General features: G+C 40.6%; 6 protein-coding genes across 8 annotated transcripts in view; 4 read left to right on the forward strand and 2 right to left on the reverse strand.

The window, feature by feature from the left end:
- Positions 1-9,453: 9,453 nt before the first annotated feature.
- Positions 9,454-31,658, forward strand: tnfaip8l3 (tumor necrosis factor, alpha-induced protein 8-like 3). Its single transcript, XM_078242620.1, has 2 exons — positions 9,454-9,831; positions 30,529-31,658. The coding sequence occupies exons 1-2, from the start codon at positions 9,786-9,788 to the stop codon at positions 31,089-31,091; spliced, it is 609 nt and encodes a 202-aa protein (XP_078098746.1). The 5' UTR covers positions 9,454-9,785; the 3' UTR covers positions 31,092-31,658.
- A 17,003-nt stretch (positions 31,659-48,661) lies between these two features.
- Positions 48,662-62,712, forward strand: scg3 (secretogranin III). 3 transcript variants are annotated; one of them, XM_078242734.1, is made up of 12 exons: positions 48,662-49,093; positions 49,944-50,002; positions 50,168-50,210; positions 50,409-50,636; positions 51,860-52,002; positions 52,338-52,496; positions 52,588-52,822; positions 53,185-53,301; positions 56,952-57,035; positions 58,093-58,203; positions 59,332-59,421; positions 61,797-62,712. In XM_078242734.1, exons 1-12 carry the CDS (start codon positions 48,991-48,993, stop codon positions 61,913-61,915), a joined length of 1,491 nt encoding a protein of 496 aa, XP_078098860.1. In that variant the 5' UTR covers positions 48,662-48,990; the 3' UTR covers positions 61,916-62,712. The 3 variants fall into 3 exon arrangements, with proteins under 3 accessions (XP_078098860.1, XP_078099012.1, XP_078098938.1); XM_078242886.1 differs by having other exon boundaries at positions 50,409-50,624; XM_078242812.1 differs by having other exon boundaries at positions 49,950-50,002.
- Positions 62,713-62,825: 113 nt separating this feature from the next.
- On the reverse strand, positions 62,826-67,566 carry lysmd2 (LysM, putative peptidoglycan-binding, domain containing 2). The gene is made up of 3 exons (XM_078243009.1): positions 67,089-67,566; positions 65,625-65,941; positions 62,826-63,586 (listed from the first exon to the last, which is right to left on the reverse strand). Exons 1-3 carry the CDS (start codon positions 67,332-67,334, stop codon positions 63,535-63,537), a joined length of 615 nt encoding a protein of 204 aa, XP_078099135.1. The 5' UTR covers positions 67,335-67,566; the 3' UTR covers positions 62,826-63,534.
- A 9,179-nt stretch (positions 67,567-76,745) lies between these two features.
- tmod2 (tropomodulin 2) lies at positions 76,746-100,807 on the reverse strand. The gene is made up of 10 exons (XM_078243134.1): positions 100,700-100,807; positions 90,404-90,625; positions 87,333-87,489; positions 81,866-81,988; positions 80,106-80,180; positions 79,890-80,020; positions 79,693-79,800; positions 79,457-79,600; positions 77,763-77,907; positions 76,746-77,057 (listed from the first exon to the last, which is right to left on the reverse strand). Exons 2-10 carry the CDS (start codon positions 90,527-90,529, stop codon positions 77,026-77,028), a joined length of 1,041 nt encoding a protein of 346 aa, XP_078099260.1. The 5' UTR covers positions 90,530-90,625; positions 100,700-100,807; the 3' UTR covers positions 76,746-77,025.
- Positions 100,808-103,073: 2,266 nt separating this feature from the next.
- On the forward strand, positions 103,074-114,340 carry leo1 (LEO1 homolog, Paf1/RNA polymerase II complex component). The gene is made up of 14 exons (XM_078243254.1): positions 103,074-103,182; positions 103,945-104,099; positions 105,739-106,028; positions 106,640-106,842; positions 107,163-107,267; positions 107,440-107,534; positions 107,757-107,905; positions 108,134-108,218; positions 108,356-108,450; positions 108,552-108,686; positions 111,185-111,320; positions 113,283-113,475; positions 113,604-113,704; positions 114,004-114,340. Exons 1-14 carry the CDS (start codon positions 103,125-103,127, stop codon positions 114,136-114,138), a joined length of 1,935 nt encoding a protein of 644 aa, XP_078099380.1. The 5' UTR covers positions 103,074-103,124; the 3' UTR covers positions 114,139-114,340.
- A 26,450-nt stretch (positions 114,341-140,790) lies between these two features.
- The window catches only part of mapk6 (mitogen-activated protein kinase 6), a 17,704-nt gene continuing 14,315 nt past the window's right edge, over positions 140,791-144,179 (forward strand). Inside the window, exon 1 of the mRNA XM_078243424.1 lies at positions 140,791-140,989. The gene's annotated coding sequence lies outside the window, so the exon portion shown is untranslated. The remainder of the gene's footprint in view (positions 140,990-144,179) is intronic.

Below are 144,179 nucleotides of genomic sequence, written 5' to 3' on the forward strand. Positions count from 1 at the left end.
ACCCCATAAGCTTCAGGGTATAACGATGCCTTAACTATCACTTCCTTGCTGTTGTTTTCACTCACCATCAGTATCTAGCTATCTATCTATCCACTTTAACATTTTGATGAACCCTCTGAGCCATGTATCCTGCTAGCAGCTCTGCTCAGTATTGCTCTAAACTAAATGCTAAAGTCATCATGCTAACAATATCACAATAACACTGCTAACATGCTTATGTTTAGTAGGTATTACCATGTTCACCATTTTAGTTTAGCGTGTTAGTATGCGAACATTTGCTAATTAGCACTAAACACAAAGTTGAGGCTGGTGAGAATGCCATTTTGGACGTATGTGGTCTTACCCAACAAATTCAAACCTTTACCTGATAAAAAGGTATTACAATTTATCCTTAGGGGAGCAATGTATTTAGTAAATGACATGGCAAAACATCCAATAGTTTTTGAGATATTTCACTGAAATCCAAAAATGTTCAATCAAGATTTAGGCAGTTTCAGCTGTGTAGTGGAGACAATGTGGAGAGCTCCAGTGTACAGAGTACATACTAAGCTAATTCCAAGGCTCCAGGCTCCAAACTGTGGGATGTCAGGCGTCTGCTAAATAGATCTGTGGTATCTTTCACTTCAAGTCTACTACAGGGGATTGTGGTGTGTGTGTGTGTGTGTGTGTGTGTGTGTGTGTGTGTGCGTGAGCGTGCGTGAGCGTGCGTGTGTGTGTGCGTGAGTGTGTCACTTTAGGAAATATTTTAAAAAGCGAATTGAATAATACTTTGTGGTTTCAAACTGTGACAGCTTTGCCTGCTTTTGGCAGAAAGATCGCCTGTGTGTCTATCATCATGCCAATGTCTTTTTATGTTCACACTGTGAAAACACATTTTTAATATTGTAAGGTAAGACACGTCAAAAATGCATACGCAATATGAATATTGCAAATCTACAACCCAGAACTGCATTTTCCTTGGACCGGCGAGGGGGTATTACTGTATCGTTTTAAGGTATTATAACAGCTTGCCTTGCAGAATCTGATGCACTTCCATGTATTCAGTCTGTTCTTCCTCTTGAGGAAGTCCATGGTTCTTCATTTGTGGTTTTCTTTAGTCATATGATGTATATTTTCCTTCTTGTTCCATGTATTTCTATTGCTCCATGACAGATTTATAGAGGCAGGATGCCAGACAGCTTTTAAAATAACTCAGACGTAAGAGCCTTGCAGCAAAAAGTTTTGACTCTCCTGCCTTGTGCTGTGATTGACAATCTGATTGATTACACACACACACACACACACACACACACACACACACACACACACACACACACACACACATGATGTTGTGCTAAAAATCTTAAATGCCAGTGGCCATATTGTCTCTCTGTTTCAGTCCCCTGCTGGATTATTGCTTCATTAGAGAGAGCGTTGGCAAATTGTAGCCTCCTACAGGTAGCATTGACATTGTTCTCCATGATGCTTGTTTTCATGTTTCTCAGAATGTGTACTCATATGAACTGCATATTTCAGTGCTTTTACTAATCATAATAATTAAATCATTTTTAAGTGACAGTGGTCACAACTGAAGCCACGTGCAAAATGCTAACTACAGTCTGCATTACCAACAGTCACCTGAACTAAACAGGTCACATCACCTGCAAAACTCATTCCATGCAACACAACTCTTCACACGTCTCAAAACAGGCTCAATGCAGCCAAACACTATGAACAATCCTCACGGAGATGACGCACACTGTAGAGCCCGACCGATGAAGGATTTTTAAGGCCTATATCGATACAAATATTTGGTGATATAATGGCCGGTATATATTAAAAAAAAATCCAGAAACGCGTACCAAAACATAAATAGATTTCCCTAACATTAGTTATTTATGAGTCCTCATGATAATGCAGTTTAAAAATAAACATTTGTGTTTTATTGTCACAACAGAACAGAGGAACATTAAATATATCAAAGTTCTGATAAATAAAATGTACAAAAATACAAACTTAAGATATTAAACTTAAAGGGTTAAACACGAGTGTTGCCAACAGGGACGTTGTAGAGTGCCCTCTGGTGGACAAACTATGCAACGCCAACACTCATAACATGGTTGAAGGGTGTTTCGTCCGTTTTTATTTTATTTTTTAAATATTCATTTATCGGCCATTATAAATGCCGATACCGATAGTTTGGAAAATGCCTAATATCGGCTGATAATATCGGCCCGCCGATATATTGGTCGTGTTCTAACACACTGTCACTCAGAACACACTGAGAGTGAAACCACTAGCATCAAACACCAATACAGAAATGAAAACACTTTTCATCTTTACAGTTTGAACAATTTAAGTGACTTTACACTAATCATAGTTTCTTTTAAGAAAAGAGTGAAATTCTTTCACATGAACATTTTTATTTTATAACATACCAGTTTTTTTAGGAAACAAAAAGGAATGAAAATCAGCAGTTTGCTTCAATAGATATATCATTCTATTTTGCCAGTAGTAGTTTATGTAATGACTGGAAAAAAGGTCAAAAACTAAAGATATGTAATAACAAAGAACATTGGATGTCCTCTCTTGCCATGAATGTGGTGTTGCCATTTCTTCCACCTCCATTCTGTTCTAAAAAACAGTAAGTGCGCAGTTTTACTATAGTAAAGGTAGTGTTTTCACATTTTCACAACTGTGTATGTAACCTCAGATATCTTACCTGGACATATTGGTATCTTTGCTCTTTTACCTGTTCACTGTTTCTCTCAAACGGTACAATGTATAACTGTTTCATTCTTATTTGGTGTTTCTTTATTTCCAAAAAAGGCGTAATGAGCTTTCCCTATATATACAGTACGTGTTCACTAACAAGTCGAAAACAAGAAACCATTGCAATCAGCAGTGTTTGAAATGCGCCAGGCTGAAATCCATACTGTTTTGAATGCGTGGTTAACAGTTTTGACAGCAGTGTGTTAGCATTTGAACAAAGTGCTGTAAATCCACAGTGTTGTGCAGGTTGTGGTTAAAGCCATGGGATAAGTCTGTAGAGTTTGTGTGTTCAAGCAATGAAAAACGAAATAGAGTTTGGTTCACATGAACTGCTGCTGTGCAGACTGTAGTTAGAGTTTTGCATATGTAGCTCCAGTTGTGCCCATGGTCGTTTAGCAATCGAAAAAAAACTGTAATTTAAACAGGAGGGAATCTTTTTCATCAGTCCGGTCTGTCTGAATAAAACCCAGACTGGAAGGCTCTCTGCCAGTAAAGGCACTGGATCACAGAGAAACTCTCACCTCATGGCCTTTTCATGCGGCCCGCTTTGCAAAGTCAGCTCATTTATTTCTCATTGAACATCAGAGGAAAGCGGTGACGCTCATCCTTACAGGAGCTCTACTTCTTCTTCTACTTTTAGTCCTTTTCTGCCCGCTTTCAACATAAGCCAGCATGGAGGTTTCTGTTTGAGGCCGCAAAGTTTGCTACAGCTGCTAGTCTTTACATCAGTGCTGTTGTTTCTCTACTTTTCCTACCCATCCATTTGTCTGTCAGCACCACTTTGTGTTTGACTGGCAAAGTTATGGAATTAAAAACATTTCCAAAATGTCCAACTCAGCAATTATCTATATATCAACAATTAGGCATGTTACATTATAATAGTGTTCATTATGTGCCTGGCACACACAGACTGATAAGACACCAAAAACACAGATGTGTCAAAGAACATAAAACTTATAATTTTGTCTAAATTCTGCTACAAAACAAGTTTTGATTCCTTCAACCCTTACAGTACATACACCCTACATGTTACTACTTTACATTTTTATACTTTACAGTTCTACTCCACTACATTTCGCTATATCTATTTAATAATTATAGTAACTAGTTATTGGAAAGGGAGACTTATATTTTAGTTTATTGAATATGTAATAGATTAAACTACATTTCCTCCCACAGTCTAAAGACATGCTTAGGTAAAGTGATGCATCTAACTTGCCTGTAGGTGTGATTGTAAGTTTGATGGTTGTCAACCCTGTGACAGAATAGTGACCTGTCAAGAGTGTGACCGACTCCAGCCCAAAACTAAATGGCCCCACAATGGCCACTAAGGGCACATTTCTGGAGCTGCTGATGATGGCGATTATGTCAGAAACTGAATTACTGAGGCTGATCCAAAACTCAAGTTTTAATGCAAGGCCAGAGGGACTGACCTGTGCATACTAATACTATTCTGCTTCAATTTCATACTTGGGTTCTTGTAACTTTTGGTTTAAAAGAAAATACTCTTCCAAGCAAATACTGTAGACTCACTTTTATGCTTCTCTGTCTCAGGGATATAGCACAATACACAGCGGTATTGCTAGGATCAAAGTAGCTCAGCTTGTTGTGATCACTGGCATATCTTTTTTGTCACTACAATATTGCAAAAGAGAATACACACACATGCGCACAAGGTCGAAGATAAATGAGCCCTGGGCAGTGGGCAGACAGGCCAATGCCATCTGGTACCCAGTGTGGATGCTGAGCAACAGTCAGCTCCACACCTGGGAGATGGTATCGCCTGCAACTGTTGTCAGACCACCGACTGCACACTCACCTGCCCCCACACTTTTGAATCTGAGCTTTATGGTGTCTCACATACTGCAGACAAAAAGAGAAACCCACCCAAAGATGGTATTACACATTTTATACATCTGCCTACATACAGTATTTCCCAGAATGCCTTTATTTGTTTATTCTTCTCAGCAAATATCAAGAGACACTGCCTGTTTGTTTTTCTTAATTTGGAGTTGTGATTCTGGCCACCCTATTAATGTACTGTAAGTCCAATATTTCCTCTCATTTTAGCTCTAGTTTTTCGTCTCCACCAGCTCCTGAGGTAAATATATGGCTATTTGCACCACCGTGTTCACTAGCTGATTGCAAACTTTGTCTGTGTGCTGCTTGGTGCAAGCAGTTAGCATGAATTAGGTTTATCAGAGCTTTTTCTTTTAAACACCTGCCATGCTGGAAGAAAAAGTTGATGAGAGCGGTAAGAATGAGTCAAAACAGTAAAATCACGGTCTATAAAACCAAAATAATGAGCTGAAAGACGTTAAAATGCTCTGTAGAGCTGAGAGGAACTGCCATAGTCATATTGTACTTCTCTGTGGGTTTAGTGCAGAATCAAAGAATACACCGGTTTTGCATGCTTATTGTGAACACATTACATTGTCCGAAGAAATGTTAAGTTTGCATTGTTGTTAACTATTTTATATACCTTATATATATATATATATATATATATATATGTTTCAAGATTGATCTCTGACCATTTTGTTCCATTCTTAAGACTTAAATCTGCCTAGAGACAGATAAAAAACAGTCTTGTACAATTCTTCAAGTTATATATTTGTTGAAAGGTAATGCATTTCAAAGCAGCAAGTGTTCTGAACTCTCTCTTTACTGGGGCACTCAAGGACACACTGACACTGAGTGGGCATTTATGATCAGGAAATCAATGAAAACAATGCTGTGAATTTTGTAATTTATATGCTTTGAGAAGGCTTCTGTTTTGTCGACCGAGTATGAAATATTGCATGCTGGTGCATCCTTGAACATCCTTAAACATAAATCAAAACCAAGTAATGTTATGGTTTTGGTGTTTTGTCTTGTCTTATTGTCTGTTTTCCTGTCATTTTGGTAGCCTGGTTTTCTGTCATGTCTTGTTTCCTTCTGTTTGTTTGTGATTTTTGGACTCCTTTTGTTGTATAGACTCTGTTTAAATAAATCCTCGAGCTCTAACCTGCTGCCTGCCTACCTGCCTTTTCTCTGCATTTTGGGTCCACTATTCTATGCTCACATAACAGAATGATCTGACCACAATGGACCCAGCAGAGTCATTCGAGGACGAACTTTGTGACCTAACATGTAGGCTTATCTGCGCTGTTGGGGAGTGGAGATTTGATTTGCTCAAGGTTGGGAGGCTAAGGAGGCAGTTCTTAGTTCTGCTCGCTGGAGAGTTTCCACTCAACCCTGGCTCAGGAGCTCCCTGCCGGAGTGGATTCAGGACTTCTTGGAGACTCCTAGCCGTGAGCCAACACCCCAACATGCTAGCAGGCCATCTTCTTCCAAGCCTGCTAGCAGTCAGCTACCCCTGCTGCCAATTGGCACCCAGCCTGCAACATGGTCAGTGGGTGTTCCAGAGCTGACCAGTGTTCCAGAGCTGACCAGTGTTCCAGCACTGCCCAGTGTCCCAGCACTGCCCAGTGTCTCCGAGTTGACCAGTGTCCCAGCACTGCCCAGTGTCCCTGCACTGCCCAGTGTCTCCGAGTTGACCAGTGTCCCGGCACTGCCCAGTGTCCCTGCACTGCCCAGTGTCTCCGAGTTGACCAGTGTCCCGGCACTGCCCAGTGTCCCAGCACTGCCCAGTGTCCCCGAGCTCTCTAGTGTCCCCAAGTTCTCTAGTTTCCCTGAGCTTTCTAGTTTCCCCGAGCTTTCTAGTTTCCCCGAGCTTTCTAGCGTCCCCAAGCTTTCTAGTTTCCCCAAGCTTTCTAGTTTCCCCAAGCTTTCTAGCGTCCCCGAGCTAGCTAGCAGCTGCCTAGAGCCCCGGCTGGTTAGCAGCCGCCCAGAGCCCCGGCTGGCTAGCAGCTGCCCAGAATCCCGGCTGGCTAGCAGCCGCCCAGAGCCTCGGCTGGCTAGCATCCTCCCAGAATCCCGGCTGGTTAGCAGCCACCCAGAGCCTCGGCTGGCTAGCAGCCTCCCAGAGTCCCAGCTGGTTAGCAGCTGCCCAGAGCCTCGGCTGGCTAGCAGCCTCCCAAAACCCCGGCTGGCTAGCAGCCTTTCCGAACACCGGCTGGCTAGCAGCCTCTCTGTACCCCGGCTGGCTAGCGGCCTCCCTGATCCTCGGCTGGCTAGCGGCCTCCCTGAACCGCCGCTGACGTGCAGCCGCCCAGAACCGCCGCTGACGTGCAGCCGCCCAGAACCGTCGCTGACGTACAGCCGTCCAGAGTCTCAGTTGACGTCCAGCCATCCAGAGTCTCAGTTGATGTCCAGCCGTCCAGAGTCTCAGCTGACGTCCAGCCATCCAGAGTCTCAGCTGACGTCCAGAGTCTCCGATGACAGCTCTTCAAGAGTCTTCCAGTCGTCCAGAGTCTCCGATGACAGCTCTTCAAGAGTCTTCCAGTCATCCAGAGTCTCCGATGACAGCTCTTCAAGAGTCTTCCAGTCGTCCAGAGTCTCTGATGACAGCTCTTCAAGAGTCTTCCACGTCGACTGATCTCCCAGAGTCCACGTCGGCCGTCGACCTGTTCGCTTACGGGCAAGCCAGTGACTTTGCCGGTCCCCGGCGCCCCTGAGACTGTCCTTTAGACCGCCCCAGTGACTTTGCCCTTGTCCTGTCCCCCAGAGACCTTGCCTTTGTTTTCGGTCAGACCCACTCCTGCCCCTCGTGTCCTGTCGGCAATCCGACCTACTCCTGCCCCTCGTGCCCTGTCGGCACCCCTGTCGACCTCTGTTCCCGTTGCCTGTTTGGCGGACTCCAATCCAGCTGATCCGCCGCCTGGCCTCATCCCAGCTGACCCGTCGCCTGTCTTCAGCCCAGCTGACCCGTCGGCTGTCTTCAGCACAGCTGACTCGACGGCCACCAGAGGGTTTTCGCCTTCACAGAGAGCCACCAGAGGGGTTTTGCCTTCGCCTCCGGCCTTCAGAGGGGATTCGCCTTCGCCGCCGGCCTTCAGAAGGGATTCGCCTTTGCCGCCGGCCTTCAGAAGGGATTCGCCTTCGCCGCCAGCCTCCAGAGGGGTTTCGCCTTCACAGACGGCCTCCAGAGGGATATCGCCTTTTGCCGCCAGCCTTCAGAAGGGATCCGCCTTCACAGACGGCCTCCAGAGGGGTTTCGCCTTCACAGACGACCTCCAGAGGGGTTTCGCCTTCACAGACGACCTCCAGAGGGGTTTAACCTTCACAGACGGCCTCCAGAGGGGTTTCGCCTTCGCCGACGGCCGCCTCAGAGTCCTCGACGTCCTGTTCAGCCACCTGAGGGGCTCTACCTTCGCCGACCTGTGCGGCCGCCTGAAAGGCTTCGCCTTCGCCGCCAGCTGCCTCAGAGTCCTCGACGTCCTGCTTGGCCACCTGAGGATCTTTGCCGTCCTGCTCGACCTCCTGAAGGTCCTCGATGGCCTGTTCAGCCACCCAAGGGGTTCCATCTTTGCTGCTGTCCGCAGCCGTGGACCCCAGGACTAGCTGGCTGCAGCACCTTGGTGCCTGGGCCCTCAGTTCCCTAGGACCCACTGTCCTCAATTTCCCTTGCCCCGTGTGACTCTTGTGCCTTCCCTCGCCCCTCTGGGGTTGATTTCTTTTGTTTTTTGGGTCGTCCCTCCTCCGGGCCCCCTCCACCCTCCCTGGGTTGTTTCTGCCTGTTTTTTGTTTTTTGTGGGTTTTTTTGGACAGCTGGGATCTGTCCCTTGTGGGGGGGGGGGGGTCCTGTTATGGTTTTGGTGTTTTGTCTTGTCTTATTGTAGTCTGTTTTCCTGTCATTTTGGTAGCCTGGTTTTCTGTCATGTCTTGTTTCCTTCTGTTTGTGTTTGTGTTCGTTCCAGTCAGTTTGTGTGTTTGCTTCGCTTCTGGACTTTGTCAGCGTGTTAGTTTCCCAACCGTGTTCACTCCTGTCCTCTCGTCCGTGAGTTTTTGGTCAGTAGTTTCTGTTTCTGTATTTCCTTCGTTTGATATATTCTGTTCTTTTGCTGGATTTTTGGACTCCTTTTGTTGTATAGACTCTGTTTAAATAAATCCTCGAGCTCTAACCTGCTGCCTGCCTACCTGCCTTTTCTCTGCATTTTAGGGTCCACTATTCTATGCTCACATAACAAGTAACTAGCTTCTGCAACAAATGGAAACAAATAAATTCACTATAAGAAAGAAAGAAAGGCATCTAAACATATAGTAGCCTGTGCTTTGGATGGAATTGATCAGTGATGGAAAGGACTAATACAAATCAAAAACTACTTTCCTGTCACATTTAAATGTCAGATCCATCCACTGGTTATGGTACAAAGTAAAACAGTAACCTGGCCTGACTTCATGTGAACACCACAGATAATAAGTGACTGATTTTTTAACAGCCAGTAACAAGGGGTCATGGGATTTTTACTGCTGGAGATGAATTTCAAGTTCCCATGAATGAGTCTCTCCCATTGCTCTGCTAAAACACAGACAGCCCTCTTACCCAGAGACAGAGAGGGAGGGAGAGAGGAAGAGGGAGAGAGAGAGAGAGAGAGAGAGAGAGAGAGAGAGAGAGAGAGAGAGAGAGAGAGAGAGAGAGAGAGAGACGGCACTTACAGCATACAGAAAGAGGTAGAGAAAGAGTTTGAGTGGGGAAAGCATGAAGAGGCTGAGTGTGACAGCACCGAATGAGAGGAGGAGGAGGGACCAAGTGGCAGGGACAAGGGAGGGAGAAACCGAGAGGGGGACGGACCGAGAGTGAGCAAGGGGAGGGAGCATCAGACACAGGGAAAGTAGATGAGAGGGAGAAGGAAAGAGGGAAACTGAGGGAGTCAGGAGAAGAGAGGAGAGCAAAAGGAAAAGAGAGCAACAAAAAAAGGAGGACAGCTCAGCAAATCAGTCCAATAGAATTCCTCTCACAGCTGCAGTGATCCAGACTGGGAGGGGAAGTTTAGTGCACCAAGAGAAAAAGAAAAAAAAATACAAGAAAGTGCATTTGTAGATTTTTTTCTCTGGGTGAAGAAATCCGAAGACTCCCTTTAGAGGAAAGGGAACAAGAAGAAATAGGAATCACAGAGCTTCTGCAGCCTCCGATTGTCCTGCAGGGGAAGATGGATTCAGACTCTGGAGAGCAGAGTGACGGAGACCTGTCTCCAGGTAAGCCTCAAGACCATTACTGCAACTACAACACTAACATGTTGTGGTAAATACAACTCTACATTGTAGTGTAATCATTTATCTAGAGGGTCTGTGGGTTCTTTCTGCCTGTTTTCCAGCATTTGTTTTTTATGGCACTGGACCCTCAACATACACACATTTTGTTAATGAGGCTGTAGCTTTATCAACTCTGTACCAATTTATTTCACAATGCAGGCGTCCTTACACTGATCAGCAGTTTGCGTACACATCTGAAAACTTTTTTAAGAACCCCCTCCCAAATCAAGAATCATACACTTTTTAACTTTTAAGAGTCACTTTATCCAGTATCTGTAGCGTCTTGCCGAGATGTATCAAAGGCAAGCTGCTGTGAGCTCTGATGCTGGTGACTGACAGAGCCTCGTTGAGTGTGCGAATGAAAGCTGGCTCAGTCACCACCAGGAACAGGCAAGCTCCGACACGTACAGCCAGTTTGTTCATCAACACATCCAGCTACTGAGGAAGCACAGCCTCCCCGAACGCTTCTTCCTCTTCTCCGTGGTGCATTACACACTTCAGGGAGAATTGTTTTATGGTGTCAGAGTAAACCAAAGCAAAGACTTATTGCAGTACCGAGAGTTAACAGTTGGACTCAAACCTTAGACACACATGCACGCAGACACACACGCACACACACACACGCACACACACAGTGCGTGGTACTATCTTTGTGGGGGACCCGTCAGTGACATAATGCATAACCCTTACCTTAACCCTAACCATAACCTAATTCTAACCCTAATCCTAAAAACAAGTCTTAAAGTCTTTAAAGTTGTGGGGTCCAGCATTTTGACTCCACAAAGCTGTCCGGACCCCACAAGTATACTGTATTCCCAGTTTTTGGACCCCACAAATATAGTTAAACAAGAACACACACACACACACACACACACTCACACACATTGTGCATTTCACTATCTTTGTGGGGACTCGTCATTGACATAATGCATTCCTTAGCCCCTTACCCTAACCTTAACCATCACAACTAAATGCCTAACCTTAACCCTTACCCTCACCCTAACCATAGCCTAACTCTAACCCTAATCCTAAAACCAAGTCTTAACCCTCAAACAGCCCTTTAAACTTGTGGGGTCCAGCATTTTGGCCCCACAAAGCTGTCCGGACCCCACAAGTATACTGTATTCCCGGTTTTTGGATCCCACGAATATAGTTAAACAAGAACATACATACACACACACATACACACACACACACACACACACACACACACACACACTCCTTGAAGTTTAGTGTCTCTCATTGGATAGTTCCCAGCATTCCAAGCAAGTGGGCGATTTATTGAACTGTGATCCTGTAGAGAATTTAAGCCAGGAGCCTCCTGGAGATAAGTTTGAGTTCAACGATGAATCAAATCTCCAAGAGAATGGTCAAATAGTCTTTGCTTTGCTACATACTCCGGTAGAGATTTATACTGATGCCTTAAATGACTTTGTCCTCTGTGAGAGAGATGTGGGTTCCCCTAAAAGGATTTTCCATTAGACACATGTATGGACTGTCCCTGGGTACTATTAGCAGCGCTGCTATAGGTGTCAAATAATGGACATCATTTTTTTAGTGCATGTTGTTGCCGCTGTTAGTGATAGTGTCATAATGATGCTGTGGCTGTTTGCCTCTTCATTTGATGCCATAGAGTTAATGATGCTCTGCTGAACTCTGGCCATCTGTCTATCCATCTGGCTCATTGTCTGTATGTCTGTCTGTTGGGCCATTGGCAAAGAGAGAGAGGAACCTTACAGTAATATGAGAGCCAGAAAATTTTAGGAACATCATCAGTAGGTGATGACACATATCATCTGCTGATTTTACGCAAACTGTTCAATGTTAAAACATGAACCAGTACTTTATCCGAGGCAGAGGCTTTATCATGTGAAGGGATGTACACGTTTTCCAGAGACTGAGGCAGCGGTAAATCATGGACACATTTTCCTTTTTCTAAAAATGCTTTGATCTGCTAAAGCTTCCAGAAATGTAACGTGACATAATGTTTGTAATGTAAGAGGATTTAACTCTCGTGTCTTTTGGACGCAAACGCTATGTTACACACGTTGAAAAGCAAGCGTGACGTGACAGCAAAAGCAGAATGACAGTTTTCCCAGTTGAGAGAAAGAGACTCATACTCAAAATGCATTGCGTTTTGTGGCTGTGCTGTAGTTTCTTCTCTTCAGTCAAGTGTCAGTTAAAAAGAAAACTGGTATGGCTCACTTTATGAGGTCAAATGTCCCAATGAAACCTGAGCAAAGTTTATTTTGAAAACAGGCGTATTTTGAAAGCATTGCTGTACACAAACGGACCCTTATTCCTGGATGTGGATGAGGGATGTGTGATTGATCTGTGCTTTAGTCTGGCACAAAACTTAAGTGTAAATATTGAGCTATTTAGTTACAGGTGGCCTTTTCTGCCCTTGAGCTGTTAGTGGTCCTATGCTCCATTAGATATATCCTCAGATACTGTCTATATTAGCAATTAGTGATGTTTGGTAGATTCCTTGATAACACTTGTGTTTGAACCAACTTTCCCTCAACCTATTTTGTATTTTTCTTCAGTTCAACATTTCCCACAATGTCCCAGAGAACATGCCTGGCGTTGGTCCATTCAGCTCCAGATTACACTGCCTCCAAGTAAAACTTGTGAGGTTGTGGGTCAAGTCAAGAAAACACGTAATGGTTGGCATAAGAGTGGTTTAAGTCATGAGTGAGTGATTTAGTGCATTTTGCATTTTGTTGTCATGTAGGAACAAGAAAAATGGAAGACAACAAGAGCAATATGAATTCCTTTTAAGTAACCTCATTGGGCTCCAACATTTTTTAAAACATCAGCATTCATCAAAACTCATGATGAGAAATGTCCGCTTCAAAGTATTTGAATAGAGTTATCAATAGCACTAAGTGTGTCCGGGGGGGGGGGAGGCAGTATGTTAAACAGGTTCTGTTGCTGGAAATTGTCTTTTCCACTTCCTGGTTTCTCTCAGGTGAATGTAGATTGTTTTACAATATGCAAAAAAGGTCCTTGAATTTGGATAATGACTAACACCAAAAGTCAATTCAATTTAATTTTAATTATCAAAATATGGTCCTTGCTGCTGATGTGTCTGCTGGAAGCTTTTCTACTGTATTTTTTAAACCTATGTTATTCAATTATCTCACACCAGTAGTTTCAGGGGAGATTTGTTTATCATAGTTAACTTTTTTAAGGTTTTTCTATCTTTGCTCCACAGTTCTCTGTACCTTTTGTTGGGTTAAAGCACAAAGATCAGCTACAACACACATAGATCGGCTGTAACTATTCTGAAAGAAATACCCTTTAGGCCTTACACAAAAAATACACACACATAAAGGCTCACATTTCCTCCCATAATCATCCAGTCAGCGAGTCATGCAATGAGCATGCCACTGACCATCCCAATACCCACAAACTGATTCATCCAGCAGTCCTGTCCTGTGGTGGAGTGGAGATGACCACACCTTATTATAAGTCATAGAGAGGCTGGATGTCAACACACCTGTTCTGCTGGAGGGCTGTTGTCCACACAATAGGCGCACAGCAGAGAATATACATTGCATTTCACTATGTTAGGGTTAACAATGATACTTCTGCTTTCTGGTTTGAATTATTTGTTAGTTGTTATATTTGTCTGACATTATGTTGGTGAATAATCAGCCCACGGTCTACTTTTGGCTGATTCATCATGGTGAATGCGACTCACTGTAACACCATAATCCAATTTGCCATCCTCAGAGCTATTTCCAGCCATTTGTGTTTATTTTGAATTTTCTATGGATAACAGACTTGTTGAAAAGAGAAGCTGTTTGTGTTGTAATAACAGCTGTAGGATGCATAAGGGCATGAGGGCTGTTGCTGTGGTTATATTAGAAACAAAAAAGCTGCAAATGTTTGATGGCAAAACCGAAATGTAATCTTCGGCCAGGTATTCTTCAGTATTCATACAATGGCATACTGACAAACACGACAACTCTATTGCCGTTGTTAATTGCCACTAATCCACACTTCCACAAACACTTCAAAGATCCGTGCTGCAATAGAACAAGTCAGGAGCACCCAGCATCAGAGAAGAGCTTCTGCCTCATTATTGCCATGTTGGCAGACTGGCCACATGCTTTACACATGAGAGACAGGCCGAGTGGGCCAGCCCTGTATACACTGTAACACACACACACACACACACACACACACACACACACACACACACCTACACACACACACACACACACACACACACACACACACACACACACACACACACACACACACACACACACACACACACACACACACACACTCTCTAAAATAGCCTGCACTCTTCTTGCTCATTTCCTTGGTCTCCCAACACATGCATCCCTGATTTTTTTTTCTCCGCCTTTAATCTGGCCCACAGATGGAGAGTGCTTACTGCACCCCAGCCCTCTACACAAACACACACACACACACACACACACACACACACACACACACACACACACACACACACACACACACACACTCACTCGAGACACCAGGAGCTGGTTCTGGAAAATTGTAACATGAACTGAGAAAAAAAAGAAAACAGGAGTGAAGCCGTAAGTGGAAAAGGCGACTCAGGAGAAAGGTTTTTTCTTCCTCTAGCTGCAGTGAAAGACAAACCCTAAAACTTTCAGGTCCCTGACCGGTGTGTGTGTGTGTGTGTGTGTGTGTGTGTGTGTGTGTGTGTGTGTGTGTGTGTGTGTGTGTGTGTGTGTGTGTGAGCATTTTCCATTCATATGCACATGCATGCGTTGACAAAATAATACTGTGGCATTTCATAGTGTCTGTGGGACATTTGGAGAGCGAACTGTTTCCCCACGGCTGAGCCATTACTGAAACATAAAATTAGACCGCAGAGGCATTTTGACAAGGCCTCATAGACACACACTCAGGAGGAGGAGAAGGCTGTGGTTTCACTGGAGGGCCAGTCGGAGCAAAGCAAACAGCCACTAGTGGCGCCTGGTGTGAGAGGCGAGCTATTTGAGGGAGAGCAGTGTGTATAAAGGAAAGGCTGGAATGGCGTCAGTGGAGCATTGAGCCTGTACAGGTATCTGTGGATACTGAACATAGCAGCTGTGATGCAGGAACCTGTATCTTTGTTGTTTTATTTATTCAAGTAAATTCACAATCTTTCATAGAAAATGTTGAGGAAAGTTATTTGTTTATTTTAGGTAAAGTTTCTGCTTTAACTTAAAATGTATTGTTCAGTGGAAGCCACAGCAGTGTGGGTTTGTCTTACCTACCGTCTCCTAATATAAGCTCACCATGCAGATTATATCAAGTTAATAAACTTTTCCTCTCCCACTTTAGGCAACAAAAAGGCAACAGAAAACGAGGCGGAGTGGGAGGCAATTACACACAAAGCGTTTCACACTTAACTCTGGCACAAATGAACTAACTGTGCTAATTATAGCATTTTAAGATTATGGTAGGGAAAAGTAAAATACCCATGTATATTCAGCACAGTATATCATAACAGTTAGTGTAGCAGTATGTCACCTTAAGCTGCTTTTAGTGTACCTTTAAAACTGTTTGCCTCTAGGGGGTAGAAGGCAGCGGAACAGACAGAAGTCACGGGTAAAAATGGAAACAGAGAGAAATTAAAGTTCTGCACTCTGTTATCCTTAAAGGTTAGGATTTGAATTAACATAATATGGAAGGATTTGGCTCTGGATGGTAGTGGAGAGGGTTAAGTTAAAAGAAGGAATGTAGTCTCTAAAAATCTGAAACAAATCTGTGTGTGTGTGTGTGTGTGTGTGTGTGTGTGTGTGTGTGTGTGTGTGTGTGTGTGTGTGTGTGTGTGTAACCACAGTTATTTCCTGGTCATTAGTTAGTGGTGGGTTGGCAACCAGGAGAGCAGCAGCACTTTGGCTTCACACTAAAGCGTGTCATGCCAGTGAGGGCCTTGAAGGCCAAAGCTTAAAGTACATCCACTTTTTATTACTCCAGTCAAAGCAAGAGCAACCTTTTAATTGAGGCAGCATAGACAGCTGAAACCCTGCCCCTTCTCCTTGCTAACCTTTGCTCCCCTAACATTTACAACTCCATGTAATTTTCTCATTGAGTGTTTATTGCATCTGTCTTCTTGAAAAGAAATCTGTAACATCTACTGCTGCACTGGCTAGTAGGATTCTTACACCTCATAATTTAAAAATAAAACAACTTATGATGCTCACCAGTGGGAAACTCTGTTTGCCTCACTCATGGGAGCTGCAGCTGTTAAATGCTAAATGCTATACTAATACATAGCCAAAGTCCTGAAGTCACTATTAAAAGTTATCATCTAAACAAAGTTGACATCATATAATTTGTTAGTATACAAAAAACCTAAGTTACTTAGTTTTAGCGTATGTATGTGATTGTACCTTGGTTTCTTCCTTTATGGTACTCATTACTGTGATGCTCTCTTCAAATGTCATTTTATCAATATTTAAAATCTCTGCTGCCTAAAAAACATATCGACCTTCCAGCCCCCTCTACCTCCTATTATTACAGCCATATTTGAACTAGCTGCAGCAACTTGAGTCGCCCAGTGACTTCCCTGATTACGTCGAGATGAAACAAATACTGAATTATTAAATTAGCAACAATACTACATTGTTTTTAAAATAATTGCCATGTTTTTTTTGACAAATTGATTGAACTGCATGAAATACTTTGAAATACTAATGACTTAAGATATGGATTCTGGATTTTTTTGTAATTTGCATTATTAACAGTGTACATTTACTCAAGAACTGTACAATTTTGATATACTTGTACTTTACTTGAGTATTTCCATTTAAAGCTTCTTTATACTTCTACTCCACTACAGTTCAGAAGGAAATATTGTATATTCACCCCACTACATTTATCTGACAGCTTTAGTTACTTTTCAGATTCAAATTTTATTCAGAATGCTGAAATAGCTGCATTAATAGCAATGTTATAGTAATAAAAGTCGGATAATTTAGTATATTATACATACTACAATGACAGGGGCCACTCTGCTGCCTAATGAGTACTTTTTGTTTCTAATACATTTATACTTTTACTTTAAGGGGCTGTACTCTATATTCAGAATATTAATGAAGCCGCAAACAAATATTTACTATGTAAAGATATAATGGAGTAATGGCGTCCAGTGAATGAAATCACACTCCCTCTGTGTGCGTTGTAATCCGAGCTCCTCTGTTCTAGTTTGATAGCCGGTCCGGCCATCCCTGCATGTTAGTGCATGTGGCTGTGAAAAAACGTAGGTATTTCACATATTGGGAAGCGGTCTATGAGAGCTGTGTGGAGGCAATCCCTACCTGCTGGATTTTCCTGTTTTTTTCAGTATTTTGAGTACAGCAAATTTTGAACACATTAACGCTAACCCTGTAAACACTTTTTCCATCACCGTTATTACAAATGTGGCAGGGTCTTCAAATATTACCTTGCAGTACAGTAAACACCCATTTAACATAGATTATTGACATAAGACCCACTAAGTTATGGATGCTAGTGGTAGGGAGGGTAGCTAGGGCAGGGGGCGGGGCTTTAGCTCTATATAAGGCCAAAGACCGACTGGGCCTCTAGTTATTTGAAGCTTCCCAGTGCCTCACTTTTAGGTAAACTCAGTTATAGTGGGTGAGCTAGTAAACAAACCAGGAGGCCAAAGTTATGGGGAAAGCTGGCAAGGTCTGGATGAGTGTGCATGTATGTATTTGTGTGCCCGCGTGCATGCGTGTGTACGTGCATGCACGTGTGTTTTTTTTCTTTGTAAGCGATGCCACGGCATGCTGAGACTTGGCTGAAGTCTATGAGAGGGGCGACTCACCCAGTCCCGGAAAACACTTAACTTCCTTGCCACTCAAGCTTTGCTCAATGTAGATCTGATGAGAAATGAACAGAGAAAAGAAACAGCTAAACAAAAAGAAGACGAGAGTTTCATGAATACAAGACAAAGAAATGTGCTATATCTGGTTATTCATACAGCTGCACATGATGCAAAAGGGAAGGATGGTGACAAGATGTTTTTGATGTTGTGTGGGTCTGTGTCTGACGTAAATGCACTTTGGCAGGAGACCATCAACATATGGACATATGGACATATCTCTTCCTTTAACACCCCCACTTCCTCCATCCTTCTTTCTATCACTCCTCCACACTGGTTTTAAAGGAGGTGACACATATGCAGGCTTTCAGAATGGCTGTGATTGTATATTTATTTTTATTTTCTTCTCCTGTGCTAATTCAGAGCATTTTTGAAGTAAACATATCCTCTTTCTTCTCATTCATTCTACTTTCTCCTGCTTACTTCTATAAGTCTTGACTGAATGGTGGAAATGAAAATGTAGCCTACATATTGCCAGCTCTGGCCAACCCTCCCTCTTTCTTATGCACTTCTCATTTCTCTGTAAATAGTTTTATTTATTTATTTCAAAGGAACCTTCTTTCTGGGTTCCAGGCCAGATAAAGTAAGAAAAGCCCCAATATTTTATCATCCTCTGTTTTTTATTAGGCCTCAGTCTCACAGTCTATCATTATGGTTCACACACAAACACACCCACCCACACATTTGTACGCAGCTTTTTATAAATAGTGTTCTATGAATCAAATCATTTTTGAGGTGGTTATCTACAGGATTACAGCTGAATTAACCAGTGATCACGTAAAAGCATTTTTGTGCTGTGTCACATTTCCACAGTGAAGTTTGATCGTAGTTGCCGCTCTTTTCTTTGTTTGCAGTCACAGTGGTTATCCGCCCACTTTCTCTTCCAGACAAACTGCGGCTGTCGCTGACAAAAATGTAAAAAAGCATCACTTCAGTTGAGCCCAGATAGCTTCAGAGACTTACATAACACTGGCTGTTTAGAGCTGTAAATGCAAAACCTGGATGTACTGTAGTTTGGATCATTATTGTGTTGTACAAATTATTAGTGGACATTTATGTATCCATGTAGAAATGCTCAGTATTTTTTGTCCTCAACCAACGCCCACCTGACAGCTGACAATTGTGGCATAGTAGTTTTCCAGAGAAGCTCCCAGAGGAGGGAAGCAGAGAGGGGACACAGTCTCCAGCCAGTTCTTATGCCCGGCCAGAGGCGTAGATATAGACAGTACAGGCAGTGCAGTTGCATTGGAGCTCGTGGGGTGGGCGGGCCATAGAGAGGGTCACGGTTTTCTTTTTTTTGGTAAATAAGGCAGTAGAAATCTGATAAACTTGAAAAACTATTCAATTAAATGAATCATTTCCTAATGTTTTTTGTATTTCTGTCATATACAGATATGCAATGATGCTTGCTGGATATGTTGATGTTGTCCAATGTCAAGCCTCTATTTGATTATGTGATGAAACAATATACAGTAGATAGTTTAGGCGCAAATTCTGTCAAAACTGACAAGCTGAGCACATCTGGACCCAAGCGAGCAGTCATGCCTTTCAAACATTAAAGCACCATTAACTAGCGTGCACTAGGGCTCTTCATAACAACATTATGCCATTGTGCCCAGCTAACCAGCTATTTGTGGCCTGGCTCTTTACTTGCTAAACAATGGCAGACTTCAGTGAGCCACAGCTGGTAAAGACATTAGATCTACAGAAGAGGTCAAAGGACAAGTCTCACAGGGCCCTGCAGTCCAGTCTGTGTTCTAACAGGATGTCCTGGATACCACCTTGCATCCTCTGCAGACTAGCCGCTTCGCTCGTCTTCATAACGAGGAGTGACTGCGATGAAAGCCAAGGCCAGAGCCAAAGGTGGTGGTCAAATCGCTGCTATCGTTCTCTGTCTTTGGCCCTTTTCTCTCGCGATCCTTGTGATCAAGCCAGCGGCGCATTAATCAATCAGACATCTTCTGCCACTGCCTCATTTCGCCTCATCTCTGTGGTTCAGCTCTACAGGGACATGGCCATTACAACTAAGAGACAGAGAAAGGCAGAGAAAGAGATGAGGGATGGAGCATTAAATAAGGCTGTACGGTGCCATAGGCAATCTGTTCTTGTGTCCCTCCTGACTCCAAGAGGCTCCTAAGTGCTTTTCCCTGGACTGTTAATCACAGTAGAGACACTTAGACCAGTCCCAGGATAAACACACTTGTAGGTTCAAACATTGTCTCCTACTGTATATCAGACCTCTTCATTACAGCTACATTGACCTACATCAATTTGCTTTTATTGAAACTCACTCTTACAGTAAAAGGTTTGTGATGTTCTTCCATTATGCATTTTCCAGTAATGCTGAGTCAGTTTTGTTCGTGTTTGGCTGCACATTGCCATGTATTCTGACCAATACACGGAGAACATCCTAAAGTGTACCATCTTCATTTAGACTGCTTGTTATGCCTTTCTTTTGACTGTTCCATTCAATTAAATCCATTTTTCTTTTGACTTAAGCCAACACACTCACAAACCCAACGGGCAGGAATATGTTAGAGAAAAGGTTGTTTTTGGGTGTTAATAGATCATAAAATCAGAACGGTTAGAGCTTATCCAGACCAAACTTATCACAATCCTAATCAAAAATTAGCTTGAAACGAACAAATTTGTAAAACATGTCGTCCAACCACACCTGAAGGCAAAAGTGGTTGTAGCTGAACAGCCACAGTCAAAGCTCATGTGGAAAGCCTGCTGAGATTGGGCTGCCACTATTCAGTTATGTAATGTCATCAGAACATAAACATGAACATGTGTATAACTAGCTCTTAAGAGCCTGACCGATAATAGATTATTAATATATCGGCCAATATCTATATGTGAAAGCTTTTAAAAGATCTGATAAAGATATATCAGCAATATTTATTTTGTAGCATGAATTATTTTGATAAAAATCCAATCATTTTGGTTATTAAAGAACTGTCAGATTTGCACTGAATGGGATGTTTAACAGATGAACAAACTTGTTTGTGTATATATAGAGGACAAACTGTTTTTTTAACCTACCTCAAACATATATTTGTCATTTCTGTACTACAGTTAAACTCAGCTCAGCTAAAATAAAATAATATCATCATGATACCAATATTTTGTGAGGATGCAGCTTCTTTCATGCCTCACCTCATACATGCTTCCCATGTGAGATAAATGGAAACTAGGTTCAAGCAGAGACAGGTAACACCTGCACAAGCCATTATCGGCACAAAAAAGCCTTACATTCATTTGTCATGTGTTTTACACGAAGTTAGCAGTGTGCTTTGTAAAAGCCATGGGGATCTGTGAGGAGGGTAAATCTGTATTTCCTGCTATTACACTTTCTCTCAGTAAAGCACAAGTTAGCTGTACATTCCAGTTTCAGTCTGAGGCAATAAAGTATCCACATCTACAAAAGGGAATGAGCTTTAAACTTTGTGACCCCACTTCACATGAATGAAAGTCATTAAGGCATTAAAAGGGAGTTATTTATTAACCCTAAAGGTGTGAATGCCCCTCTACATTCTGAGCAGCTGTTAATGGCACAGCAAATGACCTATTTCAGCTCCAGAGTGCCCTTTGGAAACTGGCTAAGAGACAGATTTTAAATGTCATGAATAATGCACATCAATGCACTACACCGTACTGTCTCTCTTTCTCTGAGTAGAAAATGTATCTGTTTCTCAGTCTTTATCATCAGTTACTTTCATCCAGATACAAACACACAACAAACACACAACAAACACACACACACACACACACACACACACACACACACACTCTACTCCATTGCAAGTCACTGAAATATGTTGTGCTTTTTACTACATTACATTTATCTGACAGCTTTAGCTGCTCTTAAAATTGTACACAGAAAACATAATGACTTAAAAAAAATGATATATTATTAAGGGTTGAATTACAAATATTTTTAACGTATTTAAAGTGTGGGTACTTTCATTATTGAGACTTAAAGTACAGATTGTTGCTCATACTTTTATACTTTTAAAATAAAATGTAGGACCTTTACTTGTAACAGAGTATATTTTGTGTGATATTGTTTCTTTCACTTCAATAAAACACCTAAATACTTCTTCCAAAACGGCTGGTTGTGCTCTGGTACCAGCTGGCATAACACACCATTCCTTTCCTCCCCACTCCAGTCGATTGGCCCCTCAGGCTTGCTTAACACTAACCCTGCAGGCTATTAAAAACCTCTTTACAGTTGCTGAATGACCTGCTCTATTGTTTTCCTCAATGCAGCCAGAGAAAGTCTGCAGTGTCTCCTCATTGGAAACGAAAAGCAAATGAAAAGGTCAAGGCAAAAGAAGTCAAGCTGTCACCCTTGTTTACGTCTCTTACCTTTCTTTTCCCTGACATTTTCTTGGTATTGATACATTGTTCATCTTGTGTTTGTTCTTTGTGAAATGGCAGTACTGATTTATTACTGAGGCTTTTGCTGCACTTTGTGCCACAGCATGAGCACACAAGCTGGCAGACTTTTTTTATATGAAATATGAACATATATATATGAAACTACTGCAGAAGTCCAGTAAACATTAGGCAAAAGGGGATTACTGTAGAAGTGTTGTTTCTGCTGTTTCTCTTATTAAACAAAATATTTGAAAAAGAAAAATGGCTGGAAAAATATTGCTGTTTTAGTATTTAGAGGGTGCAAATAATGCAACCATTCACTTTAGAGAGGCATGTATTGACTACTCAGTTATAAAATATATTAAAATAATAGGTTGCACATGAAAAGTAAATGTACAGCAGGGGACTTTGGTAATGACTCCAACTGGGCACTAAATCAGATTTGCAGAGCTCGATAGCTTTTTTGTTTGTCACTCAACAAAAACACTCCTAACCTCTCTTACTTTTGTGCATATCTGAGCCAGGTTGTCTCTTAGCAACATTTCATGTTTGGCTGTTTGAAATAATAATGTTTACAGGAAGGAGTGTCTGTGCTGAGCACTATGACAAATTGACATTTTGCTTTTTTGTTTTCTCTCTTCTTATCGAATGTCACACATTCATCCTGTGCTACAGTAATATGCAAACCTAATAGAAAAATGATTGTGTATGAACACCTGTGTTTGTCGTGTGAGCGCATACAGGCATGTGTGGTGAACAAGTATCAGTGTCGGTCTGGCAAAAAAACAAACATCCCATGCACCTGTGCAGAGAGTGTGACCTGGTTGTGTCTAATACTAAACATGTTGTCATTAGCAACCCCAAACAGCTGTGTGTGTGTGTGTGTGTGTGTGTGTGTGTGTGTGTGTGTGTGTGTGTGTGTGTGTGTGTGTGTGTGTCAGATACCTGATACATTTAGGTTTTCGAGCCCTGCAGAAGCTCTAAATGGTTCAGAGCTAAAATATTCTGTTATCAGCTGCAGAAGACTCAGCTCAGGATAGAAAATAATTTGGAAAAAAAGACAATTACATAATTTTTTATTTCAGGGTTATTTTGATTTTGCATTTCCATTACTTTTAATCTTTAGATACCATAGTTCCCTATTAATTTAATCATTAATTTAAATTGTTCAACAAATCTAGGTGAAAATGCCTTTGTTTATGTTGTTATATATTACCATATATTATATTATACAACATATTATATATAGGATGTTTTTTATATGCTTGGCTTTCATCTTAGTTAATAGTAGTAGTTAGTTGATAATTACCTTAACTCAGTGGCGTAACGAGCCAACACCGGGCCCCTAAGCAGGATTATCAAGGCGGGCCCCCCTAGTACAGCACATGATGACGGCGCAATGTCCACGAGTAGGCTACCATAAATAGGACAGGATAGGATCACAGAGACACAGCATATAAGAGATGAGATGAAATCAGGAGTAGCCTACGTGCACCACAACAACAACAACAAAAAACACTGGTGAATGCGCACCATAACACATGAAAAAACACGAAATGGCAGTCCCTCCAGGATTTTGTGGCGTTTTTTTGAGATTGTTGCGGCCCAAAACGTCTGATTTCACGGGAGCTTTTGTAAAGAATTGCGATAAAAGTTGCAATGTCTTTTGTATGTTTGTATAATTTTTTTGTATAGTTCTTTAAAAATAAAAAGGAAACTTGTTTTGGGGAGAATAATAATTATTACTATTAATTAATGAATTACTCTGGGCTGAGATTTCCTAGTAACCTTACCAAAAAGGCTCAGGGTGCTGCAAATGTTGGTATAATATGAAAATGGCTGGTGGATTTAAGACAAAAAATAATAATTTATTGAATGAATCAAATATGAACATATCTGTCACTTTCAGTGGCTTGTTGATCTTTATTTTGTTAGTTAATTTCCTATCCTGGCCACACACACACACATTCATACGGTTTAATAAAGTACTTATTGGACTTTAACTTATCATTGCACTTACAATAACGAACGTAGCTGTCCTCAATTTAGGTCATTGTGTCGTCTCATCTGCGTTTTTTTCCTGCATCCACCGTGTGTGATTGTGTGTGCATGCGTGCCCGCGTCAGTCGCGGGGGAAACGGAGCAGCAGCCCCGCCCGCTGCAGAGAGCCGACAGGATTGAAACATCAGCCGCTGACTTTAGAGTGAAAAAACGTTACAGCGTACATTGATGTTAAAATGTATACAGATTGGCAAGACGGTCTGAAATGTTTTGCACGGTCTTTCGCTGTACGTTTTGTTTCGTCTTCATAACAGAAACAAGGAAATTAATTTGACCCGTTCTCACTCCCGCTTGGTCAGTGGCTGCACGTGGGACTGCTGGGATTGTCGCAAGTAATGAAAATTCGATAGGGGGCCTTCCAGTGATGCGGGCCCCTGATTGGTCCTGGCCCGTAAGCACCGCTTACCTTGTTTACCGATAGTTACGTGTCTGCCTTAACTGGTTAGTGGCTGCAGATCATTTAAAGTCAGGGTTGGTAATGTTGAAAAGCTAGCCCTGCTCTCAGGGCTCCGACCCACACACAGACCGCTGCGTCGCTGAAAAAGGACCGCAAACTCACCGGTAAACAAATACCTGATATTATCATACCAAATGTTTAAAACAAACATGACAACTACTTATTTTAAAAAAAAATCTGCTGTCGAGACATGAAACCCAACAGACAAAAAACAGCCGATAAAAGACACACACGCACAGATTCACACACACACATTCACACAGTTGCCTCGGTCAGGGGTGTGAGTTCTGCAGCGTTCCAGCTGATAAGCCCTCCAGCGTTGACTCAGTAAAGGCCAGTTGGCCCTCATCAGTGTTAGCTGCTGGTCCTTGTGGTTCATTCCTCTGGTTACTCTGGAAAGACACCAACACGAGCCTCACGACCCTGTCCCACAGCCCAGCCGCCCAGCATGCTGCAAAAAATTAGCAAGTCTTTTTTTTTTTATTTCATGTTCAACTGTTTCAACTGTTGAGTTTTATCGCTAAAAGGGGTCAGGATCAGCTCACTTAACTTCCAAAGAATGCTACCTTTCAGACACTTAAACTGTGTTTTTGTAACAATCCTGGTAGCAAAGATATTGCACCATTCATCTTTTTTGTCTGGTCTCAATATGGGGCCAGTTTGTTTTTGTACAGTTTTGGAAATTCAGCAACACAATTTTTTCATCCATCTTTCACTATAAGCAGTGGTCAACACAGTGATTGGCTGCCACCACAAAGGTCAGCGTAGCTCACATCTAATTTAACAAATTTGTGGAGGATTAGTTTTCTAGAAGAAGCTGTGATTTTGTGATAGCTATATTGTTTTGCTATTTTGCTATAAATGGTCACTTCATTGATATAAGTGCCTCTGACTGAATTTTTTGCAGGGTACCACCTTTAGCCGGGCAGGTTTGGCTTGTATCCATGTTCCACACTGTATGTTCTGATGCAGTGCAGCAGAAACTGTTGACTCAGCGCTCTAAAAACATCAGGCGGAACAAAGAGAGACTGTCTAGTCAACAGCCACGGCCAGAGAGCACCAAGCACCTTACTAATCCTGATGTTAAAAGTAAACTTCACCAATTCCCAAACACTCTTATGTAACCACTTTGATGGATTCCTACTCCTGCTCCTGGTTTATTTTCAGTAACTTATTCTCACATGCTGCATTATACAGAATAGTCACTTTATTTTGTGAAACCTTCACACTTGAGAACAAGTGAGAATATAATAAGCAGGCAGGAGAGAACGTGTGAGAGCAGGAGAGAGATAAGTAACAGGATAGACAGTTTTCTGACCATCTCTCTGCTGACAGCTTGGACTCTTCTCTAACTCATTCTGACACTCTGGCTCATGCATGTCACTCTTATCAGCCTCTGGGTGACAGGCTGTATGGGAGTGGGTGAGAGACTTCTCGGTGTCTCCATGGGCTCTCTTATAATCATCTACACTCACTTACTGTAAAATCTTCAGCCATACTCTCCCACCTTCTTCCCCAGCACTCTGACTCACACCTCAAGCAGCCTCATCTTCATCACCCCCCCCCCACACACACACACACACACACACACACACACACACACACACACACACACACACTCTTTCAGTTTTGCTAAAATTCTTCGCCACTCTGGTATGTGCAAACAGACTTGAGACAGGGGTGAAGGCAAGTTTGTGGATAGCCACCTGCTGGTCCTCAGAAACAGGCTCCAGGCTGTATGATGGGGGGTGGCAGAGGAATAATTAGTCTACTTTTAGCTCTGCACTAAAAACAGAAAAATCCAATCACTTCCTTTCATGCATCACTCTTTTAAGTTACACGTTTAACTGATCTCTGCATTGAGAATCACAGATCTTGGTTATTTAATTGCACAGAAGAGAAATTCACTTCAGTCAGCGACTGGTCACACATACTGGTAGGATCCAAATCCAGATAGCCTGCACGACGATTGGTACGACAAGGCCGGCTTTATGGGGCAAGCTGTCACCTTTATCAGTGTGCCAGCGTTTCAGAAATCTATCCAGTTGGGTTTCTGAATATCAGAGGCTCACTGGAACAAAGAGCTGCTTCAGAGAAACAGGAAATAACAGTGACAAAGAGAGCCTGTTGATGAGAGGCACAGATCTGCCTAATGAGAACCACAGTTATATGTCCTGGTGTTGCAATTCAAAAACCATGCAAACTACCGTGTTAGTGTGATGTTTATTTTCATGCTATCTATTCGTCACCTCAGGCATGAAACATTTAACAGCCAAAGAGCCACAAATTGGAAGTCGTTAGAGACCAAAACAGATTTAGAAGAAAAGAATAGTGGACTTCCATTTGCCAGGTTACCAAAAACACAACTCCAATTTAATGGTTATGTTAATCTGTGTCTGAAGTGTGTGAATTGGCAATTGTAATTATGTTGGTGATAACAATAACTTTACACGTGAATATGTCAGTGTCATGTTTCAAGCTTGTTCTGCTGCTCCCAAAACATCAATACATAATCAGAAATGATTGCACAATCAGGAGTTAATTCACTTTCAATTTCCTTTCAACTTTTTCCCCCTGATAACAAATGCTTTGATAAAACTTTCTTTCTTTGACATCTTCATGCTCACCCACTCTACCTTTGTCTAACATACAATAGGTTTCACCCCCACTCCCATGAAGTTGCACAAAGGAACTGAACATCAGATCTTATGTATTGGGAAATGACTGTAGACAAAGATATTTGCCGTGGAAGTTGTAAATGTCATAGCAGGCTAATTATATGTACATGAAATGTCCTTTAGCTTCAGACGAACACATCAAATGTCAATTCTGTACATTCACATGAAATGCCACAAATAGGATTTCTCCCAGTTGTTGTGCTGCATTCGATCCCTTGTGCATGTGTGTGTTTAAATAACACACACACACACACACATATATATATATATATATATATATATATATATATATATATATATATATATATATATATACATATACACACACACACACACACACACAGATGACGCGATGATGGTGTGAATGGTGTCTGTTTTGATACAAATTATAATGACAACAAAGCAGGTGTCTTTGAATTTGGGCTCATCTGCTGTTCTGTGCTAAGCTTACTGGGCAATGACACCCCCATGGCCCCATCCACTCTCTCTCTCTCTCTCTCTCTCTCTCTCTCTCTCTGGACATACATGTGGAGGAGGACGAGTCTGACAGTATGCCTAGGGAACAGGAGAAAAAAAGTGAGGCATCTTTCCTGGGATTTAATCATAATAGGAGTTATCTGGTGTGTAATTTGTAGCTGGGTGGAACCTAAATAAAATCCCTTTTGCATCCTCCCACTCTTCACATTTACACAGACACATGTTAAGCTGCTGGAATTGCTGTATGATATCACAGGCAGCCTTTGATGTTCTCCTCTATGATAAATTGCGACATAGTGGGACACTGCATAAAACCGTGATCAGTCTGAAGAGAGACACTGTGTGCAAAGACGTTCTTATCTGTGTACAGCTATTTGACGTTATCCAGAGCAGATAATCATTCCTCCCATACTCAGCCAACCACACCACAGGCAGCTCCAGGAAGGACGCCGCCCTGTGTTGAATGTGGCTGCACCGCTTTTTATCTTCTCCTCAGCTTTCACTTGTCAGACTGTGTTCTGCATTTAGTTACTTTTGTAACTTTATTTAAAATGTACGATTTTGTTTTTTGTAAAATAAACTTTTAGTCAGCAGCAGTTCTGTATATTCAAGTTTGGAATGGATTGGAGGATGAGCCTTTGTCCATGCCAAAAAAACTGAATCATCCAAGCAGTTTGCATGCTGTGCCAGTGCTGTGCCTTCATATTTACTGAGATTGCATTAAATACTGCTAAATACCAATATCAACAACAGCAAGTTGTGTCTCAACCACAAGAAAAAGTCTTCCTCTAAATAACAAAGACATCAGTACATAAGATCAGACTTTTTATTAGCACACAGAGTTCTTTATGCAAGGGCAAAGCAATGTCAATGAAAACTGGAAAAAGGAAAGACCCATATTTTTATTATCAACAGAGCTGCTATAGCCTGTTTGTCCAGATGGAAGTCAGCTTTTTCATGTAAACATACTGAAATTTAAGGGTGGTTGTTAAAGACTATAATAATAACATGTACCAAGATTTACTTTAAAAGTGCTTCTTTCTTTTTCCAATGTTCAGTCTACTGTATTGATAAAAAAGACTTAGTTTATTCATTCAATATCGCTTAAAGGACAATGCCCTCAGTGTAACAGGTGTGATCTTGTGTTGTGCTATGTAAAAACTCCACAGGCCAGAATTCCCAGTTGAGTTGGTTGGTTCTTGTAATAGACAAAAAGTGCAGTCACTGAATATAAACATGTCATTACCGTACAAACACACAGCTTGGCAGGTGGCTAACTTATATAGCAACATAGCCTCCATGCCACCAAATCTACAATTGCACAAAAGTCTTTGTCCACGTCTTAACACCTCTAGGTACATACAGTATGCAAGTGCAAGTTTAAGTTTATTAGCCATTTCAACAGTGCAGTTTATGGAATTTGTCTTGGTGTGCCCACATATACCACCTAAACAGTGCACCGACATAACAACAAATTGCACACATATACCTCACATATTGACATCAAATGCACAGACATAAACATAAACAACACATATTGCACTTTAAAGTGTGTAAACGGGTTGTGGACCAGTCCATAAAGTGCTTGGTGCAGGAGGCACAAGCCAGAGCTCATAGTGCAATGGCAAATGGGAATGTCCCTAGTGGCATTCCATAGTGCAGAGAGGACAGTCCACAAGTACATAATACCGCAGGGAAAAACATTAAAATGTAACCCATGTTATAGTGTCATATAGCTTGGAGGTAGGTGCTATCTCTGAAGCGTGATGTTCTGCTGGTGATGCTTCTATACCTCTTCCCTGATGGCAAAAGGGTGAACAGGTGATGTGCTGGGTGTTAGGGGTCAGTGGTGATGTTTCTAGCCTTTCTGATGATAGTGTGAGGCTATGCTAGGCAGACTACAGCCAATAATCTTGGAGGCTCTGCGCACTACTTTATCTAGCTGTTGCTTATCCTAGCTGGTCGCGTTACCGTACCTGGGCAGGCTAGAGAAGGTTGACGTGCTTTCCACGACGGCTTGGTAGAAATGAGTCATGCCTTTCTGGCTAGTCCCAAGCTAGCTCCTCAGCTGATGGAGGAAGTGGAGCCTCTGATGGGCTTTGCTTACAATGACGCTCAATGGTGTTTTAAGCCCCCAAAGTCTCCTTCCAGGCAGCGCTGCGACCATTGACTTCAAGGCACCTAACCCTAACCCTAACCTTAAAGTATGAACATGGCAGCTGTTTTCAGCAACAACAAAAAAAGAAAAAAAGAGTAGCGACTAGCTTGTAAACACAGTGGAGCATGTAGCAGCTAAAGAGCCAGATATTTCCCCCATGAGTTGGTGGAAACCACAACAGAGCTAAAAGCAGAATGCATAATGGATTTACATTCATCAGGTGGACAGACTCCAAACTAATGCTAATGATGTTCCATGTCTGCTGGATGTGTGAATAGGCAATAGCTGTCTGCTAACAAATTTGTCAAATCAACTTCATGAGGTGATAATATGTGTTGTTTTTGTAGCTTGTGCTTTCGCCCCCAAGTGGCCAAAACAATCTATTTATACTGCTTTGAAGAATCAGTGCATGACGAGCTACCTAGGCAGGATCATTATTTTACGGTTTTGTTCCATAACATATTCCTTTAAAAAGGTAATATTGGAGTGAAGATTTGTGACCTTTAGGAACCCAAACAACCTGTCTTTCTTTTTTCTCTGCCCTCAGGACAGGAGAGCTTTAACTCTCGCTCCCTGGCCCTGCAGGCCCAGAAGAAGATCCTGAGCAAGATGGCGACCATGGTAGTGGCCAATATGCTGACAGATGACACCAGCAGCGAGATCTTGGACGAGCTCTACAAGACGAGCCGGGAGTTCACCAAGAGCAAGAAGGAGGCCCACAAGATCATCAAGGACGTCATCAAGATTGCCCTGAAGATCGGCATCTTGTACCGCAACCACCAGTTCAGCCCCGACGAGCTGGACACAGTGGAGCGCTTTAAGAAAAAGATGAACCAAGCAGCCATGACGGTGGTGTCGTTCTACGAGGTGGAGTACACTTTTGACAGGAATATTCTGTCAGAGCTTCTGCTGGAGTGCAGGGACCTGCTTCACACCCTGGTCGAGCAGCACCTGACGGCGCGCTCACATGCACGCATCGATCACGTTTTCAACCATTTTGCCCACGGAGAGTTCCTGGCTGAGCTGTACGGGGACAGAGAGGAGTACAGACTCTCCCTGAGGAAGATCTGCAATGGCATCAACAAACTGCTGGATGAAGGAACACTTTAACCACACACACCTGAACTCTTTCTCCTCGTGCTCCTTCTCTTGCTGGTTTCTCCTGCCTCCTTTCTATTTCCTTTTGACTTGCTCAACCCTGACTGCTTACATCCTCTTCCCTCTTTCTGCTCTCATCTTCCTGTTTCTTCTTCATCCATTACCATGAAGCTCGCTGTAACATCCTGCTGCTGTGGAATATTTTAGACTGTCTTTTCACTCAGCGGATCATGGCTGCACACTGGGACAGCCTGTATCGTGTTGTATGCATTATAGCATTCCAAGTCATTCCCTTTGTGTGCAAACATGTACTGTACCAATGGCCAAAAAACATACATTAGGTATAGTTGGATATGGAAGATAATCAGTAGTAGTAATCAGTCTCTCTCTTTGTGTGTGTGTGTGTGTGTGTGTGTGTGTGTGTGCGCGCACATGTGTTTGTATGTGATTCGTTTGAAAAATGTGTTTGTACATAAGACCAACTATGACATGGTGTGTGTATTACAGTATGTATCTGTGTCAAGCTTCTCTACAATGGTGTAACACTTGTCTTTTATTAAAGATTTCTTGTAAACATTATTTTGCCGTTCTTTTGACGAAAATATCCATGTGAACTGTGAAAACAGTTTTAGGAAAGATGGGTATGATGATCATTTTCTCTCAGAGCTCATTTCTTAAACAACATGTGAAGGAAAACAAATGATTTGCCTGCCAATCAGTTCCTTTTAGAATTATGCTTTGAATTTATTCAAACTAAAATGGCTAAAAATACCTTTTTTTTAACAGCCACCATGACAGAAAATGCATGGGTGGATCAGATCTGGAAAGTAAGCCACAAATGGTGCATGAAGCTACTACTTTCCCGTCCATTTGACCCACATGCCCGACAGGCATACATTTGCCAACACTGATTTTGAAATGACTAGGAAAATCAGTGATTTGTCATTTCTGGTTCATTAGATGCCCTCTGGTCTACTCTGCTCTCCAGTCCAGGAAAATGTATTACTTGCGGCTGGGTGTGACTCCAGCTGAATTATTTGGGCAGCCAGTAGAGAAGAAGTCCCGTTTTATGTCTCTGTCTCCTTGTAGAAACACAGAACAGACAGACCACCCAGCCTTTGAGCCTCCATGTGCACTCACGTACTACTTGCTGCCAGGCAGGCACACATTAAGTTAGCTATGTAGACTTAGTCTATTTAAATGTTATTAGACATTAAGAGAAAGGTGGCATTTGTGTCATTAACCATGTACTCAATTTACTTATATTGCCCCTTTGTTTTGGAGTTGGACAAAATCTCCAGTGTGAAGTGTATTAAAAACATAATTCATAATGTGAGATGAGAACTGTAGGAGTATACAGCACATGCGCGTGCGCACACACACACACACACACACACACACACACACACACACACACACACACACAAATACATCTTTTGATGTTGTCCTGGAGTTGACTAATATTTTAGAAGCTAATTTGTTTTTTGTGTGGCTTCACTGTCGTAGTTAGGTACATTTACAAACAAGTCACGGCTTGGTCAGGGAGTAATTTCTGTCATTACGTAAGTTCCGACTTTTCATTTAACCCTTTCCATCACGCCGTAACCTAATAATCCTTAATCGTAAAAGGGCAGGTAGACTCACAAGAGACAGATCGAAGCAGCATGGCCCAAGATATATGCTGACTTTTGTCCCTAGTGTGAATCAAGCTCTTAAAATGTTGGGTACTACAATGCCCATAATGCAACCAATAGTATATTTTCTTTAAAACCCAAATTGTCTGGCATGAAGCTACATATTTCAATCTCCAAAGTTTGTAACACAGTCTCCGAGCCCAAGTAAAAACAACCCTTAAGACATCAAGTCTGAGAAAGTGTCCCCTAATAATGACATCATACATTTGTTTTCACAGGCTGAGTAGTACTCATGACCAGTAAAATGACCCATTATGAGTAAAATCACGTTAATTCTTTAAACATGAACAAAAACCAAAACAGATTCAATATTTCTTTGCTATGAAGCGGCTCATCTCAAACTGGTTCTCAGAATTGCAGTTAAACAAGACCACGCAAACAAAACAAATAATGAATAGATCTTCTCAATGCAGAAGATTGTCAGTTGACTACAACAGCCTGTGGCTTAAAGACCTTCCAAATCTGCCATCCAAAGGATCAGAGGAGAGGAAGACAGAGCAGCATCATCACTTAATGTCAGCTAATGAAACAGAGGCCCAACTGTTAATAACACTACTAGGAGGTCGCATGTTTGATCGTTTCAAAATGTCCTCTAGAAACAGAGAACTACTGGTTCATTGCTGTAACCTGCCTGGAGTTCGTTAAAAAAAAAAAATAATACAGATACTAAAACTGAAAAAAAAAAATAGGTAATTGCAGACCTGGATTTGGCCGTGTGACAGATAGATGTGCCAGATGTTTTACCCACAATTTAGTTTCATTCAACCATTGTACATGAAAACGAATAAGAGGAAAGTTAAGTATTTTGCTTTTTGTGTTTTTGTAAATTGAGCCTCATTCCTCTTTTAATTCTGTTTAACTTCTCTATCTACTCTACATTCTCCACTGTGTTTCAGAGGAAAGCATAGACCTCTAGTGGTGAAGTGACTCGTTACACATGAGTGTGATGCTCTTAAGCTGACCGCTGTCAGTCACAAAACCAGTGTAACTAATTAGAAATCATATCAAGGTTTATCGAAGGGATTTCATTGTTATAGCTGGGCATTTTTATCTGTCAAAACTGTTGTTCAAATGGAACAAAGAACACACTTCAAATGAGACCTTTTTATATTAACAGACCTGGTGACCAAAGACAAACAAAATGAATTGACAAAGGGTTGTTTGTACCATATAACCACAGGATATCTTGGAAAAAACTGAGCAAATAAAGTGTCCTCTGCATGGTGTTTGAAAAAGGCTGTAAAAGGATGACCTAGCAAAAGCTTCCCCGCTCCAGAAAGTCACCGCTCCAGTCTTTGACGAAACAGTTTGCCCTTGGGTCTGATATGAAGAGGGAATTCATTTCCTTCCATATCTTCCTTGTTCTCTGGAGACTGCCTGTTTAGACCTTACAAACAGAAAAAGACAAATACCATGTCAACAGTGCACAACGTACATGAAAATGAGGCCCCCAGGTTTCTCTCTGAAGTGGGCCCTAAGCAGAAGGTTCACACAAATTAAGACCATTTCAGACAGTTCATTCCGATAACTTATTGGAAATTTGTCTGCGACAGTGGAATCGCTTAACAAGTCGTTTGGTATAAGGTCGGCATAAGCTGCTAAATAAACAGAGCTCATGCTAAATCCCAAATCTGTCCAATTTTCAAATGCCATAGTGTAGTGCCTGAGCACATAAAACCTTTCAGACCTGACAACTCCACCTCCTATTGAAGGTCAGGAGGAACCCTTTGTACCCTTACTTATGTTAAATATTGTGTCGTGTGACCAACTCTAGTTCTCCCCTAACAGGAACAATTAACAGGAGGCAAATATTGTACAAAGATACGTTTGGTTTTATTACAAAAAGTTTAAAGAATCCAATTAAAATAGCAAGGACAGATTAATAAAATAATAAATTAGATGGCAGATACATGTGGTCTTACTCTCCTCAAAGTAGGAAGGTCGGGTCAGCACTCCGGGAGACAACTGTGGGAGACAGAAAGAGGAGACAGAAGGCCCAGCACCGACAAGGACATGCACTACACACTTATTTCTACACAAGTCACTACAAAATATCATGCAAGTCACTACAAAATATACAGTGTCGAGGCTACATACACACCGCAACAGAGTGTCACCCAGTGCAGTCTCACCCCGAGGAGGCAGTGTGTCGACACGGGCCCAGCCTTGTACAGGATCAAGCTGTGAATATACACCAGGAGAGAAACCTATGTCAAAACTTCCATCAAAAATATATCTACAGACCACTTGTAAATGAAATCACGCAAAAAAATTAATCAACCAAGGCAAATAACCAAAAGAAACAAAATGGTAAAATAACCGTAGAAAACAGTGACTGGACTGGTCCCCTTTGCAAGAACACAAACTCCTATAGCATAGTTAATGCAGGAGGAGGAATTTCCAAAGCAGTATTTTCCGGAGCTCTACAGCCACAGCAGCTCATTAGTCACATCAGTGGTAAACGTCAATTTGCTCCAGTTCACTCTGTGAAGGACGGGAACTTGCGCCTGGCTATCACCCTGCACAACAGGAGAATCCACACAACACAGTGCGCTCAGTGAGAGGTAAGGGACTAATGACTGAACCTGGTGAGCTTTTTATCACTTCCTGATTGGCAACAGGTCACATGACCACATGCACAAATCAGCTGGTTTCCCAGTGGTGCTCACTGCACATTGATCCTCTGAACCTGTACCTTAGCTAACTGATGCAAAGACTGCAAAACACGTCATGTTGGATAAGCCTCACCCTCACATTTGATTACCGATAAGGTTGGGCAAATGTAAACTGCTTAGCCAACGTTAAATGATGCCAGTCTAGTTTACCATGAGCTAATATCTAATAATATCAGTGATATCTTTAATATCTCTGCCAATATCAATTCGAAAAACTTCCCACTGGACCGAAAACCCCAGAGTCCAACGGCCCGTTATCCCCATAGACTTATAAAAAAGGTTATCCCAAAAAAAGCCCACCATTGTTTATTTAACTTAGTTCACAGAAGAGCTGTCAAAGTTACATATCATCCAAAATGAAAAGTCTTTCTTTAGTCATATAAAGTCAAGTGTTGTGATTTACGTTATGATTTATTCTTTATCGGCTAAATTGTCCAATATGTTAATGGAGTCTGGAAAGCAGCCATTGAACTCCAGAGTGTGTACTGCAATCATATTTTTGCAGCAACAGGCATTCAAAGCAATGAGCTTTTGTATTTAGAATAACATATGGGCTTTCGGTTCAATGGGACATTTTCTAACTTTTCGGTATATCGATGAGGCAGCCCCCCGTCCTGCATGCGATAGGGCTAACGTTAATGCATGTAGGCTAGCTAGCTTTAGCTTCACTTAAGCTGGCTGTAGTTAACTAATGTTTTCTTGCCTGGGATTTCACAATATGTTACTGTGGAAAAATGCTGTCAGCTACTGTAATTATTTTGAGCCCATGATGCATTGCGAAATACAGTCACACTTTGTAAAATGACAGACCAAGACGTTACTGTAAAATGTTACTGTAGAAATTACAGCAATTTGTTACAGTGCACACTACCTCTCATCCCCAAACACACACTCAATGATTCTCATATTTCTGTGTTTGTTTACCGCCAATTTCAACTAACTACTATTACATGTCATCTCAGGTGCATGTCACAAACATTGAGAAACTTCAAGCGTCAACCTTCCAGAAATGTTAAGCAATATTTTAAATGGTATACTGATGCTGATTTTACACATCAGAGTCTGTTGGTAGAACAACTGCTTATATGAAGAAAAAAAAAGAGTTGTATAAAGCTTTTGAAGCTCTGATGATGCTTTGAGTGATGTCCCTTGAGTCAGCGTCTGTTGGGGCTGAAGACTACAAATTTGAAGAAAAAAAAAAGAACTCTTAGTGGACAGTGAATAAAATGCACAACAATCAATCAAATTAAGGATCACATCCTTATGGGGTATGGTTAGCAGTATTGTACCTCGGCATAGTTAAAGGGGCTGTACTTGATATTCAGAAAAAGAGTGATTTGGTGTGCCTCCACACGGCACTCACATGCACTAACATGCCACACAGCCAGACCGGCTATCGATAAAAAGGACAGAGAAGCTCTGATCACAACAAACACAGAGGGAGTGTGACTTAACTCTCTGCTCAGGACACCATTACTCCTCTATATCTTTACATAGCAAATACGTTGTTTGCTGCTATATTAATGTTCTGAAGATAAAGTACAGCCACTTAAAAAAAAAGGTTGTATCTACCTTTATTAATTACTAATTCAATGCACCACATTGGATCCTTCATCTGGTGTGTGTGTGTGTGTGTGTGTGTGTGTGTGTGTGTGTGTGTGTGTGTGTGTGTGTGTGTGTGTGTGTGTGTGTGTGTGTGTGTGGACTGGTTATACTGGAACAGAAGCTGAGTGGACTGGTTATACTGAGACAGAGAGGCTGAGTGGACTGGTTACACTGGGACAGAGAGGCTGAGTGGACTTGTTATATTTTGCTTTGAGAATGAATGAGCTGAGAAGTTGAACCTGGAGCAGATTAAGGAGGACTTCATGGTGCATGAGGCTCACAGAATGATTTGCAGAACAACAACAAACTTACTGACAAATGTTTATCCAGACGAGAATGTCAACAACCACTGCGTTGTCAAGGTAGCGTGGTGTTTTAAAAAATGTGCAGTCTCTCCTTTGCTCCAAAATGTGTGGAGTTTATATTGTTTATACAGCTCCATGTTGTCTGCCTTGGTAATAAGTGTCACATTATTTAATTTATGTAGCCTAATTAGGCTTGTTGCACCCGCTGTGGTGTCCATAGCTTTTTAATTTATTTATTGTTGGTTATTTTTGCTTAAATGTCTGAGTTGAATCTCTTTTCTGGTTAGTTCCTGTAAGGCTACACTGAGGAAGGCAGTGATAATTAATAATCAGTTGTATGCTAAATGGAATTTACTATTGGTGTGGACATAAGTGGTCATGTTAGTTCATGTTGTTTCACTAGTGTGTACTAGTAAATGTAATGCAGTAATGCAGTACTTTTACTTTTACCCAAGTAAAATGTATTTTAAGCAATAGTACTTTTACTTACTTAAGTACAATATTCTATTACTCTTTCCATCCCTGATGTACGACGGAGCATTAGGGCCACATCAAAGGCAAAAAAAATGAGGAAGATTTTTTTTAATTTATTTTGCATTTCGAGAATAAAGTCGAAATGTCGAGAATAAAGTCAACATGACAAGAATAAAGTGGAAATACTTTTTCGAGAATAAAGTCGAAATGTCGAGAATGAAGTCAACACGACGAGAATAAAGTGGAAATACTACTTTGAGAATAAAGTCGAAATGTCGAGATTAAAGTTGAAATGACGAGAATAAATTCAACTCCTTTAGCACTTATCACATTACAGTGACTGTCCGCCATGCCAGCTGCCATGTGGGCAACATCGTAGATATGAGTTACATCCTTGGAGTGTAAAGGTGAGTTTCTGAAGCGGTGCAACTGTATTCTTAACCGAAAGCTGTATCATATCAATAAGGTAAAGCCTATTGATTTATGCTTAACCTTGACGTTACCAGCCTAGCAGAATTGAAGTCATCAACAGCCCACTATCCTAAAAACAACCTGGTCTCCATTCCGTGAAATGAACATGGCCCCTTAACTGAAAATCTGTGACAGTTTCACGGAATCGCCGAAAATTCCGTGACGGGCCCACGGATGTGTCTACGCACACTGATCACAGCACGTTTCTTTCTGCCAGTTGGGCTGCGGCAGAGAAGCTGTATAGCTTTGCTATTATTGGTATTTTTAGCCCAATAACCGCTGTTTTAATCAACATTTATTCACCAGATCGTATCATGGTTTATTTGTATTTCTTTTAATGTTATTATTTCGGTCTATTTCGGCCAGGGAAGCTGGATCGCTATAACGCTACATCTAGCAACATATATTTAGATGTTATCATAGTATACATTTTGTTATTTTAATAATATTATTTCGGTCTTATTACCAGTGAAATATTACAGTATGCTGTAATACAGAACATTACGATATGATCCGAGCTACTGACATTCAAAGCCGATATACCACAATGCAATGCGGGCATTCATTCACAGAATCAGACAGCGATCAGCGGGTTTTTAACGCCAGTATCGGTTCAATGTACATATAGGCCTATACAATCAGTGGTTTAGTCACCAACAACAACACGTTGCTCAGCTTTGTTCCAGTAAGTTATGCACCGTAATAACGTTTAAAAAAGTGACGTGGTGCCGCTCGGCGGATAAGAAGATAAAAAAATAGGCCTACATAATATTCGTAATATTGATGTTTTTGTCTAACGTTGTATTTGAGAATGTAAACAATGAAGATATTAATAATAATAAAATACAGTTTCATGTATTTGTCTCATGTACTGTTTGCTCGGCCGGCCCACTCACGGCAGACAGCAGAAACACAGGAGTCGAACATATCCTCCCACCCTCCCCGGAAGAACTACAAGTGCACTTTGTAACAGGTTCTGGGGCCCCTCTATAGTGGGAGTTGTAGTTTCTAAATATATTGGTATATTTCTCATAATTAGAAGTTGGTAGTGTAGAATTGTGGATACACCCTGGGGTTTTTTTGGGATGGGGAACACAATGGTGTCATCAGATTTTTAAAATATAATCGTTGAATAGGTGAAAATAGCTTATTACCATATTTGACAGTGCTTACAGTGGGTAAACTTTGGTGACCATATCTACATGACAGCTGAGGTCCAGAGCTTTTTATAACAGCTGGTCCTGTGTTTATATCATGGAGACCACTTTGCAGGTGATACTTTATTGTCCCCAGAGGGATATCTGCCTTGAGTTCAAATGCTTCACACATAACACTTGACATATTGTTTTATCATACAACTGACATATAATTCCAATAAAAAACATAAACAAAGTGATATGCAGCCAGACTGAAGCATATTATCAGCCACAATCTATTGCTCATCTTTCACAAACAGTGACAAGACCTACACACAACCATATGCATTATATCATGAAGCTATTCCACAACCAGCCTTAAGCAACATTATTTAAAGTTTTAATTGAGATAGGTCCAAATAAGGCCTATAGTTTAGAAATATTTAGTTTACATTGGGATGCCAGCAGAGGATAAGAGCTACTTGGCATGGAGAATAAAGATAGTCAGACCATAGCCTATTCTCTGTGCTTGTCTGGAGAGACTGGTTTCTATTCCTCTCCACAACCTTCATGACAGTCACCTGACAACCAAACTTTAAATGAGATGTTTTTAGATATTGTCATGCTTTCTGACATATGAATATCATCTGTAATGCAGCCCTGTATAACATAAACCCTCTGATTCACCGTGAGTGTCTGCTCTAAATGATAACACACACTTTGAACACGGGCCTTCCAGCCAGGTATTATTCACAAGAACACCAAGGTGCCTATAGGATTTGAGCCGATTATTGGTTCATCATTTATGACCTCTGATACCCTCTGACCCATGTCACAACGTCACAACCAACTGCTCAGTTTGTGAAAAAAATGCCAAAACACATGTTGTATATGTACACAAACAAAGCTACATCTCTGTAAACAAAAACCTCAGCAACAATCTGTTTATCCTTTTAATTTCCTGAAATGAAGGCTATACAGCTACAAGCTGTAACCACGGTGATTGATATGAGGATCATCTTCTGAATATGATAATTAATATGTTAGGCCTACCATAAATTGATATTTCAAAAAGTCAGTTATTTGCTTATTTTGTGTTTCTCTGTTCTGTGCACCTGTTCTGTTCTGTGCACCTGTGGAATCTGTTCTGTATGTCTGAATGATAAATGGTGCTAATAAAAAATTGAACATTTATTTAAAACAACTAATAATGCAGTGTGATAATAAATCAAAGTAAGTCCCACACATACATATGCTCATGTTTTTTTTCCTTTAGTCTTTGTTATTAACATTCATCAACCACAAAATTAGAAAATTGCGTTTTTAAATAACAATGCATGGAAAATAAAAAATGCTTCTGTTTGTAAGTAGTTTATTTTTAGTTTTTAACAACAGAACAAGTCAAAAGAAATGCTAATAAGTCAAACATAAGCATAAAACACTATTTTTGTATATATATAATATACATATATTTATTGTACAAATTCTCACGTAGGCTACAACGTGCAGCAAGCTTTTGTTTTCTTTTTTTGCAAAACTTTACTACGTGCAGCAAGCTTTCACAGACGCCGTGCGGTAATTACTACGTCACTTCCATCTCCGTCTTCAGCTGATTTGATTTGTTGTCACAATACATGAGACAAATACATGACACTGTATTTTTTTATTATTATCTTCATTGTTTACATCCTCAAATACAACGTTAGATAAAAACATCAATATTATGAATATTATGTATTTTTTTTATCTTCTTATCCGCCGAGCGGCACCACGTCACTTTTTTAAACGTTATTACGGTGCATAACTTACTGGAACAAAGCTGAGCAACGTGTTGTTGTTGGTGACTAAACCACTGATTGTATAGGCCTATATGTACATTGAACCGATACTGGCGTTAAAAAACCCGCTGATCGCTGTCTGATTCTGTGAATGAATGCTCGCATTGCATTGTGGGATATCGGCATTGAATGCGTGTCAGTAGCTCGGATCATATCGTAATGTTCTGTATTACAGCATACTGTAATATTTCACTGGTAATAAGACCGAAATAATATTATTAAAATAAAGAAATGTATACTATGATAACATCTAAATATATGTTGCTAGATGTAGCGTTATAGTTTTAAAAATATAAATAAACAACAAAGCAATCCAGCTTCCCTTGCTGAAATAGACTGAAATAATAACATTAAAAGAAATACAAATAAACCATGAGGGGGGGGGGTGCCAGAGGAAGCCCTCACACTAATGGAGGAGCAAAAGGTGTGTATATGGCAGCTGTTCTCTTAATTACTGTATAAGCATTTTCTTCAATCTGTCTGTGTTTGATGGGCAAGGTTTGCACTTCAGGGACAGTGCAATTGGTTCTAGTGTGAATTCAAGGTTGACATTGACCCTTTATTGATATGCATTTTGCCAACCATGATTCTTATGATGCTTCAGTAGGCTATGCCTAGTGGGTTCATTAAGAGTCAAGCATAGTCACAGCTGATTCCTTACAGATAGATTCACATGCAAAAATTCCAGGAAGAGCACCTGAATAACATATCAAGTAATGTGAATGGATTGCAGACCTCACTTAATTATTTCACATACAGAAAGAATGACAAAATTAAACTACATAGTAATTATACGTCAATTATGGAACCCTGAAATGGAATACCATAAAAAGGCTGTAGCTATTAAACTGATGATTCTTTCCCCTTTCATGGTTTTCCTTTGCTTCACAGATCGACATAGATGTCATCCTGCTTATGGATGATTCAGCTTTGGCCAAATACATTCCCTCATATGGAGACAGGATTGCACTTTTCAATTTTTGCAGACATCAAAAGCCAGCCTCAAAGCGAAAACTGGGTCTTCTTGAAAAGCTCAGGGAGAAAATTAAAATTAAGAAAGGAAATCAAAGAAAGTCAAGAGGAGCCTCAAACCTCTAAACCTACATCTGGACGAAGGCTAACTACACGGACTATTGAGATAGTTTGGATACACCAAGACAAAAGTGAAACTAAACAGGTTAGAGCAAAACAAGGAGGGGGCACCAGAAAGGTTGTTATGGACATTAATAGTGGATTTAATGACATCCTGAAAGAGGGAAAGAGTCTTTTTTTTCCCAAATGGTGTTTCAAGTAAAGGCCATGAATCAGACTTCACATTTGATGTATGGGACTTCAAACAAAACTCTTTTTCTGATGATGTCTCAATTGGCAAAATATATGAAACTGTCAAACTACCCAAGCTACATTGCCACTCAGCCAAAACCACAATTAGGTGAAGATGCATCTACTACTGAGTCTGAACACAATGATGAATCTAGCTTTGAGGACCAGGATGAAATTATTGAATTTTCTGACAGCCAATCCCTGTCTCGGGAGTCCAGTTCCTCAGCACAGGACCAGGTCAGTCTGCATCACCCCGTTGCCACAGATCACTCACTTGCTACAGATCATGTCACAGATTACCCAGTGGTCTCAGAGATCCATTTTATTGTACCAGAGATATTGCAGGAGGATGCAGTTGTTCTTCAAGATGTAACTTATATCTCAGACACTGAAATTACATTTGGCCCACACACAGAGGCTGAATATGATCTTGATGACACACTGATTTATCAGCCTGAAACACCTGACCATGCACCGCAAACAAAATTGATCACTGTACACCATGCAAATTGCTTCAATGACATGATTGAAGCATTTTCTGACCCCGAGACTCTAACCAGACCACTGGCAGTGAGACGATTACTCCCAGATAATTCTGAGGAAGCTGGTAGTGGGTCAGGGGTTCTGAGAGATGTCTTCAGTGCATTTTGGCACAAATTCTATGATCGTTGCACACTCGGGACAACAATGAAAGTACCCTTCATCAGACATGATTTCAAGGCTGACACATGGAAAGCCATCGTCAGAATTTTATTGAGAGGATACCAAGACTGCCACTACCTTCCTATCAAGCTTGTGCCCCCCTTTTTTTGAGGAGATGTTATTTGGAGCAGTGATCTGACAGAAGCCTTTCTTCAGTTTGTAAGCTGCCAAGATCGAGAGATCCTCAGGCAAGCCTTACAAGATTTCTCCTCTATTGAACCTGATGACCTGTTGGAGGTGCTTGGCAACTACGAATGCAGAAGAAAACCCTCAGCAGACACCCTTCCACAAATTCTGATGGAGATTTCCCACAAAGAACTTGTTCAAAAGCCTATGTTTGTTATTGATTGTGGAAGGGACATCACACAATCACGGATCAGTCTGAATTATGAAAAGCTGTCAAAGATGTATGCTGATCTTAAACCCACAGCTAAGAAGGTGTTAAGGCTGTTGAAGTTCCCAGCAGATATGAGGGCAAAGCAAAAAGAGATTGAACATCATCTCAGAAGGTATATCAGAGAACTGGATGAAGAAAAACTTTCTGCACAGGGTCCGATTTGATTGTGTCAGACACCATCACTGTTGAATTTACAGAAATGACGGATTTCACAAGAAGACCAATTGGACGGACATGTGGAATGTTCCTACAGCTACCTGACTGCTATGAAAATTTCCCTGACTTCCGGGCAACGTCTGGGTGATGGACATTGTGTAGCACAATATGTGGCCCCTCAAAAACAATTGTGGCCATGTTGCCAAGCCAAGGTTTCTAGAAAGAAAAGCTGCTATTCTTACCTTGAAAGCCTTTTATAGGTGCAGTTTGTCTTCAGTTCTCCTGCATTCATGCAAAAACTAAGCTCTGTTTTTTTGCAAATGTCAGATGTTATGACTTTATACCAGGAACCTGTATTTCACTACTTCTGTCTCTGTTTGTATAGAGCCACTTCAAGTACAGTTATCACAAACTATTTTCTAGGTTAACAATAATTGCATATTTATCTTTGTGTATTGACAGTTTGAGTAAGCTTAAACTAGGGTTTATTACAATATGTAGGTAGTGGAAAATGGAATTTCACGTTAATAAGTTCATTTATTAATTTTGTGCCTAATTAAAAATACATGTTGTGGTTGTAGCTCTTAATGCACACAATAGGTAACTTGAACTGGTTGTGCACATTTTTTGTTACATTTTTTGAATTTGCAAAATGGTTTCTTATGATTTTATACATTTCTTATTTTATTTTGTAAAACAATCACAGGCATAGTACATGTAAAGCATGTCACAGGTTAGCTATGATTAGATTAGATTACACTTCAGATGTTCTGTGAATAAGGTGATTTGTATTTTTTATTTGTATGTTTTACAGGATAAGGCACAATATGTCCAACAAAAGGAAGTGAAAAAACACATCTGAGTTCACTAATGTAGCCAAGCAACAAGGAATTACTTGTTATGCGAGTGTTCTGTGGGTGCAGTTTCTATCCCCCCAAAAATGGACCAAGGGAAAAAAATGATTATGATTTGACATTAAAAGTGCACCTATTTCATTTGTGTATGCTGTTTAACTATTCATTAAGTTAAAGGGTAAGATTCACAAGTGTCAAGCACATTTACAACATTTCTAGTGAAACATTTGAGTTTAACAGGTTAATGTTGTAATTAATCAAGCACCTGATTAATTTGGTGAGAAATTCTGTACACATTGTCATTCACGATACAATACAACCTTTAATGTTATATACAATACATTTAGCCCATTGTTATAGACAATGTTATAGACAATAAATTAATTGATAATTGATTGATTTCCTTTGATGTGGCCCTAATGCACACCAAAAGCCTAATTTCAGTACACACTGTGGTATATTCAGTGAACACATGGTGGCAGTATATTCACTATATACCACAGACTTGATCTGAGAATAATCATCAGCCTATACTGCGCCTAAAAATATGCTCCAACAGCCGCAGTTTACATAAAATACCGTGAAATTACAACACCATACATTTAAATAATGAGCATAAAACTAAAGCGGCGTGTAACAATATCACTTATACACAGAGTAAAACTAACTAAACTTGACTGAGACAACACAAAAAAAACATTTGATGATCAAATCAAATCATTTGACAAACTTTTTATTTTAACAAAGACAACATTTTTTATATACTGTTTACATTTTGGCATTTTGTTATGGTGCTTCTGGAGGAAAAATTTAACACAAGAGTGAGTGTAATTACAGCAACTACACACAAGATGTCAGTAGTGTAGTATATTATGTAGTATAGTATAGCACATGGTAACAGACTGAGCTAAGACTGACAGAAAAGATCAAATATGAGGGATTGGTAGTAATTATAGTGAAATAAATATAGTGCTTTGGATGATGACGTGATATTCCTTGGAGGTGGTTTTGGTGTTCTTACTTACTGGACTGGGTATCTGATCGGTCTTTCTCTTGGCAGTGCTTCTGTTCTTAGACTGCTGAGGCAGGCAGAGGACAGGAAGTACATCCCACAGGAGGTGGCATACATCCAACATCCCATCCTGCACTGCACAGGACAAAGTGGCAGAATTAGTTCTACAATCTTAAAGCTTTAGAAGCTTCTGCTTCTAAAGCAAAATGGCTCTTTTTGAAATATATATATATACACTACCGATCAAATGTTTGGGTTCACTTAGAAATTTCCATTCCACTCCATTATAGACAGAATACCAGCTGAGATCAGTTGCATTGTTTTTTTAACCATGGCAGCAGTTTTCAGATTACATTATGTGCTTACATAATTGCAAAAGGGTTCTCGACTGTTGTAGAAAGAAGTGGCTGATCTTTAATGCAATATCTACATTGCCCATTATCAGCAACCATTCATCCAATGTTCCAAAGGCACATTCTGTTTATTAATCTGATATCATTTTAAAAGGCTAACTGAGAAAACATTGGAGAACCCTTTTGCAATTATGTAAGCACATAATGTAATCTGAAAACTGCTGCCCTGGTTAAAAAAACAATGCAACTGATCTCAGCTGGTATTCTGTCTATAATGGAGTGGAATGGAAATTTCTAAGTGACCCAAAACCTTTGACCGGTAGTGTATATATATATATAAATATTTAAAGATAATGATGATGATTATGATACATTGAATCTTTATTTTTAATGTGTGTGGAAATAATATTGAAAATAAAGAAATGTGTACTCTTTCCTGTCAGGCAGAGATGCCCACACAGCAGGTGTTTTCACTCATGTTGCTTGATTAGACCACTTCTCGGGACTGTGTGGGTGTGTACAAACTGAGCTAAATCGACTTCAGCCTTACTGTCCTTTTAGTTTTTCACAGTTTCAACCTGACTGGAGGCCTAATTAGCCTGAGCAATTTAAAACACATGTACGTGTGCGAGGGGCCTTTTGTATGGCATAGGCCTTTTTTATGGTAGGAGAAGCTGGGGTGTAAATATTAAGATCTCAGGGTCCTGGTAATGTGCATGCTGCTTCAATAGAATGGAGCCATTGGTAAAACCTGTGCTTTCCTACTATGACAGTGCGTTTGCTGTAAAAAAAGGACTATTGCATTATATTACATGGTATAGCTTGGCATCATCATGTTGTATTGTATTCTATTACATGTATATAAAAGCAAGCTCAACAGTAACAGATAGGACACACACACACACACACACACACACACACACACACACACACACACACACACACACACACACACACACACACACACACGCACACACACCACTACTGGCATACATCCAGCCAACAATGATACTAGATCTTCGCAGGGTGAAGGCTAACACACCTTTACGCCTACATACTGTGTGGGGAAAAGAACAACTGACAGCATTAAATCATAGGTACAGTACATTTACTCTGCTCAGTGGTGGAAGACATAGGCTACTCAGATCCATAAGATTACTTGAGTAAAAGTAGAAATACCATAGTCTAAAAGTATTATCAAAGAAATGTGCTTAACGTATCAAAAGTAAAATTACTCATCATGCAAAAGGGCTCCTTTCAAAGGTATACATGTAATAGAGTAAACAGTACAATATTTCCCTCTGAAATGTAGAGGGACATTTTAAATTAGTATTTAATGGAAAGAAAAGTACAAGTATGTCAACATTTTACAGTATTTGAGTACAGTTGAGTAAATGTGCTTCCAACACTGACTCTGCTAATAACAGCAACATTATTAAAGTTAATCTCAGTTTACTTATTGTCATAATGACAAACACCAATAAATATATAATGTGAAGTGAAATGACTCCTCTGAGAAGAATCGTCCAATCACTGTCCAGGATGCGTTTTAATCTCAGACAAAAACCAGAGGATTAACAGTCACATCATCCAAATCATATGCCTGATGCTAATTGATGACTTGCTTGTTGCATTCAGCCTTTTTCATGACTTCTGATTTTACCTTTGACGTGTTATCGAACTTGATCCGATCCCCTATTTGAAGACATTTATATTGCTGTCATAAGTGCAGTATCTTCAGTTTGGAGATGAAGGACTAACATATTATTCTTCTCTCCTTTTGCTAAAGTCTAATACAAGTACTGGTAAATTAAACCACTTAGTTTTGTTGGGAGCCGCACTTCGGGAACTGAATAGGCCACTGGAAGCTGAACCTAATAACACCTGAATCACCCATAGGACACGTAAGCCTGCATCTAATTAGCATTACCCTGATCTTTTGAAAGCAAAGCGGCCATAACACTGGCCGAATATATCTTCCCCTTTGTGTACGTGTCTAATTGTTTGCCGTTTTAATAACGGGTGCTATTGACTGGGCAGTGGAAGATCTACAACTATGACGCAGGTTGTGTTGTGTGTGACGCACGAAATGGGCGGATTTTCTGCTCAAACGCTGCGAAAAATGTTTAACTCAGCATTTTGTTCACTGTCCTGCACACTTAGCAATGTTATGGGTTAACGATTAAGCAAATGATTTGCTATAGGCCTACACGTTGCGTATTTCCAAAGCAAAGCAGTCTCATTTGTTTCTTAGGATTTTCTGAATATTTTGAATAATGGATGAAAATGTTCATTCCACTAGTATCGAGCCAAGTCTGCCTATTTCAACATATCTTATCATTATCTTATAATAATTATATCCTACTTTTAAAATATTTTGCCACTAGAAATAAGTGAAATCTTCAAATTGCTTTATAGCTATGTTGCTCCCCCTGATCAACAATGGAAACAATACTATTTTCCATTTCCCACCAGCTGAAATGTCTCGGATAATGGACACTTTTTGCAGTGTTCACCTCCTCCTCTTCTGTGAAGACCGAGGGGGCAGGTCTTGTTTTAGTGGGCTCTATTACTGGCTTGGCAGGTGATGTTGTAGCTCACACGGGGCTTGAAGAGCCTCCCTGCTTATCTGGTTATAATTATATAAAGGTGACCTGGTTTCAGCACCGCAGCTCGTCAACAGCTCCAGTACGCAGCGTAGATTTGGCCAGCCCCTTCACGACCGGTGCGTCTCACTACAGAGTACTCCAGGGCGCAGCCTCCGCGCCAGTTTCAGCACCAGCGGCCGGACGGAGCACAGCGGAGCTGTCCACACATTCAGCACTTAGTTTCTGGAGGAGGGAACCAGACCCACAGACAGCAAGACAGCCAGGATATATCTTCCTTCCTGGACACTCTGAGACAGCTTATTTCAGAATGGCGTCATATTACGTTGGCCTTTTCGTCCTTTTCCAGCTTCTAGCCCTGAATGCAATGAGCCAGATATCTGCCTTCCCCACACCGACAGCCTCAACGGATGGTGAGTTGACGATCGCCTCTAACCGTGTGATAGTAATGTAGGCTATTGTAGTAGTCTTGTCCTATAAAGCATTGTTCAGTAGGCTATTTAATAATGGTAGAAATGTTATTGAAAACTGTAACTGCAAGCAGTCAGTGATAACAAAGGAGTTTTTACAAGCACAAAGTGTAATAGGGTCATAACTCTCTATTCAGAACGCATGGTGGCTGAAATTAAAACAGAGACAATACTACAAGGCTACCATAAACTCATTAGGCTACTGATCATCTATGCCTTAATCAGCTTTAAAGAAACATAGGAATATCTGCAGATAAACTAAATTTGACTATTACACGTTGTACACTTTGTACAGTACACGTATGGGCATTTAAAGAGATATTATTGGAATTTCTATTCATCTTTGTATATGTTTTATACTTTTTGTTTCAGGAACTCCATTGTTTTATTCATTTATAAATCTGTTGAAGATATAGAAAAAAGTAGTGCCTTTAAAGTTCAGCTCCAGCTCAGCAGGGACTGGCGGTGTTTTGAACGACGCCTGGTCGCATGATATCTTATGGCCGCTTGTGGTCTATTTTCGCTGCAGTTTAATCTTTTGTTTGATAATCCGATTAAGCTCTGCCTCTGCGGTGAGTTGGGAAAGCAGAAACGATCACATACGTTTGTTAGATGCAAAGGTATTAAAATGACAAGAAAAGAAAAAAAAGAAGTATATCTTATCATATATTTGTTAAAAAGCATATTTATCAATGTGCCATTTACAATTGTAACCTAGATAATTAGAGTTTTATTATTAATAATAAAGTCTGCTTTGACTCACCAGTTTAGTTATTACATGCATTTTTTTCAGTTGCAGATAAAACTGTGTACAATAGACAGTTGACAGAAGAAAGGCCACTACAAGAGCAGGTAAGCTCTCTTTCTCCCTGTCTCATAGCTAATTTTCTCATCTAATATTCGGCCAAATGGACTTTATGGTCACTTGTCAATCTAGTTATTAGCCCAGTAAACAGTATTAATCAGAGCTTACATCCTGAGTGGAAATTATTTGTTTAATGTTCATAATTTCCGCAGATTGCTGAGGCGGACAGCGTGAAGGCTGCAGTACAGTCAGCTGGTAAGAGGAAACCTTCCTGCCAATCAATCAATGACTTAATTTCCGCCTACTGGGATCTTATTGCAGCACTTCCAGTAAAACAGGTTTCATCTGTACTGAGAAATAACAACTATAAGAATCACATTAATGTGAGAGGAGTTCATCTTTACCACTTGTATTACTCCAGTTGGATCATTTCGTCTCTCTGCTGTCTTTCAGAGGGCAAGCGTCCCACTGACTCCAAGGACGTGGAGTCAGAGCAGGACCTTGATGACTTCACCGTGCTGAAGTCACTGGCTGATGGCCAGAAATCAAAGGAGACCACTGAGCTGCCACTCAAGAAGGAGGGCCAGTATGTTCCGGATGAATCAGACTCGACCAAGAGCCGGCGTCTAACTGAGGACTACGACTCTACCAAGAGCGGGATGGACTATGGCAAGTATCAGGGTACGCACACCTGTCACCATGCACCTTGTCCTGGCATTGTTTGTAAAGGTTAAGTGGGTTAGCTGCCAAACCTTTGCGCCCATTGCCAAGGGCAGGCGTCACGCCGCGTGCTTCTGTCTGTCACTGGCAGGCCACCTGGCAGACATTTTAAGAAAGAGTAGGCAGAGAAAACAAGTGCATGTGATGGGGATAAGCAGAGTCAGATAGAAAGAGTCAAAGACAGAACACGTGCATGCAGGAGAGAAAGATTATCCTCTCCCTCTCAGACACTGCCGTTGTCAAAGCTTATGCTGGACTACTGTACCAGCTTCTTCTCTTCACAGGACACCTTTTCCCAGAGACACCAGTGATGCCATTCATTTTGAATTCATATTTGTAAGTCACTTAAAATCCAATCATTTGCCGATACATACATAGATTTTGAGTCTCAATAGATTTCATCAGCTCAGCACACATTTCACTGTAGATGCATGCAATTTGATATCCTGTCCAATTATCAGCATAAAGCAAAGTCTCTGAGGTGAGGTGACTCAGACACAAAGCGCTGAGTGCTACACTTCATCAATTCATGTGGTCAGCCCAGCAATGACAAGCAGCTCGTCAGGTTACACTACATCTAAATTTGGCAAGTGCTGTCTGGATGTCATTTTCTTATTTGCTGGAGTGAAACAGAAATAGGCCCTGCAGTTTGAAGTTAAAATACATCACTGATGATTCAATCCACCAATACGGACAAAAGTATTCCGCCACTGCGTATTTTTATTGTGCGTGGTTGTTGGTAAGCAGCAGGGACTGTTATGTAAGAGTCAAGCTCTAACAATTGCACATTTCTTACTCAGTAATGGGGATATAGATATGTTGAATATAAGGACAGGAGAGGGAAAATAATTTATTACTGAAAAATCTTTTTTCCACCTAATGAGAGAGAGAGAGAGAGAGAGAGAGAGACTTAACTTCTAGGTCAAGGTTAGTAGATAGAGAGTAGTGAAGGGAGAAAACGAGCTTCATGAAATCTCCTACATATCTTGTGTTGTTTTGATTGTTAGAAATGGAGAACAGTTGACAAAATATTCAGGAATATTGTCAGTATGATGTAACCCAAAAAGTATATTCAGTCAAATAGATGAAGAATTAAAGCAGAAACACCTGCTTTATACCCGCACACAGCTGATAGGCGCGTTTAGAAAGTTACAAATGATAACATATGTATTGTCTCCTCTCAGATGACACAGAAGGTTTCCGTCAGGTCGACGGCACTCCACTGACAGCAGAAGACATTGTCCAGAAGATCGCAAACAAGATCTACGAGGAGGACGACAGAGGGGTGTTCGACAGGATTGTCTCAAAACTGCTCAAACTGGGGCTGGTAGGTTGTGAGATTGTATGCCATTCGATTTGACACAGCGTGTAGCATGACATTTACTCAACAGGAAATTTCTCTCCCTGTGCTCTCTGTTCCCCCGAGAGAGGAAGAGATTTGTGAATTGTCCTTTGCGTTGCTTGGCTGTAAATTACTTTTTTGACACTCAATAAGTAGTTTGGAGGTCTCCAAATTGCTCCCTGAGATGGTTCTCTCAGTGACAGTGATCAATATGTGATACAAAGAGGTTTATAGTCAGTACAGTACATTTCTTCCACATCTTATGACACATTTGTTATTGCACACAATTGTTCTCAGTCTTTCTCTTTATCCATCTGTAGATCACAGACAGTCAGGCAGACACTCTGGAGTATCAGGTGGCCGAGGCTCTCCAGGATCTCATCACCAAAAACGCCAAGAACAACGAGATTGAGGACGATGAGAGCAACGAACAAGAAACCAGGGGAGAGCAGGAAGACCAGGGCTCAGACAGTAACAAGGTAAAAACTTGTAAGGAAGTGGTAAGTAGCAATGATAATGATAACAATAAGGACAACAACCTTGACAACAAAAAAACTCTGGGTTTTCCAGGACACATGGGAGCTACCCAGTCGGCGCTACAACAAAGACGAGGACGACGATGAAGAAAATGATGATGAGATTGAGGACGAAGTGGACAGGGATGCAGAAGAAGAAGGAGGTGACACAGCCACCAAAACCTGGGACAAAGATGCTGAGGAGGGCAACGAGGTGAGACCCAAAGACGGGCTCCAGGACCTGCAGTACTTCCCCAACTTCTACCGTCTGCTCAGCAGCCTCGACTCAGGTAAAAACACAAACACACCCCGGGGTCGCTGTGCCACTTTAGATCAGAATCACAAAAATCATTTCTTCACAGCATCCTTCATCCAAAGATAGAAGTTCCCCAGATCAGAGCTGTTGTTGTCATGGCGATATTGTTCTCAAAGAGTCAATGATTGTTTGGTCCACCTTTGTTTCCCCGCATTTCTTAGGAAATGCGGATGAAACACACACACACACACACACACATACACCTAACAAATTATTTATAATTCCATCGTCATGATCCCCACTGCCAAACACCATGTGGTAACATTAACACCATGGTAACCAATTGCCATTAACAGATCATTGATGTTAGATTTGTTCTCTGGTTTGCTGTTGCAGATCAAGACACTCAGGAGAGAGAGACATTGATCACCATCATGAAGACGCTGATTGACTTTGTGAAGATGATGGTGAAGTACGGCACTATCACGCCTGAGGAGGGAGTGTCCTATCTGGGTAAGAAATAACACAATACCAGCACTGTTTATCTATCCAGTGTGGTACACACAGTGCTAGAATGTGAGGCATAGAATCACATAATAAGGGCCCCTCGCTCGTTTATGGTAAATAATATTTTATATACGTAAGGCAGGGCGATAATTTGATGATATTGTATCGTTAGTGTGACAGTTCATTGACCTTGGAGATAGCAGTTTAAGGTCCAGGGAAAGTAGTAGTACTGATATTTCTTTAATCAAAGTATTGTACATCCAACCATGTCATGATTATATGATCACATAATGTTATTGTTTTACAAAATGATGTTATGTAATGATTTCTAGCTAATGTTAAAGCTATAGTGCGTAGTTTCTGTCTCCCCCATGAGGAATTCTAAGTAATGACAACAAAAACTGTCGCCGCGTCCACATGATACAAGTCTGTGATCGCGCTTCACCCCCACCCCTCCTCCACACAGTTGCTTGTAGCCAAGGAGGACACAGAGGATTACAAAAACATGATGGACTCTTCAGAACAGGATATTATCTTCGCTTGATTTTCTGCACGCGAAAGTCGCCGGACGACACTGAGAAATACAGAGAGAGTTTTGTGGAGCTGATAGTCTTAATTAGCTTTGTATCAACTAATTTCTTATTTAGTAATGGCTTGAATATATTGGGCATTCATTAATATAGAAAAGTTACGCACTAAAGCTTTAACTAAACTAACAAAAAGGGGGGTTTTGTTTTACACTTGCAAAGAGTTTTTCTGATGTAATGCATAACAGCAGAACACAGTTGATTCAAGAATCTTATTTTGTTTGATTTTGCATACATTTGCTGTATTGCGTTATACATTATTAGGCCTACTTGATAATATTTATAATAATGCGATATTGATTCCAACCATGTTGAACAGCCGTATGTAGGTCTATGTGTGGCTTACATGTGGATGAAAGGTTTAACATCTAAGTATCCGTCCATTGCTTAGCTGACTAATGCACATGCATTTCTGTGTGTTATATACTGTATATGTTTTTTTCCTCGTGTTCTATGTGTGTTCAGCCGAGCTAATGTTCCCTATCAGCCGGTGAAGTGGAGTGTGAAGCCTGCACAGACAGATTAGTGTCATGGTTTTTTCTGGCTGGCCATCACATCAGTAGCCAGTGGAAAGGTCAGCTACCTGTAAGGGACAGCTGTCATCTCTCTGCGTGAGCCTCAGGAAACCTAAGACCCAACATCTCTCTCTCTCTCTCTCTCTCTCTCTCTCTCTCTCTCTCTCTCCCTCTCCCTCGCTCTGTTCAAATGACATAAAACAGAAAAGATGATGGGCTCTTTCATACATGGGAGAGGGTTTAGTTGTGCAGACGTGGTCCCATTTAGAGCAGCAAGATTATTGTCATTATCGCTTAATGTGTCAATTATTTTCCAATCTGATGTTGACATTGTGAAAAATGCCCATCATATGTTTCCAGAGCCCTATGTGATGACTTCAAATTGCTTGTTTTTTTCAATCCAACAAACCAAAATGGAAAGAAATTCAATTTACAGTGATATAACACATTGAAAAGAAGCCAATCCTCCTTACTTTTGAGAAGCTTAGAACAAATAATGTTTGGCATGTTTGTTTGATAAATGACTTTATCAATTGATAAATCAATTGATAAATCAAAAACTATTGAACAATCAATTTCTTAACTAGTGTTTTACCACTAGTCTTAACACAGATTGGAAATGTAATTTGTAGCTAAACAGAAAAGGTTTACAATGTGTTTGTCTTACTATAAGACCCGCGATCAAGTATTATGACTAAGGCTGACCCTATGTAGGCTGTAGAAGGATTAATCGATACTCATTCAGATGACCCTTATACAGCTTGGTGTCTCTTACAGCGGGAGAACAAATGACCACTGTTGACGTTAAACACCAGAACAAAACAGGCATATACCATTGCAAAAGATGTGGGTTTCCTAGGCAACCCCCATGGCTTCATGTGGTCGTGAAGAGATAATAGGGTGGAATTCCGCCATTACCTAGCAACGAGTTAATGCCCCCCTTCCCAACTTCCACCCCCAACTGGCTGTGATGCTCCGATGAGTCACCCCGGTACACAACTGAATACACACAGGGCTGTCAATCAACGCTAATCAGCTGATACAGGCCCCATGATAGATAGAGAAAGAGCGATGTAGAGGAAGAGAGTGGGGGAGGAAGGAAGGTGGTGTTTGTGTGTGTGTGTGTGTGTGTGTGTGTGTGTGTGTGTGTGTGTGTGCGTGCGTGTGTGTGTGTGTGTGGGCAGAGGGAGAGGATGAAATAATGGGCTTCCACTGTGCTACAGGTGGGAGGAAGTAGCTTGAATACACAGAACGTGCAAGTGAGATGCTCAGATAATAAGAAATAAAAGGAGGCTGCAGTGAACGCAGATGAGAAAGGAAATTGTGTTTCTCCTTGATGCTCAGTTACGGTGCTGAAATCAAGCCTCCCTGTTTCTCTTATCTCTTTATTGTCCTTTTGTCCTAACATCCAGATATCTAATATCCTGTCACCATGCAAAACTCCCTTAAGGACCCAATGCAGAAAAAAACTCTCATCTGCTCTAACTTGTAATCGAATGTTCTCCTCTGTTTTTTGACTTAGCACAGAAGCATGCTTAAAGTAAATGATCAAAATTTCCAATTTCCTAAAGATATGTTATAATGCAGAATATTAACTCACCCAGTTGAAGACGTGCTTCTTAGAAACTTGGGTCACACTTTACTTTAAGTCCCCATATTTAGCATTTATAAACCCTAGTGTACAAATTTAATAAATGCTTTCAAACAAACAATATACATGTAGTTGTAAGCAGATATAAGTGTCCTGTGAGATACCCATAAGTGGAGGCTGGTGTATGAACAGATAATCAATGATAATATAGTAAAAGTTGTATATGTCTTTATAGGAGAATTTACTGAAATATTGAACATTAATAAACACTTATCCTTATAGCTGCCTACAACTACATTATAGTGTGTGATAATGTGTTAAATGTTGAAATAGTGCTTACAAATGCTAAATAGGGGGACTTAAAGTAAAGTGTTTCAGGAATATGATATAGTAGATCAGCTCAGATTCAGCTGAACTTTGGGATTTGTGTATCTACAGAACATCTGCTTCCTCTATTTTTTTTTACATAATGTTGTTAATCCAGAGAGGATCAGTTAACACTTATCTTCAGTATCTTTGAACCATATGATCTGTTTGTGTCATACTCTGGTCGATTTGGGGTCTTTTATATTTTCTGATCTTGTTGTGAAAGCGTAACCCACTGTTATATTAGTGGTAACACCCAGATTACAATTTCACTAACTCCCAAAATAAATGTGGTTTTTGGATTAATTGTGGATAAATTATCCCTGTGACGTCTGTTCTTAGACTGTATTTTCTTTTCCAATGTTCAATCTACTGCATAACTAAATTATTGAATATGACAGTGGAAAAGAACAAGGTTTTTTTTTCATTTATTAGATGAAACCCTTTTCTAATCATAATCACTCTCTGAGTCACACAGGAACAGCGTGGGACTTTCAAACAGTTAAGAGGTATTCAGTTGTTGTCCGTAGAGTGAACTGACGTCACAGTGCTGATCAAATCTAAAGTAAACGTTTGGCCTGTTTCATCCACCTGCAGAGAACCTGGATGCTATGATAGCCATGCAGACCAAGAACAAGCTGGGTAAGGCTCTCGGGCCTCCTGACTTCACTGGACCCAATGGTAAACAGCCTCGCAAGCCCCAAACACGTCACATCAGTGAAATCACATCATTTTATTTGACATGGTCAGATGTAATTAGTAGCTTATGTTAGGCTCTGTGGAGCTACATAGACTTAGAAAAATGTGGGACAAAACCAGGATGAAACTTACACATAGGTTTTGGGGGGTTAAATTTACCTTTAATGGAATAGTTTGGTATTTGGGGAAATATGTTTATTTGCTTTCTGGCGGAGAGTTAAAGGTGCCGTAGGTAGGATTGTGAAGATCCAGGACTTAGTCAAAAAATTTTAACATCAACAACTTCTCAGTCCCTCCCCCCTTTCCGCTAAAGCCCAAAACAGTCTCCTAAGCCCCTCCCCCCACAAGGGAGAATGAATGCGTGTGCATGAGCAGTGATTGACACGCAGTTAGACACCTCCCCCTGGCCCTGATTGGTGAATCTGAACAGGGAGCTGTGGATTTTTGCAAATCGCACTACAGGCTGTAGGTGGTGCCAGAGGAGCTGGATTTTTTTTTTTTTGAATTACCTGCTTTATGTAGTTCTACTCAAACATAGAGTCAGTTTCAGCAAATATGACAGAAAGTTAGTTTTATAAGTCTTACCTACTGCACCTTTAAATGAAAATAGCACGTTTGAATCTGTTTGTTAAATATACAGCCGGTTAGCTTTGCTTAATGATGGATAAGAGGGGGAAACAGCTAGCCTTACTCAGTCAGAAGATAACAAAATCCGCCTACCAGCACCTATAAAGCTCAACAACAAAACAACTTATTGTGTCTTGTTTTTTAAATCTTTACAATAACATAAATGTACAGGGGAGTCTCTACGAAGTCACTCCTCACATCCCTCCATGAAACGGCAGTTTGTCATTATTACATTTCAGTTTTCAGTTAAAAACAAACAATAATCAACATGTTAATTAGTCTCTGCCAGAAAGTGAACAGTATTATAATATAATAATAATGACATGTTTCCCAAAATGGTAAACTGCTGCTTTAAGTATCTTTACCAGCAACTGAGCAACACCGAGCTCCATGTACTGTTTCTTTGCTGTAGGAAAAAACTTGGATGAGGATGACAACACGAAGGCTGAGGCCGCCAAGATGCAGAAGGAGTATGAAAACCTGAAAGACTCAACCAAGGAGGAGCAGCCATCAACTGAGACCAGTCAGTCCATTACCTAATCCTGATGACCAGAGGAAACATGAATAGCTTTTTGTTTAGTGATTTGATGATTTGCTAAAATAATTTGATAACATTTTGCCATTTTGCCCCTCAACAATTATGAACTATGTGCCTTGTAAAACTTGTTTTATTTGCATTATGATTTTTATTGTTTTGTTTTGTGTCAAATGTCCCAAATAAATACAGAATTCTCAAATATAGCAGATTCCCACCTCATAAGTTCAATGAAACAAAACATCGTCTTCACTCTACCTTAGTGAAAGGTCTGCAAAATGAGTTTGAATGTAATGGCCGAGACCATTTCCGACCTTTTGTTTTCATTCAGCAGGGCTGACAGGAAGTAAACAGCACTGTGTAGTCCAGGCCAATCATTAAGTCCCTGCTTGTCCCTGAACTAGGCCAGTCCGATAACACTCGCAGGAAAGCTGGTCACAGCTGCCATTATCTGTCCCTGTACACTGTAGCCTACTGTACCCGCTCATCAGTCTAATCCACACAAACACACACGCAGACATGCATACAAAAGACAAACAAACGAAACATGGAGCAGGATTACCACCAGGAAATTTGTTTCAGAACAAAATGACGTACAGTAAATCCTGAGCAATGTCAACTAAACTCTGTGTTATCTGAATGTAAACAGGCTGTACCGAGTGGCATAATATGATATTCATGGAAAAACTAGGGGCATGCGTTATAATCCAAATTTAATTTGTGGTTAGGCAACAGTCTGATCTTGATTGGTGGTTAATATCAACTTAAATCTCAAACTGTAGATATCATACACTTGCTGTAGCTACCACTTTTACACAATAAAAAAGGAAAATGAGTGTGTCTTACTGCTAGTTTAATATGAAAGTAAAATGCTGGCTGTCAGCGTGCTCCCATTGCTACAGAAATTTCAAAGTTAAAGCGTAAAGTCTTGCTTTAGGAAAATTTTGTAGTTTAAATAATTGATGAGTTAGCACTATCTTACACTTTGGTGTCCCAAGGCACTTCTGAGTGAATGTACTGAAGTAGTGAAGAGAAATTCACTTATTTTTTTTAATTTTTTGATACATTAAAGAGGATGATTTTCATGTGCCCTTTTCTTTATTTTCTCCTTACCAGATCAGCCCGGCAAGTCAGAGACCTATCTGGAGGCCATCAGGAAGAACATTGAGTGGTTGAAGAAACACAACAAAGAAGAAGGCAAAGAGGGTGAGACACACTCACTTACTAGAAGACTTCTATACAGTCGGTCTAAACTGCTCTACCTTCCCCAGTCTATGCTGAGTTTTAAGAGCCAGACCAAGAAAACATCCTAATTTGCCAACCCTCGTCTTCTCACTAAACTATGGTGGGTCACACAAACAGTTCTGAGGTGACGCACTGAAGAACAGACATTTTGAAGCATCTTTTGTTAGCCTCAATTTGCAATTAAAATGAGTGTGGGATACCAGGATAGATGCTTCACTCCAGTCCAGATCTCATGAATATGGATCATTCTTGATGAGTCTGTCCTAATTACTCGTGATGCAGCCTTCTTGTTCAGACACAAAGGTCTATTCATTTATTCCCTCCTACCTGTTCCTCAACTTTTATTGTGTGTGTGTGTGTGTGTGTGTGTGTGTGTGTGTGTGTGTGTGTGTGTGTGTGTGTGTGTGTGTGTGTGTGTGTGTGTGAAAAGATGTAGTCGTAGAACCTGGTTCATAATTAGCACTTTAATCACAACAAAACAAAAAATCCATGAAAAGACCATCACGTCTTAGTCATCAATGTTCATGTCTCTAGATTTATAGTATTGGTGAGTGTGCATTTATATTACTGCTGTAATGAACTGTCAGTGTTCATAAAGTGCCAGTGTGTGACCAAGAAACTGAACCAGTCTGCAGGAGAAGCCTGCTGTTGAGCTCTCCACAGTGTAAAACCAATGCCCAGTGATGCTTAATTAAGCAGCAGAGATTGAAATGTTAATGAGTTTTCACTATTCAGGCCATCCGTCCACTGTTGATCATCTCAGCAGAACATCTCAGACATAAAAAAAAAAAAATTCAAAATGTCTTGCTCAGTGAGATTTATATTTACTGCTAATGTTCAGTGGCCTGATCTAATCTGTGCCAATCAATGTTGTTGTTTATTCAGCCACTAGTGAGTTAATGAAAATTAAAAAAAAAAGAAAAGAAAAAAGTTTGGCCTAGATTCTTGTGAGCATCTTAAACAAACAAAAAGGACTGACACTAAGCTTAAAACGCTGCAGAGTCCGGAGCAGAGAGGCCGAAGCAGCAGGGAAGTTTTGTTTGGTGCTCATCTCTGACCTGGCTTTATATAGGACACTTCATTAGCATTCTGGTGTGTGGAATGATTGTCTGGGGCAACAGGGGCCTCCCCGCCTGCCTGTCAGTGATCTGGGCAGAGGACACAGACAGACAGATAATGGTGTCAGAACACACAGAGTCAAAATGTACTCCCCAAAATCACCCAATATTCTGGTAGTTGGACTGGAATTAAGAACTGCTTTCTAAATATCACCTCATCCTTGTTCTCTCTATATTTTTCACCTTCTCTCTTCGGAGAAAGTACAGCTGGAGGAGAACAAAAGCCCTTTCAACCAAAAAGCAGTGTCATAGTAACAGAGTGGGCGACAGGCCACTTAATATGTTTACTCTGCCAGAAGCACCCATTTGGACAATCTCAGAGGACTCTCTGTGTGCGTTCAATTGTACGCATGTGTGTGTGTGTGTGTGTGTGTGTGTGTGTGTGCGCGCGTGTGTGTGTGAGTGCGTGTGTGTGTGTATGGACACCTACACACTACACAGATTAGCCATAGGAGCAGATGGACGTAGAAGCGGTATCCTGGTTTTGGCAGTGCGAGAAGCAGTGCTGTCTTTCAGTTAATCCTTCACACACGTCATGTTTGTCATCTGCAAAGCAACTGTATCTTGAGGCAATTGCTGCTGTTAGAAATGTCATTAGGACCGTTGTTGTGTGACTTCTTGGCTGTCCTCTGTCCTTCTGCCCACCCTCCCCCTTTATTCAAAGTCAGTTAGAGCAGGGCAAAGTGGTGCAGCAACAGCTGTTTGCTTGCTCTCTGAAATTCATTTGTTACTGTGATGGATAATACATAGTTAGGCTGTGTTCATCTCTAAATATAGCCACATCCAGCTGGGGCCTTATGGTGCTTTGTTAAATGACAATGCCCCGTCAAAAGCAAGGTGAATACAAATGGTGCTTCAAAAAAATGTAAATGTATTCTTTTTAAAGGTGTAGCAAGCTTTTGTAGTATTTGAAGGAACCTGGTTTGTTGGAATTACTACCTTCATTGAAAGAAGTATCATTTGGCAATTATGTTTTACTCAATTCAATCGTTTGGCCATCTTATTATGTATGTGGTATCTTCTTAACCCCAGACAAACATGCTAACTCTGACCTTAATCCTCCTTGATAAGGAACTACAGTACCAGATTGTGGCATGTTTGGGTGTGCCGTCTAAAGAGGTTTAATGTCTGATCTATCTTGCTAACCAACATGGCCTTGTGATCTTCCTCTTTGAATCTCAGATTATAACCCATCCTGTGTTTTGTCTTTCTTTCCAGATTATGACCTGTCCAAGCTGAAGGACTTCATGGACCAGCAGGTTGACTCCTACATTGAGAAGGGCATCATCGCCAAGGATGAAGGAGACACTATCAAGAGGATCTACAGCAGCCTGTAACGCCATCACTCATCCTCCCACCAACCTCTGGCCTAAAACACAGGACTGAATCCGACATTAACATCTCAAACAAAACCCTGACTACATAGTTATTTCCCATGGCATGGTAAAGTATATACTGTGTATTCGAAATTACCTGCTTAGGGGAACTTGTTTACCCTCTCAGACATTCCTAAAATGTATCAAGAGAAGGATGTAATAATACTATCAACAAAACCGTAAAATGATTCTTTACAGCTATACCTGATTATATTTGCACGCCAAGATCACAGAGTAATAATTACTAGAATATTATTGAAAGAGAAATCAAAGTATTTTATGTAACCAACTCACACATTCAACTAAATGCTACCATTTACTCCAACCTGACTCCTGTGGGAAATGAATGTTATGGGAGTATGATGCCGTAGCTTTGTCAGCAACTACTGTTTCCAATACATTTTTTTGCAACAAAATGCACATATATCAAATCATACTCATTCTATGTAACCTGTCTTAGCCTATTATATTTCTTTTTCCAGTGTATGTGTAAGATCTTTAAGTATTCTTGCTTTTTATTTTACCAAAAATATATTGTATTGTGTATCTTGTCAGTGCCCTGCCCTACACGTTATATTCTGCTGTAATTCTTCTGGGGCCCACTAGGGGGCCACGTTTGTATCGTCAATTCTCTCTGCATGTCTCTGTGAGTTCAACATTTCCATTTATGTAGAGACTCAAGATAAGTATTTTTAAATGTAAATATTTGTGATTTTTTCCTAAAGTTCAAAAGCAATTAAAACATTGCCTTTTCTTTATATTTGTACTTAAATGTGACAATGAAGCAGCACTGGGAGAAAAAACACCGATAACTGACATCCACATGCTCACAAGAACCTGTATTGTCATGTAAACACATGAGATTGTCATGTCTGGTTAAATGACATATTTATTCTTCTCAAATAAAACAAATAGAATTTAAAAGCACATAACACAACTGTTACAGACAGTTCTCCACACACATAAATAATGCATTCACACTTCAAAAATAGAGCAGTCCCTTCTTTTTCCCGAAGAAAAGGCATCTATGAGGCAAATGGAACTTGTTCAAAGGTTTGAGTCCATCCACCACTTCTGTTTGGGGTGTGCTGAAACAAGGTAAACACTGATGAGGAAGGCCTGAATATACTTCCCAATGATACTATTCTAGGTGGCGATTAAGCACATCAGAAGCAGTTAGCAAGTCTAACAAGCTTATCCTTCTGGAACTGCTTAGCGCTGTTTGTGTTTGTGTGTGTGTGTGTGTGTGTGTGTGTGTGTGTGTAGCAGGTGGGTTTTGTACAGCAGCTTCAGAAGCATATGATGAGTTGAGCATGTGTGCTCAGATGCTATGTACAGTATATCAGATGCGCCTCTGCGCTGTCAAGTCTCCAAGTAGAACAAAACAAAAACAATCATATACATCTTAATAATTGCATATCAATAAATAAAAAGGCAAACATTTCAAAAAATAGAAAGGCAAACACACTTTTCTTCAACATGGTTTGGTAAAAGCAAAAACGTAAAGAGAAAAAAAAGCGATGTGGTTGTGTGCGTGTGTGCTTGTGTGCGTGTGTGCGTGCAGTAAACGAACTGGTCCTTTATATCTCCTGATATGACGTTGTTGGGGTTGTGTAGTCCTCCTCATTGTTCCTGCGAATGAGAAACAAATAGATAACCTTTAATGATTGGGAAGTTTTCCACAGTGGAAAAACACCTTCTAATATTACACACACACACACACACACACACACACACACACACACTTTCCTTAACTCCTTTCCTCTCTTTTATCCCTCTGCTTAACTGGTCACCACAGTGTCTAGGTGAGCGCACTGTGTGTGAATAATGGATGAGGTGAACCAAACAGCCGTATTGTTCTCTGTCAAAGCTGAAGGGTCATTTGGCCTCTCAGTACAACACACCAATATCTTGAGCCCAATCGTGAAGTTTAACTTTTGCTGTTAACTGGCCACTCTCTTAGAAAAGCTACTTCAGAAATGCAAGCTGTCCCAAATTCCTTCATTTAAAAGAAATTGTTTTTTTCTTTAGATCTACTGTATATGTATAAACTATTCACAAGGTTAAGAAAAACAGTTCAGCTGCAAGGGATCACAGTTAAATAGGGAAAGAAATACAGAACGATCAAAATCAATAGAAGATGGAGAGAAAAGTTTTAGACCATGACGTTGCAGGAGAAACTGAAGAGAGGAGACAAAACAGTAAAAGTAGGAGGCTAAAATAATCTTGCTATAGAGCTACAGAGATTTTCTTTGACTAAAAAAAACAGAGGTCAGTGACTCGAGTCTGTTCGGTGTGTTCCGTGCCGATGTCCGTCGGAGGAGCCATCAGCCTTCATTTTGGCCGACCTGCTGGGTCGGAGGGCTCAGTGACCAATCTGATTGGTGGAGTTCTAGCCCTTGACTAGCGAATCAGTGCACTTTTGTTAGAGTGACGAAGAGCTCTCAAAATCTGACGAAAATCTTTTAAACTGACCTGTGTCGATCTGAAATGAAGACAGATTCAGCAGTTGCATGGCCTATTCCTCGCTTAAAATGTTTTCAGAAACACGTTTCGGTGAACTATCTTCGTAAAATATGAGATCGTATTCTGAATGAGCCGCCATTATGCTCGGTTGTAAAATCCGGGAGCAGCCAGACCCACGTGACGCGTTCGTCCAATCAGCTGCCGGTTTTCATTTTTTTGGGGCGACAATACAGATTAGCGCCGCCTGCTGTTATGGAGACACGCGTAGAACGTACGCTCAAGTTGGCGTCGCTTCGGTGTGTTCCGAGGCATTTTTTTGACCAACTCGGGGAGACTGATCAGTCCGACTGCCTTTCCTCCTGACGGTCGGCTGTCGGGTTCGTGTGTCAGGGCCTTAAGAGGTTTGTGGTTTGTTCCATCCAAGGGAGGAAGCCAAACAGGCATGCGGTCTGTGTTTGCTCCTGGACTGTGTGGAAACACCGGAGTGTGTCTCTGTTTGTCCAAACACACAACAGCACACATTTGCTATCTGCAGCAGTTTGACTCAGTCCAGACTAAAGTTATAGTACCAACAACAACTGTCTATGAATGGGGGTATGCCAGGCATCCACTACTACCTCACTACTGAACAGACGTGTGAGCGCTCTCTGTCTCAACATGCAGTGTCAGGAAGACCCGCTCAGGCCTGATTCAGCAAGCCAAATCTTCTGCTAAATACTTGATTGTTGCATAACAAGGCATCTGACTAGTACAGCAGGTCGGCAAAACCCTGATTCATATCTTCGATCCTCATTCTGTGAGAACATTGGCACTTCCCAGTCTCTGTTCCTGCTGACTAGGACTTCTGACAATCACCTACAGAGCTCAGGGATGAGAATCTGGGCCCGATTCCCTAAAAGCATTTCAAGGCTAAGATGATCTTTAGACCCAGTGTAAGTCCAAGAGCTGCTTTTGGGAAAAGGGGCTGTGAAACAACAGTTAGCCCTCACACCCAAAATAAACATCCTTTGATTGGACGCCTGACTGGACCATTAGGGAAAAACGGGTCCAGGTGACATTTTGACATATTCATATTTTAATTTGGTCAAATTCTGTAAGTTAATTAGTGGCAATGAGCGTTCACAGCCTGGTCTGAATCTGAAAGCGTGTACTCGTCAACAGGCAGAAAAGAAGCAGGGGTTTGGTTGGGGGGTTACATCCTCACCTTACTTCCTCTTCTTTCAGCCTGCGTGCTGCCTGTTTTGATTGTTTAATTTGCAAGTCCAGTCTGTGTAAGAAGTCTTTGGCTGACAGCTCCTCTGGGGGTGGAGATGAGGCTGGCGAGGGTCCCTCGATATCCTGCAACATAACACAAGGTGTATCTGCCTCCTGGCATGCTGCTTCACTGTCCCCATCAGGAGACTCCATGGACAGTCCGTTAAATATGTAGCGCTTCTCCGACACCACAGGGATGTTGAGGCTATTCTTCAGAAAAATGCAGTCATTGCTGAACAGCTTGTTGGCTCTCTTGATTTGCTCCATCTGGCATATCAGGGTGACAGCAAAAATGACAGTGTTAAAATAGTATAATTTATATGACTAAGCTACCAACTTCCTCGTTTTGATGAGAACCAAATAATATTTTAACACCCAATATAAATATGTTGTGTCACTGATATAAATATATGGGTTAATTTGTCCACATGACAGTCAGTCTTTGTATATTTTTGATTTCTTGCAAGTGAACAAAAAGTACTAGATTATATGTGCATTTTTTTACTAAAGAGCTCCTGTTTGAGCATGCTAAATTCAATGAATGGGAAAACCTATGCAATTCAGTCTTTAAATTGAGTTGTTTAGCTTCTTCAAACATTTTAAAAATGTGTAAAGAAATGCACATTTCACTAGATGATGTTTTGACAGTACTTCTAAGTGGTCTAAGTCTAAGTGGCTGTGTTCAAAGTGGAATCCCCATCAAATCAGCAGTGAATGACTTATGACAGGCCAATATGCAATAGGCTATTTCTTTAAAAAGTAGAATAAAGAACATTTTCTAAAATAAAATGATGCACGACCTCTTAGATATAGACCAAATAGATATTGGCACCAACAAATGTGCATGTTATTAAATTCCTGACAAACAGTTAACACACAGAGAACCTCTGGCTTTTGGGCCCCATTCTCCACACCCTTAATGTTTAAATATAATATTCCTATTGCATGTATAGTGGACTGACTTGTTTTGGTAATGAAAGTAAAATCAAAAATGTTAACTAAATTCCCACAAAGTGAAGTGACATACAGAAATAGTATTAATGTGTTCAAATCTTCCTTCACTGGGCCTATAAGATGCAGCAGCAACACTTCTAAAGAGCTCCACCAATATAGGCCTACTACTGAATGCTCAAATGCTTGTATGTGATGTTTCTGGGTCAAGTGTATTTTGCTCCATGAACACACTTTAAAGGGAAATCAAACCATGGTACCCTGACCGATCACTGAATTCAGAAGTAAATGTGATGTCCACATGATAGAGAAAATAGGTGCGATGATTGTGTTTGCCTCTTCTAATAATTAAGTCAGTACAAGGACTGATATAATGCATTAACACTGATGTTATATTCCATTAGATGTTCTTGTCAAGGTGAACATCAAAGCACGTAAACTGACATTGCAGTGGCAACCTTACCGTAACACCATATTTGAGAGCAATCCCTTGCAGGGTATCACTGTCTGTAACCCGATGCTCTATGTATTTCTCCCCCAGAGAAGCCGTGACGCTAGCTGTGCTTCCGTACGAGCGGATCTTGGTCCGGGCCAGGCTCTGGGACAGTTCGCTCTCTGACTCGGAACCGGACCTGGACCGAGGGAAGATGGGTTGGCCAAATCGTCCTCCTCCATCCCGCATCGACAGGACGGGCGAAAACTCCGCCATGTTCTCTTGAATAAATAAAGAGCCCGCCTGTTACCTCTGTTTGTTTTAACGCTCTAGTTGACTCGCTGCAGTAAAGTAAACCGCTGGTTCAGGCGGCAGGGAGATTCCCATCCCCGGTCATATTCAGAATGTTAACCCAGGGGATACGAAACATGTTTCGGGGACCACTACCTCACGGGTAGCTTTTGTCATAGATCCGTTTACGTAAAAAAATCCAGGAGGAAGGACAATAATACTGTTTCCGGTTACACTTTCAAAATAATAAATACGAACCTTTGTTGAAATGTTTTGGAGTATGTAAATGGCTGTGAAGTGCAAATATTTGGAGTAAAATCGAGTAAATAAAAATGTAAGTCTTGCTTTAACTGAAGAAATAAAATAGACCTAACGTTATTGCTAGTTAATCGTCGTGTTTTCGATAAAATAAAAAAGACCAGTTGCTAACTTCCGGCAACTTCCTAGTAACGTTAGTGAACTTTCTTCAACAAAATAGTAGTAGTCACTAACATTAGCTCAACAAAAAGAAAAAGGAGACGTAAAAATGGATGACGATTAATGATAATACAGAAGCCACATGTCACATATCCTGGCATAACGTTAGCATGCTCCAGATGCAAGTTACATTAGCCACGATAGCTAATGTTTAGCTACCTTCAGCCACCTGCACCAACCCATGCCCGGGGGTTGGCAACTAACGTGAGATACACCTTTTAAGAATTGACACATTTACTAGCATAGTAATATTCTAAAAAATGAAATTACACAAACTATAATCTATTAATCTGCCATTCCAGCGAAACCAGACATTCATCACACTGTAAAGATATGTAAAAATGCAGTTTATGTGCAGAGCAGGGTACACACAAGAGTTGCTGTTGTAGTCACCTTTAAATGTAGTGACACCTATTTAATTACCATATTTAGCCATTTAATTAATTGCAAATTTAATCTAAATCACAATACACACTGAAATGTGGACATCAGCATTATTACCTAATATTGATGCTGCATCTTCTAGATGGGCCCTACGTTTAAATCTAATATTAAGAGTTTTATTGTTTCAGTTTATATTGTGCTTGTATTGTGTATTTCACTAAATAAAGTTGTGAGTGATAAAGTTAACATAAATCAATTATTGCTCACTAAGACAAAGCTGGCCCAGGAGTTTGGACTCAGAGTTATGCTAGTCATCCCTTTTATCAGATAGGCCTTGCTGTTAATTGCATTGACCTTGTAAAACAGCAATAAAATAGTCCCTCATTAGATGGCTTCAATAAAAGGTCCTTAGATCCAAGACTGAGCTGGTTATTATTTTACTTCACTTTTTCTTGTGTGCCACATAATGAAGTAAGACTGGAGAGAGCCTTTCACATTGTGTGGAAACATTCAGCAAGTCTCTGTGACCACTAACCACTGCATGTGACATCTGGAGCCTAATGCTGTTAAGTGCAGGATCACTTTAGATGGCCTCTGTGAGAGTAACCTGGTTAACAGTCCCATGACCAGCCCTGCATAAAAATAATGTGTTTATGACTATTACCACATGTAGAAGCTATACAAAAATATAAGGGATTTCCCCAAGATGGGGTATCAGTGTCATAAAGTTAAATGTGGACCTTACTGTGTATACACTAAACAGAATGTTTCTGTATTCCTTGCAATCATATAACATCAGTTGCACAAACTTAACATTCACCTTACTTTTTAGAATGAACAGGAAAATGAAATTGTGGTGATGTAGTTACATTAAAAGCTACATCAATTATGTAGTAAATATATTTTAATATTCCAATCTACAGTGTACTGAATGTGGGTTTTGATTTAATTTCTTGGAAAAATGTTTCTTTCGGTTTAAATGTGTAATCATAATCGGTCATTTAAAGTCCATTTATCCTCCTTCAAAATCATGTTTTGACCCATATGATGCTTAAAGTACGTACGGGCATGTTCAAGAATACAAAGTTGCATTATGTTTTTCCATTCTGGCTTCTACAATTGGCTGTACTGTTTCAAAATAATTTGGATTTTATTTGTTTGGTTACACCAATAACCACATTGTGCATGTTAGGTTTTTAGTACATTGTTTGTACAATTGTATGACACTGACGATAGCAAACATAAATTAGTTTTTTCATGCAATAAAATCTCCATTATTATCTAATCTTTTATCTCTAAATGGGGTGATAAAATCTTGCGTATGTTTTATCATTATGAGATCTCAACCTGCACCCTGCAACAGGTCAGTTAATCACCGTAGAATGGCAAATGAAAGACCATAAATGAACAACAAGATTATTCCCAGTTAAATAACCAAGTTACATGATAGCCAATATGTGATCTTGGACTGTTAGCCTACTCCTCTCTTTATGTATTCATTAGTAGACAGTGGCTGGTGAAAATTTGCATTGCCCCCCGTCCCTCGTCTGTGTAGTCGGTATGGTTCATGAGTATTCAAAACCCAGAATGGTGTTGAATTCCCTGAGGTTGTTTTCTCTTTTGAATCACAGTGTTAGGAAGTCCAAGCCATGTGATTACTCATTTATATAAACAGTGCTGGCAGTGAAAAGCAGCGATGGTACAAATATTAACATAATAAGTAATTTTAATGTTATGTTGGTGAAAGGGAGTAATATGTAATCTAATAGGGAAAACAAAGACTGCAGGTGCTACTTTGGGATGCACAGGATGTACTCCCACTAAATCTAACCCGCTGAGGAACAAATACTGGGAAGCAACAAGTGGATTCATGATGTCTGAATGATTAATTTATTCAATTAGTCCCTCTTGGTTAGAGATGATATTACTGTCTGGCATTTGCTAATGGAAATCAGGTCATTAAACTTATGTAAAAGTACAAAGAGAGACCTAGAGGAGGGAGCTCAATGCATTAATTATACATGATGTACTCTGTGAGATGTCACTTTTTAGATTGAACTGCAAATCAGTTCATTGTTCATGTTGTATATGTTGGAGGAGAAGCAAAAATCACTGGGATTTTTGTGAGGGTAAAAAAAAACATTGAAATATCTCAAATCATATTTTTTTCCCCCAGAAAAGTTAATTGTTTTAAAAATGTATAATCTACAATGAACTCCTGGAGTCTACTCAGGGGTCTAAACAACAACAACAACAACAACAGAGGTTTTTGGCAGACTGACCTACAGTAGGAAACGGATTAAAGTCACCTGAATCACCCCAGTCTCTCTTTCTCTTATAGGCAAAAACAAAGGAAACAAAGGCAAGATGATAACAAGGAAGCTAGACATATTGAACTATACAAATTGCATTGTATGAAAAGAGGAAGGAGAAGCAACAACGCTGGGAGTTATATGTCACAACATTACCATGGCAACAATCTCTCAAGCCGCCTCCTGATCCAACTCAGTCACAGGTCTTGGTAGAGGAGATAGTGGAAGCAGTGCACTCACGCCATCAGTTCTTAAGGGGGAAGTAAGCCACATCTAGTTAAGCCTGTAGGTCATTTCAGGTTTTATGCTGTTGTGAGGAGTGAAGCTCATGTCAGTCCTCACAACCACATAAATTGTTGGAGGAGAATAAACTAGGTTGAGCGAGTGAATCAGATAGATAGATAGATAGATCGAGAAAAAATGGGAAATTCCAGTGTTGCAGCAGCAAAAATATCAGACACACATCACACACACAGAATATACATGAAGTAAAAGGACACAATATACATGAAATAATAATAATAGGATAGAATATAAATTGCATTTTTGTCCTAATTAAACACAGCTAGTTTAAAAGTTCACAATTGTTAAATGTTGTTAAGTGATGCACTGCTGTCTGTGGACTACAATAAAATGCAATACATGCATCTACATGAGGTTAATGTTAGGATAATGAGGTTGGATAGAGGTTATCCATCAGCACACGGTCATAGAAAACATGGTCAACCTGAGACACCAACAGGATCTCTTTCAATACTGTCAACAATAATCAGTTATTTTCTGACCCCTACTGGACATGTTTTTGTATTGCACTTGTGTCAAGTCCCATATATTTCCAACCACCAGGTAGAGCCATTTCCTCACCAGTCAATCATGCAACTTTTTGAAACACATAAATGAAGTGAAACATGCCTGTCTTTGATCATTTAAAGGTAGGCTACACTGTGTAGGAATTTCTCCCATCTAGCGGTGAAATTGTATTTTGCATTCAAACGAATAGTGCTCTCTAGCGCCTCGCTTTTTCAAATGCGTGTTGCAACTACGGTAGCCGTTATGTACCAAGACGCTATGACAACATGTCTTCCAATTTTTGCTTTTTTGGCGACGAGGATTCCTTCTCTGTGTCTCGGCATAAGTGTGATCCTCCACCATGAACTAAAGTGCAGGCTTTCAAATTTGCCGGGGCAGTGACTAGCGCCTCTCGCTGATCTGAACTGTTTCAGCTGGTTTTAGTCACGTGACGCTGGCTCTGAACGAAAGTCATAGTTCCTTAAATTGTAAACTTTTTATTACAATGAACCCCTGAGAGGAGATTTCACTGCTGATAATTATTTTCCCACTCCGAACAGGGATTGCACTGAAAGGTTCACCTGGCAGAACGTGTTGGACATTATGAGGCTGAGATAAGTTACTATTTTGAACACAAAAGGAGGGAAATGTAATACTACAGTGTTGCTTTGGCTACCTTGTTAATAGAGATGGCTGTTATTCCTGTTAAAGCTGACATTTAGGGCAGGAAGCACTTTTTATTCATCATGGCTCATTCTACATCTTCACATCCACCATCACTTCTTATATAAACAGTGATCTGTCTGCTTTTCCTAATACTTAGACCAACTATACACATAGCCAAACAGCTGCATAGGTTCAGGATTAGAAGGATTAGATCAAACACACACTCACAGATGCTGCTTACTTCTTCTCAAGGTGTTTTCAGTTAGGGCGATTACATATCCCAGTCAGGTATGAGGCAGTGTTTGGTGGACACCATCATTGCTCTCTTGGTCCTAATAACATCTGATAGGAGCATACTCAGGTCAGCTGAATTATTGCTGCTGATTTTTATTTCTTTCATACCTAAAATAAGGGTTATTTTCTCTGACATAAACATGTCACCAGCTATATTGACTCACACCTTTTTGCTTGGCTGTTTGTAAATACAGTACAATACGAGTGCCCTTCCCATTCTCTCTTCTCTCTGTAATCTGTGAGCCTTTGTTTACCAAGCGCATGAAGTCATGATAGAGAGGGACTGCTGAGAGCTTTGTTCATGACTGACTCACTGCAGGACTGCAGGTGAACATACCTGTTTAAGAACAAAGCCCTTGTGTGAAAGCTGGCAGAGAATGGGAAGGGCAGCATCTGGGGGTAAAAATAAATATAACATACATAAATATGTCAGCACAAACACTTTTGGAGAGTATGAGAAGACACGCGTTCATATCAAGCAAATGTACAACATCTACTGTCTTTTTGCATCACTCCAGTTCATGTGGGGGCAACTCTGGTGTTGGAGTCGGTCCAGTCCAGTGATGTTTAAGCCCTGTTAGCATCACTGCCTGGGCTACACCTAATCCAACCTCCTGACCAGCAGCTGCATTAATATCACATCTAATCAGATGGCCCATGCCAGCATGCAAGTGCTAAAGAGAATATCATCAACTTTATATTCAGTTACTGATACTTGGTAGTTTTTTTCATTATAAGCTGGTGCTTTGCTGTTTGATTTTAAGTGCAACTAGTCTCAATTCTGCAAAGCTGGGCTGTACAGTCAGCATACAAGCTTGGTTTTGGATGACCCATGAATATCTCCTTTAAGGCTTCATCTTCATGGATTGCCAGAGCCTCTCCCTTTTACTTTAAACTAAACATAGCATCCTATTTATGACCGTGCTCTCTGGACATCAACCTGCAATGAAGACATGGGCTAGAAGCTGTTAGTTATTTTTTCCACATGCAGAGGAGCAGTGCTTATTAATAGTCATGGCCTGAGGGAAAAGTTGAACTGTACTTACATAACCACACAACTGTATATTTCACTGGATTTTTCCTTTGAAATGATGCCTTGTGTGTGATTAACAGCATGGCATAAACCTCCTGTTCTCCTCCTCTCTATTCTCACAGAGTGGAAATACTTGAGTCATTCACTTCCCCCCTCCAGCCACAGTTCACTGCCAGCAGTGCAGAGTTTTCTCTGACAGCAGCTCACCGCAGCACTCTGGCACAGGAAACCCAGAGAGGCATGGAGTCATATACATTACATCATCTCTCAGGCATGTGCAAACAATCTGAAAAACTGGATCTGATTAAAGAATGCATACGTACACCACCTAGAGTACCTCGCAAACCAAAAGGCCTGCGTATCAGTCAATATACTGTTGGCCACAACCAGCTTTAAATCTGCACTTCAATACACAGTACATAGACAGTGTATTACTCATGCTAGCGTCTGACTTTGGTCCAGACGGAAATATCTCAGTGTTTGGTACGCTCAATGGTGTTTTAAGCGTCTTAAAACACTGATAAACGTTTGGTAGAGACATTCATGGTCCCCAGAGAATAAAGCCTGCTGACTTTTCCTCTAGTGCCATCATCAGGTCAAAAAGTTCATTTGTCAAATACTTTGGTTAAATTATTGCTAAACTAATGTCGTTTCCATTAGCCTCAGCTTTGTTTAGTGCTAATTATAAAATGTTAGCATCTAACACCATCTCCACCTATCTTTTTCTATCTATGAATATGCACACAATATCTACAATATAGTTGAGCTTGAACTTTCATTACTGACCTTAGAAATAGTAGTTTGACAAAACATTCCTAGCACAAGAAATTCTGCGGAGACTACGGTCACATTAAGTGGCCTTAATCAGCGAATGGAGTTTGCTCCTTTGTCAACAGCATCTCTATGACAACTGAGGAACTCCAGCTGCTGAAGATGAAACCACTAGATGAAGCTGAAAGCTATGGACATTTTCCAAAAGTGGACCTTGTGCTGAGAATTTCTTTTGTCAAATCAATGTGTAGGTAAGGTACTTTTTTTCATATTTGTTGAAACTGGCACTATATTCTGACAGTAGCAGATGAGACAGATTACCTGTGAAAATATTTAAATTAATAATAAATTAGGAGCACCTCCTCCTGGTTTCCACTGCATCCGAAGATAAACAACCAATCAGAGCCGAGCAGTCTCTGACGCAGTGTCAATGATCGCTCATCAACTGCTAACTGTAAAACTAGGCAGCGCGGATCAAATATGAATCAAGATTATGTTACTTTACTACCTATTTCTCTCCTAAATGTTTTCAGATCATATTTAAGTGTACTGTTTAGCTGTAAAATGAGAACGTTTGTGACCAAGTCGAGCCAAAACCAAGCACCGTCCAGCTCTGATTGGCTGTTTTCCTTATGGCATTTGGAGCACCACAGATTACCTGATTCATGTTGTACGATCAGGTTATTTTTATTTTTATTTTTTTAATTACCAACAGTAGCTTTAATACGTTTTAAAGAAATTTAAAAAAAAAAATGGCACAGAGTATGTAAAAACATTTATTGTTGAGGATGTCTTATATTCAGCAGTGCGTTTTACCAGTCTTGTGGTTTTATAATACTACATATTCCTTATATTGAGCCTAAACCTGGGTTATAAGGTACAAAAAAAAACTAAGATTGATGTGGTATACACATACGTGTGTGTGTGTGTGTGTGTGCGCACTTTGAATTTGAGATGGCATTTTACAATTAATGTATATTATGAATCACAGAATATTCTTAACAAGCCCAGGCAAAGAAGCGATTTTCCACTTAAGCTGACTGTCCAACAGCAAAGCACAGGAATGTAAAAACAAAAGGTCCAAGAAAAAAGAAAAAAAGTAGCAGATATGACCACAGAAGAAGCACACAGATATAAAAACCCAAAGTACTGAACTCAGCCATACAACTCTTGACCAGAGAACGTGAGACTGTGAGGATGAAAGAACATTTTTGGTCGATAGAAACATGATGTTCATGAGTGATGTTCATGCCAGCATATTGTTCCTATTACACATAAACAGTATACACAATGTTTCAAGTAATCCTGAATTAGTCCTGTTATACCCATCTCAAGCAGGTTAGTGTACCTCAGGAAGTTCAGTTTGAGGCACGCATAGCATGTTGTTTTCAGTTACATAATGAATGACATGCTAGTGCTGGAGCCAAGTGAAAGTGTGAAAGAGGGAGTAGGAAAAGTCAAATTCAAGCTCTGTACAAAACTTTCTATCTGGGAGATAAAGTTCACAGAAAACGTGTCACAACCGTCATAGTCCCAACCTGAGAAGTAAAACATACAAAGTGTTTGCCAACTCCTCCTCGCATCTTAGTTAACTACTTGCCAAACATTTAGCTACAAATGGCCCACAAAATAGAAATAAAACAAAACATAATGGCATGATGAGATCTAAAGAAATGTATAGATCATTTTTGTTAACCTACAGACTCCTTTCCCGGATGTGTACTGCAAGGAAGTGACTGTAGCTGACAAAGCCAAAACCTGAACCAATAACCCTCACGTTACATATTGAAACTTTAAGCACTGCATGTGTTAAGTCTTTGGCATGGTTAAGCGTCAGAGGAACCCAGTGTGTTGAACAGACATCTACAGCATCATTTGTAAGAGCAGGTCAAAGCCTGTTTGAGTTAATATCTTGTTCCTTTTACAGTACAATCCCCCTTTTATTTGATCCAAAATATCCAAAGCTAGTTATATTTGATTGTTAAGGGATATAAATGATCACAATAACCAACATCAGAATTGAACCGTATAAAAAAAACAAGATCTTTAGTTAGAATAAAACAGTAATGTAAAAACATTATGCATTGATACGTACAGAATTCAATTCATATAAGGGGGTGAGCCAGCATCTGTTCTGAGGCCAGCACAAACTTAACCGTTACATAACCAGCCAGACAGTCAAGCTGGCTTTACAAGGCAACTCCAATAAACACCTGCAAACCACCACGCAGATGGAATGTACAACAGTGATCTGACCACATGGTGACTTATGTTACCTTAGGATAACTTGTGGTATCTACAGCTGTACAGTCAGACAAGGTTTGCAGTAGTCATGGCTACGCTATATTATAACCATTCTGCCAGTAAGCTGTGGCTCTAACAGACTGGTCGGACTTTCTGATGCTTAAGCCTTGATCGACTTTAGCGCTATCCCTATCGTTCTAATTACATTACATCGTTCTGCTGATTCAATACAGGTATTGGGAGCTTAGGCCTCAAACTATCATGGCTGGATACAGGGCTCTTTCACTGTTAGTTATTGTTTTTCAAAAGATGTTGTTGTTTCTGTTACTTGGTAATGTTCATGTTTATTCCACATGATTAAAGTGTAGTATAAAAAGGGAAAAAAGCAAGTAAAAAGTCTGGACAGATCACATAAAGGCTAAAAAAAGGGAGCAGCTGAAATGAAATGACTAAAAACAAATCAGATTTACACCTTCAATAACAACATAATAATAAACACAAGTATGAACATGTAAATGGGAGAGGGCAATTCCAGTTATTTCCCTTCTTCTCAGATGTATGTTCTGGTTGAGCGCGCCTTGCCCCGCAGTTTGGCACAAGACTAAAGTTTCCACACAGTGAGATGAGACCAGGGCAATGGCTGAAATTATTCCACACGGTGAGATGAAACAACAGGATTGGCTGGGAGGCAGGTTGGGCTTCGTCCCTACAGGTCCCCTTCCACTCGCTTCTTGCGAACTAGAGAGTAAAATGAAAAAGAGCAAAAAGCATGAATTATTCCCCAAAATCAATCACTTGACAGAGGGAAGAATATAAGAATTAACTGCAAACATGCTACACAACCTACACAGGCCTGTTAGTTATTTATCTAACTAACTAAATATCTATCTGTATCTATCTATATATCTATCTATCTATCTATATCTATGTGTATCTATCTGTATCTATGTGTATCTATCTATCTGTATCTATCTATCTATATCTGTATCTATCTATCTATCTATCTATCTATCATGAGCTAAGCGGTCAAAGTTTAGACCCATTTCAACAGCATGTGTCAGTGTGTGCAGAAAACAGGAAGTGAGATGTCATCACTCTCAAAGCTGTGTGATCACACCGTGTCAATCTCCATACTGTTAATTCATTCACACACTGTGATGCACCGACACACTTCGGAGTCACACCCATGCATCAGACCTGTGCTACCGCGACTCTGACAGGATGAGGAGCTAAAAGAGAGCAGAGGTCATCACTGTGGACTGACGTCTTACAGGGGAAAAAAAAACATTGTAGATACAGATGCAGACGAACTGCAGAGATGTTGGAATTGTTACGACGCATTCTCCCACAGAGAGAGGTGGAGGATAACGTAATGGGCAACCATGCAACCCGCTTTAGCAAGTTGAAACAAATCTCAACAATTCTTGTGTGCGTGTGTCATACCCAAATCATTGTTCTTGGTGATAGCTGCAGCAGCTCTGGAGCGAGGTCCTTGCTGGGTGAAGTGGTAGCCAAACTTCACTATGTTGTTGTTCTCTTCCAACATCTTAGCTATCTCCATCTCTACAGTAGTACCCAGCTGCTGCCTCTGAAACACACACAAATATAGAGAGGTCAAGACCTGAACATGAAGAGCCTGAATTTCACTTTGGTTTAAAGACTATGAGACTAAAGGCGCTGACACACCAAGCCGATAATCGACCGTTGGACAGTCTGGCGAGGTCAGTAACTCGAGTCTGTTCGGTGTGTTCTGTGCCGTCGTCCGTCCGAGGGGCCGTCGTCCTTCATTTTGGCCGATTTCACACGTATAATCGGCGGGGCGGGCACTGCTGGCAGTCGGATTCAAAAGACCCATCTATTTTAGTACAATATGAGATCGTATTCTGAACAAGCCGCCATGACAGTCTGTCTTTGAATTTCCAGAGAAACCAGACCCATGTGACGCGTTCGTCCAATCAGCTGCCGGTTTTCATTTTTGGGCGACAATACAGATTGGCGCTGCCTGCTGTTATGGAGACGTATTACGTCTCGTCGCTTTGGTGTGTTCCGAGGAAACTTTTTTGACCAACTCGGGTACTGATCAGTCCAACTGCCTTTTCTGCCGAGGGTCGGCCGTCTGGTCTGTGTGTCTGCAGCTTAAAGCTCCCATATTATGCTCATTTTCAGGTTCATAATTGTATTTTAAGGTTGTACCAGAATAGGTTTACATGGTTTAATTTTCAAAAAACACCATATTTTTGTTGTACTGCACAGCTCTCTCTCACTGTTGCAGATCCTCTTTTCACTCTGTGTTCAGGTCTCTGTTTCAGATACAGAGTGAGACATCTCTAATTCTGTACCATCTTTGTTTGTAGTCGCACATGCGCAGTAGCTAGGTAAGGATCATGTTAGCTAGCTGTTTCCAAAGACAGTAAAAGAAAGGCTGTTTCTCCAACTTTGGTCAGCTACAAGGCAGGATTAGCCGGGAGACTTATTCTAAACAAGGGCGCACATGTAAGTAGTTCTTTTGTAGATTATGGTGAACTTGTGTGTGTTGTAGCAGTGCTTTGCCATTGAGAACGAGGTAGCATGCTAACGGTTGCGGTTAGCCAGCTCGTTTCGGCAAGTGACGTAGAAAGCCGTGCAGATTTTGAACAGCTCGCCCGGAGACTGAAGGCAGGACACATTCAGAAACCGTATCTCACTCAAAACAGCATGGATGGGTTTTTTTTTTTCCAAAGTTTGTATGCGTATGGAAGCACCAGAGACACAAAATAACACCCCAAATCCCAGAAAAAGTGTTTTTTTTCGTAATATGGGCACTTTAAGACTTGGTTAGGATATGGTTCAACTTCTTTTCCACTACTGGAAACTCTCAACCGTTTAATTCAGGTGGTTTGTGTTGGTTGGCATTTTCGTCATATGCACACTGCATAACACAGACATTTACCCACTACTTAAGGCTTTGTGAAACCACTTCATTTAAAAAGAGTGCATAAACTTCCTCTGTCATACGTTCCCTGTAATCACCTACAGTGACCCTGAATGATGACAGCAATACAAAAGGAGAAATACAAAAAAAACTGATAATTTCAGATGCTGGTGTGCTGATGCATGTATGTACAGTATGTCTGTGTGTGTCACAATGGATCCGGTACCTGGTTGTCTATCTTGATTTCTGTGAGTGTGTCGTTGTCTCGTAACGCATCAACCAAAGCCTGCACCCCTGCCCCGGTGATAAAGTTGGACTCCAAGTTCAAAGCTCGCAACGTCTTGTTCTCTCGCAGCATGTCACTGAACGCCTGGGAGAAGGAGGAAATAGAGCAAAGACGTAAATATGGTCACGCCAGGTGTCAACAAAGCCATTAAAAGCGCACAAGCCACTCGCTCTCACCACAGCAATGGGGTCGTTACTCCGCGTTGCAGCCAGGCTGAACTTCTTGACGGTTGTGTTCTTCTCCATGGCTTTGGCGAAGTCCTTCAGTGTGGGAATTGGAATGTTCTAGAAAACCAACAAAAACACACTGCTGTCACTCTAGTCTAGTAGCATATACACACTCTGACACTCTGAAAGCTTGTGTTTCTGTGTACCTTAATGTTGTTAAGGTTGACCTCTGTTAAGGAGCTATCATTGCTTTTTATCCTCTGCAGAGTGTCTTCTACATTAGTGGGATTGGGAGGCTCATCAAACACTGGGTTCATCTTCTCCCCTTTGATCACATCTAGAAAAGACACGCAGGCAGAGGTCAAGCTATTGGTCCTTTTGGGACCTTTGAATTAACAGTTAAATTCCATGATTGCACTTACTGTTGTAACCCTCTTTAGATGCAGTCCCATCATATGTCTGACTACTGGTGACCAGCGTGTGAACACCCAGGATCGCTGCAAAACAAAAGCAAACCATAGACTCAGCAGCTTTAGTAAGGAATCTTATTCTCCAGGATTAAAAAATGCACCAGTAAGTGAATGAAGGGTAACCAAATCTAGAGGCCATAGAAGAGAAGTAGTGTTATTTTGCTCAGTAGGCCCTTTTATTCCCCCATCAACACACACAGGACAGAGCCCTGGGAAGGATAGTCGCAGGCCGTTTTCGAAACCGCGTACTATACTAGCAGTGCGTGCTGATTTGGCCAAAATGTAGCATGTAGTATGCAGTATGCAGTATGCAAACAAAAGCAAAATCTGCAGTATGCCAAAAATACCCGGATGTCGTACTGATCCGGAGAAAATCTCCAGTATGCCTCGGACCAGTCTTTCTCGCCTACTGTATCCCACAATGCAAAGCGCCGCAACAATCACAACGACCATGGATTGCTGTCGTGGACAACAACTTTTTACATTGTTCGTCTGCTATTTCATCACTAAATTCACTTCTGAGACTTTTTTTTATGCGAGAAACCAACTATGTAGAGCTCAAATATGGGCCGTTTTACGAAAATGTATGGTTAATTGCAAATTTGGTCCGACTATGTCCAACTTCATGGAGAACAATGAGGGCAGAACAGCATCACCGGTCTGTTTTACACCAAATATTCTCTGGTTCAGATCAGCAAAAAACACCAGATAACTCGGTGTAGGCAACACCGATTATTTTTCGTTTTTCTTGCCAACGACAGCACTCCCGGACCACAAACAACAGAGCTACGTGTTGAAATCGACTGGAATTCTCCTTTAACTGGAACCTGTGGTTTTTTTAAGTTATAATGCTCAACAAGATATTTTTTTATATTTGAATAATTTTTTTGTGAAAACGGCCACAGTGTAAAGGCGCTGACACACAGAGCCGATGATCGGCCGTTGGACAGTCTGGCGAGGTCAGTGACTCGAGTCTGTTCGGTGTGCTCCGTGCCGTCGTCTGTCCGAGGGGCCGTCGTCCTTCATTTTGGCCGATTTGACATGTTTAAATCGGCGGGGCGGGCACTGCCGGCAGTCGGACTCAAATGACCCATCTGATTGGTAGAGTGCTAACCCGGAAACGGGGAGCGGAATGAGCGTGACTAGAGTCTCTCAAAAGCTGACGAAAATCTTTTAAACTGACCTTTGTCGATCTGAAATGAAGACAGATTCAGCAGCTGCATGGCCTATTTCTCGCTTAAAACGTTTTCAGAAACACGTTTCGGTGAACTACTTTAGTAAAATATGAGATTGTATTCTGAACAAGCCGCCATGACATGAATTTCCGGAGAAACAAGACCCACGTGACGAGTTCGTCCAATCAGCTGCCGGTTTTCATTTTTGGGGCGATTAGAGCTGCCTGCTGTTATGGAGACGTTTAACGTCTCGTCTCTTCGGTGTGTTCTGAGGCACTTTTTTGACAAACTAGGGGAGACTGATCAGTCCGACTGCCTTTTCTGCCGAGGGTTGGCCGTCTGGTTGGTGTGTAAGCAGCTTAAGGAGCTTGTGTTTTACTGTCTCAGTACACTGGGCTCTGGCAGACTGAAAGTTTCTCACAACTACAAAAGCTTCTTTTTTTTTTTTTTAAAGAAAGCCTCATACGGAGTTATGTTTTCAAAACCTTTTTACAATGACTTTATTAGCTTTCTCAAAAGGTATTTATTCATTCTTACCTGCTAGATCACACAGTTCTGTATCTGTGGCGCTTGACAGGGCTTCCTCTAATTCTGGATCGAGGGTTGTGACTTCCTCCTGGCGGGTTTCCATTGGTTTCTGCTTAGGAACAAATGCTTTACCTATGGAGAAAGAAGAAAAGGACAGTGAGGAAAGAAGACCTTCTAAACTCAAAGAAGATGATTTTGCCCTCATAAAAATGGGCAGGCAATAAATTACTTAAATGTCAACACAGACGGAAGAAACGGGTACATGCAGGCCAGGTGACGGTTTTACGAGATGTTACACAACCTCCAATATCTATAAAAAAAAATTTTTTCCAACCGTTACCTGTCATTTAATGTGCCTCGTTATTCTCCTACAGCCATTCCTATCCTCTTGCCTTGTGCCACAGTCTAAGACTGCATGACTGCCAAGACACATTTCCATATTAAGCAAATAATAAACACCGATAGATTTGGAATTAACACAAACACTAATCAGGGATTCTATCTCGAGTCTTGCTTTTTTTCTTTGACATCAGACGGCACACTTCACAGCAAAGCAGGGCCTTGAAATGGTCATCGCTCTCCTTTGCTCTTAGGCTTCTCACATTTCTAGTTATATCTACACTGAGTTTCTTGGCTTGTTTACTTTAATCCATTAAATGTTTTATGCTTCTTTGCAATCATGCAGAGAATCAGCACAGATCTTCATACATATTTTCACTTTGGCATCTTCTGCATTTGTTTTTGTTAGTAAGTTTTGCAAAATCTAATTGCATCTGCTGTGATTGACTGAAAAAAATAATAATAATGGTTTCTGACAAGGAAGTGAAGTCTGAACAACAGAAATGGGCTGTTTAAATAAGTCTGGGCCTCCTGCTGTTTTACACAACATTCCCCAAGCATCAGTGGTTCAGACTAGCTGAACTCAGTCAAGCCATGATTGTCTGACAACTATGGTATTGCCATAGTAACCTATCTGAGGAAAGAAATGGAAAGAGCAAAGGAAGTCATGGAACAATGACTAGACTGGAGTCTAATCTAAACTGCACTGCTGGGGCAACAAACACTTGCACTGGGTGGAGAGAGCATCCAGTGGGTGCCAGTCGCTTCTATATGCCTGTCTTCTTAAACAAAAACACCCCAAGAACAGGCCCTCCCTCTTTCCCTCCTAAGTCAGTCAAGCCAGTCAAATTGTTCAAACTGGTCCCAAGTGGGGGCTCTGGCACTTCCTGAAAGCCAGTAAACAGTAAAATACAGTCATTAGGCAGCATCCTGTGCCAGTCCCTTTGGAGCGACATTTAGCCATTGAGCAAAAAAGAAGACCGAGCCAAGAGGTCGACAGCCCTAAAGTCTTGTCATCTGTATGATCCCACAGGAGAAGATATCATGGACTAAATGAGGAAAACACATCATGGTACAACATTGTATAAATGGGGAAATAGGCATGACGTCAATAACACAGTGTCTGGGTATTGTGATTCTTTCCAGTCAAAGGAAAACATTGTCATTCATGCACCAATGCCTTATTTTAATTCCATGTGTTATTTTTTTTTATTCCAAATTAGACACACAATACATGACCCTGGTGCTGTGCATGCTGATAGCGGTACTGTACAGTTGTTTGCTGTTTGTTTTTTTTAAACAGAAGATAACAGCTTACACTGTAACATGTAAAGGTGCAGTGTGTAGGATTTTGTGGCATCTAGCTGTGAGGTTGAGGATTGCAATCAACTGAATACCCCTCCGACCACCCCTCCATTTTCAAGCTTGAAGCAGAATATACAGTAGGGTGGCCTTCAGGTACCGTAAAAACAAGAAAGGCCCTCTCTAGAGCCAGTGTTTGGCTTGTCCGTTCTGGGCTTCAAAGCAGGGCAACATGTAGGCCCGCTCTCTCTATGTAGATATAGATGGCTCATTCTAAGCTAATGAAAACACAATGATTCTACAGTAATTGATTATACAGTAATGAAAACATAATTACGAAAAATGTATTCCATTTATGCCAAAAGAGCACCCTAAATTCTACACACTGGCCCTTTAAAAAGGATAATTCCTGTTTTATCTAAATTTGTGTCATACTTTTGTAGTTTTGGAAATCAATTATATAGGTTATAATAACATTTTACACAAGTAACTGCTGAGGTCTGGGAACACAGGGATTGCTATAAAAAAAAAAGTCAGATGAGGCAGGACAGATCAGCGTCCAGAAAATAAGACAAACAGGTTAGCGAAATTACCTGAACCACAATATTTGAAAATAAAACAGAAACTGAGTGCACCCAAAACGACGGAAATTATTCCTCATTGCACAGAAAAATGGTTCACGTACAGTACAACTACAGCAAGTCAGAAGGGCCAGTTGAACCTAGAAATTGGTCTGTAAACTGTCACTGGTGTTTACAAAAAAGGGTTGGCTTTCGTTTCCTCTTCCAAATACGTTTAGCTAAACTGTGACCTGTGGGTTTGTGGTTGACCACATAGAAATAAGGTCAAAATGAGTAAACTGAACTATTATTACATCTTGCACAGCAAAGATGCAGCACCTGATTTATTGCCTTTGCAGTACCAGTTCCCTGTTACACATGGCTGCTTAATGGCAAATGCTTCAACTGTGAAATTTATAACAATTGAACACTTGCGGCGTTTGGTACAGAGCTGCTGTGTGTTTGTGTGTTGTCACTGGTCCAACAGCCACACCCTCCATTGTAACCTCTACAAACATGATGTTTATCAGACTTGAACAGAAGCATGCCTTGAACGCTCCAATTAGTGTAACAAGTAATAAATATTCCATTGCGGCAACACATTTTAAACCTCAACTGAACCCCACTGAAAAATACAAAAAACATTTAGCCAGAACGTTATAATGTTTGTTATAATGTCAATAATGTTCCCAAACTCCGAAGGAAATCAAGGATGACAGAAGGAATGGACAATGGATTATAGAATATATTAAGAAGAACTGATCCAATATAATAATGGTTTGAAGGCTGTAGTGGTTGCTATGGCATTTAAGTAGGCTGTTTTCCTCTGAGTTATTGAAAGGGGACACACACACACACACACCCACCCACCAGGGGGTGAGTTTAACAAGGGGACGAGAATCAGCTACATTCCACAGAACCACCACAGTGATTTGAGTTTTCCATGTTGTCATAGGGCGTGCACACACTCATGCATGGCGCATGGCACGCACACACACACACACACACACACACACACACACACAGCTGGAGTATAATTTCTAACAGGCTAGGGTTGGGTCAGGGGGAAGCTGTCAGCTCTGTTTCCTCTCTAGTGAGGGAGTAGTGTTTAGATCTCTGGAGGTCCCAACAAAATGAATTCCTCTAGACGAGATTTCCACCCAGAAATGTTTCTACTCTACTCCCTTCTTTTCTGTCATGTTGTCACATAAAGCATCTCCTTTCTCTCTCTTTTAGAAAGTGACGTAGATTATGTATGTCTTAAAACCTGTTTGAACAGAACTGGTTTCCCTAGAGAAAATCAGGTTATTTCAGTTACAACAACATTAATCCCATCTGGATCAGCAGTGGGTGTTCATTTCGCCTTTCTGTATTGTAATTCCTGCCCCAAACATCTACAGTACTGTGTTGTGACAAAACTCAGGGGTCCTCTGACAATTGTGTTCCCCTTTAGGTAGACAACTTCATATCACAGACTGTTGCCATGATGATGCATCCCACATTTAAAGCTTATTTTCACTCCTTTAATGCCAATACCAAGGCCTGATTATATACAGTAAACGTGTGAGCATCACATACAACTGATATGAAATATTTAATATATACAATCATTTTTATGGCACTGGGACATTATTGTTTAGTTACAACATGAGACAAAGGTCCACAGCTGAAGTCACAGTATGCATCTTAACTAGTAAGCCCCAAGGTATTTGTCACTGACATCTCTCTAATAAATCAGGGAATGTGTGTGTGTGTGTGTGTGTGTGTGTGTGTGTGTGTGTGTGTGTGTGTCTTTCAAATATCTCGACAACAGTTTATCTACTCTACTTCACACTTGGTTTCCTGGGTACCCAATGAACTTGGGGTTTGGAATTTGGAGCAGTTTGGGCAGCATTGGATATTGGATATTAATAAACTGTGAATTAAACTAAACAACCTAACAATAAAAAGGTTGAGGAAAAAATGTTGAGAAAAAAAAAAAAGCGCTGCCATAACGCTGGCTCCTCTGTGTCTACCCTTCACAATACAAGCCCATCTTAAATTCACTCAGATCATTTCGCTAAGAGGAAACTCAATAAAAAGGCATTTTTAAACTCTGAATCTGCAACTCTCTGTCTCTGTCAGGTAAATGTAGTAGCACAATGTTTTCCTCTGAATTAGAAGTACACCGTAAGTCAGTAGCAGGCTATACAGTGGAGTCCCATATTAAGTGCTTTGGGCAATACCACAGGCCAAGCAATCAGCCCGTTCCAAACAGGGGCTCTGGACTAGTTGTAATCAATGTGCAAAACCAAACAAAGAAATCTGTCCCATTCAAATAAGCTTTTAGGCCCAGATTTGCATAGTTTTGTCTAAGGAAAAACCTCAGCCTGAGCACACTCCGGGGCCATCCACACGGAGACGCTTTTTGGTGCAAACGCACATGTTTAGCATCGTTTGGGCCCGTCGTCCACACGAATCCAGTAAACGCACTGCCTGAAAACGCACTTTATTGAAACCTGGTCCCAGGGTGAAAAAAATTCGAAAACGGCTCCCTTTTTGGCTTCGTTTGGACGGAGAATACGAATACGTCCGTATCGATGATGTCATCGCCACACCCTTCGACCTCTTACTTACCTTTTTTTGTTAGTTTAGTTTCTAGTACAACTATACTAACATAAATAAACAGATGGATTCAAAACATGTAATCATAAGCCTGCCTCCCCTTTGGGACTGCCTACCTCCTATCCCCTGGTACAAACACACCTCCCCCGCACGACTGTATGTTGCATAAGAGCAGACACGCATTAATAATACCTGCTAAGACAGCAGAACAGTAATTACTGCTGTGTGTCTGTACTGCTGATACAGACACACACAGCCACAGGGGTTTGCATCCCCTGAGAAACACATTACTAACATGTGATAGCAACACAATAATGATGTTCTTAATGAGAGTTAGGCAAGGTACAATATACAACACTGTATAACATCCCTACTGGAATTTGTTTCGTGGTCATCATTTTAATGGCAAAACTTAATATTTCTTTGTCAATTGGAATATTTTTTTGTTTGTAATATTGTTCATCGGTATCTTAACTATAAGAATTATGGTTGATTTAAATTATAACAATTAAAAAAAGCAAACAAACATACAGATTCTGATCCACACAAGTGTTATCATTCAACCAAGGACTGTTCTTCTTCGACTTTCTCCGTTTAGATTTTTAGTCATTAGAAGGTTTTAAAATAGTAAATATTCATGTTGGAAAGACTCTCTGTAGACAAACACACACCTTTTCTTTCCCCAGTGAAGGGCACTACATCCTCTCTGTCCTTGTACTCCATGGCTTCCTTCTCCAGGTATTTGAGAAGGCCTTCCCTATTGAATGATCCTGTTGCTGTCTTAGTTGTATGGTCCTTCTGACGTAAGCCCGCTGGGAGAAGAGCATTCTGAGGAGAAGAGACGAGGAGAGACATTAGACCTGTCAACTGATGAAGACTTTAATACACTCACTCTAGACTTGGGTAAAAGGTCAATGCTAAATGTATGTTGTTTTTAAGCTGCAAATGTTTCTGTATGCCTTCTATATGATGAAAAAATATCTTAGTTGAACATTTCAGTGTGTGTGTGTGTGTGTGTGTGTATGTATTAGTGCTGTCAAACATTTAAAATATTTAATCGCGATTAATCGCATTAATGTCATAGTTAACTCGCAATTAATCGTACATTTTTATCTATTCTAAATCCTTGATTTCTTTTTGGCCGATTATTTTTTCTCATTTTAATGCTCTTATCAACATGAAAAAGTGGATCAGCTTGCTTTGTGCAAATGTTTTTTTAAGTTTGTATATATATATATATATATATATATATATATATAATATATATATAGTCTATGGTCTGAAGTCATCCGTTGTCCCCTGGCTTTGACGAGGGGGCGGAGAATTTGCATCAGCTGTGTGCTTGGTATCAAGTGGTATTTCAGACTGGACGTGCTGCGATGAGAGCTCAGTTCACAACGACAAAACACACAGATCATTTTGGTCTTGTCAATGGAACCATTTGGCAACTTTTTAAAAGTAAACTTTCCTTTCAGAATCTTATTGGCATCCATTTCGGCGTCTCGCGCTCGCCATCCACTCAAAACGTAGCGTTAGCCTACTACTCTTTGGCCGGCTTGCAAGCCGGCCAAGTTGTTTTGTTTCCGGTCTAGCTAGATCCGGTGTGGTGTTGTAGTTTTTCCTAACGTTACTAGTTGTTGCAACAGCATGTGAAAAAAAACTACAAAGTTTGCTAGGCTTTTAACATTAATCTCGCAATAAAACAATTGACGCCGTTAAAATGGGTTTGCGTTAACGCCGTTAATAACGCGTTTAACTGACAGCACTAATATATATATATATATATATAGTTTTGAAGTCTTCAATTACTTTTTATTTTACTTTAGCTTTGACTTTTGAATTTCATTTTAGTTGTAGTAGTAGTTTAGTAACTTAGTTTTCAGAGTGTGTTTGCTATTTCTAGTTTAGTTTCAGTTTTTCATTTTATAGATTTAGTTTTACAGTATTTTTGTTAGGGCCAGGCATAATGTCTTAGAAGTATGTAGCTACACATACATACAAAATACATGGTTGGAGAACAGCAATGATGTTTAATTTTTAATCTTTTGCGCTACTTAAGTGTCCTGTTGTGCATGAGCAATTACAGCACAGCGCCATCTTATGTCAATTTCTGTGGTTCAATGTCACGAGAGTTGTGTCTCCTTCATTTCAGTAGTGATATATTATACATAGAAAACTAAATGTTTATTTAAATTTTATCAGTATTTTAATCTGGCAATATGGTTTCAGTTTAGTTTGACTTTTTCTTAATGGTTTTACTTTTTTAGTTTCAGTTTACTAAAAATATTTGTACCTGCTTATTTTGGTTTTATTTTTGAATTTACTATGATAACCCTGGTACAAGGCAGACAGGTCTGGACTGTCTCAAACTTCTGTCAGATATAGCGCTGCAAGCAAATGCCAGTATACTCCTTGTTGCATCTTTAGGTCTGTGTGGTAAGAGTTTGAGAGTCACATGGGAAATAGACATTAATTACGAGTTCCTCAAAACAGGAAGTAAAAATACTATGAACTTGTTGAATTTGATGCATGTAAACCAAAACCTCATGGCTAAAAATGCAACCATCTCTGGACCGTTTGTTGGAGGCGAGTCAAAACATGGGGGAGGTGAACAAGGATGTGTGAAAATTTAGAAAAGTCTGCCCAGCCAGCCTGGGTTTATTCAAACTAAATGCAGTGCATCTTTTTGGGAACACACCAAATTCTACTTTGCCTATTTAAAGACATGGGATCCAGAAATGATTATTTTTCCACTGTTTGACTGTTTCCTGTGGGCCTTGTGGGGTCACCATGTGGGGTGATTTATCTTGCCGGGTTTAGATGGAATTTAAATAAGATGCCCAGGCGCTTGGGGGGGGATTTAATTTTACTGTCTCACAAATAAACACTTGGCAGTCTGCTGACAGAGCTGCTGCAGCTGAGACTACCCCTTTAAAAGATTTTTCCAACCATGGAGGCTGGGAGATGTTGTTGGAGAGTGCAAAGTAAAAATCCACCATTGGATTATGTTCAGTGCATCCCAGGAAGTTAAACTGTTATGATGTGGTATAATATATATTTTGGTGGATTCCATTTTCCTAATCTGCTTCAACCTAGGGCTGCTCGATTATGGAAAAAAAATATAATCACGATTATTTCGGTCAATATTGAAATCACGATAATTTAACACGATTACTCGTTGACTTCTGGAAAGATGTTGCAATTATTGAACTTAAAAAAAAAACAATAAATCAACAGTAAAAAAAAAAAGTACAACTGTGAAATTTGCCTTAATACTTTTCCTATTTAAACTTTATTTTTACAGTTTACTTGCAAAACATAATAAGCTAAATAATAGTTTTTCTCTATTATTCTTGTCTTGTGATCATTGGGAGCCGAAATCATAATCACATTAATGCACAGCCCTACTTCAACCTTGTCCACTTTCTACTTTAATTCACTAGACAATACTATATACTATAATATAACTAGATACTACAACACTGACAAAAGGCATACTGTATACTTTTTGGTACCAGGTAAAACTAGATGTATTTTGTGTGAAAACTGGGGCATGTTTAAGATTGTAGTTGTGTCCCTTATTTGAGAAATTGAATTATGGCTGCAAAGAATTTTTTTGAGTGCAAAAAAATGCCTAATTTATTTTGATTTTTTTGGGCCATTTTCCAATAAATCCCTTTTCCACAGAACTTCCTCCCACTAAAGAGCCGTGGAGCTCCTCCAATCCTCACAGAGTCCTGACCTCAGGGTCTATCTCCTCGAGGGCCGTCTCCAGCTGTTTGAGCTCCTCCGCCGTCAGTTTGTTGAGGATTTCATCTTCGTCGAGATCCTTGTACTTTTCCAGGTCCTTCTTGAATGACAGCGCCATGGTGCCCGGCTATAGCTTGCTAAGCAACACTGAACAGCAGACCACAGCCACAATGTTCCCTCTCAGGCTAACTGCTCCAGAACAGGGAGAGGCTACCTGGAGACACACACAAACAAACATTCAGGACGATGGGGCAAAACTTTGAATTTGTCTGACTAAAACAATGTCGAAATTAAAATAAACAATGTTTAGCTCATCCCTGTGAAACAATAGTCGATCACAGCTGGGCTGGATAATGAGGCCTTACAACGATGCAACACACACACACAGTGACTCGTGCACACAGCTGAACAAAGGAAGCACTTTCTCAGGCTCAAACAAATCATCCGACCACTCCCATGAGGATCACCAACAACTCTTTGAGAAACCCAAATCTGTGCTACTTTGGAAAACATTAATGAATTAAAAGAAGACGCAAAATAAGCTTATTCTACTGGATATGAAATGCATGTTTATGTTTTCCTTCTAGGGACTAAGGGCCTGAAATTAAAGCAAACTGTCACAGTGGCAGGAAATATAGGAGTAAACTCTAAGTACTGTAGATGTATAAGAACGTAACACCACAGTTAGGATTAAATAAAGCTCAGATAAGTGAATGAGTTGGGGAGTGAGTGTGCACCCTGTCAAACAAAATGAAGAGCCTTCACTTCCTTCTCCCACGCCACAGTCCGAACACTGAATGACCTCATGATTTCCCACAGATGGTCTTAGTTGTGATCACTCACACACACTGTACAACTGTATACACACTTAAACTCTACTTTCCCAAATGGCTTGCTCATGCCATTGTCGAAAAAACAAGTAGTTACTTGCAGAAATATCGCAACAGTCTCACCGATGCATGTCAATTGGGAAATACAGCACCATCAACGCAAAGCACTAAACCCGTTTACAGCAGCAAAAATACCCTGTGCTTCAACTCTGGTTTAGTCAAGGATTCTTTAAACTTTTAGTGCCATTTCCCCGGAGCTGCCCGAGTCCAAGTCTGACGCAGTCTGTGTCTCTCGTACTGTTCGGTTCTCCACAATCCAGGCTCTGTCTTTGTCTAATTCTTCGTCTCACCTCCTCCATTAGACCACTACAACTACACGCATTTATTATTTATTATGGAGAGTCATACAGAGGCAGGGGCATTTGCAAGCCTGAGAGCCAGCAGATGTAGCTGGGCTCAAATGTCAGCAATGATGACATTAATGACAGCGTATGACTATAATGATCTACAATAATAATTTCACCATAATGTTCCCCTGTACAGTAGTTGTATCCGATTTTGTTAAGCAGAGTCAGTACAGTAATGACTAGTGCACAGCTACACATATTATCACAGCTACCTGAGAGGAAGGAGATTAGCCTTTCAAGCTGCAATGAAGCTAAGCTAATGCTAGTGCTAGACAAGCAAAGTGGTGAAACAAAATAAACATTCAATTTTGAACCATGAACACAGTGCTAAACTGGAGAACCAACACACAATATACAAATAAAGTTTTAACTTGAGCATTATATCTGACAGATTCTAAATATGCCATGAATCGTTGTGTGCGAATGTTGCGTCCACAACAGCAGACTTCTGTGCTATGATCGTGGAATAGAGCCAGGATTTGTTTCTCATGACGCCATTACAAGCCTTTGTTTGCATGTTTTGGAAAGGGGAGTTTTGTTCAGCTTTCATAATCAACACCGAGATGTCCAGGGACACGCAAAACACATGGAGGCTTTACTGCCATTATGTGAAAATTAAGACTGTGATGTATTCTGCAAAAAAGCCCTCATATCTATGCCTAACTTTTCATTTCCTTCCACACCAGTCAAATATTTTCTAGCCAGTGAGAGAACATGTGAAAAGATTGGTCTTGCATCATATGAAGTTTGATTTATCGCTTTCTTGGTTCTAATTTTGGTTAAATTACCCAGACTAATTCTAATAATGTGCAGAAGGCAATGATGAGATGACATTTCTGGCCAAGATCTGAAAAAAGCAAAGACGTCAGCCTGGGATAAGCGTTAAGTCGCACACAGACACACACACACACACACACACACACATAATGCTCTTATGACAAGACCAGCTCAAAATAACACCATTTACCATATTATCCTACTTTTCACTTTGCTGACATATAATTCAACACATCTAAAACAACCGCCACTGTTTACAGTGAGGTCCAGGACTTCTAAGTATTAGACAGAAGAGATATGGAGCATGCAGACAGGGATAATGATGGCAATGGGTGGGCTCAGGCTGAAGTGGAGACACTGAGAGGATCTATTAGTCCAATCTTATTGATCCTTTCTCCTTCTCTCTGCTAATCCTTCAAGATAACAACAGATGGCTCGGAGCCAACAATAATACTGCAAACATGTCTGCACTCTAGGCTCACCTTACACACACCTGTACAACTCAGGCTATTTTTGGGCACATAAACATATTATTGAGGATTGCACAAGAACAAAGTCACAAATATAACCACTTCTCCACTAACAGTTCATCCGACAGGCTAAATGTTTAGTGATAAAGTTCAAGTGATAAAGCCTGGCTGAATTAACAAAGGCTATAAGATGTATGATCACTAGGGCCAGACAGATATGGGCTTTTTGAGACCAATACCAATACTGATTTTAGAGGGGAAAGATTCAGTGATTACCAATATGGCGGCTAGAGCTGGGCAATATATCGATATTATATCGATATTGTGATATGAGACTAGAGATCATCTTAAATTTTGCATACCGTAATATCGTAATACGGCATAAGTGTTTTCCTGGTTTTAAAGGCTGCATTACAGTAAAGTGATGTCATTTTCTGAACTTACCAGACTGTTGTAACTGTTCTATTATTTGCCTTTACCCACTTAGTCATTATATCCACATTACTGATTATTTATCAAAAATCTCATTGTGTAAATATTTTGTAAAAGCACCAATAGTCAACACCACAATATCGTTGCAGTATCGATATCAAGGTATTTGGTCAAAAATATCGTGATATTTGATTTTCTCCATATCGCCCAGCCCTAATATAGTGGGGTTTTTTTTTAGCTGGAATGAAAATAGGCCTTTTCTATGTGGATTGTGTAGCGATTTTGCACAGATACGACAATGCAAAGGTATGCAGTAGGCTGCTTTTCTTAACAAATAACTTTGTTAAAGAATATTTTACAATAATAGACATACAATGTATTACATTTTTAACCAATTCTAGAAATAAACATCATGCAAGCATCAAGCATCGTTTTCTGCATTATACGTTCTGTAAAAAAGGTTTTCATATCGGCGCATATCGGACATAGGACAACGTATACACTGAAAACGATAGATACAGATATGTCTGTGATTAGAGATGTTCCACTTCCAATATCATTTTTTCACTCCCGATACCAATTCCTCAACTTGTGTATCGGTAGATACCGGGTACAAATCCGATACCGGTGCATTTAAAAAGGTTTTTTAATAATAATAATAATAATAATAATTATAATAATAAGTGCCTACCGTCCTTCCTTCAACTCATTTAACATCAATGGTTACTCCCTGATGTCAATCGGGACGTAAAACAGCTGTATAATACTAACTCTGTATGGATGTGATACGACTGCTGTCTCAGGTTAAACCCTTTGAAAACATGAACAAAAGCATACAGAGAATGAATGCCATAGAACTGTCTTCATTATCTAGTTTGACAGTCAGTCATAAAAGAAAAAGAACAAATACATTTTATGAAGTTTATTTCGGGGGAACATTACGTGGTATAGACTTGTGTACTGCCAATACCAATAGCAGCATTTTAGGCAGTATCGGAGGCATATTCAGATTGAAGTTACACTGTGGATAGGGATAAAAAAATATGTTTCTTTCTGTTTCATGGGCAAAATACTGACCAAGTTCTTTTAAAAAGTAATAGAAGAAAGGGGTGGGACGAAACACCCAGCTCACGAGACGAGACACGAGATTGGGTTCGAAATTGAGACGAGATTTTAACACAATTTTACAGAAAACTTCAATGAAGAAATAAGACTGGAAAAATAGTCAATCGAAAGTCACAAAATGAAAAACGAGCACTGAATGGTTTTGCCACAAACTCAAATGACTGGCTTCTCTCATGTATAACTCACAGTTACACCGTTACTTATTCCATGCTAGTCCAGTGCACGTTGAAAATGTGTGTGTTTGGAACGGGCCGATTGCTTGGCCGATGGTAATGCTGCTTGTAGAATTCTCCAAAACCAAATTGCACCCCAAAATGACTTACAGAAGGACCCCAAACCACTTAATATGGAACTCCACTGTTTAGCCTACTACTGACTTACCTGACAGAGAACGTTGCAGATTCAAAATGTATTCACAAAATATCACAATGAAAATGTGGAGTAATCAGACATTAGCGTCATGGACTCATGGCAGTGCGCGTCACTTTGTAACACGTTATAATGCTCGCCTAGCTGCTAGCATGGCACGCCCTCATACTCTGCTTCTGACTGGGTAGTAGCCCTTACTTAGGTACTGCGCATGTGCGACTCCCAACTAGGGATGTAACGATTACCGGTGTAACGGTAAAAATGTTGATGATAACAATTACCGTTTTCATTTAAAATATCATTATTATAAACCCTGCGTTTAATCCTTCCCAGCTTCATCCAAGTCTCCTGAAGTTGCCGCGCAGATGCACTGCGTAGCCTACAACATACGTTTCTTGAAGTTGGAATCATGGCGGAAGGAGGAGATGACAGCGCTAAGGACAATTATCAGCCTTGTAAAAAAGGCCATAGTAACACGTGCTCTCTTTCCTGAGATGATTGACCAATCAGTGACGAGATTCATCGCTTTGATCTCCTGCCAATCACTCGCGCTCAGACAGGAGAAGGGGACAGAACAGAAGCTGTAAACAGACTTTTTTCTTTATCATTCCTTTCCCGTTTTCGGACTTGTTGAAGTGATGTGTGGAGCCCAGAACGTAAGTTAAAACTATTCTGTAGCTTGCTAAACTGTCATGGGTTTTACTGCCTCGTTATCGGTGTAAACGTTAAAGCTACGTTTATTCATATTGTGTGGATAAGTTCAGCCCGTGTTACAACCAAGGTTATAATCGTTAACGAAAACGTACGAAATAATGAAAACTAGATGGGAAAAAACATTGTCATTAACTGAAATAAAAATAAAAACGAGGCATTACAAAAAAACGATAACTAAACTAAAACTGTAATGTCCGTTTGCAAAACTAACTAAAATAAAAAGCGCACACAAGCTAGGAGGCTAACCTAGCTTACCTTAACAAGGTAAAGGAGAACGCAAAGCCCCCTTTCCCGAAACAGAAGCTAACCCCGGTACAGGGCATGGATGTATGGATACAGGGTCAGGCAGCATGACAGAGACAACAGCAGGACAGAGAACACTATAGGAGGGCTTTCACCGGCGACCCGATAGTTGCTGGTTAGTACATACGCAGGAACACCAAATGGGGGACGACGCGTGGGTTATATGTGTATTGAAAGTTTGCCACTTTACTCGAACCAAAGTTGAAAACACCTGTTGATGTATGTCTTCTTTAGTCTGTTTAGTCTTTTTTTTTTTTTCCTGGAACACGTCACTTACACATTTTGCACTTAATGCGCCGTCTTGTGTAGACTGTTTACATATTTATTATGACCATACGTAGGCTCCATTTTATGTACTGGTGTTATTGTTCAATACATTGTGAATACATATTTCTAAAATTGTATGATGTTTTTGTTAAGTTATTATTACACAATACTTTTTCTGACCTTTTTGAATCTTGCCCCTGACAAATAACCCATATTACAAAAAAAGACTAAAACTAATAAAAACTAAACTAAAACTAAGCATTTTCAAAAAAATAAAAAACTAAACTAAACTAGCAAACCCACTTTAAAAACGAATTCAAACTAAACTGAATTTGAAAACAAAAAGTCAAAACGAAATAAAAACTAATGAAAAATTAAAAACTATAATAACCTTGGTTACACCGTGACATTTATTTGGAGAGAGATTTATTGCCTTGATAATATTGCTGTTGCTGTGTTTCTTATTGCATAGCTGATAGATGTGCAGATTGTTTAATATTACTTGTGCAGCCACGTGTTGATATTCAGGTTGTGTTAGGGCAATTTGCTAGCAAGGTGCAATCGCCAATAAACAGCCTAGCGCTGTGGAGCCACGTGCTTAGCTATTAAAGGTGTATTACACGGTTTGCTCCGTTATGGATATGTGTGCTGTAATAGATGTGGCTTATTCTCAGTTTGTGTTACTGAGCAATATGTTACATTTATGTTAATTATTACAGAGAAATGAATGCAATTCTTAGTATTGTTTCTTGTCATATGCTGGTGGCTATAACATTTAGTTTTGGTAAATAATGTTCATAGTAAGTCAGATGCTTATTAATGTGCATTATTATTTGCTTATATTTCAGAACCACATCCAACTTCACATGTAACGTCAAATACAACTTCATAGTTAACTTCATGTTAGAGTTGTAAATAAATCTTCCTGGATCTCAAAGTCAGACATCTCTGGTTCAAGTTCTTACCGGACCCCCTACAGCGGGCCAGTGTTTCAGTAGCCAGTTTTCAATAGTTTTTACAAGCCTATTGCCTAATATTTTTGTAATATAATAACACTGTTACACTTTTTAAAACTATTTCAGCTTGTGTAGGCCTATCAGTGCTTTCTGAACATATTGAACACACTTTTAAAAATACTGCGATAATACAGAAAACCGTGATAATTTCGGTCACTATAACCGCGAGGTTAAATTTTCATACCGTTACATCCCTACTCCCAACAAAGATGGAATAGAAGTGCGATGCCTCACTCTGTAGCTAAAACAGAGAGCTTGACACACAGGGTGAAAAGAGGAGCTGCAGCAACGTGCAGTACAACAAAAATATGGTGTTTTTTGAAAATTAAACCATGTAAACCCAGTGTTTCCTCTATGTTGATATTACCGCGGCGGCCCACCATGGTATCAGAAATAGGGCAGACGCACAACAGGGTTTGCGCTATGTACACAGCGCACCGCCGCTCCTTCAGCTGTTTATGAAAAGTCATAACGCCGTAATTACACGACTCTGCAGAGCCATCTGCTCTACTGAACTCAAGCGAACTGTCATCCGACCGCTCTCTCTCTCCCCTTAGGGTGATCAACTGGAACAGTGACAGGACGTCATCACTCGCGAAGTCATTGCAACCAAATAAACAACAGGGCGAGTATTACTTGTCACTAAATTTTAGGCAAAGTGACAAATGGCGACGAAAGCCGCGACATGAAATCTGTACTCACGCGGTCATGTGAAATATGACAGCTACAGTTTATTAGAAAATAGCATAGTGGACACTGAATTTGATGAATTTACTGTTTATCAGACCCCAGATGAAACAATCGGTGACGGTCCCTCTGCCTCTGACTCCCCGCTGCAGGAGACGCTGTATTCCTCCGACACGCTGTATTAACGTTACTGTTAGTAGTTAGCTAGTAATGTTCACTCAGGGTTTTGTTTTGTTGTTAAACTGTGTGTAAAATGAGCGGTGACGTTAAATCACCCTACGGTCCCGTCTATTTGCTGGATGGTTTCAAGGTAACGGTCGGTAGCTAACATTAGCAGATAAGCCCGTACTTTTTTGACGTTCAACAACCCACATCGGCTCTTAGGGACATATAAGATATTACGTGAACGTTAGCTACCTAACTAGCTCCCTTATTTAGCTTGACCTGCATTCAGATTTTTTAGCTTTTGCAATAAACCACTAAACATCCATGGGTTTTACAGGCAGCTTTTTTCTTCTGCTATCGCTCTACAAAAGTAAACTCAGAGTCAACTTTGGAGAACGGGCGGGGGATTTTCTATGCTAATTTCGAGGCTGCTGCTCTGCACTTGTGTACTGATATCGCGAGACACTTTTTACCTAGACGAGAAATCTCGTCACGTTTGAATCTCTAATAGAAGAGGAGAAAGTGAAATATAAAATATCCGTTTCTACCTCTGTCATCACCACCTCGAACAAAGCTTAACCATGTTTTTAAGTGAAATATCTGAACATGCTTGAGGTCAAATGGTGGGGCTGCATCTTTGAAAAAAAGTGATGTTGACAGACCAATTGTAAGATTATTTGGGCCATTAAGTATGTGATATGATACCAGACGCCATCCCAGATATCTCTGGCTTATATTATATTACCCTTAGCAGCTAAAAAGTTTATCTCTGTCAAGTATAACATTAGCAATCAATATCCAGGTTGCCTGCACTATTTTAGATCTCAGAGGCAGAAGGAGGAATAGCAACTTGCAGCTTAGAGATGAACAGGAAGTACTGACTGGTTATTACATTATTATAGAGCACCACCCCATCAACGCACACAAAGACTATAGTTAGTATGACCCAGCTCTGCTACCCATGAGACAAGAGTCTGCACTTCCTTCCACCTACTCTCCTACAGTTTTATTCTCTACTTTTCTGTCTCTCCACCCTGTTGTTACTCACTTCTCCTTCATTCTTTTATCTTCCGCCTCCAAAAAAGGTGCCTTAAAGTGTCAGAAATGATAGGAAACAGATGGAAAGAGACCAAGATAGCAACAGAGGGTCTGAGTATGCAGTCACTAAGGTATGTTCACATGAAGAAGTAGAATCAATAAGACGATATAGGTGTCGGGTGAAAAAATGTGCTTAATGGTTATGGTGCAGATTTTTTTTTTTTTTTTATATATAATTAGACCCAGTCCTTGTTATGTCATCAGTCAATGTGTCTGGAAAATAAATTAAAAAAGCAACATGTATGTTGTTCATCCACTCAAGCATGTTCTGTTCCTCCAAATTGTGTACAGACCTGGAAAGGGCGTGATCTCAAACAAACACACATGATTTGTATAATCCCCTGTTTTAGCCACACACTCCATCATTAAATAATGAAAACAGATTGCAAGTTGTACCTTGCCTTTCAGCTTAACAAGGACTTACAAGGTAGTAGTAATGATACAGGTTCAAGAAAGGTTGCCACTTTCACTACTTTGTCAAAACGAATGACAAATGCTATTGTTTGGTCTGGCTGTATTACACCAAGGGTGTAACTAAACACTCACAGCCAGGTTTCACTCTCCAGTTAAAGGTATGCAGGTTAAACAAATCCTATCTGAGGAGCCTGTTTATCTGCAATACTGCACTGAATGCCATGTCAGCGGTCACCACAACATTCCACTCAGTTACCTGCTGCACACCTTCAGGAAGGTCGCCTTGCTTCAGGCGTCCTACCTAAGACTTGGACCACACCCTTCATTCACCATTAAGCTCTACTGCTGGTCGAACTAACTTTGTGAACACACACATAAACCCTCACATTAGCTCTTGAACAAGGAGTGTTTCAGTAGACTCAGTGACACAATGGCCTTGCACCTATCAAACAAGTAGAACTGCAGCTACAGTCACAGCCTTTCCCTTACCCTGCACACTGGTGTGAGTCATCCCACCATAAGAGTACGTCCTTGAAAACACTGAAACTCGTGTGAAACAGACAATCACAGTATTGATGGCCTGTCTGTAAAATGCCTCGTCAGGCTGACAGGGATGGGCAGCTAAGATTAAATGTCCCCTATATACAAATAGCAAGTCATAGGTTACACAATGAAAGAACTATGAACCGAACAGATACCACAATCATTAGATGAAATTAGTAGGGCCATAAAATGGCATAACACATCGCACTACTAATAAGTACGTTATGTTAATTTGGTCGTAAGTTAGCTGCCCTATCTGAAATAGTTTCATCCATCTCTTGTGGACAGCGGGTTACGGAACGGCGTTAGCTAACTCGCTCTTGATATGTTTATGATTATCACACTGACAGTAAACACGTTGATAGTGATTATCATCGCCTAGCAAAAGATACCACACATTAGCTAATAAATAGTTAAAGCCAGACCAAGCGATTTGTGGGACATTTACTTTGGAAACTTAGCTACATTTCTCGGATACAGTAACACCATGCGAAACAGCCCGATGACATGTAACGTTAGCAGCTAATACGCTAACGTTAACAGTTGACTCAAGTTGCTAGCCTAGTAGCTAAACCAGCACATATGCAAGTGACAGTATGTAAAACAGCACAGCTAGCAAGTTCGACATTTGACATACCAATTCTAATAACCTGAGCTATCTATATCCTTACCTGAGTCTAATGGGACCTAACTAAGGAATGTCCAAATAACGCCCGTCTTCCCACTGAATGCGATGTCTTCAGTGCTTGATTTCTCACTCAGCCCAAGGGCGGTAACCATAGGTAGGGAGAGCCAGAGCATTCTCTAAGTGATGTCTGACTGAACCAATAGACAGAGAGTCTGTCGGGCGTGAACCAATGGTGTACATTAGCCCGCCCTTTTCATCTAGAAGAACCAATCAGATGAGATATATGGAAGGAAAATAAGATACAATAACATAAAATAAATTAACGGCCTAGTGTTAACTAGTTTAGCTCTAATACATTTTTACTGACTACGAAAAAGATGTATCTGTATCCTGTGAACCAAGACTGAAAATGTATTGCCACCAAGAACAATTGTATCACTGTAGGCTAATTATTTAGATTGGGATGATTGCATTACTATTACTCATTATGACATCTCCATGATAACTGTGAAACTCCATCTGCTGTTTAAGACCAGAAAAAGCATTTAAAAGCCCCTGAAAAAGCGAACTTTGAGTTAATATCACCACAACTAGACAAATGTGGCAGAGGTGGAATTAAAACATGAGAGATAAGAGTATCTGAGATACAAAATAGTAATTAAAAATAAGGTAGAATCACAAAATAACATTGTTACATTGAGTACATTTTAGGTTTAATACAGAGAAAGTTGAAGTGTTTCAGGCTACATGTAAACGAATTTTGGAGTGAAGTCTGTAGATCAAAGACGATGTCAATCAACTCTCCAGATGCTGCCAAGAAGCAGCAGACTAAACTACCAAGGAGACCTGGAAAGACAGACTAAACACACATACACGTGTGAAACTAAAATCTCTCTCTCTCTCTCTTTCCGTCTTTCTCTCAAAACACACATTGTGTGTGGGGAGCTCATCCTCTTTTTAATCTGTGTTACACAACAGCGAAGATAGAATTTCAAGTACCCTCTCGGTTCACACAATATATGCACTGTAACAAGATGCCTTTTGGGAAGAGATGTGGGCGCAGAAATCAGGTGAATGATAGTAATCAGCGAAAGGTACCAAGAGGAAGACTTATTCACTGCCATTTTAAACCAGTTATACACCAGAGTGAACATACATTAGGTCTCTGTCCATGCATCAATACATATTGCAAGTCTGTCTTCTAACTGCTTTTAATGTTTTATGTAAAGCACTTTGAATTGCACTGTTGCTGAGATGTGCTATATAAATAAAATTGCCTTGCCTTTGAATACCCATTCATCATTTGTGGGTTTTTTTTATACAATCCCCTATAGCATCACAATTACATTGCTATATTCCTATTGTGAACCATTAGTCTAGCATCACTATGATACACATAAAGATCATTCATGTGTCAAAACATAGCTTATATAATTAATTACAAGCATTATTAAGCATAGAGCTTTTTCTTTATATATATATATATATATATATATATATATATGTCATATTTGTCAAACATGACATTTTTCCATTTATTTTATGTTGAGACAACCCTAGTTTTTACAGTCTATGAGACAAGCGCAGACCCTGAGTTTACCGCGGTGTGTACCGCCACCTTGTGGCCGTTATTGCTCAGTACACCAACCATAACCATAGACAGTATATAAGAATGGACCAACAGATCCCGTTGCTCTGGACGGAGACCATAGACTGTATAGTATATAAGAAGACGGAGATCAGTGAAGGCTATTAGAAGCACTTTTCCGGTGAGCGCCGAGCGTTACTGCGCAGCCTCCAACTGAGAGAGACGACGTAAATGTGACGTGAGCAACCTGTCTGAAAGTTGTAAGCCTTCTGGTAGCTGTGCCAAGAGAAATCTCAATCATTCCCAATCTTGCAGAGACAGAGAGCGTAGGTATATGTAAGGAGATAACATGGACACAGGCTAATTATTGCTCACTAAAATGCTAGTTAACATTAGTAATTAAACTTAAACAGCTAATGTAAGTCGAAACTGTCTGCGAGCTTCTCCTGTACTATACGGTAATTCCTCTACTATGCGACAGTAAGTCCCGTGGTTATGACACAATCGTTAGCCTATTTTTTACAAAAACGTCTGCTATGGAGCCATAACGTGAGGTATAAGGTAATGGAGTCTTTTATACATTGTCGTGTTTCTTTAGAAATAAACAATGGACAAATAAAGTCTTTAAACGCTTTAGATGTAAAGTTATTCGCTGTCAAAGTGACGTCAAAATGAATGGCAGTCAATGGAATGCTAACGGCGGGTGAGTGCTTATTAGCATCAAAATGGCGCCATAGGAGGTTCGGGTTGTGAGGAAACGCTTACCCCCTTGACCATAACACCAACATGTCCGTCTCAGCTTGAACTCGGAAACAAAACCTTTTCTCAAAGCCCGACGATCATTTCCTGTAGGTCACATTTTTACTACAGTTTGGAAGAAATGGCGGACATGGATGAGTTGTTCGGGAGTGATGGAGACAGCGACAATGAGCAGCGAGGTAACGTTGAAAGTCGTTAGTTGTTGAAGTCGCTAAGCTTATTAGATACCTGATGCTAAGCAGAAATTAGCTTTGCCCGAAGGATGATCCTGAAAAGTGGAACCTGAAAGTTACGTTACAAATTATAAATGCATTAACGGGATGTTTTCTAAAAGCTAGCTTTGTTAGAAACGAGTACACTTTTGTTTTAGCCTTCATTTAGTTAACTTTTTACGTTAGCTAGCGTTCACAAGCTAGCTATTTGCATAGATATAAAACATAAATAACTAGCTAGCTACGGCTATTTCTGTTAGCTAGCAGAGCTGGAAGTCGTTCCATCTTACGTTACACGAGTGCAGCAACAGTAACGTTACATTGTTTGTCAAGCACATGTTCTCATCAAATGTGCAGCACAACTCAGCTTTGTTAATGTCATCAATAAATTCCCAGTTTCACATCAAAACAACGCTCAAAATGCTTGAATCTCGTAGCTCGTATATTTGAGTTATTCACTAACTTGTTAGTGTCATGAACGTTTGTTGCACAGTTAAATTAGACCGTTTCATAACCGGTTGATAACTCCTTGTTGTCCCCGTAAATAGGATATACATAGTTGTCTACTTCCGTGTTTTGGTGCAGTTGATGATTTTGAACCCTGAGATTGATATAGAACCGTGCAAGAGTAATTAAGAAACAAAACTGTAATGTGCTAAAAATGTGTCACCAAGCCACCACAACATTAACCATCTGTAAACTGATGAACTCTGCATTATTGTGTTTCAGAGTCTGGCTCTGGTTCCGGTTCAGACTCGGAGCCTGAGAGACCCCGATCCGCCAGCAACGCCTCAGGCAGTGGCAGCAACAGTGAGCGGGAACGAGATGACGATGATGATGATGAAGAGGAAGGCCAGGAGGCAGGGAAACCCAGTATTAATAAGGTGTGTCCCTGTTTGACTGATGACACCAAGCACCAAAAGTGTGGATTTAGTCTTACCCCTATCCAATAGTCACTCAAACATTTAATAGAGAGGCGAAGTCCCTCCCCTTCCGGTGGACCTCATGGAGCCTTAATTCGGAAAAAATATGAAAGGTAGTGAACTGGGAGAGGCAAATAATTTTTTTTATCCTGTTTGAATTGAGCCATGGATTACAAATATGATGTTCGTCAATTTAAAAGATAATTTTTCAACCGAAAAAAGTCTCAGTTAGCCGTAGGTTTGTCATATGACCACTTAGTTTTGTGTGAAACCGCTCAGTGAACTACATCTCTCGTCTCACACAATTTACGTCACCTAGCTTGATGTTCAACTTGCTCGCTCGCTAGCTAGCTTAGCTCTGTTCCCCAACACATGTAACGTTATCTTACCTGATGTGTTTTATCTAGTGAAGTGTTTTCAGCAGATAAGCAAAAGAACATGCAAGATCCGCTGCTCATTTGAGTAACGTTACGATACACAGAGACATCGTAGCTTCAGCGAGACGTCATCCATGCAAATTTGAAGTGTGTAGTCTTTCTAATTACGGATTTTCACAGTCTTATACTTTAACAGTTTAACAATAAACTGAGACTTTCTTCAGTTGAAAAAGTATCTTTTAAATTGACGAACATCATATTTGTAATCCATGGCTCAATTCAAACGGGATCAAAAAATGATTTGCCTCTCCCCGTTCACTAGAGCTCATATTTTTCCAAAAGAGAGGTCCCATGGACTGGAAGTAGAAGGGCGTGACTTCGGCTCTCTGTTTAATAATGTGTTTTTTTTAGCATAGCTGCTATTTATCCCACAGTCCAACAACATGTATAGTAAGTCAGGTGTTAGCGTCGCAAATCCTACAGTGAGCTCTGAGGAGCAATAGGGGCATATAGGCAAGAAAGGAGTGAACACTTCTGTCTTACATTCTTATTTATTATGCTCGGGTTTTATAAATCTGTAACATTAGACTCTACGCTTTTTATCACACCAAGGGGAAAAAGAAGTCTCCACCAAGAAATAATTTTGCCAAAGCACATTGGCTGACCTTCTCCGATCCCTGTCTTCTCATTGAAGACATCATTGATCAGATGATGGATCACTTTGAGCTTAGGTTTGACACTGTAAAGTGTGTAAACAATGAACCATGAGTTCAGAAATCGAATTGTAGCATTTATTGCAAAAATAATAAGGGGAAATGTAAAAAAGAAAGTATGTGGGCCAATTTGAAAAGGTTAAACAATATACACTGAGATAGATCACATGAGTAACTCTGCTGTAATGTAATGCTGCATTAATCCTGCTGACCATTGAACTTAAGTTAAGAAGATAAATATGGGCTGATTGAAAAGTGCTGGTGCATGTGCACTCAGACAGATTGAAAAAAAAAAAATGAATAACCTTATTGAAAGTTAGATTTTGAATGTTTTGCAGTCAGTATATGCTATAGCGTATTTTTTTTCCCGTCAGCATGTTAACCCTACCTTTTTACACCAGGGGTCTGCCACCATGAATCCATTGTCAACCTGCTAGAAACACTGAGTAATTGACAAACATTGTGTGCGCCTCTCTTACAAACGTACTCACCTTTCCTTCTACCGCATAGGAGCTGTTTGGAGACGACAGTGAGGATGAGCAACACAGTCAGCACAGCGGCAGCGACAACCAGTCTGACCGTTCAGGGAACCAGTCGGACGCCAGCATGCACTCAGACCAGCAGGACAATGATCACTCTGATGCAGAGCAGCACAGCGGCTCAGAGCACGGACATCAAGACGAGGAGGACGACGAGGAGGACGGGGGCCACCGGTCAGAAGGTGGAAGCCCGGCTGGCAGCGGGATGTCAGGAGCAGGGAGCCCTCGCTCTGAGAGGGGCAGCGTCCGTTCGGACAGAAGGTACGCCGACACACACTGGATGTGCGTCAGTGTTTAACTGAGATAACATTAGTGATGCCCGAGGGGACACCAACAAATACACTATTTACTCCAGGTTTATAAAACTACAGTGCCCAGCTGTTGACATTTGTTAGACTTTATCAAAAAGTCTACTTGTGTTTCTTCATCTTGGAAGTTATGAGACACTTTCCTTTGTAGAAGGAAGTAGGGCTGCACGATATTAGGAAAATATCTAATTGCGATTATTTTGACTGATATTGCAATTGCGATATGATTCACGATATTGGAGGGAATGATGATTTTTGTATCATTATTCTTATTCTCAAGAAAAAAATATTTTTTTGGCGAGGATCTGTACCAAACAAAGATTCTTTCTTTAGTCTGTAGGATACGATTTCTCTCTGCAGCACCACAATACTTTATTTTAGAAGGGTTTGACACATATTTTGCCTTTAACAAATATTGCGCCCCCCCACCCCCTGCGATTTGGATATTGCACTAGTTCATATTACGGTTTCGATAAAATTGCGATTAATTGTGCAGCCCTAGTGGGTAAGACCAGATTTTAATTTCTTGATATGTTTCTTCCAATGTGTTTGTTTTCAAACCAGCGTGCACAGTGATCCTGCGACTCCGCAGTCGGGGCCGGGCACCCCTCACTCTGAAGCTTCTGGCAGGGAGAACCAGTCAGATGATGAGAAGTGGGGAGGAAGGGCTAAGAGCGACCAGTCGGAGGATGAGGAGGAGAAACGGCATTACTCTGACGAAGAACGGGAGAACTCGGATGACGAGGGGCCGAGGAACAGGAAGTCAGGTACTCCCAGGGTCCAGGTGGAGGAAATATTGTACATGGACTGGATCCCGAGCCATCCATCTGTGTTAATCTTGGCACGTTGGATTTTGTGGAAGAGGATTAGGGCCCAATCTGAAATTGGTATCCTGAGCTCTGAGGTATTCAGAGCTGCTGTCCTATTAATCTCAGGACTCTGAGAATAAATTCACAGGACTCTGAGATTAATAGGAGATTCGACGTTTTGTGCGTGGCAATGAGCCTTTTTTAATTAACTGTAAGATCTGTTCATGTGTCCTTATTATACTGCTCTGCTATACCTGTTGTGATTTTTATTTTTTCAGAGTCTGCAAAGGGCAGTGATAGTGAAGATGATTTCCTCAGACAGAAAACCAAAGCAAGTGCCGCCTCTGACTCCGATTCAGACAGCGATATCGGAACAAAGAAAGGTAAGAAACCGCCTGAGCAAAGAAATGTTTGTGCTCCAAACCTAACCTCGTTGGTTCACAGCAGTATCTACGATTCAAATCAGAGTTATAATTTTATTAGTTGCAGCTGAAGCTAGACCTTTGTATTGCTCTTATGTACTTTAAAGCAGTCCCGCTTCCGTTCTGTTCACAGTAAAGAAGACGGCAGCCGACGATCTGTTTGGAGAGGCCGACGACATCTCTTCAGACAGCGATGCAGAGAAGCCTCCGACCCCAGGACAGCCCCTGGTATGTGTCTGTCCTCTCTCTCTCTGTCTCTTTCCTCCTCTGATCACCACATCTCTTTAATTGTGCCCAGTTCTTATTTTATAAGAGTTCCCAAATCTCTTTTTCTCAGAGCCTCTCGCTAAGCCTCTCTGAGCTGATCCCTATTATCATGGCTCATTGAATCATACAGTGTTTTTTTGAAATGTTCTCTTCCTCTCCCTCTCTTTGTGCGTGTGTGTCTAGGACATGGAGGATGGGATGGAGGGGGAGCAGGCAGAAGAGGAGCCTGCGCCCGAAACTCGTATCGAAGTAGAGATCCCAAAAGTCAGCACAGACCTGGGATCTGACCTTTATTTTGTCAAGCTGCCCAACTTTCTGTCTGTGGAGCCCAGGTCAGAACTTTGACACTGTCAATAAATGCAATATAAACACATAAAAAAGAAGAAGGAAAGGGGATGATGAAAGGCATATTTTCAGACACTTACTGCCTATGATCATTTTACTCTGCTGCTAGTGAGGAGGAGAATTGCGGGAGCTTTGTTGAGTCTTGATGAGCATAAAAGCCTCTGCGTAACTTAAAGGTATGCTCATTTTGATTTTCATTCAATTGCCCTTTATAGACCCTTTGATCCTCAGTACTATGAGGATGAATTTGAAGATGAAGAAATGCTGGATGAAGAGGGACGGACCAGGCTCAAGCTGAAGGTGTGTAGTCCACATCATGCGTGTGTAGTTGTCTCTGTGGGAATAAATAAATAAGTGATATAAGCTTCTAAAAACATTCTTGTATATAAGGCTGCTGATGTTATCAAGAAAGTGAGTTTATTCTTTCTCTCCCACAGGTGGAGAATACAATTCGGTGGCGAGCCAAGAGAGACGAGGACGGAAATGAAGCACGAGAGAGCAACGCGCGCATTGTCAAATGGTCTGACGGCAGGTGTGTATTACGTCGAGCTGGATGTGGGAGGTTACTGCACTGTGAGCAGGACAGGCTCTGTACTTTCTGTGGTTTTTACATTTCTTTTCCCCCTGCCACAGCATGTCCCTCCACCTTGGGAATGAAGTGTTTGATGTTTACAAAGCTCCTCTCCAGGGAGACCACAACCACCTGTTCATCCGACAGGGCACCGGACTGCAGGGACAGGCCGTGTTCAAAACCAAACTCACATTCAGGTAACACAGTAACACGCAGTCTTGTATAAAGTACTTGAAAGCAGTACTTGAGTAAAAGTACAAGTATCTTACCAGAAAATAGTAGAAGTTAAAGTCCCCTTTTAGAATATTACTTGAGTAAAAGGCTGTGTCTCATTCCGCATACTTCCGTCAGTACACTGCTAGTGTGCACTGACCACTTACTGCCGTAGTGCCCACTTTCGATGGTTAGTATTGTCCCAAAAGGAACACTTGTGTTAAAACACTTACTGGAAATGACGAGCGGGATGAGCGTGACGAACGCAACACATGCCAGCTGATTGGACGAACACGTCACGTGGGTCTGGCTGCTCCCGAATTTCAAAACCGACCATAACGGCGGCTCGTTCGGAATACGATCTCGTATTTTTCGAACATAGTTCACCGAAACGTGTTACTGAAAACATTTTAAGCGAGAAATAGGCCATGCAGTTGCTGAATCTGTCTGTTTTTTTGTTTTGTTTTTATCGACAAAGGTCAGTTTAAAAGATTTTCGTAAAGTAGCCTGGATTCAACTGATTAAAAACTTGCCGACGTCTCCGGTCCCTCCCCTTCCGCTTTGTAGTTAAGATGGCGCCCGTTTAGTGCGAGTAGGGTCCATCGTTCCACACTGAACTTTTTGACCGTTTGATCTACACTATATACTTAAAACTAAGTGTTTGAAGTGTGCAAGGAGGTGGTTTGAGACACAGCCAAAGTCTTAAAATATCTGTATATTTACTGTATTTAAGTATCAAAAGTGATTTTGATATTGGGGTGGCCTCTCATAGGCTGAGTCCTGCAGCGGCGCGGGTTCCAATCCGACCTGCTGCCCTTTGCAGCGTGTGATCCCCCATCTCTCTCCCCCTTTTCATGCCTATCCACTGTCTCTATGTAATAAAGGGAAAAGAAAAATTTACTTAACTATTAGATGTAAAAGTAAAAAAAACAACAACTTTGATTATGAAGTTTATTGTGGCTTCCTTATAGTGAATCATAATATTCAGGATTTTCCACACTTTCTTAAACATCAAGTCTGACATCAACAAAGGGAAAAACAGAAGCCAAATTTTATTTTTTGGGTGAGAAAGAATCTTTCACTCCAACGTACGAAAACATTTCTTGCAAGTAACCAAGATGCTTAGGGGAAATGTAGTGGAGGAGAAGTATACATTTTATTTTGGATATGTAGTGGAGGAAACGTTTCCAGAAATATAAATGGTAAAGAACAGATACTTGAAAATTCTACTTAAGTACAGTAAGGAAGTATTTGTACTTTGTTACATTACAACACTGGTAACATGCCATTGTTGTCAGTGTCGACAGGCTGCTATTAAGACGCGAGTCTCACACACAGAGACATGTTTTCACTTGAGGAAAAAACTGTGTGGTTGGAGATACTCCTCCTCTGTCTGGCTTACTGACATCTGTACATGCACTAAATAAGCTCCAGGCTGTCTCTTATTCCAAACACCAATATCAGCCTACACTCAAGCGCCATTCAGAATTGTACTCTATGCTGTAAATCCTGGATCACCTTATGCAAGCTGCCCAGGTTTCTCCCGAGAAGAAGTATGTAAGCCTCTTAGCACCCTCAAGTCCACCTGGATGTTCTGTCTCCTAAGACCACATGGGGCTAGTGGGACACTGGCCAAAGCTGCTTTAATGCACAAACAGTCCTCCACGCTGCCAGACAGGACATTGCCATTTGTTCTGGTTGTGTATTATCATCAGAGCAGAGTTTTGATTAGGATTAGAGCTGATGATCTCAGAGTACAAATGGTTAGGTAACAGTGTTTTTTTTAATTATTTTTTTTTTTTATTAAAGGGGCGACTTCAGAACATAATGGAGCAAAAGCATTTTAGCAAGATGGATACAGAGTATAGGCTTAGATTTTCTGTTTACAGCTGGTTGAGAGGCTCAATTTCCCAGAACAGAATAGATTTTTAAAAATGAAAGACACGATCTGAAAGCAAAAGGTATGCCTTCATTCACTGCATCACTTCTTCCAATAGCTTCCTAGTGGTCTCAGAGCAAAGTCATGATCGCAGTAGGTTCAGCCATAATTCTTTTTAACAATATGTTGAAAAAAAATCTCTAATGTGACATGAAAGCTGATTATTTAGGAAATCGTTTAAGTTCTTTCTCGTTGAGGAAAATTGAGGTGATCGATGCAGGCAGAAAAAAAATGCTGATTAATGATGAACTATAATCGCTCAGAGGGACATGAAGCACTAGCCTACCTGTCTAACTAATCCACAACGCGTTTTCGTTCAGAGCCAGCGTCACGTGACTAAAACCAGCTGAAACGGAGAAGGAGATCAGTGAGAGGCGCTAGTCACTGCCCCGGCAAATTTGAAAGCCTGCACTTTAGTTCATGATGGAGGATCACACTTATGCCGAGTCACAGGAGAAGGAATCCTCGTCGCCAAAAAAAAGTGAAATTGGAAGAAGTCTCCTTAAATCTGACATTGGTGTTGTGTTTCTTCTGTATTTCCAGGCCCCATTCCACAGACAGCGCCACCCACAGGAAGATGACCCTGTCTCTGGCTGACCGCTGCTCCAAGACGCAGAAGATCAGAATCCTTCCCATGGCTGGACGAGATCCCGAGTCGCATCGTAACGAAATGATCAAGGTAACGCTCTCTGTCCATTTGTGCTGTTCTGCTTGTCTTTTCCCCAGCCCTTTTTGACAATGGTTTTGTTACCGCAGGGACCAGAAAATGTGGCACGAGGCCAGTTGTTGACAAGCATCACGGCCAGTTACATAAAGACATAAGCGGATGTGCTTACATAATGGGTCGCAGTGGTCAGTGAAATGAAAATAGTGTCGGCAAGTCTGGAGGGGGGGGGGGCTGGTTATGGTTCTACTGTGTTACCCTAACAAGTAGTGCTGATTTATAGTTTCACTGTGCTCAGCACTCCCCCAGGGTGTGTTTGGCTACTGTGGTTGTCGAACGTAGAAACACAACTTTCACATTTTGCTTAATACCTATATACTTTGTAATCGTTAAGTATCAATGAAGTCTGACTTCAGCCAGATCTGTAGGAGCTGGTAATGTGAAAATCTTAATAAAGTGTGACTTTCCTCGTCATTTTCAATTGTACGGGCAAGTTAGACCGATCTGCCGGCGATTTGATTTCGCCCTGCAGCTCAGGCTGGAAACCTGTACGTTTATCTATCCTGCTTCCGTTACAGTTTTGCGGGGACCAATCACAAACTGGCTTATCCACCTGGCACGCTATTGGCGGGTTTAACACAATGACGATAGAGAAGCGACCAAGCAGCTTCTTGTTTACATTCGGCCACCGAAGCACAGCAACCCGTTGATGCCGCTGTTGCTGCTACGTCACCCGGATCGCCGGTCTGATTGGTTGAAGGACTATCCAATTGCGTACAGTCATTTGAACTCTGCCCGTTGATCACGCCACTTATGCAGTAGAAAATACAGAGCAGACTCCCCAGACTAATGTTCAATCTTAAAAGATTGAGCTTGGTCTGGTGATAGCCAGACTACGGGCAAGTTGCAACAAATGCAACTTGCCCGTAGTCTGGCTATCACCAGACCAAGCTCAATCTTTTAAATTAATCTAATTAAACTACAATAGAAGGTTTCAACAATTTGTTTTTTTTTTTTTGTTTTTTTTAATTGATATCTTAATTACCATTTGAAAGAGCCAAGAAAGCAGCTTTTTCTTCAAAAGTACAGCTTATTCAGCTGGGGGGTGACTTGAAGGAGGGCAAATGTTGAAATAAAAACCGTCATGCACTGAGTACACGTGTCAAAAGATTGTAGATATTTTGGTTACAGACATTTGGGAAGTCTTAGACAAGGGAATATATTCTTAGTGCTTCTGTATACTGACATGTGATGAGTCATGCTTATAGTCCATATTTTGACGCAGAACGCTTTGGTTTAGCGCTCCCATTGTAGTGTGTTAAACCGATTTAACATGTCAGCTGTTCAGCTGCACTTTCAGCTTGTTTGTGTTAGATTTCTAGTGTATTTTCAGAGTTGAAGGCAGCTCATGTGCTTGTAACATCTTGGGTTTGACTGTAGCCTCAGCCTTTTAACTGTTATTCCACTCTCCATTTTCTTTCCTGTCTCTGCCTTGAGCTGACCATTCAAGATAGATAGATAATTTATTAATCCCAGTAGGAAAAGGCTTTGTTACAGCAGCCGTGTTACGTACCGTGTTAGATTCCTCTTCTGTTCATTCTGCATTTTGTTAATTGATGAAAATATACTAACACTTCCATTTTTGAAAGCATTCTTAGTTTACAGCATTTTTTTTCATAGCTGCCTAAAACTTTTGCACAGTACTGTATATATTTGTGCTATAGTTTTAAAAAAAGAATAGCTGACTGCATCCTACTTCTCCAAAAACAATGGTCATTCTTGCAATCTATCTAAAAATGTGGACAGACCACCTTACAGCTTATATTAAAAGACATTAATGATGTCTTACACCCACATAGAAGTACCATAGAGTGAATTTCCTCTTACATAAATATGCACTTAGATTACCAGCTCTAAACAAAATGTCAAACTTGAAGCCAGTAAAAAAGTAATTCCCACCGTTGTCTCTCCTGGCAGAAAGAGGAGGAGCGGCTGCGAGCGTCTATCCGCAGAGAGTCCCAGCAGAGGAGGATGAGGGAGAAGCAGCACCAGAGAGGCCTGAGCAGCGGTTACCTGGAGCCCGACCGCTACGATGACGAGGAGGAGGGCGAGGAAGCCATCAGCCTGGCAGCCATCAAGAGCAAATACAAGGGAGGAGGAGGCCTGAGAGGTGAGGACTAATACACGGTCACATTCTCCTTTTTTATTATTTCTCACAGGATTTTTATGAAGTCACTGAGAGCTAATGAATATTCCTCCTTTTTTTTTTTTTTTTTTCCCCGTCTCGACCCAATCCAGAGGAACGAGCGAGGATCTACTCGTCGTCAGACGGTGATGAAGGCTCTGATGATGACAAGGCCCAGAGGCTGATGAAGGCCAAGAAGCTAGACAGCGATGAGGTAGGTGTAGAATCCTGCTGGACAGAGAGGGGGCAGTGTGACGCAGTTCACTGTGGAGCTTAAAAAAAAAAGCCTACTTGTCACCTGTCATGTGAGCTGAACAAGACAAGAAATACTAGTCCTTCTATAGAACTTGGAGTTAATTCTGCACTGACTGTTACTGCCAAACCAAAGTTGTGGTACTGCCAAAAAAACAAAGTGCAGCTGTAACATGACAGACTGAAAGTCCTGAGAAGCTGTACAGAATGTCTGCTGCTGTCAGCATCAGAGCGTCATCTCTCCTGTTCTGTTTTGTGCAGGAGGGCGAAGGTTCGGGCAAGAGAAAGGCAGAGGATGATGAGGAAATGGCCACCAAGAAGGCCAAGAAATATGTCATCAGTGACGAAGAAGAAGAGGAGGAGGAGGAGGTGGAGGAGGAAGAGGATGATGAATAATTCACTTTTTTTTTTTTTTTTTTATCATTCTACTGTATTATCAGTGCTCAGCCCACATGGCATATAAACAGCCATATTTTGTTTTGTATATTTTCTTAAGACCTGTGTGTGGGTGAGTGTGTCTGTAGGTGTGATTGTGTGTTTGCTTGTTTATGTTGTGTACAGCAGAGGTGAGAAATAAAGAAATGGTTGTCTTATGTAACCAGTTTCCAAAGGCCCTTTTTATCTCTTTTATCATAACAATTCATATGCATGAATCACACTGTTGTGAGTTAATGAAACGAACTGCTTAGCCCAGTTTCCAAACAAAAAGCAGGTCAATCGGATAAGTGCTGTAGATTGATTTGGGATTAAATTGGGTAAATGGCGTAACCACATCGCCTGCAGCTCACTCGCACAACAAAACACTTCATTGACCAGTGTTTTACCAGTGTGCCACTTTAGCTTTGAAGTTCATGTGGATGAAAATGTGGAAAGAACTGCAGAGGGTAGAATGGGGGGGGGGGGGAATCTCAATTTGTGTTGAAAGAACCAACCAAACCCACCTGACAGGAGGGGCTAGAGACTGGGGGATTTGGGAATTGAGCTGCCGTTCAGGCAGGATGCAGGGGCCTATCTAGAAATTAGTTAGTTGACATTGGTACCCACTACCATTTCCAACTCACCTCCTCACCATCACCCCACCTTAATATCCACAACTGGGAGACGTAAATTGGTTAATTGTCCAATACAATTTTTTTATTTTTTTAATTAACAGGGTTTTGGCCTGTTATATAGCTTGATAGCTTTCCAACAAGGACCACTGTAGATATAACCATTTAGCTTTATTGTGTTTTTATTATCATACATTTTCAAATCATTATTTAATTATATTTCTGGATGGTTTTATTTACCTTTTATTAACAAATGCATCTATCTAGCACTAATTGGCTGCCATAACTATACTTTCAGGAAACTTTATAAACAGACTTTATACAAACAAAGATTTATATAGAAAAATGTTTTTTTTTTTTTAAATGTTATTGTCCATAACATTAAATCCAAATGTGAAATGCAAAATGTACTCAAAACAGGACAGAGTCTAAAGCCACACTATCAGCTCTGTGAGGCTGTGGGTAATGTTACAGGCACACTGGTTCAAGTAATTGCTAATGTTAGCATGCTAACATGTTGAAGTTAAGCAGGTAGCCTATAATGTTCACCTGCTTCGCCTTCTTGGTTTAGCATGTTAGCATGCTAACATGAGCTAATTTGCACTGCATGATCCCCCGGGAACCATATATTATATATAAATATAACTGTAAATAACAAAACAAAATTCCATGGCAATATATCCAATAAGATATTTCAGTCCGGACCAAGTTGGTGGACTGATGACAGACCGATGTTGCCAATCATGGAGCCACGCTGCTAGTATGTATTTTGTGAGCATATTGATAACGGAGAGAAAAAAAATAACATTTGTATATCGTGGCTTGTTAATATCTGTTTTCTTTTTCTACAAGCTTCTTCTTGTTAAAAACCAGAATAATCTGTATTGGTGGATTTATTGATTTAGTATTTACTCAACAGTTTAAGCATTATATTTTAAAAGTAAATGTTATCATTGCTGCCTTTGTGTCATTCATACAAATGCCAAGGACCCCTTAACTGAAAGAGAGACGGCGCAGGGACCCCCTATTACATATTGTAGAAAATTAAGTTGCATATTAAACTACAATAACGTGTAGGGCGGCCTAAAGTCTTTATACATACTTTTTTTGCATAGAATACTAAGCTATTAAAATAATAATTGTTGATTTTATAAATCATGTTTTAATGTTAAACATACATGTGGCACAGTGAATCCTTAGGATTAACTGTATCTGTGGATAGTAAGCCTAACATCAGTGAGCTTTTTTCACAAATAGGTTGATTTATATTTGCTAATAATATGTTGGATACATGTGAAGACATTTTCATTTTTTAAGTAAAAAACAATTAACAATAATTTGGGGGCCCCCCTGCAGTAACTCTGAGGACCCTCTAGGGATCCCGGACCCCCTGTTGAAGACCTCTGCCATAGCCAATAGTATAATGCAAAACATAGCTACTGTGTGATGTGGTTGTGGAATATTTTAAAAATAGAAATTGGAGGACTCTCAAAAAGCATTTCAGTCTGTTGAGGTGCGTCAGTGCTCCAGTTGTTAGGAAGCAAATTAGGTTGTGTGAGGTATTGTGACTTGATCCCTTTGAGCCACAGAGTGAGAGGGGAATGTAGAGAACAACAGTCCCTGTTACTGATTCAAGTTCATCAGCCAGAGTGACGCACAGTGTCTCACACACACACACACACACACACACACACACACACACACACATACACACACACACACACACACACACACACACAAGCGTTTATGGGTTCCCAGAGATAGCTAACAACCCTTGAATCTGACCTCTCCCTCAGCCCTGTCCAGACTGAACTGGCTGTAGCGACCCAGAATTCAAAATTGGTAAAACAGTGATTAAGTAAGAGTTACATAAATTGGCTGCATTTTCTCTCTTGGCAACAGCTAATCTGGGGCCACATTGACATGGCCACAGACTGCTGTCAGTAAAGGGTGAAGTATCAAAGATCCATTGAGTAGTGTTCACACGGCTTGTATATGAGAGAGGTTCTGTCAGGACAGCTGTGTTTAAAAGAGCCTTTTCTGAGTGTTTGGAATCTGAGACCAGTTCCCAGAAAAGTAATAATGAAGCTGCTTTCTTTTTGCTTGTTTGGAGTGAGGTTATTGTGCGACTAAACCACTCATTCCTTAGGTCGAGTTGTACCATGCAGCATTAGCATTTCTAAAATGTACTCAGGACAGGCCTGTGTGTGTGCACATGCATGCATATGCATGTTTATGCCATGAGTAGAACCCCCCCCAGTATAGCGAATGCTAAGCTATATAAAGTGCATACTGTGAATGTTTCATGCCGCTTCATGCAAATGTTGTGTCTTTGTTGCCTTGAAAGAGAAGGTGTAGTGGTGTGTGCTGCATTATCACAGACTGCAGTGAGTTATGTAAACCCAATTCCACACAGCAAGGAGTGAGGAAGGGAGGAAAAGAGAGGAGAGGAGAGGGGGAGGCACTGCTACACTGACTGATGGGGGATATGGCAGAGGGGAGGGCTGCAGCATTTTACCCTCTTTTTTTGTTTTCTCCTCCACCTTCATCTCATCTTTCTCTCTGTATCACTTCTTTCTACCAGCTACCCCGTTTTCCCACCGTCCAGCCTGAACCTGGACTCCGTAACATCACATTCTCTGTAAAAGAAAGCACAGACAGCGGCAAAGCAGAGCAAAGAGGGTATGTTTTCTATTCCTAGAGCCTTGTAGGCACACACACCGAGACACGGCTGAGGGGTAACTGAGCCACTGTTCTGCCAATTAGGCCCGAGGGGAGACGGGCGCCTGGGTCAGGTGCTTGTTGAAGTAAACAGAGATGTGTTTTCATTAGTCTCAGCCTCCTCTTTGTTTGCCTGCACTGATGCCATGGTTGACCTGAGTGTGTGTGTGTGTGTGTGTGTGTGTGTGTGTGTGTGTGTGCGTGTGTGTGTGTGTGTGTGTGTGTGTGTGTGTGTGTGTACACGTTTATTTGTTTATTTATGATCCCCATTAGCTGATTCCATGGCAATCAGCTGATCTTACTGGGGTCCACACCTGACATACAATATATGACATGAAGATTAAATAAGTCAATCAAAAAGATTGATTTATTTTTTATTAGGTGGATTTTGAGGGGTAAATTATTCCACCTCTGTGCAGTATCTGTTTGTGAAAGGATGCTCAGGTAATATTCTGGCTATTCTGCTTGCTTATGGTCCTTGACTCATGTGTTGGTTTCATGTTTGATGCTGGGGTGGTGCGATTCCTGCGCACCACTTCAAGACATTTATTGAATCAGTACATCAAACATAACTAACGGATGTACCTCCTCCCAACCTCTTCATGAAATTGGTTTATTAACAGGGTTTATTAACATTAACAATTTTCCCATTCTTTTTCGTCTTGCTTTTTTATGTATAATGTATGTTGCATAGTTTGTATTATATTTTCAGATTTTGTAATGTCACCTAGAGCAGACTGTATTTCATAGCTCGGTGCCCTTTACCCCTGCCTCAGTATGTCTCTTCCCCCTGCTGCTGCTTATATAAGAGGCTAATAAATAAAATAGAAACACAATACTCAACTCTCTCCACAGGATCCCCAAACACTCACACATGACACTGGCCCAGAGACTGCAGTGAGGGTCTTAGCAGGAACATTTTCTCTTACGCACAAGCCGGTGTGCATTATTCACATGCACATACACACAAACATTACTGTAACAATTCAGTATGATGTGGTTTTTTTCCCCCTTCTGACCTTAACGATTTGGGTCAGCCTGTTCCGCCGAAGAAATGGGGCTTAGTCTGTAAACAATGGGTTACCTTCAGCTGTGAGCTGCTCTGCACACAGATTACACTTGAGCCTTTCCAAAAACAGACAAAACAAACAAGCAAGGTGACCCTCTGTTGCACAGCTTCTCCAGAGCAGGGGCCACTCGTCGACTTTATGAAACACAAAAAGTAAATTGCCCCTTAAATGCACTATTCATAAGTCAATCATTATCTGTTGTATCTATCTATATGCTATCTATCTACCCTTCTGATATAATTAATCACAATGCATGAATAAATAAAACACTGGTTTGGTTTGTCACACTTTGAGCTCACATGAAAAGGATGGTAGTTACTTTTGAAAGTTTTGACCTTTTTCTGTGTGAACACACTATTTGGTTCACCCACACACATAACATGGGTTGCTCACAGTGGAAAGTCACTAAGCACATTTACTCAACTACTTAATTAAAACGTTGAGATATTTGTACTTTACTCATTATGTCACTTTATACTTCTTCTTCACTACACTTTAGCTGGAAATCCTGTACCCTTACCCCCCTACATTTATTTGACGGCTGTAGTTACTTACTAATTTTCAGATTGAGTTTCCACCTATAAAACATATGATCAGCTTGTAAAATATAACACATTGTTAAAAATTAACTGAAAGGGACCAGACCCCTGGTTTGGGTTGGGTACCACTGGACTAAATTCAACTTTATAAATTGTTAATATAGCTAACCCATCACCAACTAAAACAGTTTTTATTTTTTTTTATTTAACCTTTATTTAACCAGGTAGGCCGTTTTGGCGATTGCAACGGCGATCTGGCCAAGAAAAGTGTAAAATGCTGCTTACAAATTTATGCATCAGTTTTAATAATCTAATAATGTCATAATAATATATCATTGAGAAGAGACATTTTTGGGGATTTTGATATTTGATGTACATCTGGCTGACAATACTTCTGTACTTTACTTAAGTAGGAGTCTAATCCAGGACTTTTACTTGTAATGGATTATTTTTTACATTGTTATATTGGTACTTTTACTTTTAAGTAAAGAATCTGAATACGTCTTCCATCACTGGCTGCTTGTTGAGAAATGGTTAACGTTGGCAAGTGATTACACACAGAGTAGACAATGATGTGACACAATTCCTGACCCAGTTGTGTGTGTAAACAGCTTGACATGAGGAACATCACGGGACCACAGGTTTGGCATGAAAGGGTCCCACGTGACATGGGTCAGTCATGTTGACAATAAAAAGGGGGGTATGATTGTAAAATGTTTCCACTTTGCAATTAGCCATGCACAAATGTTACTAAATTGTTATTGACCTAGAAGTTCTTTAGCCTTCCTCCAAAGGGTAAGAGGTCAAAAAGTGCCTGATTATGGCTGCACTATTCCACCAGATAGATATAGTATAGGTGTCTTGTATGCATAATTTTATATTTTTTTTTTTTCAAATTTCACATATTTGATGTCTGGATAATTCGGTTGGGATCTCTACAATAAAGTTGAATGAGTTTGAACAGTGTTTAGTTGCAGCCAAAAATGCTGCTTTGAACAGTCCCCATTATTATAGTGCCATTGTCTGAAATCTGGACAATACCAACAGATTCTGCATATGTTACTACTGTTTCATGCATTTCATTGTTTGTTTTTAATATATGTATCCCTGATAAACAGTATTGACTTTGAGTGCATTATCCTGGTCGAATAAAACAGAATTTGGTTGCACAGCATGAGTTTGATGTGTTTGTTCTCAGTTTGCTGAGTGGGTCATCGGCCTGTCAGTGAGGTTTAAGGAGTTAAAATGAGAAAGCAGAGGATACACACCAACCATAGGATGTAGATTTTAGACACAGGGAGAAGGTGGAAATGGTTAGTGTTAGCCCTGAAATGGGGGGCAGAAGAGAGGAGAAGAGTGTTGTGGAAGACAGCGGAGGATGGGAAAAAAGGTGCTGAGGTCAGGCGTGGGCCGAGAGCTGGTCCAGTCCCCCTGGGCCTGTGGTATTTCAGAGCCCAGTGTGACTCGCAGTACATTACACCCTACTTCTGACCTTCAGTTATCTAACCGGCCTGACAGCACCAAGCCAAGGAAACGGTCTCTCTGTCTGTCTGTCTTTCTCTCTTTTCCATCTTATTTGTCTATCGTCTACCCCCTGTTTCACCTCCCCAGTTAGATAAGCCAAAGCATTTAGAGCAGGATTATAGATGACTAATGCACCACCGACTTTGTTTGAGTGATCAGTTTAGTTAAATTGATTACTGGCTGGTTGCCTGGATACCAGCTTCACTTTACTGTCTAATTTGGGATAATTGTTTTAGTTTTTATAAATTCTTTTGTGAAGTTCCCATAACTGTTAGAGTCCTTGATGTCAGAGCCAGACTGAAACAAACCTGAAGAAATCTGAACTAGTTACTCTTTTACACAGTGTGTAACTGAAACAAGGCAAGCAATTGTTAGTATTTGATGTGATAGCTTTTATTTGATGCAACGTGTGATGCTACATTGGTATAATGTCCTCAATCTTTTGGAAAAAATGTGCAACTGTCAAGTATCAGAACAAACAGTGACGTTTTATTTCATCCCTGGTCACGTGACAGCACAGGGTAACAATTATATGCCCTTTGGGACACTTTAATCTAGACGTCTGCTTTGATTGGTTGATGATTGATGGTCAGGTCTGGTCTCTGTTGTCTTTATCTTCTCTGGACTGCAGTTATGAAATCACTCTGCAGTGGACTGCTGAGAGTGCTGCTGCAGAGAGCGAGAGGAGCTGGTTTCTGCTGAAGCTAACACCTTTTCATTGCTCAAAACAGGCCCCTGACTGAGAGGGAATTCTAAAACCTGGTCATGATTTTAAGTGTGTGTGTGTGTGTGTGTGTGTGTGTGTGTGTGTGTGTGTGTGTGTGTGTGTGTGTGTGTGTGTGTGTGTGTGTGTGTGTGTGTGTGTGTGTGAGTGTGAGGACATGACCCAACATATTCACCAGAGATCATATTCCCAAAAGCCATGAAAGTATGTGATATTGAATGATACATTTAAGCCATGTATATAAGGGGTTAGACTACACTTTAATAGACCTAAACCAGCATAGCATAAATGCATACTTAGACATGTTTCAAGAAATGGAAGGCTGTGCTGTCTGTTTTGATACTGTTGTATTATATAAATGAACTCTGAGGCGTTCAGCACGTCACTATAAGTTTGTCTGCATTGCGTAAAGGCAGTGTGTGTGTGTATGTGTGTGTGTGTGTGTGTGTGTGTGTGTGTGTGTGTGTGTGTGTGTGTGTGTGTGTGTGTGTGTGTGTGTGTCAGTGTCATTCCCATCTGTAGTCTAACAGTTCTTTCCATAAATTACCTGTTTTTCTACCCTGTCCCAACTTCTCCCTCTCACTCTCAGAAGTTCCTTTATGTCTGTTGTAGCAGTGCCCAATCAATGGTACAGTACACTTTTTCCTGACTAAAAACTAACTTTGGGATTTTTCCTTTGTGTGTCTCTGATGTGCACTGTTCTCTTTTGTCCTCTTTTCTCATACTCTACATGTTTGGTCAACTGTATCATTAGTGACATGTTTAACAAACTATGATAATACACTAGAATATATAATGTATACAAAAGTCAGTATAAAAACTATATATTTTTGTTCTCGCTTAAAATTGTAGGCAAGCTACTTAGTAGGTCAAACCTCCGGGACCTCTTAACCTGGGACCCTTGCTGTCATCAGGTCAGCTGCTAGCTGACCTAGCTGCTAGCTTCCGCCACGGCATCACTATTTTATGAATAAAACATGGCAGAGAAACGTAAAAGTGCTGATAACTGCTCTGTATCAAAAAAGAAAGTAAAGCTGTATCTCGAGAGTTACCTCAACTTCGGTTTTGGGGGGGGGCTCAGCTTTTCTTAGACATAAGTAGGGGGGGCGCCAAGGAAAAAAGGTTGGGAACCACTGACGTAGGCTGCTGTTTATATAATGACCTATACTGTAGAATAGCAAGGAAAGCAGGATGAAGCAGCTTTAGTCGTGTTAGCAATGTACAGCAACTTGTCTTACTGCAAACACGAATTACCCCTGGGGCCTGACTGGGCCTCTGTGTCAGGCCTTTGGTCTTGTCATACTCTGGTTTTGTGGAACTTTTTACCCATCCTTACCCTCGTAACATTTATCCCAGTTTAACCCACTCCCCCCCACCTTTTGTTTGAGTAGGTAAATAAACTGGCGGGGAGAGCAGAGATCTCACCCATGTGTGCCTCATAGACGCATCCACTTGTCCACTTGCCCCTTTTTCATGACTGCAAATCATTGTCACCATGGATACTTCCACAAATAGAGCATCAGCTGAATGAGAACACTCAGTGCATTTGAGAGAAGCCAAAGGTACACACACACACACACACACACACACACACACACACACACACACACACACATATATAAACACACACACACACACACACACACACACACACACTTCATACCTGGAGTGAGGACAATGGTCCGTGTAGCTTCTTTTCAGGATCCCTCACATGCTTGGTCTGACCCACTTTTAGACTCTCTAACTGTGACGTAGCAGATAAGAGAAAACACTGCAGCAAATAGTTGGATGATTAAAACTGTCCAAACTGGGTCAAGACTGAAGTACAATTTGGAGAAAACAAAAAAAGTTGTTGAAAGTTCACATTTCCTGTTAAAATTGAAATGGACCTCGGAAATGATTGGAACAATGACATCAAATTGTTGTTTCTCATTGTCATTCTGATGTGGACGAATGCAAAATAATCATTTTGTTTAATTTCTTTGAGCATTGCACTTAAAATGTATTCAAAAGAATATACTGTTTATACAATGCTTAATGTCACATTTTCTCTTAGCATCATACATCATTATTTCTTAGCAACAAGATAGCAACAGCTGTAATCACTCTAATCAGTGTTGACGCACAGGCAGCTGACCTGTGGACGGCTGTAGGGAGTGCAACCTCTGGTAAAGCTTTAATCAGTTAAGAGGATTCATCTGTGAGATTACATACCTTTATGGGGGGATTTTCTCTTTCATCACATCATATTAACAATCACAGCTCAGCCCAATCAGACACACGCACACACACACACACACACACACACACACACACACACACACACACACACACACACACACACACACACACACACACACACACACGCTGAAGACCAAATGTATATTGCACATAAGGAAAGGAAGGAGGGAGCCAGATAGCCAGAGAGAGACAAAGTAATGTTAACACACTAACTTTAGAGAAAAGACTAACTTTAAAGTACTTAAATCACCTTTACAAGTATTGCTACAAATGTAGTTTACATCAGATTGAATGCCAGTTTGCAGCCATAAAAGAGACATCTAATGTGGATTTTTATCCAGACAAAAGACAAAGAAGATCACTGGTCATAGTTTCCAGATTAAACAGAGGTTATATGACAGGGATATCGGAGGAGACAAATGTATTTACAGTAAATGGACAAGGTTTCAATCCCAGTTGGATCTTTGTAACATCAAAATGTATTTAAATAATTCAATAGGTGTGTTCTATTGTCTATAAATTAAATTTGTATTTGTATAGTTACGTGTAATTTCTTAACTATACAGAAATCTACTCCACTACCTTTTTTCTGACTGCACATACCAGTTATTCGGTTGATTGGTATTCTAAAACATAATTTAAAAGAGTTTAGAAAAGAAAGCATGGAAAGCATGCTTTTTCATTCAACAGCAACAATATGATGCATCGTTGTAGATTAATATAATAATGATGTAGTTAATTATTTAAAAATCCTCAAATTCCTTACAGTGAATACAGGACCTTTACTTGTAATTGACTATTTCCTGGCACTGTTTCTACATATGCCACCACAGAAAAAGGCGAATGACTGAGTGACTGACTGACTAAATTAAAAAATCTCAGCAGGCTCTGCTGCATGCTGGGAGAGGCTTTGTCTCTGTCTTAGTGAGGAATCCCCACGGCAGGCCTGAAGGGATGGAGCAGCACATTCTGTTGAGGACTCAGATTCCTCCCCAGAGCCAAGGACTTCCTCACGTGCAGTCTAAACTAAACCCACTGAACTAAACCTATTGCCTCCACCACACTCACTGCACAGTCATCTCTGTATGAAGAAAATAGATCACTCGCACATGAATTCTTTCATTTATAGCTGGTGGAGCATTGGCAATGTGGATCAGTAACGCTGCAGTACTGCTGACATCATCTATGGTCCAATCTCTCTTACATTTACAGCTTTAAGTGCCTCTGTAATTATTGATCCCTTCATAATGATGCAGACAACATGACGTGCTGCAGGTCACCGCCCATGCAACCCCACCCCTCTCATCTACGATGACAGTATGATACGAATGGCAAGCTGTTAAAAATAGACGGCTCCATATAGATGGTTTTGCTTCTCAGAAAAGATGTTAGAAAATAGACAGCCAGGCCCTATACAGTTTTTCTTTTTCTTTTCTTCTCCCATCAATGTTATCCTCTCCCCTTCCCATCCTCTATGTGACACAGACTCTATTTTCCTCACTCACCTCAAAACCTGAAATACAAAACAATTGTTTTGTATTTGTTGTAGTGCACAGACAGTGCCATGTCCCTCTGAGTAGCAAAACTCCTACCTTACACCTCCTTTCCTTGGCCCCTTACCAGATTAATCAGATAGGCCGCATTCTTGTTGGCCATTACATGTCTCCTTGGCTAAAAAAAAAACATCATCCCCCATGAAAACCCCTCATTAGTTTCCTCAAGCCTTTCTTTCTTTTCTGTTTCACAACCTTACTGTCTGGATTTATTTTGTGTCAAGCCGTCTGACAGGCGGTTGGTAATTCTGCTTCATTTTATTTCCCAGAATAACTGCAGTTCTTTTGGTATGTAGGCTAAAGGTTCTCAAGCACTATGTCTGTCAGGAGAGTTAAGCAGTGCTGTACTGGACTATATAGGAGCTAGGGGGCCACATGGCTGTGGGAGAGAGGGGATGAAAGTGTCTGCTGTATCAGCATACATGGGAATATATGCGTGCACGAGAGAGAGAGGGGAATGAGTCTCAAAGATTTACTCTATATTTAGCTGTCAAACTTACTGTTGAGAGTGGGTCTCCACTGAAAATATAAAGTCTACCACATCAGAAGAACAGTGAATGTTGGCCAAATATCTTGGATACTATGTGTTAGGTATGTAGAGTGAATGTTCATCTTTTTGCCTCTGTTTTAACATTTTATTGCTGTCCTGTGAAAACTACCTCATTAGATAAGAAAAACAAAATATGAGGATTATATGTGGATCATTGCAAGACCTACAGTATTTCCACAGCGCTTTGGAGTAAGGTCTGGCTACACCACAAATACATTCTGGGAAACGAGAAAAAAATGCTCGAGGTTGTTTGCATTTCTTTAAACCAATGAAATTCGTCTTGAGTGGCGCTAAGCTCTGGACGCAGCGCCGGTGGCTCTGCAAAATAGTCTCGGGAAGGAACTTGTTTTGGTGGAACATTTGCACCCCTCAAAAGAAAATGTCGCATACAATAGTAAACGAAGTTAACTGTTCATATGTGATGTGATGAAATGTGTACTTAAATTTGCTAAATACATGGTTAAACGTCATTTGTTCTCACCAGTGTATCGCCATGTTTACTTTGTCCACAGCAATCCCCACCAATCGGTCCCAAATCATTCCAGTTAGACAATAAAAGCTGTAAACATACAGTATTCTTTGTAAATCATTCACTGAGAAAACCAAGAAGGCCTGCCTTGTCTGAATATTTTTAGCAAATTTTCAGTGTGTACTGTAGCTTACTAGCTCGAAGGTTGTTGTTGTTTCCCGTAGCGAAGGGATTTTTGAGAACACACAGACAGCAGAAGTAGAGGGGCAAAGCCTGACATGTTGAAAACGTACATGATTGTAAGAATTGCAAGATTTTTTTTAGAATGTGACGCAGAGATATTTTCAATTTCTTTAAACTTAAACATGATCCAAACCACACTGGAAACCACTGACAGCTAAATCTGTGTATCACTGCATTGGCATGAAAAGTTTGCGCTGGAGAAAAAGAAATGGAGAGAGTATGAGGTGGAATCAGGCAATGAGAAAAACACACATTGGTGCTAAAACAGTATGTTCTGTTTATTTATTTGAAAAAGTGATCGGTTAATTTTTATCAATACCAGTACACTTTTACAGCTACCAGCTCCTCGGTGCAGAATACCTGCACATTTGGCAATTAAGTGCCTCGCTCAAAGGCACTATAATAGTAGCTGTTGGCATTTTTGCTGTTTCGCAATTTGACAAGATTGCAAAATCATCAAATATAGTGTTGTACAAATAAAACAAGAATTGTTCTAGTGAAAGTTGTTAACCTCTTGAGCAGAGGCGGAAAATACCTCCTTGTTGAAGTGAAACAATTACTTTTATTACAGTGCAATATACTGTAGAATAACCTGAGACACTGCTGCAGAGATAGATATGTAGATTTGCAATAAGTTCTTGTGTCAGTGAGATCAGTCACCAACGCTGCAAAATGTCTTGGTTTACCAAGTTATTTAGTCTCATATAAACCACATTTAATGAGGATACAAGCAGTTCTGTCGCTGAGGTGAGAGGAGCATTATGTCATATCTTGAACAAGGTAAAATCACCTGACCATTGTAACAAAAATGGACATTACTGTAACTTGATATAGGCTACTACATTTTATGATTTTATCAAGAGATGTCTCCAATGTGTTAGACATTTGGTACAGTAGGTCATGGGAAACCTTTTGATGAAGGCTAATATTAGAGGACATGACCCAACATATTCACCAGAGATCATATTCCCAAAAGCCATGAAAGTATGTGATATTGAATGATACATTTAAGCCATGTATATAAGGGGTTAGACTACACTTTAATAGACCTAAACCAGCATAGCATAAATGCATACTTAGACATGTTTCAAGAAATGGAAGGCTGTGCTGTCTGTTTTGATACTGTTGTATTATATAAATGAACTCTGAGGCATTCAGTTCATCTTCAGCACGTCACTATAGGTTTGTCTGCATTGCGTAAAGGCAGTGTGTGTGTGTGTGTGTGTGTGTGTGTGTGTGTGTGTGTGTGTGTGTGTGTGTGTGTGTGAATGCGTGTTTACTGTCTGATTGTGTTTAGAGCTTCTGTGTTGTGTTGGTGGAGGTTAGTGTGGAGGCATGTGTAGATAGTATATATACTGTTCTGTCATGTGTGCAGCCCGTTTCACTGTATGTGAGTAACATGTGGGAGATGTTCTGCTTGGTTGCACAAACAAACTTGATGGGCAGAAAGGATGGCGAGGGCTTAGCAACAGATGTCAGACCACTGTTGCACACTTTGTGGCTCTGCTTTCTTATTAGTAAGTGGGGCATATTCACTAACTCACTCCCAGTGTGTCTACCAGAAGAAGAAGAAAAACAGCAGCTCTCGGACACTTGTCCACCTCAATCTATGTTGTCTGCTACTGTTTCCTCTGTTGGACCCTTAGGTCCTCATTACATAACGAGCAAGACCCTGAATATCAACACATTGATGCATGTTAAAGTGCTCATATTATGCTCATTTTCAGGTTCACAATTGTATTTAGAGGTTATATCAGAATAGGTTTAATTTTCAAAAAACAACATATTTTTGTTGTACTGCACATTGCTGCAGCTCCTCTTTTCACCCTGTGTGTTGAGTGATGTTGGCATCACACTTCTATTCCATTTTTGTTGGGAGTTGCACATGCACAGTACCTAGGTAAGGACAACAAGCTAGTCAGAAGCAGAGTATGAGGGTGTGCCACGCTAGCAGCTAGGCGAGCATTATAGCGTGTGTTACAAAGTGATGCACATTCGTCACGGAAGTAAAGGCTGGACTACAATAGAGCTGTTTGGAGCAGTTTGTGAACAGTGTTTTCTGTTGGAGATGGTAAATGCCTTTGGGGTGGACTTTGGGCTTTTTCACTTTGTAAACATATAACATGCACAAAAAGATATATAACACAATTAAGGAAAGGGAAAAAGCCAAAAAGCATAATATGAGCACTTTAATACATTTCATGGTCTGCATTTGTATTATAGTTGAATATAGTTTGTTAAAACACTGCTGCCCAGTCCCTCTTCCATATCAAGTGGAAATATTTTAGCAAACCTATTTCTAGAACTGAGGATAAACATACACAGAAGATTTGGGTTAAGCAGAGTTGACAACAGCATGCCTCTGCTTATAAATAGAGAAGATAACTTTTGTAGAGATAAACATTTACAGACTTTCAGTGAACCATATCCAAACACTGAGAAGTATATATTTAGATGTGTCTTCCATGTAAGAGAACTAGTAGGCTACAGTGCCTGTTCAACATGAGCCGGTTTGTAAAGCAATGGAAGGCAATGAAAATAAAGACTGTGTTAGTTTTTTCTACATTTTAGTGTTGTCTTTTTCGTCAACGTTGATATTGCCACAGTCAGTGTTTAATGACGGCGGTGTTGTCTCGTCTCGTCATATATCGTTAATGAATTTAATACTTTAGCAGAGGTGTTCATTTTCAAAAAGGCTTAGTGGCTCGACAGTAAACGTTGAAGTATGGATTTGGGTCGCAGGGGAATTTTGTTATTAATTAATGTTATTAGTGTTTTATTGAGTTTACTCTTAGGGAAATGCTGAGTGTATTTAAAATGGGATTTTATCGTGAAGGGTATACACGGAAGTTATGGCAACGTTTTTTTTTTCAACTTTTTTTCCTCAACTTTTATTGTGCAGCCGTTTAGATAATTCAATTTATTAATATCCAATATCCAATGCAGCCCAAACTGCTCCAAATTCCAAAACCCATGTTAAGTAATTGGGTACCTAGGAAACCAAGTGTGAAGTAGATTAAATAAACGGTTTGTTTCAAAGACACACACACACACACACACACACACACACACACACACACACACACACACACACACACACACACACACAGATATCCTGATTTATTAGAGAGATAAATAAGGACAACTGTGAATTCTGACTAAAGGACAGATATATATATATATATATATATATATATATATATATATATATATATATATATATATATATATATATATATATATATATATATATATATATATAAAACCCCAGGAAAGCTGCTGGACCGGAAGCTGTCTCCCCATCCAGCTTGAAGCACTGCGCTGATCAGCTGTCTCCAGTGTTCACAGACATTTTTAACACCTCACTGGAGACATGCCACGTGCCAGCCTGTTTCAAGACCTCAACCATAATCCCTGTCCCCAAGAAGCCAAGGACCACAGGACTTAATGACTTCAGACCCATCGCCCTGACCTCTGTGGTTATGAAGTCCTTTGAGCGCCTTGTGCTTTCACACCTCAAAGCCATCACTGACCCCCTCCTGGACCCCCTGCAGTTTGCCTACAGAGCCAATAGGTCTGTAGACGATGCAGTCAACCTGGCCCTCCACTACATCCTCTGGAACCTATGCCAGGATCCTGTTTGTGGACTTCAGCTCTGCCTTTAACACCATCATCCCGGCTCTGCTCCAGGAGAAACTCTCCCAGCTAGGCGTACCTGACTCCACCTGCAGGTGGATCACTGACTTCCTGTCTGACAGGAAGCAGCATGTGAAGCTGGGGAAACACGTCTCCGACTCACAGACCATCAGCACCGGATCCCCTCAGGACTGTGTTCTTTCCCCCCTGCTCTTCTCCCTGTACACCAACAGCTGCACCTCCAGTCACCAGTCTGTCAAGCTTCTGAAGTTTGCAGACGACACCTCCCTCATTGGACTCATCTCTGATGGTGACGAGTCCGCCTACAGGTGGGAGGCTGACCACCTGGTGACCTGGTGCAAGCAAAACAATCTAGAGCTCAACGCTCTAAAGACAGTGGAGATGGTTGTGGACTTCAGGAAGAACCCAGCCCCACCTGCCCCCATCAACCTCTGTGGCTCCACAATTAACACTGTGGAGTCTTTCCGCTTCCTGGGAACTACCATCTCCCAGGACCTCAAGTGGGAGCTGAACATCAGCTCCCTCGTGAAGAAAGCACAACAGAGGATGTACTTCCTGCGGCAGCTGAAGAAATTCAACCTGCCAAAGACAATGATGATGCACTTCTACACTGCCATCATTGAGTCCATCCTCACATCCTCCATCACCATCTGGTACGCTGCTAGCACAGCCAAGGACAAGGGCAGACTGCAGCGTGTCATTCGGTCAGCAGAGAAGGTGATTGGCTGCAATCTGCCACTGCTCCAGGACCTTTACGCCACCAGGACTCTGAAGCGTGCTGGAAAGATTGTGGCCGATTCCCTCCCACCCGGGTCACAAACTCTTTGAGACACTCCCCTCTGGCAGGAGGCTGAAGTCTATCAGGACCAAAACCTCACATCACATGAACAGCTTTTTCCCCTCCGTCACTAGCCTTATCAACAAGGCCCGGAAACCACCCTGACTCTCCACCTTCATGCCACTGTTCTCTCTCTGCTGTAATGCTCTTTGCTCTTTATTTTTTATTTATGTCTTTATTTATTCTTTATTTTTAACTTAATACATACTGTGTAAATATACTTATACTTATATTGTTTGTACCTATACTTATATTGTTTAATATTCAATCTAAAGAATGTGTGACGTGCACCAACAACAACAAAACAAATTCCTTGTATATGTTAAAAAATGTACTTGGCAATAAAACCCTTTCTGATTCTGATTCTGATTCTGAATATATTGAATGGAAGTCTGAATATATTGAATGAACCTTGAATATATTGAATGAACGACAGAAGATATTGAATGAAAGTCTGAATATATTGAATGAAAGGCGTGTTGAGTGAGCCTGATGAAAGGGACCTGCCTGACCAAAGAGCTTCCTTTCATTCGGTCTTCCACGATGAAAAAGTTAATAAACTTCTTCATTGGGATAATGGTACCGTTACTAGTGTTTTGGCCAATACATGCATTCGCCAGTGTGTTAATAATCTCTTGCTCAAAATTGCTGACAATTTCTTGATGATTCGCTCATAGTGTCACACTTTGGTTAGGATTAATCACAACGAAAACACAAGATGGCGGCAGACAATGACGTCAGATTCAATATATTCAGACTTTCCTTCAATATATTCAGACTTTCATTCAATATATTCAAGGTTCATTCAATATATTCAGACTTAATAATAATTTCCTAAATGGCATGCCATAATATATATATATATATATCTGTACTGAGGATGATAGTGTGTATGGATAGTGTATAAGGTTTGCCACAAGGTATACTAGTGATAACATTTGAAGAGTGAGACTGTTGGGTAGTTTTAAACACACGAGCACCTATAGGTGGATGCGGGTAAAAGTCCCGCATACACCTATTTTAGTTCAGACACCTCCAGATTCCAAAGCTTCTGATCCTCCAACACCATCACCAAACTTTCAGCTTTCAACTTTATTTGTCCCTGATAAAACAGATGATGTTTTATCTCTAACCCCATACAAACAAATGTAATCACATCAAACACACAGCACATACACACAATACAAACAGTGTCCCTGCCAGATCACCTAATCATTTCTCTGCAGAATATCTCGAGATTTGACAATGTTTTTTTATTGTACTTTGTCTGAGGGTGTGGAGCAGGCAAAAGAGGTTATATCACATCGTAGAGAGGATGGCTCATACACCCAACACACACACACACACACACACACACACACACACACACACACACACACACACACACACACACACACACACACACACACACACACACACACACATACAAAGATAACTAGTTTTATACAGTCTATGACAGAGACATAAACAGAGCCCTGTAGGTCAGAGGATGCTCCACTTACAGATGGTAAAAGGACAGCAAATCAAAGGCAAATGGTCCTCTCCTCTCCTCTCCTCTCCTCTCCTCTCCTCTCCTCTCCTCTCCTCTCCTTTCCTTACTGCAAAGCACCATCCCGTTATATTTACAGTAATAATGATTTAAAAAGCGGTGTATGGAGAAGGACTTGTTGCTATTCTAACATCTATCTTTGTGTTACCTGTAATATGTTCAATTGATAAGAATGTTTACATTGTAGCTGCTGGCCTCATCTGAAACAAAGTAATCAAGCTGTATCACCCTAAAGAGAAAAAAGGCTAATCCCAGGCCAGTGGTGGTGGCACTATTTTGCATCCCGTAATATGTAATAGACTACTGTCGAGTCCCACTAAGACTACCCTTGCAGTAAATCATTCAAACAGGATAATGAGATCTCATCTGTCCTGCTCACAGGATGAATTGTCATGCAGGATAGTGTGTATATTTGTTTCTTTATACGCTAACCTTTCCTTACCTTTGAGCAGCGGTACATGGACATCCTTGGTGCTGACGCATGAGAGAAACATCTTAGAACAGAACGAAAACACAAGATGGCGGCAGACAATGACGTCAGATTCCATTTCAACTTTCATTCAATATATTCAGACTTTCATTCAATATATTCAGACTTTCATTCAATATATTCGGACTTTCATTCAATAGTCGGACTTTCATTCAGTATATTCAAGGTTCATTCAATATATTCAGACTTAATAATAATTTCCTAAATGGCATGCCATAATATATATATATATATATATATATATATTCAACAACCAATACTTAGGAGTAGAAGAGTGTGTGTAGGTATTCTACTGTTCAACCTGCAATAATGGATTTATTGGCCACTTTAGGGCAGCGTAAACAAACTGTAAACAAACTTTTCTAAATTGATATGGCAAACTATATAACTATTTACACATCCAGCAGACACAGAGAAACATTAGCATTCATTCAAGTTGTGTTTTGGACCACATGGCGAATGTGGTCAGAAACACAATTGTTGTTGCTGTTTGATGCAGTTGAAAACTGAGAGTGTGAGAGTGAACCAAAACTGTAAATATGCAGGCTGGAAAACCCAAACAATGAGCTGAAAGACACTAGAAAAGCTCCCTAGAGCTGTTTGATAATTATTTGTGGATTTGTCACTACGAGTGACACATGTGCTCGTATGATTATTACTGACATAAAAATATTGCTCGTAGCCATGCTCGGAAATCTTATAAGATGTCTATCAAAGGTTGCGCACTGCTTCCTCTAGGAATTTACTCATATTCTTAATTCATGATTATAGTTTTGCAGGGATGCCCCTCTGCTGTTGTCTAAATGTTACAACATATCAGTGGAAATAGGGACATAGGCTAATCAAATTTTGAACATTCCTTACTGTAGGATAAATAAATCCATGGTTACCAAAATTGGATGGAAATGTTGCCAAGATGTAAATCCTCTGCTGTACTGTATTCTTCTAATTTCCTCCTATGTCTTAGCGCAGCATAGATTTGCATCTTCTGCATATAAAATATATCCATTTAAGCCTTTCTCCGGGCCATACACACTCTCTTGTCTCACAAAATATTACAAGGTAATATTTGCTCATGCACAGTCTGTGAGAACAGTACGCACACAGAAGCAGTAGGCCTGCTAACAAAGCCTCAAGCCCGCACCCAGAGAAACGCAAAACAGAGTGAGTTTGTGCTTGTTCACCGTTCAAATTTGATAGCATACTAATATAAAAAGAACATATCATAGTAATTTCCTTCGGCAGAGTTTGACAATGCCATGAGCACCTAGACATTTGGGTGAGACATGTACCTATTATCCTGAGCTGTCAACAATCTCAGAAACGAAGGGAGAAATCGAGTAGAGAGATAGAAGACACAAAGAGAAACAGAAGTTGTCACTGGCCTTGTGATGAAACACTGAGTCTCAAAGCGTCAGCTTGTGCAATTTACATGTGCACCTGAATGTGTAGCAAGTAATCGTCATTCTAGACTTGGAACTTCCCACCGTCTGTTTGTGCTTTCTACATGAAACTCAGCTGCCACTCCACAAGAACATTTCTGTTGCTCTGCTCTACTCTGCAGTTTGAAAAGGAGAGCAGCCTACAGAGTTCAGCTGCTCATGCATGACTAAGACCAGTTATGCAATTAAACAAAAACAGCCATTGATTTCACTCTTATCTGCCCTGAAATGTTAATACATTGGATTCAGATTACCTAATCAAGTCTTTTTCTTTTGTCATAGGAATCAGTGTTGTACCATATTCTTATTTCACCGAGAAATAGGTTATGAAGGACAACATAATGCCACCTGTATTGTGTTTTTCATCAACACAATGAGAAACCCTGGGTTGCCTTGTGTGCCCATAGTGAAGATAGGAATCTTAGGAAGATAGGACAGGAAGGCACTAAGACTTACTCAAACACAAAACTTCCCATAAAACCACAAATTGCCATTAATAGACTTTGTGTTCACTGATTAAACAAACAAGATATACTGTGTTAATTTTGTCAGTTTGTGAAGTAATAGTCAGATTTTGTTACCTGTCGGACAGAGCCAGGTTAGATGTTTCCCCATGTTTCTTTATGCTAAGCTAAGCTAACCGGCTGCTGTCTGTAGACTTATATTGAATGGACAGATCCAGTGTGTGAGTGGTATCGATCTTCTCATCTAACTCTCAGGATGAGTTTTTTTTATTTTTTTATGTCAAACTATGTCCTTAATTAACATGTCTTTCTAGGAGACAGGATTGTCTTTTTTATGAAACCACCTCAGTAGGTGTGCGTAAAATAGTTTATGTAGCTGTGATCAAAAATACAAATTATTGATCAAACTGCAGAGAAGAAGAAGAAGACGAAGAAGCAAAATATTCACAATTTCTCTCATTTAGATGAGATATATCATGACATTCCTAGTTCACTGTGACATCACAGGAGACGTGTTCATTTAGACAGTAAGAGCAATGGTTCAGCGGGATATAGAGGGGCGAGCAGAGGTAGGGGCTCCTCTCTCATCTTATGTAACGATTGGAGTATAATACAATCCCTCTATCTTAAATTCTGATGTGCTCTCAAAGGGATTTTTGGGTGAACTCTGCTGCTGCTCCAATCTGCCAATCTAATCCTCAAAAGAGTTATGCAGGCTGCAAAGAAGAGTCAAACAGATGCAAAGGAGAACACTGATCCTGTTTCATTTGCACTTGTTTTAGATTATGCAATATATTCCTCAGCAGTGCAGAGGAGAAGAGATGAACTGAACTGCAATGACCCATCTACCAAAAAACTCTGCTCCAACCTATCATCCCACACTAGGGTGTAATGTGGAGCATGTAGTGCAGCTGGGAAAACATATACACACATAAACACACACATACACACACGTCTCCAGATTACCCAATGAACACACGCCTCAGTTGGTCCAAGAGCTGTAGCATTCCGTGGTACAGGATTACATGTTATTGCAAAACAAACCTGAGTTGAGTGTCCCCTGATAGAGGACGGATGCAGTGCAGCCGGCCTGCAATAACAGTAATGTGTTTTTCCATTTCCCTTCCTATCACACCATGTAATAGCAGCGCAGGTTAATGATTGATGATTTACACAGGCCAATCGATTGACTGTCACAGACCTGCTTGTCATGTGACTGGAAAAATCCCATTTTCAAAGACGTGTTATTTGGTCACTGGAGAGGAGGCCATATTGACTTTCAGATCCTGGTATGTCTATGGCGGATTCATTTCAGATAAGGATTTCTGCATTTTTGTGGCAGGTGGCCAGTGATGTGTAGCCAGCCAATCCAAGCAGAGCAGTGTGAATCTTTTTATCCCATACTTTGTATGCAGAGGTGGGCATAATGCAGTGACAGCTTGGCTAGGTCAAGCCAAGATTGGCCAGACAGGCTCCCCATTAGATCTGCCACTCTGCCGATAGAACTGAACATTGGGTGCTTTTGCCTTCTCTAGTGCTGCATTGATCTGCAGTGACAGACACACAGAGCCAATGCTGGGAGGCCAAGGAGGCAGGGCAGTTAGAGCAGCTGCAGCACTATTTACTGACTGCTGCCACATTTAAAAGACAGGCCTGAAACCCATGCTGGTAACATTAATACTGTTGGTTTGGCTGTGTTCTACTCAAGGTCATTATTGCTACCCATCAATGCACCATCCACTCTGTAATCCTTCTGAGTTGAAGTTGAAGGGAAACTGAAGAGGGATGGAGGGCAACACGCTGAGCAATCTGTGTGAGTTTCAGGTTCAGCTGTGATCAGTCTGTGATTAATGGAGAGTGCTGCTGTTCAGCGCCTGTGACACACACTATGTGAAAAGAGGCCAATCAATCCTATACATACCGCTGGTGTGACCCAATGTGAGATAAGAGGCTTGACACTGCGGCTGTTGGGGATTGGAGGGAGTTGCTAAAAGTCAGCAAATGGAAATTTGTCTCTATTGAAGGAAAGTCTGGGAGGAGAGATGAGAGGACTGTTGTGTAATTGTTGAAAATTAAGTAACAGGTCTTCTAGATGGGAACAGCATCATGACCTCGACTTGAAAATGTATACACAATCACAGACAGATATTGCACTCTTTCACAGAAAACACTAGTGTTTGCATGCAAACATATGTAATTTACTGACAGATCACACATACGCACACAACCAATAATATGGACAAAACGCAGACAAAAGCAGGAGTTATGAAATATGTTCAGACAGCAGATTACTGATGATGATGAGATGTCCTTGATCTTATTTGAAACCCAAATATTATGAGTAATAAGACCTTGTGGACAGTAAGATGAGAGTGAGAGGACAGAGGTGCTGCGGTAATATAACCAGATTAGATTAGATTGCAGCTCTCATGTCTATCAACCTCTGTCTACCTCTCTCTCTTTCTCTCTCTCTCTCTCTTTATTGTAATGCTTTGGACAGTGTGTTCTCTGTGTAATTATCAGGTTTATGGTCTCTTTCAGACATTGAACAATGAGCTTCTCCAGGATTTGTTTCGTCACTACTAAGAAAGAAATCAAAGGCAGCTTCTGACTTTGACCTTGTTTTTTAATCTTTATGATGTTTGTGCCATAAGAAAAGAACAGTTTCCATTGAAGTGTCATCAAACATTGCAAAGAGTATTTAAATCCTTTACAACTTCTTCGCAAAACATGAAAGTTGCTCTTTTTGTCTCTGTAATACCTGTCCTGAGGATGATAGTGTGTATGGATAGTGTATAAGGTTTGCCACAAGGTATACTAGTGATAACATTTGAAGAGTGAGACTGTTGGGTAGTTTTAAACACACGAGCACCTATAGGTGGATGCGGGTAAAAGTCCCGCATACACCTATTTTAGTTCAGACACCTCCAGATTCCAAAGCTTCTGATCCTCCAACACCATCACCAAACTTTCAGCTTTCAACTTCATTTGTCCCTGATAAAACAGATGATGTTTTATCTCTAACCCCATACAAACAAATGCAATCACATCAAACACACAGCACATACACACAATACAAACAGTGTCCCTGCCAGATCACCTAATCATTTCTCTGCAGAATATCTCGAGATTTGACAATGTTTTTTTATTGTACTTTGTCTGAGGGTGTGGAGCAGGCAAAAGAGGTTATATCACATCGTAGAGAGAATGGCTCACACACACACACACACACACACACACACACACACACACACACACACACACACACACACACACACACACACATACAAAGATAACTAGTTTTATACAGTCTATGACAGAGACATAAACAGAGCCCTGTAGGTCAGAGGATGCTCCACTTACAGATGGTAAGAGGACAGCAAATCTCTCCTCTCCTCTCCTCTCCTCTCCTCTCCTCTCCTCTCTTCTCCTCTCCTCTCCTCACTGCAAAGCACCATCCCGTTATATTTACAGTAATAATGATTTAAAAAGCTGTGTATGGAGAAGGACTTGTTGCTATTCTAACATCTATCTTTGTGTTACCTGTAATATGTTCAATTGATAAGAATGTTTACATTGTAGCTGCTGGCCTCATCTGAAACAAAGTAATGAAGCTGTATCACCCTAAAGAGAAAAAAGGCTAATCCCAGGCCAGTGGTGGTGGCACTATTTTGCGTCCCGTAATATGTAATAGACTATTGTTGAGTGCCACTAAGACTACCCTTGCAGTAAATCATTCAAACAGGAAAATGAGATCTCATCTGTACTGCTCACACGACGAATTGTCATGCAGGATTGTGTGTATATTTGTTTCTTTATACGCTAACCTTTCCTTACCTTTGAGCAGCGGTAGGTGGTCATCCTCGGTGCTGACGCATGAGAGAAACATCTTAGAACAGAAGGCATTGAGATGGGACAGCCAGTTCACTCTGAGTTAATGTTAATGAAGAGGAGGCTTTCTCCAGTAAATGTCAGGTGAGGACCAGAGAGGTTTAGATATGAAGCAATCACACATGAGTAGAAGAACGCAGAGCGACTATCTATGCATTTCACCTTCACTTATCACCTATACATCAAACTAAAGGATGTCATTATGTAAACACTGCCCCCCCCCCCCTGCACTGGAGACACAATCACAGCGGAGAAAATGTACCACCACTTTCTCTGTGTAGGCCTCTTTCATGGCGTTGTGAAATACCTGAGTTGCGTGGTATCTGATATGAACAGGGTGTGTGTGGATAACACAGCTCCTGTGAGGTTATGGCCACGGAAGATGACGTGGGTAGTACAAGAACTCATGTTCTTGATCCGTTCTGCACCTTGGCTTCAGGTCCAATGCGACAGTGGAAAACAGCACAAGCAACAGAGATCAGTATTACATTAATCATTCTGACTGCTAATGGTATAGCGAGAAGGAGGACATATTTCTTCTCTAGGTCTCACTGTACTCATTCAGGTAATCAGTGATAAAGTCAGTAATGGTGTTTATAAATGTGTATTATCAAAGTTTATTATGAGTCCAGCATTCACCCATACACGCTATCCTTTGAGTGTTAGTTACAGTAGAATCACATGGCTGGCAAGCACGCACGAACACAGGTTTGTGATGCAGGCATCGCAGATCATGAATTGAAGGTTGAAGTAATAATAGCACAGTAGGGGAAAAGCAAAACCCACAGCTTTGCCCTCATTTCCGCATCCATTCAGATATTTTTTAAACAAACAGCTGGTCCAGAACCTGCAGCAGTTTAAAGGTTTAAATATCACATGCACACGTTTCCTTCTACAGTCCAATCATGCCAGTCTGTCAGAATCCTTGCAACCTGCCATATGACAAACTTATCAATACGGAAGAAGGGAGACCTGCCAGCAGGACCCGTCTCGCAGGCAGAGAGTGGCAGACACCATGTGATGTTGTGACTTGTGAGTATAATAAGAGAGCAGAAAAATTGGATTTGTGGGACAGGAGGCAAACAGGCAGCCATCATTCTGCAGGGAAGATCAGCACTGACTCTTCTCTGGCATTTGTAGATTCACAACTTCATAAACCCCCCACTGATACTGACCATTACAGTAAGCAATAAAACCCCAAAGACTCCCCTTCAGAGGATAAACTGCAAACACATAAAAGTGTCTTCATGTACAGGCATATATTGCAGTCTCTGTTATTGCAAAACAATGATCTGATGACTGTCAAGAGTTTGTGAAAATATTTGACTAACAATACAGTATGTGGGCTCCTGGGTAGCTCACCTGGTAGAGCGCGCACCCATATACAGAGGTTTACTCCTCGACGCACTGGCCGCACGTTCAACTCCGACCTGCGGCCCTTTGCTGCATGTCATTTCCCCTCCCTCTCTCTCCTTCCATGTCTTCAGCTGTCCTATAATAAAAAAGGCCTAAAATGCCCCAAAAAAATAATCTTTAAAAAAAAAAAACAATACCATGTGTGCATGTGCTGTTATGTGACAACAATCTGCTTGTCATTTAATTCAAATATGTTTTGGAGGCTTTTTCCTAATCCCCAAAAATTGCAGAACATTCACAACCCATTAGCACTGTGTAATCCTTTGGTTTAAGCTAATACATTTTTACAGATAAAAATCATGAATCGCCAAAACTGCATTTGCAACTCTCACCCAGAAATATACTGTATTTCAGTACAGGATTAGTTCTGTTTTGCTTGGACTGGACCAAAACATGAAGAAATAAAATTTAAGAACAGATATTTAAATTAGAAGAAAAAGGAAAGACAGAAGAGTAAGAAAGTAGCAGTGAAAGAGAGAGACAGAGAGAGGTAGTGGCCTCTAATGGTGGTGGGTTTGACACACTGACAGGCCAAGCCATACACAGAGCAGTCTCCTCCCCTCTCCGGCCTGGCCTATATTAACTCTCCATGGAGCTCCACCTCACACCCAGAGGCACATGGTGTAGGATAACACATTGGCAATGCTCTGACAATACAGCCACATACCCACACATACACAGGGAGGTACTGGACTGCAATCTCCACCTGTCTGCCTGTCGAACTAGCAGTGTTGGGTATACAGTGTAAACTCTCTTGGATGGACTATTAACTTCTGTACCATGTTGCTCCGGTCGTCTCAGGAGAATGTCAGCCTCGGTGAGTGGCAAGAAGAATTAATTTTTTTTCCATAAGGGACAAGCAGACATAAATGTGATGTGTGCATTTCTTTCGTTTTTGCCCCAAATTCTATAGGCACATTTTTTTAACTAAGAGAACAGGTGAAACGTAAAGAACAGATGATTTGTCTTGTGTCATAGTCAGCTAGAGGATAGTAATGCAGGAATGGGTCTTAGACACACTCAGATGCTGTGTATAGGTGAAAGTGTATATGAGAGCGTAAGAGTCATACCACCAGCAGATGAACATAGGAAACAGAAACTGTATTAGTCACACAAGAGGTACTTAACAAACAGGAAACCTGGATTGCAACAATGCGATGTTTATTTTGTTTTAGACCATAGAGCAATGTAGCAATACAGGACTAACACTAACTGTAAGTGGCAGTAATAGATGCAACTGTCATCCAAACTTTATTACATAGTCAAAGGCTTGTCAACTATTTGTCTAAATTATTTTTTTTAAATTGATCCTTTATTTAGCCAGGAAGGTCCCATTGAGATACAATATGTCTTATTCTGGGGAGATGTAACAAGGGGAGGCCAGACTCTGTACTGAGTGACCCTGGTGGAGACACATTGTTAGTAATTGTTTGTGATTGCAATACACATAACAGAAAAGGAAGATTATTTTTTCAATCTGTCTTCTCCAAAACAATCAAAATCAATTATTTTAGGACCCCAACAGATAGGATGCTATTACCTTTCTGACCTCCATTCATTCATCTACCGAAAAGGGCAAAGAGCACTTATATGGACAAGCAGACATCAATATCTTATCTACAACAGAACTTCTATAGAAGCAGCTTGTAAAAAAGAGGGGAGGGAATCATGTTAGCATAATGTGCTCTAATGAAAGGACATTTCAAACTGTCTCTTAGTTTCTGACTTGTGGATGATGTAAAGTGTCTTGGCTGCATCTGCTCTACTGAAGTGTCTTAGAGCAAAGACATCTGCACTAACTTGACCTTTAACCTTCCAGTAGAGGAAGGGAATCAAAACTTGGATCCATAAAGTATCATTTTAACATGATTTTCTAACTAAAAATGTTATCCAACAATGAATATCCTAAATTAAAAATATAAACTCTTCTTGAAGTAGGCTAGTTTCATTCACGTATTTCCTTTCTTTTGAAACAAAAAAAAAATCAGACCGAAAAATGAAATAAAGGCTCATAAGGCCACATTAATGACACCTCCCATTTCTCCTCTTTTAAAAAAATAAAAATAAAATCTTGCTAATTATGTAAGATAGCATATTATAATTAGCATATCTATTATTACATAGCCCAACTTTATGTCTTGGGATTGATGCACGACACAAAACATCGTCATAAACTACGACCTCACTGTCGGCTATATAATAATGAAAGGTAGCCTATATCGTGTCTTAGCTCTCCTCCGACCAATACACGAGACAATAAGTGTCTCTCCAAGTCTGTCGCATCTTGCTTAGTCCGCATGCACCTCCTGCTCTCCATCGCAGAGCCCATCCCGGCATGTGAGAGGCATCTGCATTCACGGGCACATGGGTTCCCACATGGTCTGCCTGCGGATGCTGATGCTGCGGCTGTGATGCTGCTACTGCTGCTGCCTACCCTCCCATCCATAGGCTACCTTCAGCCATTCACCGCCTACATGAGAGAGGACGAGACACTGTACCATATAGGACACTAACCGCAGTCTGAATAGAGACAATGTGTGCCTTCCTTGGTCTCTTGACTTTGTTTTGCTGACGGGATGAGTAGGCTGAACCTCGTGGAGGGCGGACCGCTGAAAGAGAAACACCCTGCGCATCTCGGTGCCAGATGGACTTTCTAAATCCGCAAGCCGCAGTGAGTGTCCGTCCGAGCGAGCGATTTTTCTCACTGAAACGATTAAAGCAATACTGCGTGACGTAATCTGAAAACAACCGTATTAAGCCTATATAATCAGAATGGGGTTTATTACAACGTTGTTTTTCACATAGGCCTAATGCCCATCAAAAGCAAAAACAAATAGCCTAAAGAAAACACATCGTGGACCAATCCGGAAAACATCAGCCTATTTGCAAAGAATAAACAAACTTCTGTAAAATGCATGGATGAATAGGACCAGACTAGGCCCATAGCCTGTTTCACTGCACTAGCAGGCCTGGATTTTCGGTTGCGATTGGATCAATTTTAATAAAGGCTATAATAATAAACAGGAAATAGAAAGAAGAAAACATAAACACTAAGATCTCTGTTTCAGGTAAGATACGCAACTGTCATCACCTGTTTTGGGATTTTTTAAATCTCTCTTCTCTTTTCAATATAGATGTCCTTTATTCCCATCCCGTATCATAGATAATTGTGTTCAAATTTTAAGGAACTGCAAAAATAGGCTAAACCAAACAAACATCTTTCTTTACATATTTTAGGAGCCGATAGGCTATTGACCTAGACTATTTTTTGCAGATGTAGCTAAAGTGTATTTGCAAGGTGCTGTAATTATACATAAATATGATTATGGTATTCTTGTTTACTGCAAGAATTATTGGCATTTGTACTATGCTGTTATAATTTCATCTATAAACCTGTAAATATTGAGTTGGATTTTGTCTCGTGATCTCCAACTTCAGACACATATTTTGAATGACTCCTGCTGCTTTCAAGTACTGCTCGAAGCTCCAAGTTGTAATATATAAAGGACCGGCTTCTAGTAGTATGGTAATACAATATCTGACAGTTGTGCAATGTAACTAAGTACATTTACTCAAGTACTGTACTTAAATACAAATTTGAGGTAGGCCTACTTGTACTTTACTTGAGAATTTTCTTTTCATTCCATTTTCTACTTCTACTCCACTACATTTCAGAGGTAGGCCTAGGCTAAATATTGTAGTTTTTACTCTACATTACTACATTAATCTGGCAGCTTTAGTTACTAGTTACTTACACAACTCACATGTAGTTTATAAAATGCAATGTTTTATTATAAATTATATATGGATATACTATGCATATAGGCCTCCAAGTACAGCTGAAATGATTAGCTCATTAAACACTTAGTTGATTGGCAGAACTATTTTGATCGTTTCCAGTTTCTACAATGAGGTTTTTTTCTGCATTGAGTAGTCCTACTTTTACTTTCAATACTTAAAAGTGATTTTTTTTACGACTGAAAGTAATTTTTTTCTAATCTGATACT

The sequence above is a fragment of the Sander vitreus genome, chromosome 1, assembly GCF_031162955.1.
Source record: "Sander vitreus isolate 19-12246 chromosome 1, sanVit1, whole genome shotgun sequence".
In the NCBI taxonomy this organism is placed as follows: Eukaryota; Metazoa; Chordata; class Actinopteri; order Perciformes; family Percidae; genus Sander; species Sander vitreus.

What these genes read in the sequence shown, in the direction of transcription:
- tnfaip8l3 (XM_078242620.1), top strand. Translation starts at nt 9,786, where the DNA reads ATGGATTCAGACTCTGGAGAGCAGAGTGACGGAGACCTGTCTCCAG. An exon ending in TGACGGAGACCTGTCTCCAG is followed by an intron (nt 9,832 to 30,528) that starts GTAAGCCTCAAG and finishes CTCTGCCCTCAG; the next exon opens with GACAGGAGAGCTTTAACTCT.
- scg3 (XM_078242734.1), top strand. Translation starts at nt 48,991, where the DNA reads ATGGCGTCATATTACGTTGGCCTTTTCGTCCTTTTCCAGCTTCTAGCC. An exon ending in ACCGACAGCCTCAACGGATG is followed by an intron (nt 49,094 to 49,943) that starts GTGAGTTGACGA and finishes CATTTTTTTCAG; the next exon opens with TTGCAGATAAAACTGTGTAC. An exon ending in GCAGCCATCAACTGAGACCA is followed by an intron (nt 58,204 to 59,331) that starts GTCAGTCCATTA and finishes TCTCCTTACCAG; the next exon opens with ATCAGCCCGGCAAGTCAGAG.
- lysmd2 (XM_078243009.1), bottom strand. Translation starts at nt 67,334, where the DNA reads ATGGCGGAGTTTTCGCCCGTCCTGTCGATGCGGGATGGAGGAGGACGA. An exon ending in CTCTCAAATATGGTGTTACG is followed by an intron (nt 65,942 to 67,088) that starts GTAAGGTTGCCA and finishes CTGATATGCCAG; the next exon opens with ATGGAGCAAATCAAGAGAGC. An exon ending in CTGAAAGAAGAGGAAGTAAG is followed by an intron (nt 63,587 to 65,624) that starts GTGAGGATGTAA and finishes TCTCATTCGCAG; the next exon opens with GAACAATGAGGAGGACTACA.
- tmod2 (XM_078243134.1), bottom strand. Translation starts at nt 90,529, where the DNA reads ATGGCGCTGTCATTCAAGAAGGACCTGGAAAAGTACAAGGATCTCGAC. An exon ending in TCAACCTTAACAACATTAAG is followed by an intron (nt 79,801 to 79,889) that starts GTACACAGAAAC and finishes TTGGTTTTCTAG; the next exon opens with AACATTCCAATTCCCACACT. An exon ending in GTAACGACCCCATTGCTGTG is followed by an intron (nt 79,601 to 79,692) that starts GTGAGAGCGAGT and finishes TCCTTCTCCCAG; the next exon opens with GCGTTCAGTGACATGCTGCG.
- leo1 (XM_078243254.1), top strand. Translation starts at nt 103,125, where the DNA reads ATGGCGGACATGGATGAGTTGTTCGGGAGTGATGGAGACAGCGACAAT. An exon ending in CAGCGACAATGAGCAGCGAG is followed by an intron (nt 103,183 to 103,944) that starts GTAACGTTGAAA and finishes ATTGTGTTTCAG; the next exon opens with AGTCTGGCTCTGGTTCCGGT. An exon ending in ATCGTAACGAAATGATCAAG is followed by an intron (nt 111,321 to 113,282) that starts GTAACGCTCTCT and finishes CTCTCCTGGCAG; the next exon opens with AAAGAGGAGGAGCGGCTGCG.